Source organism: Apus apus, chromosome 2, assembly GCF_020740795.1.
Source record: "Apus apus isolate bApuApu2 chromosome 2, bApuApu2.pri.cur, whole genome shotgun sequence".
Classification (NCBI taxonomy): Eukaryota; Metazoa; Chordata; class Aves; order Apodiformes; family Apodidae; genus Apus; species Apus apus.
Genome location: NC_067283.1, coordinates 16,061,258 through 16,165,832, shown reverse-complemented (window position 1 = coordinate 16,165,832; position 104,575 = coordinate 16,061,258). Strand labels below are relative to the sequence as shown.

Here is a 104,575-nt window from a genome sequence, read left to right as displayed (position 1 = left end):
CAGAGCTCAGTGGCTGCTGTCAGACGTGCTGGTACCCAAGCTTCCACAGAGCAGACGTGCTCTGAAATGACAGAATTTTTCTCCAAAGTGCTCGTCTGCCTTTTATGTTTGCCTCCTCAAGCAGAAGAGCACTCTGTGTATTGGAACACCACTGCAGCTTTTTCAGAAATATTGGCCTGGCTTTTGCCTGACTGCAGAGCCCCCAGCCAGCTGGTGGAAGGGATGAAGCCCCTTCCCCAATTTTCTCTGCATGCGCCCACATCACCCCAGCAACCCACCTCATCCCCAGCCAGCTCCCCGTCTTCCTGTCTGGTCTGGGTGCCAACAGCCGCCTCTCTGTCCCATTCTGGCACTTTAAAAATTCTCAGCTCTTTCTTTGAGACCAGATCCTTCCAAGGTTTCAGCCATGGTGTGACAGTTCAATTTTGGACACTGCTAGCTGGAAAGATTTTCTACCCAAGAAAACATTGCCCACTGCTCCAGAACAAACAGAAAAAAAGAGACAAAAAATAGCAACTTATACCTGCAGCCTTGGAGACCCTTCAACAAGAAGCATGGAGAGCCAAGCCTCATCTCCAGCTTCTTTCTGCACACTCTGATCATGTTTGGCAGCCCAGAAGATGTTGCATTTGGCATGAAACAGATGTCTAAAGCAAGTTCACAGTTAACATGATGGGTACACTGAATCCTCTAAACAGACAGTGCAGGTCTCCAGTTTCAAGCCCATGCCCCTGACAGTTTTTGATTCTCCTTTAAAGATTTCGATTGAAATCCATGTTCTGGCGTGTATAGTTCTAACTTGGAGAGAAAGAAGGTCCTACCTATAGGCTTGGCTAGAAAATGAGATGCATCCCCTAAGTTTGTTGTGGGTCTTTTTTTCCCCTGCATTTAACAGGAAATTAATTACATGATGCCACTGTCTATCAATCTGCATATGATCAAAGAGTGCTTCCTACAGAACCCAGTGGGCTACTGCCAAGGCCTGCCCTGCTAGGTGGAGTGCCCAGTGTGGCACCAGGAATTGGTGTGGCAGAAACCAAATGGACTATGCAAGTGTCTCTGCTCCTGGAAGAGCTGCTGACAGGAAAGTCCCGCTGCAGTGAGCAGGGCTGCTCTGCACTGCTGCTTCCAGAAGGGGACTGCCCGGATCCGCATGCAATCTCTGCTTTGCCTCTGATGTGATCAAGAGGTGCTGAAGTAATTTCTCCTGCTCTGAGGATGATCTCGTCTGACTTTCTATAAGTACACTCAATGGATAGAGATGATTAGAATAAATTCCAGTACTCTTCGGCTCTCCCAGTGCTGAGACCCTGATGAGCAGTGACAGTTGCGCTACTGCTGGTAGATATGAGAGATGTAAGGGCAAAGAAGTGGTGGTACATGCTGCTACATGCTGCTACGTACTGCTACATACTGCTTCTTGCAGCCCAGTTCTGGAAGGACGTATAAGATAAATAAGAATAGCATTGGGAGGTGCCTGGAAAAGTGGAATATTTGTGTGGATCCGTAGACACAGTATTTTTTTTAATCCGTATTTCTCCAAGGAGAAGTGGCAGATTGGTTGCTCTGCTTTGGGGAAGTGGAGAGAGTTCAGATTGGACACCTTACCTGGCCACACGAGGACCCAGGTAAGGCTGAGTTTACTCTGTGATGCGCTCTCTCTTCAGACCCATGTCACCCTCCAAATGCCACCAGAGCCAAATTTCCCCATGGTAACTCACATTCCCCTAGCTCTGCCCTAGCAGATCTTCTGCTTGTGCAGTCCCTTCACTTATCAAATGGTACAGCAGAAATCATGGTCATACCCATCATCATTCAGTGTTCATCTGGAGCCCAGTGGGAAATAAAAACAAACTATTCAGAAATGCAATAAAAACATAGAAGCCTGCAAATGGTTGTGAAATCAAAGAGTCTACATGGGTTGGAACTGTTTGTGAAGGATGCTGTGGGGATGCTGGCATGCCTGGTCTCCAGCCAGGTGCTTCTGCAAAGGTGAACAAAGGTGTCCAAGCAGTGTCATCAGCACAGTGACATTCAGGCTGAGGTAACCCACTTCAGGTGATGTCAATGCTGGCAGCAGAGAGGCAGCTTCCCAATGTCTTTGGGTTTTGTTTGCGGAGCCTTAGTCTCAGCAGCAGCCACACTGACTTGGCCAGAAGGAAGCTGTTCCAGGCTTCAAAAAAACAGATGCCATTTTCCTGTCTTCAAAGACACCAAACTGCAGAGGCTCTGTGTTTGCAGGAAGATGCTCTCTCTCTTTAGGGTGAGAGAGTCTTTAGTGAAATAGCTTCTCATCTCACATCAGTGCCGTATGAGACACTGACCAGCAAAAGGACACTGGGAAACCAAACTGAAGGACAGCATATTTTGCTTCAAAACTTCAGTAGCTGGTTACAGAGACAAAACAGTTTTAATATAAGGTCCAGTGCATCCAGATTTGGCAGTGGGAACTGCTTAGTGGAATTTTAGATGTTTTACATATTTAAGAACAAATGTGAAGCTGACGTTCTGTTATTGCTGGGTATTTCTCAGCTACTCTTTGCCATGAGGTATTCCATATATTTGCACTCCAATGCACTTCCCCTGAAGTCCTGAAACATTTAAATAATAACTTAATTTTGTAGAAGTGGAAAAAGAAAATGTGCTATTTGTCTCCCATCACCCTCTACTCTGTCTCCTACCTGCCTCTCACACACAAAGTTATCCTAAAGGCTGTTCTTGGCTCTCTGTTGGTCTTTGTCACACACAAGGTGGAAGCTTGGTGCTGATTTTTTCTGCCAGCAGAGACTGTGGTCATTCCTACTGTCCACTTCAGTTGTGCCAACACAGCTGCTTTTTTTGGCTGTAGCATAAACAATGTCAGTGAAATTATTTGGGTTAAGAAATAGCAAGCCAAAAGGGGGAAAGCTGCAGCTGTTTAATATATGTTCAGGCAGAGCAAATAGTTTACTTTTCTTACCCATTTTACAGAAGTGAAGTAACTGTCTGCTGGCAAGTGAGGCGAGGCGCCGGGTTAGCTGTGGCCGGCAGCTGTGCAGCCCCCAGGCATGGGGACTCTGTGCTGGAGGCAGCTGGGATCCCCAGGCACGTCTTGGGATGGGAGCTGGTTGTGCTGATGTGGTAGGTCATCCTTTTCCTCTAAATCCACAACGAGCTGATGTCCTGGATGATACCAGTACTCACATGCAAGCTAACAAAGGATGGGTTTTGGTGTCACCAGCACCAGGAGACCCACCAGCAACACAGTGTTGTGAAATGTGTCACCAGTGGTGTGGCAAAATACAGAATAAAGCCATGAAAATAAATACCCTAAAGGAGCAGGGGAATCATGAGGTCTCACTGTTCCTCCTTGCTCTTTCCTGGGACCCTGTGCAGTCTCCTCCCAGCTTCCTTCTGATACATCACCATGGGGTGCTGTGTCCAGCCATGCCATCAGCCACTGCCACAGCAGTGTCTTTATGTTGCCTTTTTCTTGCCCCTGCTCTAAGTTTCTCTTCAAACACTACAGCTAAATTATCCTACTGTCATGAAAAAACAACAACACACAAAAAAACCCCAACAAAACAACAAAACAAAAAATCCAGCCGCCAGGAAACTGGCATATTTCTAGTTATAACAAAAGAGTGGCCATGGCCTGATTTGTACAGATGATTTCCTTTAGTTAGGCCAAAAAATGTGACTATTTCAAAGCTGATTTATATTTCTAACTGAAGTCCAGACTCCTAATCTCTCCTACTGTTTCCCCCATTTGAACTATGTATGCTTGGCTGTGTGTAGAGCGAGGAATTAGGGTCAGAGGTGGAAGTCAGACGGAAGAAGGATCAATTGTTCTCATTGCAAAAGTAAACAGCAGTAAGTGCTTAATTGTTTCTGTATTTTTTAATCAAGTGGATTTTTCAGGCTACTCCAAAGAACCCTCAGTGTGTGTAAGCAGCACAGGCTGAAACCAAATTAATCCATGTCCTCCTCCTCTCTTCAGGTGCTTATTTTTCTTGTTATCAGTCCAGGGTTAGGACAAGATTCTCCAGGGCTCTGGGCCTCTGTGCAGGAAAGGGAAGCAAGCAGCCTGTTTCTCAGTGGATCAGAATGGTGGTATCCAGCCCTTAACTGGGACAGGTTTGGAGAAATGTCATAAAATCCTGCTGGGTCACCCCCTGCGTGTCCAGGGCAAGGCAACTGCATGATCAGCCCAAAAACCAAGTCCTGCCTTTGTGGCGGACAGCAACATCAAAGGATCACATCAGTGGGCTCTGACCCCTGCACAGCCTTTGGAAGCTGTAGGGGGAAATAAGCTCATGGAAAAACAAGCCCTTTGGTGAACACTGGGACCTACCTACTCCTGCCTTGTCTCCAATGGGTTTGTGTTTCATGCTTGCCCTGGGTAGCATGGTCTCCTACACTATACTTTCCAAAATAGGTGGGCTTCACCCAAAGCAAAGAAAAAGAGGATTTCATAAGAGACTTTTGCCATTTTCAGCATCAGCCCTGGTCCTGATGCCAGTCAGGCTCCATGGGGCTGTTCTGATGGAGGCAGGGCACGCAGCTTTGCACCACACACCAGCACCCAGTGCTCTCACAGTCTGCAGCAGCTGGGCACCATGGAGAACATCACCTATTTTGAATGAGCCCTCATCAGAAATAAAGCCACTGGCTGGGCTTCTGGCTGCCCACACATGTCTTTCTGGCACCCCAGGCTGCTGAGGAGTTCCTGCTCCAGTGGGATTTTTAACGGCTCCCTCCTTGGCCTTCTGGAATCACACTGTTTATTTTAGCTCTAGCATGTGTCCTTCAGGAACATATCCTTAAGTAACTGAAGGCCAAACTCTGCTTCAGTCTTGATACCCACCTACATTCAGCAGGAACAAACCCCTGCTGCTTGGACCAGCCCTTTCCTTCAGCCCCACCTAAAGATGCTGAAAGGTGCAGTTCCCCTCAAAGACAAGGACATCCGATGCTCAGGGCCTGAACTGGGCTGTCACAGTGATGAAAGATATATTCCTGTGCTTGAAACTGCCTCAGGGATGGTGAGACTGGGAAGGACTGGATGAGTTTCCAGAGGCTGTCTGTCTTGTATATCCTACAGACTATTGTTTTTCCCTTTTAGTATTTTTTTCCCAAGATTTCACTTGTTTTGACAAACAAATGTAACCAGCATGCAGAGAGATTAACCAGAATCAGAAAGACTTTTATGACTGTTGGTGATCTGGGTTGTTAGATGTCTTCTGCATTTCCCTGAGTCACTGGAAGGCTGCAGCTTTCCTGTGTGGGATGTAGTGGGTGTTGTATAAACCCAGGCTGCTACACTGCAGGTTAACTATGAGCAAAACAGAGACGAAGAAAAGAGTTCAGCTTGGGCAGGAGGCACACCCTCTATTTTGGCAAGGAGCAGTCCAAATTCTTACACTGATTTACACTAGTTTATAAAAAAGGCTGTACAGAGTTCTTGAAGCATGTGGTAGTATTTAACGATATAAAACTTGGAACCAGCTTCAAGTACTGCATGTGGAGAGATCAAAGCTAATAAACTATATATTTTATATAGGGAATATCTATAATGAAGAACCAAATTCATCTCAGCAATAGCCAACAGGGAGAATCTTGTTCAAAAACAAAGGCTGGCAAGGTGACGTTTCTCTGTTTGCTGTTTTTGCAGGGAGATTGTTTATTAGACCCACCATCATTTTAATATAAACTCTGCAAAGGCTTGTGTACTTTGTGTGAAGGGGCTGGTGCTCTTGGGGCTGAGGATGAGGAGAGTGGCAGCAGATGGAGCTGGGCTCTCCAGACATGGTGCTGGGTGGCAACTCTGCCTCCCCTGCTAGGGAAGGAATGGGGGCTGTGCTTTTCTTCTCAGACACCAACATGGAATGTACTTTCCTTCTGGTGTAGTCAGGCTGATATAACTGCCTCTGGCCATGCTTTTCCAAAGAGGAAGAAGGAGAAGAAAACCTTTGCTTGGATGTTTTTTGGCACAGCTAATGACTTTGCCTAGATCCAGCACACTAGGAACAAAAGGTGACATGTGATGCCTGTCATAGGGAGCCCAGGGAAGGCCATGGTCCCTTTGCACCTCCAGCACTGCTGCACACCTTCCAGCCATCACCAGGGAGGGTTCTTCACTGTGGAGGACGGCAGCCATTCCCTCCGCCATCCTCTTCTGGGACCTCCCCTCTCTCCCTCCCTGCTCGCTGTTCCTCACCTTGTGCAGTTCAGCTTTTATAATCTGGTTATTTATGTGAAGCTGGCTCTCCAGAGCTGCCCCGCGTGGCTATTTTAGTCACTTCCTCCAGCAAGTTCCTGTGATTGTTGGGCTGACATTGTGTGAGTCACTCTCCACACTTCCTCCCACGCTCTCTCCCAGCTGGGAAAAGCCTCCTCCTGCTCATTTTCCTTTGTTAACTGAAGCATCCTGAAATAATCCCACCTTTAACACCACAAAGGCCATGCTTGGTGATGGCAGCCCCATGCTTTGCAGGTGTCTGCACCATTGACCAGGGCAGAGGACACCAAGCCACCTGGCAAAACTACTTCAGATGGGAGAAACCAGCTGGGCTGACCTGCCCCCCCACCTTCTGCCTGCAGCTCCCTGTGGTTGCCCTGTACCTGGGGCTTTCAGCTGGCAGTAAAGCCAAATTGCAACCAGAAAGGGACCTAGAGCCATAGCCTTGCTGCTGCTCTTTGTGAGCAGCCCAAAGCCTGTTGGGAAATGTTCTTTCCTCTGCAGTGACCTTCCTTGTGGCCTCTCCTGCCTGGAGGATATCTAAGTGTTGCAGCCAGCCTCTGCTAGCCCCAGCATGGCAGAGATGTGTTTCTAAATCTAGCCAAGACCATCTGCTTTAGTAGAATCATGGAATAGTTTTGGTTGGAAAAGACCTTTAAGATCATCAAGTCCAACCATTAACCTAGGAGACAACCAAGTCTACCACTAAACCACATCCCTAAATGCCACAATTTACACATCTTTTCAATACTCCCCAGGATGGTGACTCAACCTCTACCCTGGGCAGCCTGTTTAAGTGCCTGACAACCCCTTCAGTGAAGAAATTTTACCTAATACCCAATCTAAGCATCCCCATGCACAACTTGAGGCCATTTCCTCTTGTTCTGTCATTTGTTACATGGGAGAAAAGACCAACACCCACCTCCCTACAACCTCTTTTCAGGTAGTTGTAGAGTGAGATAAGGTCTCCCCTCAGCCTCTTTTTCTCCATGCTAAACCCCAGTTCCCTCAGCTGCTCCTCATATAACTTATTCTCTGGACCCTTCAACAGCTTGGTGTCCCTCCTCCGGACACGCTCCAGCACCTCAATGTCCTTCTTGTAGTCAGTGGCCCAGAACTGAACACAGTACTCAAGGCGCGTCCTCACTGGTGCAAATTACAGGGGCACAATCACTTCCCTAGTCCTGCTGCCCACATTATCTCTGATAGGATCCAGGATGCTGTTGGTCTTCTAGGCCATCTGGGCACACTGCTGGCTCATATTCAGCCACTGTCAACCAACACTACCAGGTCCTTTTCCTCTGGGCAGATTTCCAGCCACTCTTCCCCAAGCCTGCAGCGTTGCATGGGGTTGTTATGGCCCATGTGCAAGACCTGGAAGTTGGTCTTGTTGAACCTTCTACAATTGGCCTCAGCTCAGTGATCCAGTAGGCACAAGGCACAGGCAGCTACGCAGCCCAAAGCCACAGGTCTCTGTGAGCAGAGCCTTTTTGGTGGCAGTGATGCTCCGTGCTGGCTGTCACCACCCTGTGATGGAGAACAGGGCTGTTAAAAGCCACCTCAGCATGTGCACAGGGTGGGGAGAGGCTGCAAGGTGCATCTGGGCACCACATGGCCCTGGGAAACCATGGCTCACACCTGGCTGGGAAGGCTGGCTTGGCTCCCCTGTAAATGAACTGCTAGTGTGTGAGCATGGGAGTCATCCAAAATACATGCGGGGCAGGTATCTAAATATACATGTTGCACAAGTGTTAAAAATCTGAAAGAAACAGCCCAGCATGTTTCTTTACATGTGTATCATGTTTCTTTTCTTCTGTTTGCTTTGCTTTGGGTTTTCTGATGTTGTCACTCAAAATTAAAATGCTTTTTTTGTTGTCCCTAAGCACCAGACTGGTGTGCATCTAACATTTCTGCCTCATCAGCAAGCCTGAGCTTAGCAATTCCTTCCTTTTATTTGATGGAGACATAATGGATTTCACTGTTGTGCTGTGCCGGACAGACAAAGTTCTGAGGGATGCTCCTTGCACACCAGCCTTGACCCCATTCAAAAAAGTCCAACAACATGCTTGCAGAAATGTTGCCTCTGGCCACTGGTCCCCACTGGAGATGCCCAGGGGCACCCTCCACCCCAGTGTTGCTGCCTTGCTCCGAGTGTGGGTGAGCTGCAGCAACACACAGTCCCTCAGATCATGACCATACGTGCCCGATGGGTGGGTGCTGAGCAGGCAGCCCCACAGCAGCCAGGCAGGGAAGGATTGCACTGTGAGCACACTTTTCTTACAGCCACCCAGGTGGGTGCTTTTCTGAAGCTGCCCTTGAAAGACTAGGACCATACCTGGGCTTTATTCAGCTCCTCCTTTATGCAGGAGGAACTTTGGCATTTCTCCCCCATTACCAGCTGAGGGGGTTGGCTTGTCTAATGTTGTTTATGTTACTTGTTAGGTTTGTTCTTTAGTAACCAATGACATGTTGCCCACCAGGAAGGTACTAAAATCATCACCCATCTGCAGAGGATAATTATCATTTCTGCTGGAGCGACCCTGATGTTTCTTATTAGCACCAGTGGTATGTATGGAAACCTGCAGTCAGGGGGAGCAGATGGTTAAAGGGTCCCCTGAGAGCACTGGTAGAGGAGGAACGCTGGACTGCCACCAGTGGAAGAAGCATCCGCCAGCCTCTGTGCCTGAGTAATATCCTTGCAGACACCACCAGTCTGAGGCTTTTCTAGCATGTAGAGACATGACAGAAGGTGGGAAGAAAAGGAGAAGAGTTTAGAAGGAAAGCTCAAAAAAGGGGTCTGTGAAAAAAATCCTGCAACTTCTTTCCATGGCTTTAATCCAGATGTGCTGATCCAGTAGAACAAGGAAGAACCAAGCCAGTGGCATCTGGAAGGATGACATGAGCAACAGGCTGGGCTTGGCACGTCCTTCAAGATCGCACAGGATGGGGCAGTAAAGAACTACTGGTTTAGGTCTGAGTGAGGCTGCACGACCTAATCTTACTGGGTTCTCTCCACTGCACATGCAAGGGGTCAGATTTCCTCTCGTAAGCAGTGTGGCCTTAGTCAATAAGGAATTAAGGGGCACTCTGTACATATGAAAAGGCAGGTGGGACATCCAAACTACTTCATTTCTGGAGAAATAAATCTTCCCTCTACCAGACAGCTTCAAGGAAGCTGCTGGCTCTGAGCCTGTTGCAACGCTGCAGTGACACAAGGGTATTACACCCAGGCTTTCCTTCCCTTTTCATTTCTCAGGGCACTTGGGATCTTATTTCCTAAAAACCAAACCAATATATGAAAATTACCTGAAGCTCCTCAAAATCAGGTGTGGAGGGCTGAAAGTGCCTCCTCACATATTTTTGGGGCTCTGTTACACCTGGGGGGCTATCCTGTTTTTAAATTTGTTTCTCCAAAGCCTGTTGGGATGGTCAAAGCCTGTTGGGATGGTCATTGTTGGAATAGGCTGCTGTGTAGCCCCAGAAATACCTTCCTGATTTTTGGTGCTACACAGATCCAGCTGATTCTTGTTGAACTTCTCTCTGCTGCCTTTCAGCTGGGCTACTGGGCTGTCACAACAGCAGGAGTCTGCTGCCTCTGGATTTAATAGGCTTGGCATCTCTGAAAACCCAGGGGTTTTAAATGGAGTAGCTGGCAAGCTGAAAAATGTTTGTTTTTTTTTTACTCCCTGTTCTGCTTCCTCTGATACTTGAAACAGCAGGAGCGGCACTGAAGGACTCATTCCCTTTGTATCCCCTATGTTCACGACCTCATATCCATGTCTTCCTCAGGGCTATGGAGAACAGGATCCCTGAAGGATTTTTCTAAAGATGACTTTTGCTGGTGCAGTCAACAGTTACCATGAGTTAAAGACCAAAAGAGACAAGAATTTGAGAAGTCGTATCCCAGGCCTGCATCACAAAAAGTTCTAGTTTTGTGCCAAACTGCATCTACTACCTAGGTCACTGGGTATCTTAACTACTCAGGTAGATTTTAACTGTAAGACTGGAGCATCTTGCAATGCTGAAAGTGGCTCTCAGATAAGCTCCCTTCTACAGACAAGAGTGAAAAAATCATAACAGCAAATGACTTGCCATGGTCAAACAAGTGTTTGCAGCTAAATGGGATCTCTTGGGTCCCTGACTGCCACCAGGGACACTGCAAGACCTCAGCTGAGAGGTGACTTGGACCCCTTACAGGCTCTGCATTTTGAAACACGTATGCCTGGTCTGCCTTAAAACCAGCCCTTTAAGCTTTAAGAGTTTCTCACACTGACACAGGGATGCTCCAACTGACCTAATTTTACTGATCTTTCTCATCTATAACTTCTGTGGTTCATTGACTACAGGGACTGCTGAGTTTCTCATTAGGGGTTAGAAAGTACTTTTATGTTCCTGTTCACTCAGCACATACAGCAAACTCTTCCAGAAAGTTACCCTTCTGCACAGGTCAGGGCTGCAGTCCACAGAGAAGCAGCTCCTGCCACAAATTCACCTCTTTTCCCTAAGAACCGCGCCAGCCAAGCAAACAGGAATCAGCCCTATGGTATTCACATAGGAAGTTCTCCCTATGCTGACATCTTTTTGTTGCTCTAGCTCAGGATTTCTGTAGTCAGGCCATTTCTTTCAGCACATAGCCCTGAACGACTCTTTTTTTCTCTCATTGCACTTTTGGGCAGCAGAGCTGCCTCTGACAGGTTGGCGGCGGAGCTCTTACTGATGAGTGTGATAGCACAGGGACTCTGGGGTGTTTCTGAGCCACCCCACCCTCGGTGTGGGTGCCGGCGATGCTCCCCGGGCTCCCCGGCAGCCGCTGGGTGAGGCTGTGCAGCCGCGGAGGAGGCGGGCAGGGCTGCCCCAGCAGCCGCGCAGAGCCCTGCTCCCCAGCCGTCCCAACGAGACATCGCGGTGCTCCCAGGCTTCCATGGGGAGACGCAGGAGCAGCGCAGGGATCCTGCTAGCTCTCTGCAAGGGAGTGAACGCCCTAGCATCAGCGAGATAGGAACCGGGGCTGAGGTAACCACGGAACTCCCCCTCCCAACTGCTAGCAGGCAGTGGATTTGTATCCCATCTCTGGGGCAGCACTATTCCCGTCATTTCTAAATCTGGGCTCTACTTTCCAGACTGGGGCTGAACCTGTTAGTCTATTTTTCAATTTCCTTGCCATCACCTTTGATGTCCCATGGGCACCCACAGGCAGAAGACCTGCTGGGGACCTCACCCACAAGGCACCACATCGCAGGTGGTGGTGAATGGCAACACCTCATGTACTCTGAAGATACCTTGCAGGATGTTTTCCTTTTTTCATCCACCACAGTGCTTTCCTTCATTCCTTTCCTCTTTCTTGGAGGCTTTTGGTGAAGATCAAGCATAGTATAACATTAAATATTTAGTGTGTCCTCTCAAAAGGGATTTGATCTTTACATATGAAAAGGAGATAAGACAAAGATTAAACAGATCTTTTTAATATCCAGCTTCAGTGACTCAAAATAACAATGCAAGTAGCAGTGACTGAAGAATTTGCATGTGGGGGATCAGGCACGGTGATTAGGCATCAGGGACAGAGCACAGCTCTGGGGAAGCTGGGCCATATGGAGGATATCCCTGGGAAAGACATGGAGATACCTGAGAGGAGGTATCTGCAGTTTGTTAAAATTAAGGTTTAAAACAGGGGTGCCCCTGTTGCCACAAACCCTTCTCTTTTTTTGCTTTTAAGCAAGAAAATTGTGAGATGAAGACAGGTCATGTGATAGCCAGCAGTTTATTTCTTTAACCTCTCTAGGAGGGCTTAACTAACGACATGTGGCAGCAGCACGAGGTACAACACAGAGCCCTGCCTTGGTTGAGACCAGCTAAACATGGCCAGAGCCATGGGGAGGCTGCACTTTGCTGCTCCCTGGCTCAAACACCTTTCTTACTTCAGTCTTTTCTAAACAATGCATCTGTAGTGTTTGGCCTGGAAAAGAAATGCTCCTCTGACCTTCTGTGAAGCCAGTTTCAGCCTTTTTCCCAGTCCAGCTCTGTGCATTCTCATGTCCCAATGAGCAATAACCACCTACATGGGAAAAAGAAGGTGGTGGCTCAGTCAAGAAAATAAGCATTCCCCAGCCTTTCCACAACATCCCAGTTTCAATTGTGTCCCATTTTGTTTTATGGAGAAAAACCCTGAATTATTTCAGTCATTTCCCTTTCAAAAGAATTGCTTTCCTGACACAGTCTTGGGCAATTCAAGCAAAGAAATATTTTTCTTTCTAGCAGTCCTTGTGAAGGAGGGGCAGACGACACTGCAAATAGAGCAGTGGTGAGCTCAGCATTACTAATGCCTATCAGATCTAGTTCTCATCACTGTAGTGAGGCAACTTGCAAACCTTAAAAAAAAATGTTCTAAAGCTGGTGAAACCTGTCCTCAGTTTGCCATTCAGATTTGCAAATACAGAATCAGAGGAGACTGTTACAAGCATTTACTTTGACTTCCCAGGCAGCTCAGACCAGAGCTTCCCTGAATTAGTTTGTCTTTGAACTAGAGTATTTCTGTTTAGAAATGCATTATAGGAAAATTTCTGGGTCTTGAAAAACCACCTCAGCTTGTGCTAAACCATTCCCATGTTTGGTTACTGTCATTCCTAAAACACCTTCCTCTTGATCTAAACCCCTGTGCTCTGATGTCCAGCTCCAGATTTAGCTGCACTTTGTGTTCCAGATTGATTAGCTCCCTGATCACATTTTTATTCTCTTTAGCATCAATTACAGCAGGGTTTGCCTTGCCCTCCTTTGGATAGCTGTTGTGGGAACATCTCCAGCAGAGCAAGTCACCGCAGGCTCTCTATACTCAGCTGAGGGAAATAGGTACTTTGAGGATATAATCTCTGTCACCTACTTCAGACCTCTCCTTCAGCAGGAGAATTGCATCCCTGAACTGCATATTTCTCTGCACTGACTTCAAAGAATAAGCTTAAATATATCTCTGCTTAGTCAGACAAGACCCACCCAAGCAAGTGGTGATCTCAGCCCTCTGAACTCATCTCTGACAAACTCCAAAACCACACTGAGAGCCTCAAATGTTTTATGAAGCGGTGTTATCACTCCTTCCAGTTACACCCATTGTCCTTCCTCAAGCCTCTAGAGTTTCTCCAACCCTTCCTGCAGCAGTTGCATGGTTCACAAGATCCCACCACATCCCACTAGCACAGCAGCCCAAGCTAGGGACTAAGCTCCCTACCCATGTCAAGGGTGCAGCATCATCATCATTCTTTCAGGGTTTATTTTTACTGCCTGGCCTGTGTCTGGAGAGAGCTCCAGGGTCCATTTAGCAGTTTCCTGTTTGCAGTGAGGCTGCCACCTAAGAAAGCATGCCCTGCTCCCAGGGCATGGCATGTCTCCTCTTCCCTTGCAAGACAGCTCTGCCATGCTACCCCAACCACCTTGTCCAAAACATCGTGACATGCTGAAGACATGAAACAGAAAGGGAGACGTTGTAGACTCAAGGCCAGAACAGAGTTTCCCCTGCTCTCAGAGAGAATGGTCATGAAAGGAAAAGCTTTTTGGTTTGGTGGGGTGAATCCTGAGCAGAAATTAGCCAGTGTGAATGATGGTTTCTGCAGGAAAACGCCATCTTCCTGCTGGCTAGTGGGTGCACACGTGGCTTCCTCCGTGCTCCCAGCAGAGGCAGGAGGCTCCACAGCTGCAGCAGCACCAGCTCTGGCTCTGGCTGGGAACAGGCACTTTGTTGAACTGTGGTGGTGCATCCCTTCCTCCCTGCTTCCCCCCTCTGCCATTTCCCCTCTTCACTCTATTCCAGGTTCTCCTTCTGGAGAGGCTTTTTCCTGGACACCCTTCACCTGCAACCTTTATGTGTAGGCAAAGTGATGAAGAGAAGTTTTCCTCTTCTTTCCTATGTGGACGTACCTGCCTACACCTTAGCCCAGCCTGCATGCAAACATACAGTCCCTAAATGAGGGACTGGAATTGCCAGCACTGCAAAGCAGCTGAGCAACATGCAGAGCGGGAGGGAGCACAAAGAAAGACAATAAATGCTCCGTAAGTGGATGGTTTACATGTTTGGAAAGATCACCTGGAGAGATTGCTGACACCCCAGGGCTCAGGGCAGCTTCAGCAAGCCGTACAGATCCAGCTGAGAGGCAGCTGCTTCCCAAGAATGGAAAGCCAGCCCTGTCCCTGCTGGTTCTGTCCCCTCCAGCCCTGTTTCCCCAACCTCATTCCCCGATATCCTGTCTCCTCCATACCTGTCTCTTCAGCTGAGCCTGACCCACACTCAGATCACACTCTGCAGCCCAGCAGAAGGGAGGCTGAGGCCACTGACTGTACCAGGCATCTCATCTGGGCTGGCCCATCCAGTCTCCAGACCCATAGCACTGCTGTGGGGCCATGGCATGCACAGCCCTGCTGTCCTTCTGCCCATGTGAGCAGGGAGAATCTTTGATCTGTTTGCAAATTTTATTTCTTCAAGAGTAGTAGTGGATTATATGAATATTAATATAAGAGAACATTACTGTCACAGAACTGCTGATTATTTTTTTTCTTCCTGGCCTGTTTTTGACAGAAATCCCTCTACTTCTGCTGAATTTTTTCCCCATTACCTTTAGTACCATTTCATCTCACACTGACTATCCCTCACCTGTGTCTTACACAGCTTTTCCTTCTACAGAGTTCATCAATAGCAGAGAATTCCCTTAAGAAGAAAACAAAACCTTCATTGTCTGCCATTATTTGTAGCTATTTTTTCCTGTATATTCTTCATCACCACTCCATGGGAAGGTGGGTTGTTTTGTTTTAAAAACATGTCTATTGAGGCAAAGCTGAAAGGAAACGAAGCAACTTACTGAACAAAACTCTTGAAGGCAATGAAGGGTTCCCAGCCTGTGATGCTCCTTCCCTTGCTAAGGAAAGCTCACCAGTGCCAACAGCTATTGAGCATGAGTCTGGGGACATGCCTTCCCCCAGTCATCTTCTTGTACTACAGATCTGGTAAGTTCAAGCTTTTAGTCTTCCAATTATTTCCTTGTGTGTGTAATTAGCTTTGGTTTTGAAAATAAAGAAGTCCTAAGAAGGATAATATCTGTTGAGTAAATGGCATTGTTATGTACAAATCTATTATGTACATCTTTCTCAAAGATAAACCTTAAAGCTTGATCTATGCTAGTAAAAGACATCATACCTCCACAAATAACTGGGGAGGGTATTAATAGTGAAGCTGTTAATACAAGACAACCCATTAAAATTTTTGTCTTTCCTCTAATACGTGGAACAGAGCACAGAGATGCTCATTGCAGGCACTGAGACATGGCAGATGGTTTTGGTGAGGGCTGTGAAGAGTGGCATGGACAAAAATGGGTGGGTTTGGTGAACTGAGAGAAAACCTCAAGTATCAGTATGGGTAATGTTCCTTTGCAGGAAGTGTCTCTGCCTGTATCTAAGGCAGAGTCCTTAGAGAGCTGAAGGAAATGCTCTTTTATTTTTCCACTGAACTGCATATATTGAAGGACCTGTCAAATTCATCCCAACTACAGCACCACAGAATCACAGAATCTAAGATCACCAAGTACAACTGTTAACCCAGAAAAAAACCCCAAACCCAAAATAATACCATGCCCCCTAGAGTATGTCCTGAAGTGCCACGTCTACACAGTTTTTGAATAACTCAAGGGATGATGACTCAACCCCCTCCCTGGGCAAAATGTTCAAGTGCCTGACCACTCTTTCAGCATAGAAATTCTTCCTAATACCCAATCTAAACCTCTCCTGCTGCAACTTCAGGCCATTTCCTCTGGTCCAATCGTTATTCACTTTAGAGAAGAGGGCAACGCCCACCTCACTACACCCTCCTTTCAGGTAGCTGTGGAGAGTATTAAGATGCCCTCAGCCTCCTCTTCACCAAACTAAACAATTCCAGTTCCCTCAGCCTCTCCCCTAGGGCTTGTTCTCTAGATCCTTTACCAGCTTGGTTAGTGTTTCTACTCATTCTAAGCCATAAGCAGAAGGCAGCTTTATGAGAACTGCTTTGCTCCATCATAAAAAGAGACACTGGTGGGATGTCTGTCTATGCCTTGTACACTATTTCTGTGACACTCAATATCACCCTCCCTGGCAAGGGTATTGAGTTTTGTTGAATTTGTGTAATGACGGCAAGACCTCTAGGAAGCCTGCTACCCCCAAGGGATTCAAGGAAGATTAACTGTAAAGGTATATTTGGGTTTTTTCCCCAACTGATATTTCCTGTATTTCTCAGATCTTATTAGTTGAATTCTTATTTTACAGAACTGGGCGGAGAATGCATTTACAGGTTGGGTGGATAATAGATTGAGAACAGCCCTGAGGAAAAGGACTTGGGTGTGTTGGTTGATGAGAAGCTCAACATGAGCTGGCAATGTGCTCTTGCAGCCCAGAAAGCAACTGTGTCCTGCGCTGCAACAGAAGTGTGACCAGCAGGCTGAGGGAGGTGATGCTGCCCCTTTAACTTCTCTTCTGTGAGACCCCACCTGGAGTACTGTGTCCAGTTCTGGAGCCCCCAGCAAAAGAAGGACATGTTGAAGAAAGTCCAGAAGAGGGCCATGAAGATGATCAGAGGGCTGGAGCACCTGTTTTGTGAAATACACTCTGTGAGAGTTGGGGCAGTTTAGCATGGAGAAGAGAAGGCTCCAGGATGACCTTACAGCAGCCTTCCAGTACTTCAGAGGGCTACAGGAAAGCTGGGGAGGGACTTTTTACAAGGGTTTGTAGTGGTAGGACAAAGGGCAATGGATTTAAACTGGAAGAGGGTAGATTTCAATTAGATATTAGGAAGAAACTCTTTACTGTGAGGGTGGTGAGACACTGGAACAGGTTGACCAGAGGAGTTGTGGCTGCCCCATCTTTGAAAGTGTTCAAAGGCAGGTTGGATGGGGCTCTGAGCATCCTGGACTAGCAGGATGTGTCCCTGCCCATGGCAAGTGGGTTTGAACTAGATGATCATTAAGGTGCCTTCCAACCCAAATCATTATATGATTCTATGATCGAGAAAAAAAGGACTTAAAATTCACTCTCCAATGAAATAATACTTGCATCCTCTCTTTCAATGAGTGAGCTCCTGCATATCTGTTAAACAGAACTGAAATTTTTGCAAAATCTCCCTCAGGCAAGGCTGTAGTGCCCTGAAATATAACAAGTTGAGCAATCATTTTGTAGCTGGATATTCCTCAATTATCCTTACATACCTAGCTGGAAAGGAGAGATGAAGAATAGCTTTAAAAAGCTGGGAGAAAGTGGAGTGTTTCTGTATTAGCTATTAGCAGGTCAAAGGCTTTTCCTAAGGAAACCTGCCCATTGAAACAGAAAACTGAAAATGACAGGTTTTTTCTCCATCTTCCCTGCAGAGAGTGAATTGAAATCTAGGCATTAGCGCTAAATTGTTTTCAATTTTTTTAATGGCTTTATACAAGTAGTTTTTTCTTCTCCATGTCAGTACACTTGACAGCCATTAAATACCACCCTTGTCAAAACAGGACCTTGTCCCTTCATCCTTTATCCCCATAAATCCCCCAGTTCCCAGTTGAAATCATGAATCCCAAGCTGTGAGTGAGCTGCTGCACTGGTCTCTGCAATCCCAGCACAGGGGCAGGCAGCAAAGACCTGTGGGGCTGCCAGGGACAGCCCACCATGGCCAACCTGCCCAGCCCAGCCAGGGCCACTCGAAGCTCCTTCCCACACACTTGTCCTGTCTTGCTCTCGTGCTCCAGAGAGCTTACTCAAAAAAACCCCAAGCTATTTCAGACTCTTCGAGTGCCTGAAGACAATTACCAAAATAACTCTCGTCTCTGTGATAGCATCCAGTGCCTCTAACAGTGTTATGCTGCAAGCTGCAAGGGAACCAAACCTTTGGCAAGAGCAGCTCCGAATGAGAGGTTCAGAAAGACATACTGAAGGTGTGATAAAGAAAGTCATTATTACTATCTGACATCTTCTGAACACTTCACAAATGAACTTTCAATCACCATCTGAAGTACTTCAGGAATGCTTGCATGTTGGGTTCCTCCCGGGGTCTGAAGGGTTCCCAGCACATGCTAGGAGACACATGCTATCCCCAGGTCAACATGGACAGACTCCCTATCCAGCCCTGAAACCTTAGGTTTAGACTCTAGGTTCATCTGCAGCAAGGACACAAGCATTGTCCTCATTTGAATTTAGCATTTGTGAGGACAAGAGTGGAGGCAGGTGGGTGCTCCCCTGCTGTGGGGTTGGCAGCACATTCTGGCTGGCTGAAGGTCTGGCTGCTGGGCTGCCCTCCACCAAAACCACCTTTGACTCCACCAGGTGTCAGCATGGTCTGTGTCCACCCGAACAAGGACATGCACCAGGAGATGGCTCTTGGTCCCACAGGACTGGATTTCTGACCCCAAAATCAAGTGCTTCCCACCTCTTATTGGCAGGGTTAACCATGGTGACAACCAGCCATACCAACCTCATCGCCATGGTGGGAGGCACAACCGAGCTACAAGCAACCAGGTTACCACCATCAGCTGCCACTGCTGCTCCCTCCTGTTGCTGCCAGAAGCAGAGCTGTGGCATCTCTGGACAGAAGAGCACTAAGGCTGCCTGCAGTCCTGTCCTGTCCAACAAGTTAAGCACATTATTTCCAGAAGGGTGTCTGCCAACATGCAGATGTAGAGTCTCCTTGTGGTGGGAAGGGGTCCTGTAAAGTACATGAGACATCCCTTCTCTGGTATTTCCTGCATTTCTGGGGTTGCCCTAGTCCCTTCCACATGCCATGGAGGAGTAGGTGACCCTGCTTCCATGGGTATGTCCCACCTTCACGGCACCAGGCCTCTTCGCAGAGCAGCCTCTCCAGGGATGAGATTACCAGCCTGGCTGGACAGAACTTTCCTACCTCCAGAAGCCCTACCAACAGCATACATGTGTAATTTGGCCATTTCACCAACAGCCAAAAGGGAACATTGCTTGCTTTCTGCACCATTTCCCCCAGTGTCCTTTCTCTGTTACTTTGTTCTTTTTTTCTCATTGCAGTCATTTAAGCAATTTCCAGCCTCACATTGAAGTGAAGTAATTTTAAGACGGCTTCCTCCTGTTTAAATTAGGAGGACAAAGAAAGGGAAAAGAAAATCTTTCTTGCTTTGCTGCCCGCCCTCTAACATGAGCAAGTAAAAACTATGTTCAGTGGTGGTAAGTCATGAGTACCTTGCCTGTAAAGATACTGTCACACTGTGAATCTGAGATCCAGACTTGCAAGGCATGAATCTAACTGCCAGCTCAAAAATATTTACCTGCTCTTCCTTCAGCAAAGCTTTGCTTTCAAACACAATATTTTCATTATATTGGTATTTTGCAATCATATGTTGAAATACATTGGTAGCTTCAAAAGCCAATATTACTAAGAAGAGTGATATTTTTCAAAGCTATTACTCTCTGTTAGAGATCAAAGGTCATCAGTGAGGAACAATACCCACCCACACAGAAACAGCCACCCCACAGTACAGCTGCAGCAGGAGAAACCAGCCAGGACCTCCTCCCCAAAGGGCTGGGAACCCACAGGAGGGCATGGCCTGGGGGTGCCCAACAGGCTTTTGTTCATCAGCTAAAATGTGACCAGCGGGACTAGGGGTTTTTTTGGTCCCCCTTCTCCAGCTGATCAGCCTTGACATGTCTGCTTCTAAACTGTCAAAAAGTCTTGGGTCAAGTTTCTGTGAATTTTCATTTTTTAAACATCACTGTGAACTGACCACTCCAGAAGATGGGGGAGCTGTGGGATTTAAACCAACAATGCTCCAGGTACACAGGAGACAGCAAGGACAGCTTTATGGCTAATGCAGCAGCTGAAGGTCTGGGGAGCCCAGCTCAAGTGGGGGTGCAGGAACAGTCCCCTGGCATGACCTTTTTTCACCAGAGAGGGTAGTGATAGGACAAGGGGTTATGGTTTTAAACAGAAAGAGAGTAGATTTGGGTTAGACATCACGAAGAAATTCTTCACCATGAGGGTAGTAAGGTACTGCAATAGGTTGCCCAGGGAGGTTGTGGAAGCCCCCTCCCTGGAAGTGCTTGAAGCCAGGCTGGATGAGGCTTTGTGCAACCTAGTCTAGTGTGAGGTGTTCCTGCTCACAACAGGGAGGTTGGAACCTGATCATCTTTAAGGTCCCTTCCAACCTTAACCATTCTATGATTCTATGATTCTATGACCTTGAACCAGTCATTTATTCTCATCAGCTCCTCACCTGCCAGATGGTGAGGACATGTTCATCAGTGCTTGGGAAGCGCTCAGAGGTTGGGACAATGAACACCACTAATGAGCAGAGGCAGAAAGGGGACATGGCACTTCCCCATTCTGGCTTTCATGGCACTCACTCCAGCCTTCTCTCCTTCAGAGGACTCTGGGGAGCTCAGTGAGCAGCAGGAGATGCTCAGGGACCGTGATGCTGTGGTTGGATTTAAGCTGCCTGGCCAGGGTGAGGCACAGGGACGGCTCAGCACCCCCGTGAATGGGAGCAGCCATCTCCATGCATAGCTTCAAGCACTCCCACAGCAACTAATTACTGTTGTTTATTAGTGCTGTGTTCCCCTAGCTGGGCACACTGCAGATTGCCTCCATTATGTCCCTCCCTACTGCCCCAGGAAAAGCCCTGGAATCAAATCTGTCTTGCAGTGTGCCCCGCAGACCACCTAATCCTGCCTCTGTGGGACAAGAGCAAAAGGCTGAGCTTCAGACAAGGAGATCTCATGAAAAAAAGCATCTATGCAAGGAAATGCTTCAGAGTTTTCACCTTCTTTGCAGTGAGGTGCTTCTTGCTGTCAGATACCAGGCTCACTGGGGACACTGAAGCTGCAGAATCTGAGTGACACAGCAAAGTCCCCATGCTGGCACAGCCTGAGCAGGAGCTAGTGGTGTGAAATCTCCATGCACTCCAGCTGAGCTCCTCCCTGCCCTTCCCACACCCTCCCCAGCACGGCCACTGGCTCACAAAGTAGATTTGTCTTCATGCCGTGCAGCTGGGAGCCCAGCAGGCACTGTTCAATACAGATACCCAGCAGGAGCCCAATGAGAACCATAACAGGCCACCAGTGCACTGTGAGCACCAGGCTGCTCCGAAGGGAAACACCACATAAACAGCAACGTCTGCTTACACTGTGGCTGCTGCTGGGCCCTCTCTACAGCGACCACTGGCTGAGCATGCAGAGGCAAATGCCCCTCAGGAAAATTAAAGAATTTTGTTTTGTCTGGCTGAAAGGGGAAAAAGAGGATCCAGCATACATGCTCCTGTACCAGAGACTCCTCTGACAGGTGAGAGGACAGGACCTGGGCTGTGCCTAAGGCAGGACTGGCTTTCAGGAGACATCTCCATGGGTAGTTTGGCAAGTGCAACATCCCTGTCTCTCATGGGCAGCTTCTGCTTCAGCATGTTCCTGTGCCGTGCCCACCACCTCCAACAAGTGGGTCTTGTCAAGTTCAAAGCTGTGTTCCTGCTGCATGTCTCGTACCTCATCCTTCACATGGTGCAAACATCATCCCTTGGCTCAGCCTGTGCATGTCTCTTCCAGCACAGTAGGTCCAGCAGTGGGGTGCCAGTCTAGCCTGATGTTTACTTATGATTAATAATATTGTGTTAATTTGACTTTACAGAACAAGTGTATGTGACCTGTGGCTCATAGATCTTCCCAACAGGCAGAAGGTCTCACAAGTGAGAGAGCACCTCACAAGCAAGGGCAAGCTGAGGGGTGAGCTGAAAGAAATCCCCCAACAGCTTTTTAATTTGCCACCTGGATTTTGATACCTTCAGTTCAGTTTTGTAAGCTCTTCTCCCCAAACAAAAGAGCTACTAACATTTTCCTTAAATAAACTTAGGCATTTTCATCTAATCAGATTATTCCAGGAACTGGAGCCTTGAAGAAAAGCCAGAGCTTGTTACACGAGGTGCGAACACAGGATCCCCCAAGCATCACAGTGCTGTCACTTGGATAGATGGGAGGCACATTTTTGCAGGAGGAGGTTATCCTTCATTTTTAGTATTTGCATTTTGATCCAGTTAGCTTCCTGAAAATGTAGCAGTCCCTCCCAGATTTTCTCAGAGCCGCAAGGGACTGGTGGGAGTGCAATGCAGGAGGAGTACAACACTCCAAGACAGCATAAGACTGAAGCAGATAGAGAAGGGAAACTGTGAAAAGAGCAGGGTCACCAGAAGGACAGTGCTCAGATCCTGGCTGTGGCTGGGACTCCATTTAGTCTGATGCTAAATTCTGTGAACTTATTATTTGCCAGTGGTTTTGAGCAGGTATTGTTAAGATCACTAACACCAGACAAATCACCTAGATAATTCTGCTGTGAAAAAGAATAAACTCAGGCCTTAGTGAAGTCAGATGAAACAAGCACAGGTCAAGAGCTGCCTTCTGCGTCACCAATCTGACAATGACCCACAGCATCTCTTAAAGCCAGCAATTTAATCTCCCGTGTTTCTGTTTCTTTACCTGTAGAATGGAAAAAATTAAGTATTCCACTCAAAAAGCCTGAAATTCATGCTTGTGTGAGATATTGAAAAGTGGTGTTGTGATTACTCTCCTATCTGCAGGTGCACAGGAAGTAAAGATAAACAAAACTCTCTGGTCTTTGATTTTCTAAATTCTAATTTCTGGCTGGGGTTCATTGTTAAAGGCTCCTCTTGGATTCATTTGCTTGTGAAAGCTACACCAGCCTATGGTGCATAATTAGCACGTCAGGGCTACACATTGTGAGGACTGGGTCTGGTTAGATATTTTCCAGCTGAATGTTTTTTTCCATTTGAAAATGCCAGTTGGTCACAATGGGAATGTTCTGCTGAAATGTATCGGTATTGACAGATTGCAGCAGTCAGAGGAGCTAAAACCTCTTATTTTTGCCACAGGGACTCTTGCTACAAAAGCCTTCTGCACTCCAGGGCTCCAGGTCTCCACAGCAGCTACAGGGCTGTGAACAGGAGCTGATTTTGCCCCAGTGCCCCCTCCCCATCACCTTAGGGCACCCAGAAGGCTACATTTTCCTCCAATCAGGAGTTGGGTTCATGCAGAAAAAACAGGTAGGCATCTCTGCTTCCTCACAGCAGAGCTACACCAAACTTTTTCAAATCTCATGAGTTTTCCCAGAATGGGAAGAGGAGCCACCAAGCAGTGGTGAAGCACAGCAGCCTGGCTTTGCACCCAGAAAGCCAGTCATGCTCTGAAAAGAAAATGCCTGTGATGATAACCCACACATCTCCTCACACAGCTGTGAGGACAAGGCGTAGTGTTTCTTTTTGCCCTATCAGCAAACTTGGATCAGGATGCTGGCTGGGGCTGCTGCCGACCCCATTGTGACAGTCACATCTTCTGGAGCCTGGCCTAATTCATTTACTTTGAGCTACCAAATAGTTCTCAGAGGGTAAGAGCTTTCAACTGCTCTTGTCTTAAATAGATTTGAAGAGATTAGCTAGAAGTTAAAGACTTCCTATCCAGGCTGTGCCCTGCATACAGCCCAGCACAGTCTCAGGGTGTTTTTTTTGTAGAGATCTGAAGTGCATTGCTTGCATGGCTTCACCCCAGAAGGCCTCTAAGCCTCACACAGCCCCCTGCTCACTCCCCCCTGGTTGCATGGGGGAGAGAATCAGAAGAGTAAAAGTGAGAAAAACGTGGGCTGAGGTAAAGACAGTTTAATAGGGAAAGCAAAAGCCATGCATGGAAGCAAAGCAAAGCAAGGAATTCATTCACTGCTTCCCATCAGCAGGCAGGTGTTCAGCCATCCCCAGGAAAGCAGGGCTCTGTCACACCTAACAGTTACCTGGGAAGACAAACACCATCACTCTGAATGCTCCTGCCTTCCTTCTTCTCCCCAGCTTCATATGCTGACCTTGATGTCCTATGGTATGGAATATCCCTCTGGTCAGTTGGGGTCAGCTGTCCCAGCTCTGTCTCCTCCCAGCTTCCTGTGCAGCCCCAGCCTACCTGCTGCTGAGGGTGCGAAGCAGCCAAGGCCTTGATTCTGTGTAAGCACTGCTCAGTAATAATGAAAACATCTCTGCATGATCAACACTGTCCTCAGCACAAATCCAAAACATATTCCCATACAAGCTGCTATGAAGAAAAGTAACTGTCTCCACCAGAAACAGCACAATTGCAAAGGAGTTGGTAAGGAAGGAGACCCACCCCTTTTGTTACTTAAAAGGTAACAAGACAGCTTCAAGCTCAGGAGCTCAATCCGTGTGAGGGGGTAACACACGCAACCAAGGTATTTGCACCTTGTTTTTGCTCAGATAAATGTTCCCACTCCAGTCTCCGTAAACCCCTTTGTTAGGTGGGAATTTTCACTGCATCACTGTCCCTGACGACGAGCCCTCCCTGACCACACCTTGAATGGCAACGAAGCAATGAAAACTCACACTGCAACTGCAGCCAGGGGAGCGCAGCTCTGTGCCATATGAAGGTATAGAATGCTGATGCAGTTGCTAATCTTGTTGGCATGCTTTCTCCATACTGAACTGACCAATGTGAGTTTCCTGGGTTGCTCTGGGCAGGGGGAGACAACAAGCCATGAGACAGGGCTGACCTGGCTCCAGCAGCAGCTTCCCAGAAGTTACTGCAGGTACACCCGCAGCATGGTCTGCAGGGCAGGCAGAGCTGTCCTCAGGGCAGGATTTAGTCCATAAAAAGCTAAATGTCCTGGCTTTAGAAGGCCTTATAGCGTTCTACAAGGCATTCAAGATTTCAAAAATATCGGTCTGTCAGCCCTGGAACTTGTGTCTCTGAAGGATGGAGCTAGAAGCTCACCTGCCAGCCCCTGCATTGTTCTCCTTAACTTTACTATACCTTCTTATAATTTTTGGTGGGTAAGGTTGCATGAGCTCTTTGGTTTTAGACCAAATCCACGACCATTTATCAGAACTTTGCCAAAAATACCCTTGTTTTTCTCCATCACCTCTAAATATTAATGCACTGCCCATCAGAAAGTGACCTGTATTGACAGTGTGAGAGGCTTCGTTTTCTGGAATGCAAACAGATAGGCATGACTTTTGATCTGCTAGGGGCAGAGTGTGGTTTGAGTGCAACTACCTCTGTAGCTTTGTTTATGAGTAAATTTCCATAGCTTAAAGGAGCAGTTCCAGCATCTGAGAAGTCCTGTGCTAGACACCAGTTTCAGAAAAAAATCAGAATGACTGTGGCAATAATATTTAGGAAAGTTCAGTTTCCTTAAGCTGTTTCTTTACACTCTCTGCTCACTTGAAACAGAGCATGCTCATCCTTATTAATCTTTGTCATTAAAAACCCAAAGAAGATTTATACTGCCTTTCCCAAAAAAATGTGCCTTCTAATCCTCTAAGTGTAAAAAGCAGAAACAGATCCCAAACACCCACAATCTCCCAAGAGAAAACAGACTAAAGTGCACTGAAGAGGAATATAACGTTTTATTTTCCTTCCTAGTGTCCTTCCTCTGCGAAGTTTGCTTCTTTAAGTTTGATTTGTTACCAGATGTGTATATTTGTGTAAAAGGAACAGGCAGATGTGTGTCAGAGATTCATGACTTGCTGTGCCAGAGAGGTTGGGACACCTCACGTGAGAGAGGTCTCACCACTGGAAACTCATGGTTGAAATAGAAAAGCCAGGGCTCCAAGACAAAGGGTTCCAAGCAAAGATGGTTTCTTTCAACATGCAGATGGGGTGTGGGGATAGAGTTTCTCAAGAACTCAGGGCTGCCAAGCATGGGCAGGTTTTCAGAAGAGCTGAGCTCTCATTTAGTAAGTAAAATAATGGGCAAATTCTTCCAAAGAACTCTGGACAAGGGGAAATGAGCTCTTCTGGGGATCTTGCCTTATAAAGTTATTGTAACAACTTGGCTTTGGTGCCAAGTGTATGAAAATCCATCACAAAGTGACTTGCCAAAGTGATACAGGGAGTCTGCGATACATCTGGGGATCAAATCCTGATCTCCAAGACAAAGTACATTGTTCAGGCCTCTTACTTGTCTGGAAAGCACAAGATTTGGCCTTGGCTTAGCTGTTTTGCCTTAGTCCATAAAAACAGAGCACAAAGCAGATCTTGCAGTTCCTCAGGAACTTTTTGTGTGTTTTCCTGGGGAACTCTAGAGGAGGACCTGACCTCTCTGTGAGGAAATGTCCTCAGGGCTGGTATGACTCCGATGACTTAGGGACAGCCCCACCATGTCCTGCCCACCCTGAGAAGTGCAAAGCACTTTGGAGCTCAGTAGGATTTTAGATCTTCCATGCACAATTCATAATTTTTGAACAAATTCCTTCAGGGCTGTTGGGCATGATGCTGTCTTGGAGAATGCCTGTGAGCAGATTGGTGAAGCATCTTTCCCAAGTCTTACCATATGCAGGGTAACTTCTTTTGCAAAAAAACCAAAGGCAAAACTTAATGCCGCTCTGCAAGCAGTGTGAGGGGTAGGGATTGGTGTGGTGCTTTCTGCATTTTATTCCTGGTGTAACTTTTCATTCAGTAGGAGCAGTAGCTCAGCATTTCCTTCAGACAGGCTTTCACACTGCAGCTGGGGCAGCCACTGGGCTAATTGTAACAGAAATAATTACAGATAAGTAGCTAAAGGCAAGGCGTGTGAACAGAGGTTTTTTTAGACATGCAGGCTGCAGTTCTGGATGCATTAAAGAGTTGTTCCCTTCTGGATGCTTCCTCACTTGTTGGAATAATCAAGAAGTGTCACATGAAAATAGCCAAGTAGCCACAAAGGCCACAAGACAGGACTCCAATTCATGTCTGACCCACTCTTACTTTCATTAGCAGCAATTACTCCTTTTCCTAGAGGAGCAGCCATCAGGTTGGACCTGCTCCCTTCCCACAGGCTGGCTTTGCATTTTGCTTTCACAAGCTGTAACCTCCAGCAGGCATTGGCAGCAGGATGACATCTCCCACTAATGTGCCTCGTTTCACAGCCCACGATCCAGGGACCTGCCAGACGTCCCTCGGCTCGTGCAATCAGAAATGTGAGAGAAAAGAGGAACCACTGTTATTAGCTAACAAGAACCATCACATGCTTTGCCTGAATATCAGCATTTTCTTAAGTTCAGCAAAGAGCTCTGCCAACTCTGTTTTCCTCATTAGCCTCTATTTTCAGGACCTCTGAGGTTCCTGCTCCAAACTCCAGGCTTCCTTTCCTCTCAGCCTGCTGTTTCTCCATTTTCTCCACAATGTGGTCTCACACCTGCAGCTGAACAAGCACCTCTATTGTTTGCTCCCATCTCATTGAATGTACCCTCTAAATCTGGGACTTTATCCTGCTACCTTGCAGCTGGACAGATTTGTAGGAAAGAAGTCTGTAGGCTGCAGGGAGCATCGTTGTGACCATGCTTTTCTTTTGAGTCACCGGAAGTGCTGCACACCAGTCTCCTGAGGCACATCATGCTCTTGGCCAACTTCTGTTCACACTTTTGTTATTCAAAGGACAGGTTGGCAACATGTTGCTCCAAGTCTGGAGTAACAAACAGAATCCTAAACACATTGACCATCACTGTGGGCATGATGACATAGTCCATGCAAATGTAAGGCATCTCTGCTGTAGGAGCACATACAGCCCTCAAAGAGGATTGCAGAAAGGAGCACAAGAGGCCTTCAACTGCCCTGGTTTGGCTTGGTCCTTCCCTGTCCTGGATGAGCACTGCCATAGTGGTTTCTACTGCATGTAGCAGCTCATGCTATGGTGGGTACAGGTAAGACAGGGTAGCTCAAGGAGGCACTGCTCACAAAGTAAAGCAGGACCTGACTGTCCTCTTAAATTTACCTGCTGTACCCAAAAGCTGCTTTGGTTTGGGTATCATTATCTAGCACAGTGTTAAAGATACACACCCTTGAGTGCAAGAATATGGATCCTTTGTTAACACAAAGAAAACCCTTAATCTCGTACATCAGAACTCAGTTGCCTTCATTTTCTATCCTTAATGTCACAAGGAGTTATCTTCCTTTTCACAATAAAGATGAGTATATAAAAATTGCAGGAGACTCAAAGAGCTCCTCCCGCAACAGCAGAGCTTTGTAATCACACAAGTTCTCCAAGGCAGAAATTCCAGTTTATAGCAGTCACATATCTAGTGCAAATGTTCCCTGCTGATGGATGAGCCTGACTGTGGGGATTTAATATGCTTGAGGACCTCAGAAGGCACCTCATAACAAAAGCTTATTTGATAGCAGAGATTGCATCTGCCCACCTGGCAGGACTGAAGGAGAAGATGTCGTCTTCTAGAGTGGAAGGTCTCACAGGGCACTGCTACGGACACCTCTCTATTGCTAAGCAAGACTGGCTCTTCTCTAAGAGTATTTTCAGAGCTGTCCCTAATGAAATTTTTCTGCCTGTACAGCCTGTTTGGTTTTTTTCAGCTATCTCATCCAAAAGCTCTTTTTAGGAAACTCATGTTCTTCCTTCTGAGATCCATGTGAATTTTCTTGTTCTGTGCTCTAGTCACAGAAAGCCAGAAAAGGCTGGGACATGGAGTAGATAGATAGATAGATAGATAGATAGATAGATAGATAGATAGATAGATAGATAGATAGACAGACAGACAGATAGATAAAGCTTAAACAAGAAGTAATAAGAATATAATACCTCTTTCTAACTTTATAAGAAAATACATCTAACTAGACAGAAGTTTTCCAATCAGATCAATTAACTGAACTCCTCCTACCAAAAGGAAGCCCTTTCTGAAGCAAATTATCATGAGGGCAATGTAATGACATTTTATATCCAGAAAATTCAGACAAAAATCCGTTCAATGCAATTGACTGTTTAGTTATATCTTCATCACAGAGTTAATGTCAATGATTAGCATCAAGCACAGTACTCCTGGGCCTGCCTGGCTTCAATGTCAGCAGTCACCCCAGACACTGGTCTGACCTTGCTGTGCCACTGTAGCACTGCCCTAGCCTGTGTGGGTACCCCAAAATGCATCACACTGCCAGAAGACAAGACATTCTGTGGTAACTGCCTAGTAAGTAATTTAAAAACATCTTCCTGGGATGCTGGGAAGAGCATGCCTCCCATTGCCTGCTAGACATGCAGGGAAATATGGGAAGACTGTCATCAGCTGAAGGATGTAGGCTTCATCATCTTTGCAAGCAGGGTGCTCCTTTGCAAAAGGAACCCCTGAACTCAGGTCCGTACCTGGACAAGGCCAGTTAGCCCAGATTTGAAGCATCATCTAACACAGGCATTCTGATATGAATGGGAGGAAAGTAAGGCATACACCCAGCTGGGAGGCCAACTTAGCTACAGTCATGACAAAATTCTTAAGCAGCCATGGAGGAGAGTTAATTATCATTATTTTCTCTAAATTTGTTAATTTAATCAAAAGAACTTGCTTAACAACAGAAGTTCCCACCCTGCTCTGAGCAATCACAGACACAGGCCAGGCTTACTCTCTGTTATTGGCAATTCCAGTAATTAAAAATGAGCTTTGTGGTGAGGCAGCCCTGGGCACTGCTGCCCATAGCATTCTCCTAGAGAAGCTGGCTGCTTGTGGCTTGGATGCACATCCTCTTTGATGGATAAAAAATTGGTTGGATGGCCAGGTCCAAAGAGTTGTGTTGAATGGAGTTAAACCCAGTTGGCAGCCAGTCACGAGTGGTATTCCCCAGGGCTCAGTTTGACATCTTTATTGATGATCTGGATGAGGGGATACAGTGCACCCTCAGTAAGTTTGCAGATGACATTAAGATGGGTGGGAGTGTTGATCTGCTTGAGAGCAGGGAGGCTCTGCAGAGGGATCTGGACAGGCTGGATCCATGGCCGAGGCCAATGGCATGAGGTTCCATAAGGCCAAATGTTGGGTCCTGCACTTCTGCTACAACAACTCTGGGCAATGCTACAGGTTTGGGGAGGAGTTGCTGGAGAGCTGCCCAGCAGAGAGGGACCTGGGGGTGTTGATTGACAACCAGCAGTGTGCCCAGATGGCCAAGAAAGCCGACGGCATCCTGGCCTTTATCAGGAATAGTGTGACCAGCAGGTCCAGGGAGGCAATCCTGCCCCTCTGCTCAGCCTTGGTGAGGCTGCACCTCAAGTCCTGTGTGCAGTTTTGGGCACCACATTATAGAAAGGACTTTGAGGTACTGGAGAGGGTACAGAGAAGGCCAACTAGGCTGCTTAGGGGTCTAGAGAACAGGTCTTATGAGGACAGGCTGAGGGAGGTGGGGCTGTTCAGTCCTGAGAAGAGGAGGCTGCAGGGAGACCTCATTGCCCTCTACTACTACCTGAAAGGAGGTTGTAATGGTAAGCTGTAATGGTAACCCTTCCTCCATGAGTACTTTTTCCAGAAGCAGATGGACTTGAATTTGTTCATCAGACCAGAACTGTGTCAAAGCCTGCAGGGCCTGGCTTCAGTGCTCAGTCCATCTCAGCATGTCATTGCTTCTGCTCAGCAGACCTGGGTCTCCTGGAACCAGGCTGTGGGGTAGGTACCTCCACACCTTGCCCTCTGGACCTGTACCTCCCCACAGATGCCTGGGGCTGCCTACCTTGAACACTGTCCCACCTAACCCTGAACAGGGTTGGGTGTCCTAAATCCACTAACTTCTTGCTGGGTTGAGCACAGGCTGAGGTGAGTCCTGCTGGGTTTGGGGAGGGGAGGCAAAGCCCATGTAGAATCAGTGGCTGCCAGAGCTCCATCTGTGCCAGCTGACATGGCTGGTTTGGATCCCCCAAACCAGACACCCACCTTTTTTATCTTGGGCTTGTAACTGAGATCTGCACAGGCTTTATTTAAGGGTAAACTCTTTGGTGGAATCCCCTGGGTAAGTCTGCATTTAGCTGTGAGCCTGTTCCATTTTATCTCATCACATCATTTGGTGCTTTATGTTCACCAGTGTTTGTGACTGACCTAATTTTAGAAATAAATAGAGCAAAATAAGCACTGCAGTCCAGGAAGAAAATAATTCAAGATGCATCAGCTTAAATTACCTTTTTTTTCTTGCATTTTGTTTTCATTTTTGACAACTATCAAGATTTTGTGTCTCGTGGTGCTTCATACTGGGATGGGCAGGTTCAGGGCCTCAACTTCTCAACTTGGATTAAAGAAAGCATTTGCTTTCTTCCACAACAGAAGTAATTATCACGTGTCAAGACTGCAGAGCAGAAGTATGAAAAAGTGGTCTGCTACCATTCCCCATAGGCTTTTCCCCCAAAAGCTTGTGTTTTCTAGATCGATCATATGGTTTTGAGAGGGTCCTAATGGAAGATCTTTAGATGTTGTGGATTGGCAGTATCACTTCTAGAAGTGGTTTCCAACTAAAAAGAAATAGAAACTTTTTATCTCTAATTCTCAGTTCACTTTATAAAAAAGCCAGGAAACATGCAAACCAGATGGGGAACCATTCAGGTTCCTTTAGCATGTAATTTTCCATCAACAATGTCTATTACAAATTCTTTAGCCCATTATCTCAGAAGGGGAGGGCAGTGTGGGAGTTCTTGCTGCTTCAAAATCGCAGGTCATTGTACAGTTCATTGTGCTTCACATTTTCTTTCATTTGTTGCTCCACTCATCTAAACACCTACTCAATTGCAAAACTGAATCCCTAAATAGTTCTAGTATGGGCCATGTTCTGTTCTGCAGGCTTTAATGGAAGGCAGGTGAGCACCACAGCTTGCAGCCCTCAGCCCACTGTGAGTATGGTACAGAAATACCCGCATCACACAGAATATGCTGAAAGGGAATGTTCCTCGATTTGCTGCCATTAACATTTGGGAAACAGCCATTCCAGCTGAGATCCATAATGTTAGGGTTGGATGAAGAGAGATAGAGCTCTAGGAAACTATGCAGAGCTGTCTTTGTTTTGGAGGCCATGGGCATGTTTGTGGTCTGCACTGCAGCAGGAGGACACACCAGGCAGGGAGCAGCTCTGAGCTGCCTCAAGGCACAAGAGGAAAATACAAAACTTTGTCAATAAGCAGGAGTTAGACTTCCAAACGCTGGGTGCTGTGTCAGCACCTAGATCTGGCACAGGTTTCAGACAGAATTTTGTTGTTCTTGTTGCTGTTGTTTTATTTGGTTTGGTTTGGTTGTTGTTTTGTTGTTTGGTTTATTTTGATCATTTGGTTGGTTTGTTTGGTTTGGTTTTTTCTTATTAAAATTATGATCTTCAAACAACCAGTTTGTGAATTTGGGTTCAATTATTTTACTTCTCTAGGAGGAAAAAGAACACAAGCAGTAAACACATCCCTCTGCTACTACTTTTCACCACATCCTGAAGAAATAGCAGCAATATGGAATGCTGAAATGTCTTGCATTGACATTTGAGAAATTAAACTATTAATTTGCTTTATGTTTGTTTTTAAAGTGTTGTTTCTTTGTAAATCGAGTACAGCCTGACCTAAGAAATAAACTAGAAAACCAAACGATGCATTAGGATCAAATGTTCTCACTTAATTCAGAATTATCTTTGCTTTCTCCCCTCCCACTTTTTAATTTATTTTTAGTTTTGCTGGAAAAATGGACTCTTTTTAGGTCAACCTGCAGAGCAATGTCTGCTGGCCTCTCTTCCTCCTGCTGTTTCCTATCAAACCAGCTAAGCAAAAATGAAAAATATATCCCTCTGCAGCACAGAGACTTCCTTTGTGCATGCAAAGGTTGTCCAACCAGGTGCAGCAGGGAGCACAAGAGACAGTTTTTTTTCTTCCTAAAGTCCTCTCCAGCAGCTCACAACGTTGGTGTCTGCCATACCAGTATCTTTGCAAACTGGGAGATCTGGGCTACTTCTGCTGGAGCTCCCCCAGAAGGGCTGTAGCAACACTTGCCCCTGCCCCAGGTGTATTTCTTGTGCTTTCTTTCCTTGTGGGGTCACATGCAAGGAAGAGATAGAACCTGTAGCTGGGAAACATCAGAAGAGTTGACCTAATAGCAATTACAGCAATGCCCAAGAAAGACAGCTGGGGTGGAGCACGCTGCTCCGTTCATGGAAGGAGAAGTTGGTTGTTGGGCCAGAGGCACGTTGATGGGAGGTTTGGAGACATTTTTGTTTTAGCTCAGGTGCACATCCCTGCCTGTGGCACAGATGCTTGGGATCCCAGTGGTACAGGAGCTTGGGATCACAGATGCCTACCCTGCGAAAAATCAAGCTCAGGTGAGCCAGGCTGAGCCAGGCATTGAGGGGAGCTCAGAGAGCTGGGCTCTGGGAAGCAGGCTGACATCTCCAGAGATGCACCAGTCTGTTCTGGGAGCCTGCAGGCTGAGCTGGGCCACAGACACTTAACCATTGCTGGTCACTGCAGTCACCAGACCTGTGCATCAAGAGCGAGCTCTGCTGCAGCCAGTGGTACCTGGGTGACCAAACGAGCTGGCTCCCTGTGCTCCTGGCCAGCATTCCAGGAGCAGGGTGCTGGCTGTGATGCCCGGGTCAGCTGCTGGCTCCTGCCTCCCTCCTGCCCGGCCCCAGGCAGCCCTGTCCCCCGCGCCAGGGCGGGATGTCTGCCGGCGGTTTTCAGACGGGATGATTACATCCGCAAAGCGCTCGGGAACGCTTTGGGATGAAGAGCATTATGTAAGTGTAACGTTATTTATAGAGCCAGGTTTTATACAAAATGGAATTAAACTTGTGTTCCTGAAGCCTCTATTCTCAAAGACAAATTGGAATTTGTCCTGTTTCCTCTAGTATTTTGCCTCAAAATCGTTTCCCTCAGGTCAGCCCAAAGATAATGAACGTGCTTTATTTACAAATCATACATCCCAGAAAGTTAATAGGTCTCTTTTCCATCAGCTGTGAGGTGGCCCTGGGAGCCTGGAGTGTAGCCATGCTTTGCAACTGCACCAGCTGCAGCACCAAGGTGTCATAAACCAGGAAATGAAGGCAGAGTTTGAGCTGGGTTAAACATAAAAAACCCCCAACCAGTTTCCTGGGTGCAATATTTTCCTTGCTTTTAACAATCTTCATAGAACTCTGTGAGCTGCAGGGCGGGTATCAAGCTTACATCCCTGTTGGGGATGACACTTCTTCAGTGTGCTAATATCTGGACCTACAGAACTACAGACCTCAGAGCCTTTTAAAATGTTGCCTTTTTTCATTAAAGATCTTTATTTGCTCTTTTGAAATATTAAGAATTAAATCTGTACTTTTTATAAGCCACGAAAATCCAAATTGCTTAAATGTCTGCTGGAATCCATGCTAACAGGTGTTAGGAATATTTTTTTATGAGGTACAGCACCTTACATAGGTTAGTTTGCACAGTTCATCTGCTACCCCTCGCTTGTAGTATCTCGCATGAAATTCCACACATGCCTTTTATTTAGGAAAGAACACAAAAGTATGTTATCTTACTCCTCTGGAATTTTCCACAGTTATTTAGCATGTTAGTTTAAGCATAATTGGTTAGTGGGCTCTTGAAATTTATATCTTAGCAGTACTTATTTACATCAGGCTTAAAGTAGTTCATTTCAGCCGAGGTAAACGTGAAGCATTAGATTGCAAACGTACCTAATCCATCTCTCCTCCCCCATGACTAGAAATCCTGTGGTTAAAATAACACAGCCTCTATTCAGAGCACAAACTTAGAGCTGCTAGCGGGAGCAGGCTTGGGATTTAGACAACTCTCAGCAGATGAATCTGTTCAAGGGTCTTTCTCAGGTTTGTTGTTCATTCTGCTTCTGATCCATGAGAAGAAACCAGGCTCTCTCCTCTGGGCATGCAAGGTAAAGATTTTGTGCATTTTGTGTGTGGTTGCATGTGCATGTAAAGGAGCATATAAATGTGATTGCAAAAATGTTGTTGCTTATAGAGAAAGATGTGTTTGGCAAATAGCTTCACAATCTTTAACCGTTAATTAGTCTTGTGGCTGTTCCCGTACAGCAGTGAAATGATGAAATGAAACTCTTGCACAGAGAAGGATGCAGCAGTGATTCTCAATCACACCTTAGAGAGGCTGAGCATGTCAGCAACGTAGGAAATAACAAACCTGGCTTCACTTGTGATCAAGCCAGATGAAAGAAAAACTGACATTTTGTTTGCTATCAGGTATAGTCCCTTCTGGGTTTGTCCAGCTGCTGTAATCCCCGTGCGGGAGGCTGGGACTGTGCTGGAGGATGGCACCGAGTCTGTTTACAGAGTATATGCTAATGCTGCTCCAGCGGCTCTTCCAGCAACAGCCGAGGGTGCTCTCAGAAACGCCTGGATACGCCGTGCCAGATCCTTAACTGCTTTTATTTGCTCTTACTGCTTTCCAAGTCACAGGGGATGTAGGAAAGCATCAGCTTTTCCTTGAAACCTTCTTTTATTTGAAATCCAGGGGAAAAGCGTGATGTCTGTGCTAACGCCTATGGAACTGTACTCGCAGTGCTGGGGAACTCTTAACTCTCCCTGCCCCGACACTCCCGTTTCTCCCTGTCCCGTGATTCAGAGGGGAACCCCAGGACCTAGTTAGCCCTCTTGCCTCACGGTGTTCAAACACCGTGGCTCAGGCTGCTGGGTAATACAACAACACCGTTACTTGGATTTTTATTTAATTAAAAAAAAATGCTGCCACTCCTTGCCCCTCCCTGCCCCAGAGTGTGTGCACTGAGGGGCACCTGTGCTCTCCCTCTGTCCAGGTAGCACAGAACCAAAGTTGTTCCAGGTGCTACCTTGCCAGAGCTGGAGAAAACCTTGTCTCCACCTGGAGATGCTCCCTTTTTCTCTTCAAGTTCTTTCCACTCCCTCTTCCTTTCCCTGAGCAAGACAGAGGGGTTCCCAGTGTCCTGCCTGCAGTGACTGACCCCCTGCTCCCCGCTGCCCACACCATGTCACCCTGGCTGCACACACTCCACTCCTCTACTTCTCCAGAGAGGAGGACCCCGCTTGGCACACCAGGTGCTTGGCAGCACAGGGCTGCCACGCTATGGGGAAGCCTCTTGACTGGCATAGGTGCTCTCGTTCCTTGATCCCACAATGCTGCTTTGTCCTGGAGGAAGAAATGCAGCTTTATCACTTGAGTGCCCAGGGCAGGGATGAGCAGGCTGGGCTATAAAGAATACAAGCTCCCAGCTTTTCATGATGCTCATGCACAGCGGAGAGGGAGCTCAGAGAAGAGAGAACACGCACAGAACAAAGCAATGTGGCCAGGCAGCAACTATAAAATTCCAATATAGAAAGTGGAGCTGATGTCATTTTAATGTCCCCACCAGTGCCAAGAATTCTAAGCTCTGTATCAAGATTCAGTGCAAATCCCCCACATACTCACAATTTGTTCATGTGGAAAAATGAACTTTTATGGAAAATATGCATGGGAACCTGCCAGAGGAGTGTGTTGCTTTATTTCTTTTATTAATTTTGAATATGTTAGTTCAGAGAGTAATCCCATTTTCATATCAGCTGCCTCTATCCAAGAAGCAGAAGCTCAAATGCAAATATTGGAGGCAAGAGAACTGTGGGGTTTTTTGTACAACCAGTTTTTAGATGGGAAGAGCTGTCTGAGTAGGAAGGGGTGTGGGAAGGCTCAGTGGGATGACTGAGTTAAAGCTTTCTTCCTCGTGACATATCTGAATGGTGATAAGATGCACCTGAATGGAACGTCATCATCAGCTTCAGATGCGTCAAGGGTGGGATTGTGTGCAGCTCCTATGATTAAGGTTACTCATACATGCCCTGCTGTAAGACCACATTTGCAGTTGCTCAAAACTTTGCCAGACTTGAACCGTTTAGACTGACTTCTTCCAACTTGATTGTCTGCCTCAGGCTAAGTTCTTTTCTGGAACACTTCAGCCAAAACTGTCCAACCTTTTCCAAGAATGAGCACAGGGAAAAGGCATTGTTGTCCAACTGGAAAAAAAAGAAAGGAAGAAGCAGGAGGAGGGAACCTGGTGATCCTTTCCTTGGATAGTTTTTATCCCTTTGTGCTTTGGAGTAGACATCTGAAATTTGGCAGCTTTGTGTCAGGACTGTGTTGTGTTTTTTTTTTTACTTTGTAAGTCTTCTCCAATTTGACTTTGTAATAGCTTTTGAAAGGAAAAAATAGCAACTTATTAGGGATGTGCTAGGGCTGAGTAGTCAAAATTTGTTGAGATTTCTTCACCCCTAAGTGAGTTCAACCCAGCATCCCAGCAGCTCCCAGTGCCAACCCCAGTGCTCCTATGGACCCAGCCACTGCCACCAAGTTCTTGCAACTCCTGCTGCCTCCCTGCCACTCTGCAGGGACTGAGCTACTTAAATCCCCTCACTGTAGCCCAAGAGACATCCCCAGCCCTAGGAGCAGGAGAAAGCTGGGTCCTCCCTGTAATGCTGCTCGGGGCAGAGGGCTTGAGCAGTGGAGAAGTGGGTGGGGAACACCACTCTTCCTTTGACACCATTCCTGCACAACCAGGAGGCAGCCAGGGACCCTAGGGTTACTGGGCTAATGGAAGGTCTGGTACTGCAGGGATGTTAAACTGGGATGGTATGGGACTGGGAAGGGAGTACATGGTGCAAGTGAGGAGCTAGGGCTTGGATGGCTTGAGAGTGTGGCAGGGAGATGCATGTCAATGTGTGAACCACAGGGAGAGTCTGGATATGCCAGAACCAGTGTGAAACCTGAGCTGCCCCATCTACAGTCCCTTCTTGGGAAGAAGAGCACTGCCTTGCATAACTGGCTTCAGTCCTGCTCTCCCTGCAGAGTCTTTTGTGCCTGGTTGCACTGAGGCTTTCCCGAGTCTGCGGTCAGTAGCTGTGGGGTGTGCCCACCTGTCTGCACATGCCATGAGACCCTGGCACTAAATACCTGCTCCTGGGATGAGAGCAGATGAGTGCTGTCTCAAGCGTGCCCAATGCCACCTGATGCAGAACACTTGCACAGCCCCAGCCCTGTCTGTTGGCCACCCCTTGGTCTCAGCTCATGACACTGGAGCACGGGCTGTGGGACCTGTGAAGCCTGCAAGGGTGGACACAGGCATGGGTGCAGGGAAGGCCACAGTGGTGGGGACAACCAGGGTGGGTGACCAAGCCAGGCCCCTGACCAGCTGGTGCCAAACACGATTGAGCTGCTTGCTTGCAAACCTGTCTCTTCCCTCCATTTCCATTTTGTTCAAGTGGCTAAAGCAGCAACACAAGCCTGACAGAGGTACCAGAGCTGGGAGACACTTGTGAAGCAGCCAGATATTACAGGAATGTGTGCTACTGGAATTTTCTCAGTGTTAGGAAAGCAAGTCATTTTCATTCAGGGGAGCGCTTGGGTAGCAAATGGAGCCTAGGATTGCACTGAACACTAGGGAAAAAATCAACCCGCTATATAGCATCTTCTCCAGTAAAGACAGGCCATCCTGTACCATGGGATAAAGCTGAGACCTCTAGCAAAATACTGTGTGATCATCTAATTAACAAGTGTATCATAGCACAAGGGAGTCCTAATTCTGGCATCTCTTGCCTCATGCATTCTTCAGTCTTAGCAGGATTCTTGCAGCCTATTTTTGTATGCAATGCATATGCAGCATTTGCAGACAGATGGTGAAATGTCAGGGTTTCCATTTTGCCTCTTGAAGTGACTTCTGCATTGAAAGGTAGGGAGCTGCAATCTGCTTGTTTCCACACCTGCTGGAGTGTCAGGAAGAGGTGATTTCCTCAACTTCTTTTAAGGCTACAGGATATGGAGCATCCTGTATGGATTTCCATCCACAAAGCCAGGTAGAAAAATGTTACCAGCTTCATCAGCTTCTGGGAGCCCCATGCACACACCAGAATTATCTGTGTGAGACAGTGTAGAAATAAAGACCAAAAGAACAGCCATTCTTCCACAGGAGCTGACAATGTGAGGAGGAGACCAGACTGGCCTACAGATGGGTACAGAGGGTGAAGGAGTGCTAGGAAGGTGTGAAATGGTGTTGGTCAGCATGGCAGGCAATGCTTGCTGCAAACCAACAGCCGCACCTTTGTCAAGGATGTCACAAGAAGGAGTTTGAAGAAGAGGTTTGCAGGAGAACTGAAGCAGAAAAGGAAAAGGAGTGATGGAGGCTTATGAGCAGCTGCCCCAAGCACCATGGAAAAAAACAAGAAAGTGCTTATCTGAACACTGTGTCAAACTGTGCCCTAAACTTTGATGCTGCATGAGAGCAGATGGATGGAGTGGAGACTGACAGCCAAAGGACAAGAGATGCTTACCGGGGATGTCCTTGTGGAAGTTGTCACAAAAGAAATAAATCCAGAAAGCCACTGCTATTACAACTTCGATGTGATTATTACAACTGGGGAGAAACATCAGGAATGAAACAGTCAGGGCTGTACCTAAGGTTTCTTGCACAGCTTTGGAAGAGGGGCTGCCTCTTTATCTGCAACCCTGGCTGGTCCAGCCAGCTCCTTTTCCTGCACAAAGCCCAGGGGACGAGTGAGGTCACCTCACGATGCTAACTCAAAACCTTCATGGCTTGATGAACTGGCTGACCTACTTGAGACTCACACTCTGCCCCATCCCACCTCTGTTACCAGTTAGATACTGCCTATATCCAGTCATGCTGTTCTTACAGTTTTGATCTGAATAAAACTAGTAAGTTTGACATTACTAGTTCAACAATTACAACACTGTGCCTTTGCTGGAAACTGAAGTACATTCAATTAATTCTATGGTCCCTCAATGAACAAAATGAGGCCTTTGTGTAGTTCCTATTTCTCATTTGTTTCCAAATAGTCCTGAATCATGAACTATTTTGTCTCAGAAATTAATGCTTTTTTTCCAAATTATCTGCTTTGACCTACTCTGCAGACCCTCATGTCTCCACAGATTGTGTGGGCCAGGTCTTCTGTCCTGAGCCATGCCAGGGTCTTGGGCTTCTGGAGAGAACCAGATTGATCCCAGCTCTGCAAAAAGCTTGCTACCTTCCTGCAGTTTCACCCCAGATGCAAATTTGTCTTCATGTTCTTCTGCTGTCCACTGACATGGGATAGGGTGAAACATCAACAAGTTTGTTCATGAATGGGTGCACAAATTTTGTCTCCTACCAAGATACAGCCCTTGGTGAGTACTCCTGTTGCAACCAACTTGATAATCCAAACAGTTTTCTTCTGTATCAGTAATGTCCTACTTCATACAGAGAATCTGCCATGTCTTCAGATGTATCCATGAAATATGTGTCACCTGGGCTGCATGACCTCTACAGTATCCTCCAATTGCAGGGACACTTTGGAAAAGTGATTTATTTGGTGCTTTATTGGCTTGCGACTTAAAATTCAGAAGGGGAATGAATACACAGTTATATTAGAAAGGAAATACTCACTTCTGATAAGGCAAAGGCCTTATCTTCATCAGCAGGAGACTAGCACAGGGTGAGGGAGGTGAGCATTTCAGCCTTTTCCGCTGGTGAAGAAGACCAGTGGGAGAACCCTATCCAGGCACAAATTCAGTTTTACCACCCTGAGGTAAGTGTCGTGCATTCCCTAAATCCTTTTTTATTAAATAATTTATAACACCCTTGTGAATCCCATAGTCCAAACCTGCGTATGAGACTTATGCCATACAAGGGTTCCTAACAACCTCAGGCTCACTGAGGGTTTGTTTAACTGCCTTTTAGCATTTCCCCCCTTTTATTGAGATGTCCTGTCCCTCAGCAGTGAATTTATCTTTTGTTCTCTTCTTTTCTGTCACTGCTGGTTGACTGGTTACGCCCTTGGCATTTCCTCCCTGCAGGGCAGAAAGCACCTCCTTGTATCAAACCTCTGACAGAGCTTGGCATTGAGCCCTGGCTGTGCCCAGCTCACTACACAAGGTGACTCCAGCAATGCAGCCAAAGAGCACAACAAACTCTCCTCTGAGTTGCCATCCCTGAGACCCAACCAAACCAAGCAGTGTTTTGATGTGAACCCGTGTCGCAATGTGCAGCCCTTTTGGGGATCAAGGCTGTGACTCTGTGTCTGTCAAAGACCAGCCAACTCATGTGATAGGCCATGAGTGATCAGCCAAACTCACCTTTGTCCCCCTCTCCTGGGGCACAGAGTCCTGCTGCTGCTTGTCAGGTCTCTAGCCACCAGGCAGGGCATCCCCCGCGGAGCTAAACCCGGCTCTTACTTCTATTCCGAGCCACCTCTTTGGACAAAACACCAACAGGGCTTGAAGAACAGCTTTCTTGCACAGCACAGCCACTGCTGGGTTTGCCGGGGTTTGTACCCCTGCTGCACTTATGCACAAGGCAGAAACAAGGTTGTCAATAACTGATCTTGGAGAAGCAGAATCAAATGAAATTGCTTTTCCTTCCTCCGCTGCCCTTGTTCATAACGATTCTTTGCATATATGTAATCAAATGCTGCTGCTTTCCACATGCTACAGCTCTCTGTGTTTAAATTTAGATTAATCTCCCTTAAATATTTATTTAAACAATAACTTCCCTTGAGCTCTTTATAAATTGCTGTACAAGATTGCCTTTCATAAAAGACCCCAACCTTTTTTCTTCCATTTATTTGAACTGCTTTCCCACCTGGCTGCAGTGCTGGGGGCCAGCAACTCCTTCTGCTGGGCTAGCAGATCCCACAGCTCAGAAAGCCACAGCCTGCTCCACAGGACTTAGAGACCCAGTCCTCAAATCATGCCAGCAACTCCTAGAGTTGCAAGGCAGAGTTTTTGCAGTCATATTGTTCCTATCCCAGAAAATCAACAACCGTGTAAGCTTACAGGAATAGGCTCCTTTCAGATGCAGGAAAGCTGCTCTGGGAGCTGTCTGTTCCACAGAAAATGGCTGAGGCTGGAAACACAGGGATGCCAACCCTCTGCAGCTCTTACCAGCCAGATGAGTGAAGCTGAAATTGTGTTTAAATTATTGTGTTTCAATAGTGTTTAAATGATAACTTCAGAACCTCTAGTTAAATTATCAGTGTTGAAGAATGAGTGGCGAAGTGTTACAGCCATTCTTCTGTATTTCTAATTCCACATTTTCCCAACATCTTGATGAATCAGATATTGGCAAAATCTCCATAGTTAATATGGGTTTGGGTAGAAGCTGGATTACTCACCAGCTAAAGTAAGTGTGAGATAATTAATTATGCTGTTCCTTAACTGTAAGTGATGCTCATCTCCCTGTTCTAGGTTCTGTGTGGGTTTAATCACGTTAGTTAAACAGGGGAGAAGTATCAGAGCTTCTATGAATCATTTTTATTCTTGTCCCAGTTCTTTATCATTAATTACATCAAGGCATATTTCCATGGAGACCAAGAGTGATGCCATCAACCTGTTGTCCCTCAGGTCCCCCCTGAAACCTTCACCTGCTCTGCTAAGTGCAGTGCCTCTCAGGAGGGTCCCTTGGGAAGAAGAGGCAGGCTGTATTTTGCTCAAGATTCTTCTTGTTCTGAGTGCAAATTTCAACAGACCAAACAAAAAGATATATCTTTTTGAGACCAAATGCTATTGGTGAACCTGGGGGATCAATTAGCCTTTTCTGGTGGCTGAGGATGATTGCAGAAACAGGTTTGAACATCAGGAGGGCACCGAGTATTACTTTCCTCCCATGGTGAACGCAGTATGTGGAAAATCTGTCTCAGCATCCTTTTCCTTTTTCCAGTCCGAACTGCAAAGACCTCCTTGCTCTTTTCTCTCCATCAGACAAGGCCATCATCAGTAACATGGATGCAGTATCACAGTTCAGTAATTCCCAAACAATACTTCATTACTTTGCTCTGTTCAGAGGGAGCACATTTTTTTCTGCATGGGTATGTGGAGCCTTTCTCCAGCTTGCATCCACCCAGCCATCTTGTGTCAGTGTTGGGGTCAATTCCCTCCTTTTAATTTCCTCCCGTTGTTTATTCACAGCATCTGGCTTAGACCTTTGACGGTGAATGTGTCTGGAAGAGTATTTCCAGAATGAAGTTCTTACATATGTTTTTTTCTTTTTGATTTCTTGCCTGTACCAGTCAATCTGAACAGCAGCTTGTTAAGAAGAAAGGGCTCTTCCCCTCCTTCCATGCTTCTGTCTTCCAGCAGTAGCTCTTGCATAGCTCCTGCATTGCACGTGGCTGCACTGGGCCCAGCGTTTCCATTTCACGGGACCTTCTGAGAGTCATACCCTTGTCTTTGTACACAATTAGGTGAGCAAATAAAATTGCAGAAAATGCCCAGGTCCCTTATTCCAGAAAAAAAACAACCACAAAACCAACAACCTAAAACAAACTAACAAATAAACGAACAAAAAACCCAACAACCAACATTTTGATGGTTCAGAACAGAAATAACTTGCTTCCAGTTTAACTCTCTGACTTCCTCTTGGTTTGACATTAGTTCATGCCCTCCCTTATACTGCCATGGTGTCTCATGGTGGCTCGTGGTTATCTGCAATAACTATAGCCCACCAGCTGGGTTGCCTGGACCCATGAGCCACATCAATCACAATTCTGTTTCGCTTCACTTGAGGTGGGGACATACCCTCCACCATGGAACAGACTTTTCTCATGATCCTGCACATCTGTAATGGAAGGTCTTCACATGGAAAAAAATACACTGGTGGTGTGACCCGAAGAACTGCAGCAGAAATCTCATCTCCTCCTGGGAGCTCCTGGAGACCTGAGGAAAAGCACTGAAAAATGCAAAACTGAAGAAACCCATCCATGTAACATGACCTGAAGCTGGGCCAGGAGAAGCAACTTTCATTTCACTGTACTCTTGCAGGGGCTGGAGCTGTCTACTGGGCATGGTGAAATTTGCTTACCAACCTCCATCCTCCTAGAACTGGAGAAGGGGCTTAAAGTGCAATGCCCCACATCCACTCTGACTGTCCTATCCACAAAACCAGCCATTTGCTTCTGCCTGGTAGGTGCTGGAGGGCTGTGGACAGCATAGGCATAGGGCAAGAACACAGCTGGGCACTCTGGCCACTGTACCAGGCACTCCTGCAGAGGTCCTTGGTGTTTGAGTGGCCAAGGTCTGCTCAAAGAAGCATTGGCTTAATTTGGCCATGTTTGTGTGGCTTTATAAGCACTGAAACAGCTTGAGTCCAAACGAGTAACTGTTATTATTTATTAGGTACAATACTGTCCAGTCCTGGAGCTGAACTCTCCAGACCGAAGCCCAGTATATACAATCAGTCTTGCCTCTCTCCAAACAGGGCCCAGAATCAATCATGGCACTGTAAATTGTTTACACAAAACTTCAGACATCATAACTTATTAAATAACTCTCTTGTCAGTCAGATAAGTAAATATTTCGAAAGGCTCTGTACACCATGGCAAGCTCCAACTGCCCAGACCAGCTCCAAATGGATCCAAGTTAACAGGGGACCAGATCTGGCTTGCTTTTGATGTCCCTGCTCCAAATTGGGTTGAGAAGGGATCTGGAAACAAGCCTCCCTCAGGGAGGCTAATGCTGTTTAAAGATGCTCAACTTTCTGTAGGGATAACAGGAGGAAGAAAACCATGGAAAGTGTTTGCAAATAAACTATCTTCCTGAAGCTGTAAATGTGAACTTCTGGGAGTCACAGACTCCCCCTCATTCTCCACATCCTCCTCACTGAACCCAGACAAATGAGGTGGATGCCAGGAAACCTTTGCTTCAGAAATGATGGAGCATTCACCCCTTGGGCCATAGCTAGAGACCTCAGTGGTGGGTCTGTCTCACTGTCGGTGGAATGGGTGGTGGTAGCACCTTTACACACCCACCTTATAGAGCAGGTCCCACAGGCTTTGTGTGTGAGGGAGGGAAAGGAGTTGGCCTTGGCTCCCACCAGGGTTGCTGCCTGCCCATGGTAAGTCACTGTGTTTTTGACAACACAGCATTTCACAGCTAACTGCTCCTAAAACATCCAGCCCTCTGTTTGGTTTCGGATGTTGTTTCTGAGGTACCTCTTTGCAATTGTTTCCAACAACTATTTGGGATCTTTTTTCTTTTGAGTTCACCGAGTTGCACCAGTTCACCTCCTTTTCAAAAGGGATCCTGTTACAGGCAGGAATGTGGAGTTAAAAGGGCCTGAGCCTTTGCAAAAGGAATTTGTTTTGGAAGCAAGCGAGTTGGAAGGAGAGGAAATGGGCAGCCCACCAAGGGCTTCAGCAGGATTATCCCACCCTTTCAGCAAGCCATGGCCAGGGCAACCTGCAGGCTGGGGCTGAGCCTGGTTTCAGGGGAGGCAGGGACAGACAGACCACTTGTATGACTAGTTTTATACAGCACAGGGTCTGGTCCTGTTGTTTGAAACCTCTTCTGAAAAATCCCTTTGAGCTCCAACCTCACTAATGTGGTGGCCACCACGAGTGTTGGAAACCTTCAAGCAGTTGTAGCTTGCTGCAGGATGCTGCTGTTGGGTCACCAGGGTGCTGAGGAGGGCACTCCTCCACCCAGAGCCCCCTCAAAGGTCATGAACAAAGGTCATTATCACCTAAAATCTCATTGAACTGAGGCTACCTGATGCGGAGTCACTGGCTCAACTATGTGTTTGGCATTTACTCCTTTGGTACCTGGCTGGGACCTCCTTTCATGCAATTCTTTTAATAAGGCTTTAATTCTTTGTCTTTTGAGTTACTTCAATACCTCCTGTTGCTGGTGTATTTGGGCAGTTTTCTTAAAATATGTTTCTGTGCACTGTGTGTATTATTTAATGTCAGAGTCATGTGTGAGGCTGTCCATGTCTGCAAGAAGAGAGGATTTTCATCCCAGGACTAAATCAAATCCTGCCAAGACAGCACAGAACAGGCATAAATAAAACATAGGTTGTAGAGACAAACTGTCAGTGGTTCTCATCTCCTTAGATATCTGTTTATGTTTGTGCACAGCTGTAACTACTGGCACTCCTGCCTCAATGTATTCAGTATAAACTGATGATTGATTGAGAAAAGAAGTTTGAAAAACGAGTAATTTCTTATTGTGGCAGCACAAGTGAGTAGATGCAGAGGGTAAATGGGAAAAGGGTGCTGAAGTAACACTGCCCTAGTGCTGTACATGCCAATGTGAAATGCTGGCAGTACAGTCAATGTGTTTGCATTCCACAGGTGCAGAGGTTTCACACATCAGAGTAAATGTTTTCTAATTCCTAGGCACACATGATAGAAGAGGACAGCACACAGAGGGAAACACACTCAGGGAACATGCCAGAAAGAATGGTGCTAATTGTTAAAAGGGAGCAGCTCTGGATCTAGATCCAGCTCTAACCTTCAGCCATGGACACTGATTTGGACACCACCTAAGGGCCACCATTCCTATGGACCCATACTGCATTGCCTGATGTGCTCTATGTACCTGCGGACATCACAGGAGGAATATCCTCCCACCACCTGGAGCCCCAAAGCCCTGGGACTCCCACACTGTACAGGACCCCTCACCTCACATCATCCATCACAGTCCCTCTGCTGTGCTGAGGGAAGGGCCAATCCATCTTTTTCCATTAACCACTGCTTGCCCAGGTATGCATACCCTGCTAGCTTCTTTCTGAGCAGGTGATGTGTTGGTAACTATGCTATCTGAGGCTTTTCTGTAGGCTAAAGGTACCATGCAGCTGTCTCTGTGTTAGTGTTCCTATTGACCAGCACCTAAAACAGGAAGTCTGCATTTGGGGTAGATTCGTCCTTATCTAAGTGCATTTCTTTCCTTATCTTTATTGCAACATGTCACAGGTTTTTCACCCATTAGTGAATTTTTCCCCTTCTTAACGTTGTCTCTGATTTCTGTGTCATGTGGGGGAGTATTGTCAGATTGCATTCTCATGATGGGAGAGGCAGAAAATCCGTTCTGTGTATCATGTGCCCTTGGCTCCCAACACCACAGAGGATTTCTTCAAGCCCTGCTCATTATCTCGTTTTATACTTTAAAAGGAAAACTAAAATGCTGGTGACAAATGGCCTCGTTTATCACATTTAATTGACTGAGTGTTCTTTTAAGCCCCTGAAATACACACTTTGGGATGAAGTACTGAGAAAAGAACATGCCAGTTACCCTTGTGTGCTGCCAGGTCACATTAAAAAATGTTCAGGAGGTGTTTGCTAGACCAGGACATAGAGTGGGCTTTCTCCAGCAGCGTGTCTCCAGCTGTATGATGTGTTGCTCCTTGAAAAGGAGACTGAGCAATTGCATCAGAGCTACTTTTTATCTTTTTCTAATTGCACTAATGACTTTACTTGAAACTTATGCATGTGCAGCACAAGGCCTGAGCCCTCTGCAGGGGGTAGTACTTGGCAAAATGTGCAAGGATCCATGAAGCAGAAACTGCCGTTCTGGGGGTGGGCAGCCATATGCACAGCTCTTACTACTGTGAGGTTGCTAATTATTTGTTACAGCAGCAGGACTGAGTTGCATGCACAGAAGAGGAGGCACCATGCTCCTAACCTGGGCTTCCCACACATTTTGCTGTCCCACAGCAGAGCTCCTCTCCAGTTTGAAGCCCTGTCTGTGCCAACCCGTGCCTGGCCCTGTGGGACCCAAGATTGGGATCTATGAAGCTTTCTCACAGCAGGGCCCATGCTTCATGTGGCTTTTTCCCCCTTTCTCTGCTTGGGGTGATGAAGCTCAGCCTGCAGCTCCCAAGGCCCCCACCCTGGGGGTGCTAGCTGCTGTGCCACCCCAGGCTTTGCCTGCAGTGTAAGCGGGTGCGCTCTCACCCCAGTACCCCTTCCTCCTGTTTCCTACCAACCCTGACAGTGCCATCCTTCCATGAGCAAGTGGCAGAAATGGGTTTGGGGCTCAACTGTTGAGGGAAGCGTGAAGTCGTTGTGAAGTTGTATGTGGAAAGTGCCAGTACTTCCCTGTTGATTAGGAGAGTGCCTTGAATGGACCCTGGGGGTTTCTTGTCATCCCAGAAACCACCAACAATTTCATAGATGCTCGGGCAGTGGAAAAACAGAGCAATGTGCTTCTTGCAGCTATAGGTTGTAGGTGTTGCACTGGCTGCAGGTTGCAGGAATGACATACTGGAGATAGGAATTAAAATGCCCTAAGATGCAGTTTAGGAGGGAGGAATCCACTCCTCACCCCAATGTTCCTGAGCCAGGCTGGGGCTGCCTGCCTCCACTGCTGCTCTGCTCCAAGGACCCGAGGGTTGTGTTGGGTCACAGGCTGACTGAGTGCCTAAAATGTCATACTATTACAATAAAAACCCAACCCCCAAGTCCGCTGTGGAGTACGTACATAGAAATACAGCATGCAAGACAACTCCATTCCCTCTCTTCAGCTCCTCCTATTAGTGTGAAACTTCACCTAGATATTTTTAAGGATGGGGATGCTAATCCTCAAGAAAGGAGTATGCAGATATGTGCAGAAAGGATAGAGAAAATGGATTTGATTAAATAACAGATGTCTGAAGGGAGAAATAATGGCTTTCAGGCACATGAGGAGCTGACTAAAAGAAAGTAAAATAACTATTCTCTGTCCCTGCTGCAGATAACAGCCACATGCTAAAATTTCAGTGAGGGTTTGTACTGGGTCTGACTGGACAGGAGTTAAGAAAGATTAAAGAGATTTAAGAAATGTTCCTATAGTAAGAGTAATAAAATGCTGAAATACTTTGTCTCAGGAGACTGTGGAGGTTCTGTTATTAGAGGTTTTTAAGAACAGGTTATCCAGGCATCTGTAAGGACTGACCTAGGCATGGGAGGGATGGACTGGAGCCAGCCTGAGTCCCCAGGGACCCCTCTGCATGATGTCTTCATCATACTAATCTGAACACATGAGACTCCTCCTATAAACTACTAAAAACATCACTCTGGTTTCTAAACAGCCCCCCAAAAAGGTTTTAGTCTTGACTCAGATTGTCTTCAGTATGAAGATGGAAACCTTTTGACTGCTTTCCCCATCCCACCCTCGGACAAATGTACTGCAAAGGGGCTAGTGAGCTGCACAATCATAGAAAGCTTCTCCTGCTCCTGTCCTCTGCTGGCCTGGGAAGGGCAGCAACAAGACCCTTGCCCCAACAGGCACTGAGGTCCTATGCCCTAGGACAGCCAGTCCCATGTTGCTGCTCCTCCCCACGGCAGCACACACAGGGCACCCCAGAGCACATGCAGGGCACCCCAAAGCCCAGTGCCACCCCTCATGGCTGCTTGCCCCAGGTAGACCCAGTCTCTTTCCAGCCCCAGCCACCCCAGTCTCACCACTGGGACACTTGGCATTGCATCCTAAGTAAAAGATTGACACAAATCCTGTTGTCCTGATTAGCAACCCATCTAATTCCCATGATGTCAGCAGGGTTTTGCATCGCAGGATTTGGCCCACTGCCCTCATACAGGCACTGCTGAAGAGCTTTATGTTTTATTCCCCTGCCTCCTGGCCAGTGGAGGCAAGAGGAGGCTGCAGGTGTGAGTCTGCAGCAGGAGCCTGTGCTGGGGTTTCAGCCACACAGCAAAATCCACTGCCAAGTATTGTCTATCTTGGTGAGAAAATGGAACACAAAGGTGTATGCTGAAGTATGCAGAAAAATCTTACCATGCACTTCCTCTTTAACTGCATGGCACATATATAGATATATGTGTATATATATGACTTTGATTATATCTATGTGTACACATATATATCTCACTGATACTCTTTTCACGCTTCCTACAAGCACAGTTTCTGGGGCAAAGACAAGATACACATGTGATGGGAGGAGGAAAGGGAGAGATGGAAGGAGAGGAAACTGCTGTTGGACGTGGCAGCTCCCTTCTAACCCCCATTATTTACACTGATGGAATGCACCCGGTGACTGTTTCTACTATGTAAGGAAAAAGGTTCCTATACGAAATCTTGTGGTTTTGAAGTGATCCTTTTATAGGCATAAAAAGATTTACACATCCCTCTATTTGATTTTTTTTTTTTTACTCAGACCTGGCTACTCAAATAGATATTTGCACAATATCATGCACTGGAATCATATACTTTGTTCCTATTCTTGGATCAAATATACCACCAGTTTACCACATAAAGCCACAGGGATGCAAACTGAAGTGAGTTTAGCTGTGGGTCAGTGCAAGAGAGAGTGGAATTTGGTCCCACACCCATCCTGAGAGATTTTGTGCTGGCAATGCCCCATCACAGTATTGAACGTGCTGTATGTTCTGCAGCGGGTTCACCACAGTCACAGCACTCTAAAAAGTGTTATTTATTCTTGTGCTTCTCAGCAGTGGGGAATGTTAATGGCATTTGTAATCTCCTGATTTGGAGTAAGATATGTTAATCTTGAGCTAAACCCACTGGTTTTTAGGGTGCATATCTCCAATTGCATTTGGATGCAATGCACAACCTGCACCTGGAGCAGGGATCTGAAGTCCCAGAAGTGGGACATGTGGCATTTATGTATTTTTGGGCCCAAAAACCAGTGAGCAAATGCCACATCATGGACAGTGAGTTGCCAGCAGTGATGCAGGATGGGGAGATGATGTGGGGCTGCCCAGGCTGTGATTGTGAGTGCTCAAGCTGAAGACTTGGCCAGTCAGTGTGTGTCATATGTAAGGTCTCAGGTGGAAGACATCCAGCTCAAGGGCACATGTTGAACTGCTTGGCCCAATGAAAATTCTGGAATGGGAGGAGGCAAAACAACCCTTAGGGATTTATAAGCAAGCTTGCAGACACCTGAGAGCTCCCCAGGTCCCTCTTCAGGCATCAACATCCTTGGGAGCATCTGGGCACAAGTGCTAAACTGGGAAACTGAAAGCAGTGGTACACAGCTCAGTGCTTTGTAAGGACCACATGATCTTTAATTTATTACTCCAGCTTATGCAATCATATACTGTGCTGGAGGTAGCTTTTCTGCACAAAACTACAAGACAAGGGATTTACAGAGCCCCAGTAGCTGCTCAGTGCCAGATGTCTATTATCTCATCACATACATATGCTGCCCAGCGATGCTGGCGCTAATGCTTTGCTTCACTGCTGCAGAGACATGCCTGGTACCACCAGTTTGCACCAACATAAATAATAACCTGTCCAAGCATCTCCCCTACAAGTGCTGGGGGAAGGAGGAAGGACATATGTTCCAGATGGAAATACAACCAGGGGTTGTGCCCTCGGTGACTTCCAGTTATAATTTTGTCTCAATGCGACCTGAATGGGAGTGATTCCTCCACGAACTGCATTGTATTTGGCTTCTTGCACACTTGCTTTTTTATGAAAGTAGGTAATAGGGATGATGACAAAACTGCTGCTGAGACTCACAGTATATGGTAAAAAAAATTAACCTGCTACATGGTTCCCTCTTGACAGGTGAGATATGTTCACTTATTACTGCTTTAAAGTGATGTAAATCTCTGACTTAAGAATAATAAACCTGGTTTACTCCCACTGAATGAGTGGAAAATGCTGAAGTTGGATTTTGGGTCAGTGGTAGAGATCTCAAGAGTCCAGGCTTTGAGAACTCTCAACTTGAAATCATCTTTTAACTGCATACAAGGCCATCTTGAAAAATTGTGTGATCCAGCTATGCTTCCAGCTCATCTAGAAGGAATGATTAAGGCCAGGCTGAAGATATATTGACAGAATGGGGATGGAAAATGAAATTATGCTTGCCTATAGAGGGACAAACTCATAGCACTATCCCAAATTGTGGGTGGTCTATTGTGCATTGCCCTAGTCAATGAGAACATTACACTCATACATGCAAGCCTCGTTTGAAAAACCATTCTTTAAACTGAACAATGAATGTATTGTAACCTCACCATGTGTACTGAGTCTGCAGTTACATAGTAGCCTCTTCAAAATCCTGCAATTTGCTATTAAAAAAGAATGCTGTGGGCGTAAAGTTAGCATAGAAGTACACAGACCACTGATGACTCTGTTTTTGTCTGCACAGAGCATAAGGCAACCAGATGATTTATTTTTATTGGCACTGCAGCCAGATGAGCTTCCACTATTATGAAGGAGAAAAGTGTGAGTTGGCCTAGACTGTCAGTCGGAGCGTGCCCAGCAGAAAGACTGCAAAACCCAATTCAGTAATTACATCCTCCTCAAGGGTGTGTTGCGGAGGAAGGCCAGGATCTCTGCTTCTCCCATTGCACTTGGAAATAACCAAGAGCCCTCCTAGCCAACCAAGTCACTGTTTGCTCTTGGACTGTTGTTGATTTTTGCAAATGTTGTGGCATGCCATGGGACATCATGGCTATGCTGCAATGGAATAAAAAATGTCTATCTTAAAAAAAAGAACTAGACACTGAGGCACCTCTAAAGGTGCTGAGACTTTGTGCTGCAAACCTCTTCCCAGACTTTGGCAGGGTGAGGGCAAGGGCAAGTTGGAGCATCTTTGCTTGGAAAGCGGCATCCGGGGGAGGCTCACCAGCTTCTCCCCCTCTCCCAGGCAGACTCAGCTCCACGAAGCCCACTCAGTGCTTGTCACTTGCAGTGGGGGCTGAGCTACTTGGACTTTTGTGGCTTTGAAAGGGGTTTAGTCACTGTTTTTCTAAGTCACTTGTTGCAGGAAAATGTTGCTTTTGAACAAGTTGGGGTTTTTTTCCAGTAGTTTTATAAAACAACACCTGTAACTTAAGTTCCAAATTTTTGAAGAAGAAAATACCTTGAGAAATTTGAATTTTATTTGCCCATCTCCAGTACCAGGTACCTAACAACTAAAAAAGTATCAAAGAGAGTTATTTTATCTGTTTTTCTCCCCTTGTTGCACCTCTCTTTTACCCCTGAACCCTCCATAGCTGTCCAGGTTCCTCTTACCTCTCCAATGTGCTTTGCCAAACTGGTTCACCTGAGTGGCAGCAGGACCTCACCACTGATGTCCCCCTGGCACAGCCTGCATTTTGGAGAGGGATAAGCATCCCCTGGTGCCAGCTGTGCAGGAGAGGAGCTGTGTCCCAGGTCACCCACAGGCACCACTGGGACATCCCAGGTCAGCCCCCAGTCGGGTGCTGTGTCTAGGGGCTTCTCCAGCCCTCCTTCTCCTACCTATTTTGTGGCCAGGGCTTAGCAAAGGTCTGAGTTTCCCTTAGCTGGCAGCTGGACACATTTGGTGCTTTCTGCTGCTGGCATTGAAGAGCAGGCCTCAGAGGGCAATGTGCTTTCCATGATGAAATATTGTTGGAAACGGAAAAGATCTGAGGGCTCCCTCAGCTGGAAAATCAGATCTGGCTTACCTGAATGTCTGGTCATCTGTTAATGAACAGCCTGGGACAGCAGAGGACAAGCAGTGATGGAGGTGCTCGTAGAGCCTGTGAGCTTGTTTTTTTTGCAGAGTGCAGCCCTTGACACTGCCTCAGCCACTGGCTTACGGCTCCCACTGCCCTACCTGGTGGCCTGGGTGAAGGGCAGCTGGTGCTGAGGACAGACCCAGCTCCTTGCAAGTCCCAAGCCTGTGGGAATTTCATGGCTTTAAAATGTCTCCCCACATCAGGGCTGGGTCACAGTGGCTGGCAGAACCACATGCTGCAACTGAGAGATGGACAGAAAGCACAACCTCATAAACCTGCTTTTGTGGGAAATGCAGCTGAAACATCTAGCTGGTTATTTGTACCTGTCACCCAGAAGGCCAGATCCCACTGCTGCTGGGCTGCCAGGTACTGGGGACACCAAAACATACTCTTTTGTATTCCCAGGGTCATCCTACTTGCATCCCTAACCATATAGCCAAAGTCCTTGTTTCCGACCACCTCCCTGAAATGCTACAGAGGTGGAAAAAGGTGGATTCTGCAAGAAAACCATGGTATACAGGAGCTCTGAATAAGCTAAACAGCTTGTAGAAAGAAGTTCCTGCTCTGCTGTATGCCCACCTCCCTGGAGCATCACACACATCCTCCTTCATGGGCACGTGCTGCCCAGTTTGGGATCTGAGCACCTCCATGGTGAGCCAGGAGTTTCTTTCTAGCATAGAGGAAGAAGGCAGATTCTCACATGCGCCGTGGGTTGTTTCAGGGACTGCCTGTGCACGCAGGACTGTACCCGTGCTGCCAGGAACCACGTGGTGAGATTCCTCACTTTGGAAGAGCTGACAGGGCAAAGGCCAAAAATGCAGAAAACATGCTGAAAATGTGACTCCCAGTTGGCATGGCTGTAATCCTTGTAACTCTGCACCTGGACTGCTGGAAGAAGAGAAGGTGGTTAAAGGCAGGTGGGGGCTCTGCCATGGGGATGCTGTGGCCTTCAGAGGACACATGGAGTGACAGTAAGTGGTGTCAGGGGCTCCTCCCAGCAGGCACTAGCTACGGCAGTGCTCCTTCCTATGGATGTTTTGGGGTCCCAGCATGCCTGGATTTGGACCCCTTCTGCTGCCAAGGGATGAGTGCCCCAAAGCAGGGACCCCACTGTGGCACTTTTCACTCCTCTCCTTTTTGGCATCACACCATTAAATTGGTGTTGTGGGAAGGAACCCCCTGAGGTCATCTTGGGACTCAGGTCACTAGCCTTTACCCTGTTTGCCCACCTCCACCTCAAAGATGAGATTATTCCCTTCAGCTGCCAGAGGCTGAAAGAAGAAATATTACTCAGATCTGATTTTGTACCACTGCAGTTAGATTTTCTGTCCTGTGCAGGGGAAACAATGAAAGGTGAAATCCCTGTAGGGAAGGATTTGCAAAATTCTGCGGGAAATTGGTATTACAGATAATTGCTTCCTGCTGAGTGGGATCTAACAGAACTTTGCAGAAAATATGCTCTTTTCAGCAATATCCACTGCAGCATACCTAGGCACAAAAGTCTGTCTCTAGCATAAATATGCTTCCCTGCACATTTTCCTGTTGCACCTGAAATCTAATATTGCTTAATTCCACCAGGATTTTCTTTAAAAGAGACACCATAGTGTAAATGATAAACCTGTTAAATTGCAAATGAGGTGAAATGGTGGGTGCTTTGCTCTCTGGAGAGCAGTGACTTTGATTCTTAATGGTAGTTATTGAGACTTCCTTTTGAAAACGTGTAGGGAAAATTTATTGACTATCAGAACAAAATCTCCCCTGCCAAGCAGGCTCATACTGCCAGAAGGCATCAGCTTCATTTCATTACATTTGGTTGAGGATAAAAAAGACACGTATGAGCTACTTCTTTTTTTGTATCTGCTGTCCGGTATTTTGAGGATATGTCTATTATTTCTCCCTGTTTAAGGTATCTCATTAAAATAAGCCAGTATGAATAAAATAACACATAAGGCAAGTGATGTAATATCGGCTTTTACTATTTGATGGTAAAAAGCCATCGACATGGATATGCTTGTACATATCCAGAAAAATCCATTTTTGTCTCTAAGCCAAGACACCTTTGGTAAGCCACTCTGAGCTACAAGTGTTCACTGTGGATGGGAGAGTGGGTCCTCAGACAAGCTCTCCTCTTCCCTCTTCCACTGAACTTACCAAAGTAGACTAATGGCACTTGCTGTATTCGTTACTGTTGACCATAGAATGAAGCCCCCTTGCTCAGCTGCTTTTGACAGTTCTGAACTTGAAGAGAAGTGACTTTGACTTAGAGAGAAGAAAAATTCTGCTTATAATTATCACAATCAGGAAAAAAAAAAAAAAAAGCAAGAAAGATAAAAAAAGAAGAGCACTGTGGTTGTTTTATTAATAGTGTACTTTGCTGCTCCCAACCTTTGCAAATTCTGTGTGTCTCGCTCTCCAAGAATATATACTTTTTGGACCTATTTCCTATGGATTGTGAGGACAAAGACATTCCTGAAAGCTCACTTGCCAGCTCTGCTGTGCTGCCAGCACCAGTAATTTGAGAAGGAATGATGGTGTCTTTGAAATACGGATCGCAGCATGGCTGGAGGATAGGGCCCAGCCAGACACACACACATGGACGGATCTACAGACAATTACTTTTCCGTTCCACAGTCACCCTCATCTTCTCTCTTCTGCTGCTCTGCAGTTTGCCTCCTGAGGACACAGAGGCAGAGAAGACACCAAATGTGATCTCTGAAATAATTTCAGGAATGTGCCTCTGCATCAGCCTCTCCTCCGGATTGTAGGAAGAGGAGCCAGTGTCGGAAGGCTGGAGCAGGAAGAACTCAGATCTCACATTTTCTTTACATGTCTCAGTAACAGCTTTATGAAGCACTAGAGCATTTTTGCAGGACTGAATGCTGCTGATGGCATCTGGTTTAACATGGTAAACCTTGCTTGTCATCCCAAGTGTACTGCCTATCAGATCAGCTCATCTGTTGGATTGGGATAGTGGCTCCCTGACACCATCAGGAGTGAATGTGTTACATCGATTAAGCCTTTTACAGTCCAGCATGGACTTAGATAAACTGCATTAACTGAAGGGCTTAATGAGAAAAACAGCCTGTGCAAGTAGAGCCCTACCTGAAACATATATTTGAAAAGTGTGTCTGGTACATGGCCCCCTAACTGCTTTATCAGATGAGAGGAGAAACCTGGCAAGGCTTAACAAACTCATGGTAAGACACATGAACGTGGTTGGAATATGTCTGTCAGATTGCCCAAACATGCACTGAGGCTGCAGGAAGGGGTGCTGCTATCCCAACAAATGAATTCCCAGCACACGTGCCTCAGCTCGTCACCTACCCAGAGAGCTTCCTGGGAGGTAATCAGCTTCTTTAGAAGCAGGGTGAGTAAGCTGCATTAGAAGAACAACTATGCTCTCCCTTGCTCCCTGTGAACACTGGAGGTTGATAACCGTATTTCTGTAACTATTTTGAGCTCTGTCTTGAGGAAAGAGGCACATGGACAGACATACTCTGCCAGGTAGAAGAGTTGGATAATGGAGGAATGTTATGCCCTGTTAGGAATGACTTTAAGCTCTTTTGTACAACCTTAATGATGGGTCATGGTACAAGTGGCATTGAGCCTGGCATCCCATGACCCATCCAGCTTCCACATGTGCAGCATTTTCCAGAGTCCGCCTGGTTCCACTCTCCCCTTCCAGGCCTTAAGTAGCAAGGGCAGGGGAAGAGGGAACACCTGTTTTCTTCTATAGGTATGATAATCACCTCTATCCTGACCCCTCTTAGGAAGTGGGTGAAAGGGAATGCTATGTGAGGGAAAACATATCCAAGCCATGTCAGGGGCAGCCCGTTCCCTCGTCAGCATGAAGTCGCCCTTGTGCCATGCTCATCATGATTCTGGTTGCAAAGAGCCAGCCAGCACTACCCTCACATGGTGGCTATACCAATAGGGAAGGGCAGCACTGGTTACAGTCTGAGCAAGAGCAGCTGCAGTTGCTGAATTCAGAGCCCAGGGCACAGCCCCAGGACATCTGAGCAACCCCAAATACAGCCACCTCATCTGCAGGGCTGGGTGGCAGAGAGGCAGAAGGCAGGCTCTGGTGGCCAAGCCCAGCTAAGATGGCCACACCTAGAGTCACCCCCATTACAGAAGTCCAGGTTTTTAAAGAGGTTCTGGGAAGGGGCATACAAAAGGGGGAACCTACGTCCTTAGGCAGCTGTGAATTGCTGTCTTGAATTTAGGCACCAAAATGCTTTTTTGGACCTCATCCCAAACACTTCATTGAGAGAGTGTTGCATTAACAATGGCCCAGCCAGAGGATAAGCAGCAACAGAAATGCTCCAAGCTGCTCTTTTAACGCATACTAGGATGTGAACAAATGATCACTGCAGAAACAGCTGTACTGGGTTATGGTGTCATTGGCCCATGCTGTTTCCTTCATCACTTCTACAAGGAAACATCCCTCAGCAGAGCGTTCCTCACTGGCTTCACCGCAAAACCATCAGCCTAGTGCACTCCAGAAAACTAGTCAGGCTAGTGCCACTGATTTTGTATTGAAATGGATTTGCAGCTCCCACCATCCATGCCTCTGACCCTGCTGGGGAGGAAGGTGGCTCCTGGCTGGTACAGAAGGACAGCATCTTACAATAGTGGCTTTGTTTCTGTAATGATTGTTTACTTTCTTCCTTAAATATGGACTGGCCACTTGTAAAGACCTGAACTATGGACTGAGCTTGGCAACTCACTCTTCAGCTTCCCTTCTGAGATGTGTCAAGTACCTACATGGTTTGTGGTGCTGCTCATGACCATTAAGGACATGTTGAATAGAAGGGGAACAGAGGCTCTTCTAGAAATTATAGGAAGCAAAAGGTAAGGCTGTGTGTGCCATTTTCACTTCAGGAAAGCATAGTCTTACTTTGGCAGACACACAGTTGCAGGTGCACACTGCCTGCAGGGCATAACAAAAGTCAGAGCTGAAGTAAGAAGATTCATTTCTATTTTAACTTTCTCCTTGGAGTGGATGCAGCTTGGCTTCTCTGATGTTGTCTGGCTGACTGTAAGTTGCAGATGCAGGGGAGGGTTTAATCTGCTTTCAAACAGCAGCTTGGAGGCTGTCTGGCTGCTTTTCTCCCAGGCCCTTCCTGAGGACAAAAAAAGCTCTCCAAAACAGTTTGAACTAAGGATTCAGTTCAGGTCTTTGTAACACTTGTGAGAGTAAAGAAGGTCTTGTGAGGTCACTCCCCTCAACTGGACAGGGGTATGTGGGACCCCCAGAGCAGGGACTTTCCTGTGGGAATTACTGGATTTGGGCAAGGTGGTGATGTGATTAAAGAGTGTGTGGTATTAATGTCCCACAGCACCCCCATCTTAAAAAGCCTGCCTCCCGATGAGAGGCAGTGGGATGCTTTGGCACCACAGCACTGCAATATGCCCAAATATCAGGGGTGAAGCTTGAGGCAGTGACAGAAAGGATGTGATAAATAAAGGCTTCCCTGGTGGCTGTTTCGTATTCAAAGCACAGAAAATACAGTTTAACTTGAGGAGTAATTTCCACCGCTGAGTTTGAAAGCCCTCTAGTGAATCTGAAGGCTGTTTGAATTGTACAGGAGGTAGCCTCAGACCGAAATAACCCCCTAAAATGCACACAGACATCTTCTGACTAATCTGAATGAGGCTTTGCCTAATAAAAATCTTCTGTTATTTTGGTGCTTCATTCCATTTTCCCTCTGGTCCTGGATAGAAGGATAAAAATGGAAGAATTCAGCTTGACAAGAAAAGCATTTTGGTATGAAAGCTTGGATCTCCCTTCCTTCCAAGCAAGATTTCTTTTCAATATCATTATCAACTTCTACAAGATGATTACTATGACTTTCAAACCCAAATACAGTCCTTACAGACCTGCAAACCTTTCTGGTGCAGGCTAACATTCTGTTGGTGCTGCAATCCTTTGCACAGTTGCTGTAACTTAAAAGGTTATCTAGCAAAACATTTCAATATGCTGCTCAGAAAAAATATTGGAAAAAGGACTTTGCCAAAAAAGTATCTCTTCTGTAGTCCTTCCAAAAGCAATTCCAATGGAGAGCAGGTAAGAAATGGGGATGACAGCAGTATCTGCAGAAGTTTATCCCCTGCTGTAAAATAATATGAGGCCAAATAAAGAGTTAACTTCAAGAGTAAAATATACTTGCTCAAGGCAAGTTTATTTCTGTTGGTCTAAAGATACATCCCCACTTTTTCATCTAACCCTGTCCATGAGCGGGTGTGAGGGGGAGGGAAAGCAGCTTGGTGAGGATGACTCTGCAACAAGGATGCTCTGCACAGCTATACTTTTTTCAGATTCCCACTTGAAGCAGAGATGGGTCTGTACTACCCCCACAGATAACAGCACACTCTCTTCATGATTTCATAGCTTTAAGTCAGGCATTTGGAAAAGATTTTTCTATGAAGAATGGACTTGAGCCATAACCCTTTGACCCCCTGGCCCATTCGAGACGGCCGTGACATGTCATTGCTCTCTGATAACAACTCTCCATGCTGCCTCCGCCTGCTCCTGTGGTGCTGAGCTGCTCCGGGGAGGCTGCACATCCCTGGCCTCACTCCAGAGCTCTGGGATCTGTGTAATCTCCAGTGTCAAGATGTGTTTGGATATGGAAAGCCATGACACTCTGGTATATATCAGCTAGATAACAGGAGTGTCCCCCCCGCCCATGGAAACAGATGCCTGGTGCTGGGTGTTGAGCTGCTGAAGGCTCATCCCTTTATGGGCTTTCTACCTGCTCTTTAACCCAGGATGACAGTCACATCTTCAGGGGGCTGTTCTTTAGGAGATAAACATAGCTTTTCTGGCTGAAAAATTACAAGCCATTCTCACATTTTTTTCTATTCAACAGAGAAGGACTGCAATTTTATGTTTTTGGGTGAGGCTTTTTGTGGGAATGCACTGGCATGAAGGGGTCTTGCAAACTTTTGTTGAACTTTTTGAGTAATCCCATTACAGACAAGCCTTTCTTCACCCTCTACCCTTGCTACTGTGCTCAACTTTTCTTACAAAAAAACACAAACCAGCTAACTATAGATAGTTTTCTCCCCTTGATCTCATAAACACGGTTCATGTGGATCCACAGGAGGGATCCACAGCAGTATTTCAGAAAGGACAGTGCTGCCTTTTGAAACATAAGATTTAAAAATCAGTTACCACAGCTAAAAGCCAAAATTGGCAAGTTAAACTTAAATAGCTCTTACTGAAGTCCTTATGGAACTAATAGGAACTAGGCCACAGGGCATGTATAAAAAGAGTTTTTTTATTGTGTGCTGTGGTATTGTATTCAACAGCACCCCTTCAGCGATGGTCCCCCTTCCCAGCATGAACCTGTGCTCCCCAGGGAAGGGCTCCCTGCAGAGGCTCCCAGAGCCAGGCTCCTTGGGGCGCAGCAGCTGCTGCTGGAAGGATGCTTCAGTTTTGAAGCTGTGTTTATCTCTTGCCTTCCAAAGGTAAGCTAGAGGACTACCATGCCAATAGCTGGCCCACAGCCCAGAGCTGCCAGTCCAACTCTCTGTCCCACCACATGCCCCTGCATGGCCATGCCCAGGTCCCTGGGCACCTCAGTGCCTCTCAGTGGCAGTGACTAGGGCTGGGGTGAGGCGGCAACCTGCTCCGGAGTATTTTCCCAATAATTACAGTCTCGCCAAAGCTTTGAAGCGTGAAACCCCTCCAGACTCTGTTTCTTAATATTTATCACTGTAACTTTAGGTTCTTTTGCCATTGGTACGTATTTTTGTTTGTTCTTTATAAATCTCAGGGCTTCAGTTGTATCTTACAGAAGTGATTGTCACAGCCTAACTTTATCGGTGGAAATAAATAAGAATCTTTTTGTTAGCACTGTATTTGCCATTTTCCAGCTAATATTTTGTACATATATGTTCAGGAAAGGCAGGGGACAGTTACAAACTACCTCTCCTGTTTCTGTTTCACTTCATATACCTTTATCACCCAGCCCCTCATGTATCTCCTCCCCCAGGTGCCCTACTATTTCAGATTCTATTATTTCAGATAAAGAGCAGTTCAGCACACACTATGTGCTTGCCAGTTAAATTATCTATATTGCTAAAATATGTATGCAGATGTTTTGAAGATGAAGTTATTTGGTTGTTTTTTTGCTTTTTGTTTTGTTGTGGTTTTTTGTGGGTTTTGTTTTTTTTTTTCAAAATAGTTTTACAGTTAGTTTCATGAAAAAGGCAATGAGTTTTTAGCTAATGTCTGTGGCCAACCTGAGTTTGCTCTCATCCTGCACTGTAACTTCAACAGGTCAGCAACTGCTCTCACCACAATAAATCTGGAGTCATAGTTGGATGGTGCTAAGGTGGCTAGAAATTCAGTGAAACAACAGAGAGGATCCTATTGCTTGGCTAGACCTACACATGATACCAGGCACACCCCGATGGGCTGCTGAGTGTTGGCTGGGAGCTGCTGAGCACCCACAAGTAGTGGTAAAGTCTTTCCCTAGAGATCACCAATATCTTGTGGTAATACATGAGATCTGACCAGGGTCTGCTTTGCTTGTACCTTATTTGAAGTGTGTTTTCCACCAACACTTGTCCACATAGTGATGTTAATGGGATCCATAGCTCTTTCTATGCCTTCTCTAGAGTAGTAAACATCCAAATTTCCAACTTGGAAAAATAGGACAGATCCAGCACCAATATGCTTTGCTGTTGTGTAACTATTCCCTTTTCATCTTCCTCCAGCTTTGGGGATGACTCTCTCCATCCCCAGTCTCCACACCTTGCTGGGAGGCCAGCTGGAGCTCCTAACCCTTCTCAAGAGTTTTTGAGCTGAACAACTGTACAAATATTTTGGTCAGGAAACTCTCCTGAAAAATGAGGCCTAACTGTTCTGTTCCTTAGCTGGGCAAAGGGGGTAATTACTGTGATAACTTCCCATCTCTCTTGGGTGTTATGATGAGAAACTCATTAATATTTGCTGAGTACTCTGAGCCAAGTCCTTGAATGAAAAGCTGTAAGGATTACTTTAACAATACTTTACACTTCAAAAAGTGCAAAGCAAACTTCAAAAGTTTGGGGAGCACTACCTAATTTTCCCAAATGTAAAACAGCTAAATACTGAAGGATAATTTGTGTGCCACACCTCAGCCTCTTCAGCAGTCTTCACAATGTTCAGGTGTCTTCACATACACAGTATGTGTGTACACTTACTCTGTGTTCACTATTCTTTTATTTTTTAGCTTTTTTTCCCCATTTTTTCCTCCCTCCAGCACACATTAATGTGTCATACATTAGGACTCTGAGGTACAACTAACAGAGATGACAGCTGAGTCCTTACATTAAAGAAAAATATGCTCCATTAGTACACTGAACTCCACCCCAGCAGCCTGCAGCCCAACACCTTGCACAGACACCAACTGCTGTGCATTAAATTGTCCTTGCAGAATGGTCACCACATAGCATGGTGAGCTACTTCCTTCTATTCAAAACAGACCCACACCCATCCCATCTGCTTCTCTGGGATGTCATAAAGTAGTTCAAGAACTGCATCCCCCAATACCAGCTCAAAACACAGCTAAAGAAGCACCAAAGAACTGACAAATGAAAACATCCCCTCTCCATGGCAATGCTTAGTGTTTCCCTTGAAGTAGCTATAAAATACCTGAAGCTCCTCTGTTTCAAACTAAAAAGAGGTGCCAATCCTATAAACAGGTGATTACTGGCGGGATGGGTAATGTGGCATGTTTTCTTGCAAAAGGGTAATAGCTGTTCTGTTTATGACTAGCATCTGTTCTAGGAAAGTTTAATATATCATGGCCGTAATATGCCATATAGGACAGACAAGTGGAGAAAATAAGCACGGGATTAATAGCACATCTGTGGCTAGTTAGTTATGGTAAACTTCAGGTATGTGGTGATTTCAGCATATGTTCCTAAATACATCCTTTGGCAACAAAAACTGTTACAGTCTTTCAGGGAACAATTAATGCACCTAGTCACTTCAAATCACACCAGATTATGAAGAAGTCTGCTTGATTTCAGTGTAAAAAAACCTAATGCAGGATCACCTCCAGAAATTAGTCTCCAAGCCTGCAGCAAGTTTGGTAGGAACAGCAGGAAACTCTGGCCCCAAGCAGCAATGCTGATGATGGGACATAAAACTTATACAGAGGACTCCCGATCAGGGTGGTTTTGAGGCTAGAGAGAATTATAAAGGCATAAAGCAGCAATAACTTGCACCAAGCAGAGCAGGACTTCCCATTCACTCATCACACAGCAATGGCACACAGCAGTGCTGCTGCTGAGGTGCTGGCTGGTGTGCAGCATGCCTGTGTGCTGTTCCTTTCCCCTTCCCTACGCATTAATTCATCTGTATTTCCCCCATCTGGCCTGTCTCTCTCCTGTTTGTCTGTTTCTGTTTTCCACAATTTCTGCCCATAATGGCCACTCACTCAGACTTGCAGGCACTGCTCTTCATCTCCTGAGGAGCTGAGCGCCAGCATTTCCTGCTTGACCAGGCACATGGACCTGCTCTGCTGTGTTCCTTGGGACATTGATCTGAACCTGACTGCTGTGACACAGGGGACAGCTTTACCGCTTGCTGGGTTCATGCAGCCCCTACATGCTCCTGTCCAGATACTCACCTTTTTTGCACACAGCCACCACTGGCTTCTATTTTGTGGTTTCTTTACCTTTATCCTTGCCCCCTGCAAGGCATGCAAAGCAGAGGGGTAATAACAGCTCACTCCTCTGTTGCCCCATCATGTCGCCCTACCCCATCATGCTGATTTTCACCCATCTCAGGAGTTCTCAGTGGCAGGACAGAGGCTTTGAACTCTTTTCTCCTGCAAACCCCATTTGTACAGTTCTCTTGCAGCCACATTTAGTTTTTCCAGTCTTTTTGAGGCCGAAACACTAGACTGAAGAATGTCCAACTATGGTCCCCTTCTCCAGAAAAGCCAGGAGAGGGATGTCTCCACAGGTTGCCATAGAACCATGGGCTTTGCAAGGGAGTAGTGTTCCATCAGGTGTGCCCATTTATTCTGACCATCAAATAGCAAAGCTGCTTTCCTGCCTCCTCTGCTTTTCCTCATCTTTGCCCTTCTCCTGGCAGTCATGGTCTGCATTGCAGTAGCCACCTGAGACCATAATCCCATTGATCTGGGCACTGAACTATGGCAAAACCAGAAGCAGCATCTGCCCAAAGAGTTTCCTCTCTACCAGGCAGAGAGCAAGATGTAGCAGGAGCACAGAGAGTCCCTGAAAGCTGCACTGCGGCTGAGGAGCACAGCACTCAGACTTCCCAAACCACGGACTAATGGCTTCATGTGTTACACCAGGCTTCTGGGCAATCCCACTTGGACATGGTTTGGGGGTTGCCAGCAGTCATTGGTCATTAATTGTAAATCCAGCCTGAGAGATCCCTAAGATTGTCTCAAAAATAATGCATTTTGCTTTCTGGTTCAGCTACGTTCAGCTCACGTTTTCAGGCTTTTCTCTCTAACAGGGAAGACAGAAAGATGTCCCTCCCCTTCACCTTGACATTGTTTAGTAAATGATCTAGGCTTCCTTTGCTGGAGTAGCAACTCCAGCCTGTGTCCTGCTCTTCCCATCCCCTACAGCCAGTGGCACAGCAGCTTTCTCAAAGGAGGGCCAAGAGCTCCAACAGCAAGGACCTGCTCTGTTCAGTGCATTGTAACTACCCAACAAGGAGCAAAATCATTCTGGCTTAGGAAGGAGGGACAAAAACAGGACTGTTTCTTACAACCAAGGAGAGCAAAGAGCTTAGAGCTGCAGCTATGCAGATGAGAAATCATCATGGAATTTTTTTTTAAATACAAGACAGTAGAGACAGGTATTTTAAAAAACCCACAATTCCCAGTTTGCCTGTCAGAGTCAAGATATTTAAATAATAAACCATAACTTGTGCTGGCACAGCTTCCTTGATGGAAAGCCATGCTATTGTTACATGCAAAAGAAGCTGCATGTGACAAAACCTAAATTTTCTACTTATTGACTGTGTCAGCTACAAGACTTTACCATAGGAAAATATGGGGGGTTCCCACCCAGCAAGGCCATGGAGAACTCTGCAGGTACCCTGCAGGGACAGGGTTTAAGGTGCCTGTGCAGGGTCTTGCTGGAGGTCCCCCTGCCACCGGTGGCATTGCCTTTGGTGGATGCTTCACGTGTCAGTGGCTGAAGGCTCAGAGCCTCACTGCTGGAAGACAAAAGATGTTGGTAAAAAAGCAGGTCAATGACAATTATTTCCAGTACCCCACGAAACCAGGGCACCAGAAAACCTGTACTCAGTTCTGGGCTCTCCTGCAGACTTCTACTGTGACCTTGGACTCATCGTGTAACTTCACTGCCCTTGTTTTCCTGCTATTAACTAGAGCACATATTAAACAGGACTCTATTTATGAACATGTGTAAACTGCTTTGACAGCCTAGGGTAAAAGTCAGTTAAGACATGGTGAGCAGTTGATGGGCCCAAGCAATTGCTGAAGTAAATGATTGACAAACATAATTTTTTGAGAATGTCATTAAACCAAAACAGATTTGCAAATTATTCACCTGTTTCTAGACACTGAATAAACGATGGAGAGGGGAGAGGTGGGTGAGCAGGCAATCAGAAATGCTTTAAAAACACTTGTGAATGTCAGAGTGAAAACCACGGTGACGACAAGACTTTTGGGGGCACGGGGAGGTGCTGGCAGGGTCTCCTCTAGTCCCTCTTCTTCCTTGATGGACTGTAGTCTTCCCTTCTGCGGATTTTCCTTGTGCTGAGAAAGATGATGTCCGTCTACTTAGCTGAGCTGTTGGCTGAGCTCAGCTGCAGAAAGAGGAGGCAGGAAGTACCAAGTGCTCAACTTTTCAGAGAAAAGTTGTCTTCCCAGCAGGGCTGCTGCTGCCAGGTGGGCTCCTGGGTTAGGCCCTTCTGGGTCACCTCTCTGGAAGTATGCACTGCAGTTGGACACGTCCCTGACCTGGCTTTTCAGTTAAGTGCCCAGGGAACAGGCCTGTGATGAGCGGGCTTTGGTGCTTTAAGCTAACCTGACCTTCCAGGGCGCATCGTTTTTAGCTTGCAAATGCCGCACGCACATTTCCCTGCCAGTGAAGGACATCAGCTCCCCAGTAATAAAATCACAGAATTATTTGGGTGGGAAGGGACTGTACCGATAATCCAGTTCCAAACCCCCTGCCATGGGCAGGGACACCTCCCACAAGACCAGGTTGCTCAAAGCCCCATCCAACCTGTCTTTTAACACTTCATGGAAAGGAGCATCCACAGCTCCTCTGGTCAGCCTGTTCCAGTGTCTCACCACCCTCACAGTGAAGAACTTCTTCCTAATATCTAATCTGAATCTACTCTCTTCCTGTTTGAAACTGCTCCTCCTCATCCTACCACTCCATACTCTGGTACAAAGCCCCTCTCCAGCTTTCCTGTAGCCTCTTAAGGTTCTGGAAAGCCCCTTCAGGTTCTGGAAAGCCACTCCACGGTCTCGCCGGAGCTTTCTCTTCTCCCGGCTGAGCAACCCTAAAACGCACGGCAACACGTTCACAGGGATGGACTAAAGGACGATCGGTGGATCCCGGGCTGGGGGAAGAGGGGAGGGGAAGGAAAAAAGAACCCGGCGCTTTCTCGGCGGCGACGCTCCGGAGGAGGGCAAGAAGTCGCCCACAGTCGGGGCCGGGGGGGAGGGCGGGACGGGGCGAGGGGGGCGGGAGGGCTGGTCCCGCCCCGCCCCGCCCCGCCCGCGGGCTCGGCGCCTCCCGGCTGCCGCGGCCGCTGAGCGCGGCGGCCCCACCGCCAGCGGAGGGGTCCTGCGGAGGCCACCCGGAGAGGTGAGTCCCGGCTGGTCGTGGAGGGGGTTTTGGGCAGCTGGAGGAGCCGGGATGGGGACGACGGGAGGGGCTCGGAGGTGTCCCAGGGCGGGCGGCGGAGAAGCGGGGGGCACATCCCTCGGGTCCCCATCCCTGCTCCGGTCGCTTTGCACCTGCTGGTGCCTCTCTTTTCCCCCGTCTGTCGAGGGGCTCTCTGCCCACATCCCCAGCCCTGCACAAGCCCCACCGGGCAGCTCGCCTTGAGCAGGAGTCCCGGGGAAGGCGCTCGGTGCCGTTCGCTGGAGCCGCTCACCTTTCTTTAGCGCCTGTCACTGCGGTCCCCCGCGCCCGGGATGTGGGCACCGGCTCCCGCTCGGTGCCGGGTCCCGTTGACACCGGCCAGGATGTGGCATCAGGGTCTGAAACATCAGCTGCCGCCCCCCTCACATGCTTACTCTGTTTCTGGTATTTACACAGCAGTCACATAGGTCTTCGGGGTTGTTTTCCTTTTCGGTGGCTGTTTTAAACCGTGTGCTGTTGCAGGGGAGAGGAAAAAAGCTGTTATGTCAGAAGGAGATCTGCGCTGTTATGTTATTTCATAATTGCCTCAGAATTACAAATCATGGCCTTAGTCTGCCGCTGGATCTGTGCCAAAGAACTCTTGCATGTATTAAGGTTTGGCTTTAGACAAAAAAATCAAAAAATTCCTTTCTTTTTTGTCAGGAGCTGAGAATAGTGGTGCTTTTTTGTGGCATGGACCCTACATGTTAAGCTACTCCAGACCATGTCTTTAAGTGAAAATACAATTTAACTGTTCTGAGTAGTCACTCTGATCCCAATAGTCAAGACATTAAATCTTGGCAAGTGACAATGAGAATTGTCCTGCCAGAAAATATTCAGCTACACTTCTTTGCATGATCTAAAGCATTTTCTCTTTGTTACTTTAAAAGTTCTGATTCTGCCCAGAAACGCTGTTTGTGGGCAACAGACACATGGAAAATAGCAACCTTCCAGCTTCAAACTAAAGAATATCAGATTAATGACAGGGAAGGGCTCTGCAGTTCTGAGATGCAGCCACTGCAAGAGCCTCAATTTGTGCCAGACCTTAGTTTGTAATCACGGAGTCTGGATCTGCCCTACCCTACTAAGTTCTTGCAGTTCTACCTCTCACCATGGAACCACTTGGAGGAAAAAAAACGTGGCCCTGCCAGCTATTCTCTTTGCCAAGGATGCTGAGGGCATCAGGAGCTGTGAGGAGGATTGCTGCCATGGGGTAGGGAAGCTGGGCAGGGCTATTTCCCTCAAGGCAGGATGCTCTCTTAAGGTGTGCCACTAGGGCATGTTGCAATACCAACTAAAATACCAACGTTGTCATTTTGATGGCTGGGCACACTTCTACATCCTCTCTTCCTGTGATGATGTTCAGGATTGCTCCATACTGCAACATGTATTTGCCAGCTCTTGGAAAAGACAGATCTTTTGGTTGGGCTGTGTGTGTCAAGTGGCATATTACAGTAGTATATTGTTCTTTAGATGCATAACTTCACTGGCTTCTTATGACCTAAAAATCACACAGAAAATAAACAAGGGCATATTGTTCAGTGGGAAGGATGCAGAAAATTCTCCTGCCTTAGCTGTTAGTTAGGGAAAAATTACTTTTAAGTGTTTCTCCTGATTGTCACATGTGAGCTTGGCTTTTGCCAAGCAGGCTTTATTTGGAAGGTGAGGCACTTCTGAACTTCTTGGTCACCTTGGAACTAGTTATGAGTGCATAGCAAAGTCCTGCCCAGATCTTCTCTTCTAATTAATTTGGCTAAAGTCCATCCTAATTAACCTTGAGGGAGTTCAGGGGTGGGAGAGCTTGGTATGAAACAATTGTTCTCTTGTAATTTGCTGTTCACAATGTGTTGACCAAGCCACAAGCTGCATCTCTAAAATCCTCTGGGTCTCTTGCTGAAGCCATTACACCGGTTTATTTGTTTTTTAACAGATGTTGTTTTCCACTTTTTGAGTGGAAAGGGTTATCTCACTTTCTGCAACCTTGTTATTGTTCTTTGTTTCAAGAGCTCGTGCACTCTAGGCTTGCTGGGGAAGCTTACTCACCAGTTCCAGCTATGAAGGAAGGGGTTGGTCAGCCTTTCAGCAGCTTTGATGCGATCGTTAAAGTCTCTATGTGAACCGATGGCATCTTTTCACATCTACCTAGAGATAACACTCAATTCTTCTGGTATTGGCAGTGCCTGCAGAGAATAAAAAGCAGCAGCCGCCTTTTCATCGCCCGAGTGTATTACAGATAGGATATTAATGAATTTGTCAGGCATCTTGGGCCATCTCAAGGGAAGGGGTTTTGAAATCTCAGCTAATCGGGAAAAAAACCCCAAAACAAAAAGTGAAAGGCTGAGTTCAACTTTTTGAAAGTGCCAGGGGCACCCTGCAAGTCACCAAGTATATGATGAAGGGAGAAAAACTAACAACTGTTCCTGAAATATTAGGATAGTCCCTCTTCCCCCATCCTTATGATGGCTGCTGGTGCATTGTTGGTGCAGGGGCTCAGCTGTGCTCAGGAGCTGGGCCACCTTTCACCAGCCCAGGTTTGCCTTTGCAGCAGCAGCCCAGCCCAGCTCAGCACATGCAGGGCCTCAGCAGCGCCTGCGTGTAGGTTTCTCCAGTGTCTCTCTTATTTTTTTCTACACTAATACATACGAATGCTACTTTGGCATTTATTTTCTGGTAGAGCAAGGGGTTGGGGGGAAATCCTGCTGAGACTACGAGGCAGGACACACAGATGCAAGAAAGAAAGATCAAAGGCATCTATAATACAGGAAGAAGCAGAGGGTCAATCCAGAAGAGAGGGCATTTGATTATACATGCAAGGGTAATATAAAAGGGATAACAACACAGGAGAGGATGTTAATGTCTGAAAATGAGTAAACAAACAGATGTGTAAGACTATGCTGAGAATTTATTTACTCCTGCAGATACAATCCTTATCTCTGTGAAAGAGGAGAAGACCACACCAACCTTGAAATCCCTCTGCTCCTGGCCACGTCTGTGAGCAGGAGAAAGTGTTTGTTTATGGATCTCTCCTCCGTGAGTCCTGGCCTGATGGGCCAGCCTGTCCTGCTGTGATTAGTAGGATGCTAATGTGTGTAATCCTTTTGATCACAGAGCCCAGGCTCTATAAGTCATGTCACTGTCACCTCAAAGCAGTTCAACTATATGATAGATCCCATATTAAAAATTTGCACTTTGAAAGATTTAATAGTTATAATTGAGATACTTTTTTTGTTTGTTTGTTTGTTTGTTTGTACAGATGGAGAGCTCTTCCATTAAAGAAACATAAACCATATTAATGATCCATGTAGTCCTAGTGTGGGAGTAGCTCACTCTTTGCCCATAGGTATTTTGGGTGGGATGATTAGACCTTAACATCTTGATTTTAAGATGTGAGCAACAAATGTGATTCCACATGTTTTGTTCCACCAGCATGGATTGCTCCATAGAAAAATGTTGTGAACAGCATGGGAACATTCACCCAAGTCATAAAAAATATCCTCTTCTGCAGTTCCTTTTTGGGAAGGAAAAAGTTGGCTAATTATGCTTTGTTTAATAAATGTACTAGTTTATTCTCCTGTTGTGACAAACAAAAGCTGTCATTTGAGGAAATACACCATATGCTGCCAATTGGTGTAAGGACTGGTTATAACTGGAGCACAGAGTAGCAGTGAGTGCTCTTTAACAATTGCCCCTTCTCTGAAAAAAATCTGGACGGATTTCAGTGGAGTAATGTGCTGCTCTGTCATCAGTGGAAGCAAACTGTTGACATTTTGAAAACCAGCTAATATGAACAGTGGTATCTGTGGATGCTTGGACATTTCCTCTCTTCCTTTTATGCCTTTACTTCTGTTTGGTTGTTTAAGAGCCTCAGCGAATCAGTGCTCAGTTGAAGCTGGATTGGTCCATGGCAATTTAAAAATCAACGTGATTTCAGATAGATACTCCCATCCATGCACTGGCAGACACGTATTTCAGCATTGTGTGAACCCAGCACTCACATTACTTTAAAAAGTCTAGCTCTCTACCATTTTTTCTTGGCAAATCTAAGAAGGCAAACTTTGAAATATGATCTGAAACCTCCTAACAAAAGGGGCTGTCAACCCGTGGAGAGCAGCCATCACTCGTTAAGGTCTCCCCCAGGAGATGCTCTGCACTCTCTCTCATGCCACAGTGGGTTTACTGATGCATCTGCACCACTGAGATGCATGACAGGAATAACTACTTTCTGAGAGTTAAATAAACTCTTTAAGACTCGCTTCTCTTCTCCTCCCCACTTCCTAATTTTATTGGAGACACGTCATATCATTAATTTATTTTCTGGCATGGTTTCTCAGTGATTTCAGTGAGGACTCTGCTCAAAGAATGCAAAGAGGATGTGAGCTGTAATTTTCACTGTCAGTGAATCTCTGTGTTAGAGAAAAATTGTGAACTTCCCTGCCTATAGGTAATGAGAGTTAAACACAAAAATTCACGTATTTCTTTTTTTAAATTTTTGTGAGATGAATGGGAGAGACTGGTCTGGAAAGACATGCAGAGCCAATATAAAGTTGGCTTATCTTCCAGCAAGTACTTTGGCATGTTTCCTTCCCATGTAGTCAGCAGAGATGATTATGCATTTAGCACTAGCGGCTTTGAAGCCCTCAGTATGGTGTTGGCTGTGATGGGAAGTTCTTGAAGCTTTGCCTGGCGTGTGTCTGTTGTCTGATATGAGTCCTTTGGTCAGGACCCTGTTCCTGTGCTTCCACTCAGCTCATCTACTGCCTCTTGTCTGCTCAGGTTCCTTCAATGTGTAGAGTGTCACTTGTGTATCAGTCTCCCTATCTCTCCCATCCCTGGAAGAGAGGCAAAGTTTATATTCCTACCGAGTGGTGCCTGCTGCTTTGCCAGGCCTGCCTGCCTTTGGCATTCCCTCACTCTTCCCTGCAATGCAGAGGATGTAAGGAAAGGGGAGTGCAAGGTAGGTAATTGGTTCTATTTTGTGATAAAGTGGTCATTCTGCTTTGGACAGCTGAAGTGGGGGGAAAGCCATATTGTAATTCAGATGAGATGGCTATTTATGAGACTGGCAATCTTGTACAGAAGAGTTTTGATTTTCTTGGAAATGGGGGTAACATGCCAACAAAACAATACCTTTTTAAAGGGGAGGGTGGGGAGAGGAGGAATGTCAAAATGTTGCTTCCATCCAAAACCCCTTGGTCCTAAGGCAGGGCACCATTTTTGATAGATCTTAATTTAGCCTGTTCTTGAAAACCTGTATTGATGGAGATTCACAGCCTCTCAGCGTAACCAGTGGTTAACTATCATCCTGGCTAGACAGTTCCTCCTAATATCTAACCTAAATCTCCTTTGCTGCATGCTAAGCCAGTCCCTAAAGTTTTCCACATCCACAGGGAGCAGGACAAGATGATCGCTGCCTTTTAGTAGCCTGACACATTTAAAGCTTTTTATCATCTCTCATTCTCTCACCCTCATTCCTCCTCCTTTTTCTTTCAACTAAACAAGCCCACTTCTTGTACCCTCTTCTGCAGGGGTCACACTTCCTAAACCTTTCATCATCCTTGTGTGCAAGTGGCAGGGAGCAACAACTTGACTGAAGTAGGGCCTAGAACTGGGTACAGGGCTGAGAGGAGTAAAGATCCTGACATGCAGTGCTCCTTTTAGTGTGTCTCCAAGTGTATTCACCTGTGTGTACCAAGCCCTGTACCTCTCTTGATGTCTTCTCTTTGTGGCACTAGCCCCAGAGACTCTTTTGCCATGCTGCTCCATTTTACACTTTTGAATTGTATCCTTCTTCTTCAGCGTGCTTCTTTACACCTGTCTGTATTGAATCTCAGTCGTTCATTTCAGACCAGGACTCTAATTTATTAAGATTTTATTCTAATTGTAATCCCTGAAAATGCTCACAGCACTCCCTACAGATTTGTAATTGTAATCTCTATTCTAATTTACAAGTCATGAATGGAAATATCAGATAGAGCAAGTCCCCAGGCATAGCCCGTATGTGTCTTTTCAGGTTGACATTGAGGTTACTAACTATTCCTTAAGTACAGATTCGAAACATTTGTATACTCAAATTGTATTCACTTGGTTTGCATGTAAGACTATCACATGCATCCATCAAAAGCTTTCCTCGTTCCAATATGTGACTTCTACTGTTTTCGCCTCCCTAGTCACTATGTTCCCAACTCCGTCAAAGACAAAAATTAAATTGATTAGACTTAATTTGTTCTTGACAAGTCTGTGTTTTCTGTTTTCTCATGACTTTATCATGTGGGAGGGGATGCAGCTGCAGTGCAGAGCAGGAACCAAGGAGCTGGAAATGCTGCCGCTCCTCCTGGATCACACACTTGCTCCCCCCACTCCATGATAAATCAACACCTGTTATAAGTGGGTTGAATAATAATTTGTCTGAGTCGATATCAAAGCCCTGCTGTTTGGTCTACGATACCTCAGATCTGTCTCCTTCCTTCTTTTGTTTGAAATTAGATAATATGTTTGCCCTTCACCCATCCTTTGAGAATTTCTAGGAGGTATTTACTCATGGTATGGAGGCTGCCCTGGCTAGTTCCCTACTCCTTCCTTACTCCTGGCCTACGCTTAATTAAGCCCTGCCAAGTCAAATACATCCAACTTACATATTAGTGTTCTCTAATCTCTTTTTCCGTGTTCTAGATTATCTTTGCATTAAATATCTAATATTTGATCATAGTGAACATTATTGTTGAAGGCTCTTCAAGCAGATGAATTTTATCTTTCCCGATGGAGCGTGTCTGCAAGGCACTGAATGTGGTGGGGGTTGTTTCCGCAGCAGAGGGCAGGAGCACGGCTTGCCGGGGTGGCTGCACGCACAGCAGCACAGCAGCCTGCTGTTTACAGTCCCACCTGATTTTATTGTCCCCCCAAAAGATGAAAAGATCAAGGTAAAAGCCTCATTTAATGTGTTTATTTTTGATAAGCTGTCTCATATGCACACATGCAAAACCAGAGTGAGAAAACAGGAGCAATTACAATTGACTTAGATGTCAAGACTTAGATATTCTCCTAGGATGTAGCTCAAGGTTATAGTTAGGCTGAGCAAGTATTATCATCTAGTATTAAAACTTCTACAAGAACCTGTTTTCCATTGCTGTAGTCTGTCAGGCTTTTATCACTTGATCTGAGACTTTCAGGTTGTGTCTCTCTCTCAGGCTAAATTTATTTTAATATCATCATCTAAACCAATTCAACCATTTCCAAGAAAAACTAGGGAGGAGGATGTAGGACAGAAGGAATGTTGTTTTGCCCACATTAAAAAAGGGGAAAGAAAAGAAATCCTCCAGCTGTTTGACTGAGAGCTGCAGTGCCATCATGTTCAGGAACAGGATCTATGGTGACAAGGCTCAGAGATGTCTGCACGTGTTCTCAGCAGACTTGTCTCCGTTTCTAGTTGCTCCGTTTTCTGAAGATTTTCTCCTCACATCCATCAGCACCCCCTGCAATGGACATGAATTGAGGACTGGTCAGGAGAAGCTGTAAGGAGGGCAGAGTGGGCTGGCCACATAGTGGTGGGCTGTGTGGGAAGACCAGCTGGATTGGTGGGACCAGGAGACATGAAGGCAGGGAAGGGATGGTGGGGGTGGCGAGAAGGACAGGTAGGGCTTGAGAAGTGGGAAATGAAGACACTGGTGGTGCATGGTGCTGAGGAGTTAACAGAGGCAAGAGGGATACGGGGCTGCCTGGACAAAAGTGTTGGTGCTGGATTAAATGGGCAGAAGGATGGAGGAGGGTGCAGTTGACAAAGTACTGCAACCAATTTTTTGGCTCATCTCATGTCTTCATTGTGTGGACAGCTGTCTTGCCACACTTGAGTTGATGTGCAGAGGCACTAGGGTCTTGCAGAAGTTGCTTTGAATGTACCTAGTTCACTTTTAAGGCTAAGTACTTTTAAAATCAGGTTGTAGACACTTTGAACTGGGCACCTAGAATAGAAAGGGTTGCTTTCACTTTGTATGCATAGATACTTCTGTCTGGCACATGTCTGATATGAAATGGGAATCATGTCACCCAGATCTGAGTGAAGATAAGCTAGTTTAATGTGTGACCCGTCTAGATAATACACTTAGTAATTCAGATGCCTGCTAGTTACTGAGTCTTCGGAAGTGTTTGGATAGCTGCTGTAGATAAAGCCCAGACAGACTGGCATCACCTAGTCTGCACATCAACTGAGGCAGGAGTCCTGCAGAATTCAGTAGCCTGAAGTAATGTCATTACAGACTGCAGCAACTCTTGTGTCCATGCAGACTGCCTTGATGTTGACAGTTCATGATGCTTGTATGCTTCATTTTGCAATATGAATCACGTTTCTTCAATGTTTTCTTTCCTGTAAAGTTGTACAGAATCCCTTACAAAAATGTTTTAAATAGTTCTATAGAGGTGGGTGGGGCAAATTGTGAGCAAGAGGACTTCAGGAGATGCATTCAAGCAGTTAAATGGTTGCCACTTTGCACTTTATTTCAAGTAGCAGAGGGCAGGAGACATGCAAGAGAAGGCAGCCAGGGTCAAATTCACTGTCACCTCTGGTCTCTTACCCAACACATGGGTGCTGTGCCAGGATGCTCTCTGGAACATGAGCTAAGGAAGGAGCATGCTGGGGGGCTGCTTGGAGCACCACGCAGGGAGGATTCAATGACGTGCAAGCTATTTAAAAGCATGGAGGAAGGAGCTGTTTCTGCCAGTGCATCAAGTGTTAGCCTTCATCATCACTGGTGCTGGCCATCATACAGGTGGTGGTATCCCTCCAAAATAGCAAGGCTTGGAAACGCCTGTCACTGAAAAAACTGCAGATAAAGGCAGACCATCAACCAAAACCAGTGCATTTCCCCCACCAAAAACGGGGTCCAGAAGCAGCTCAGAGGAAATTCTAGCATCAGATTTCTTCGAGGTGTCTTTCAGGAGTGCATTGGGCTTTTCTCCAGGCCAGTGATGAGATCCCTGCTCTTGGACAGAGCACCCCCAGCCAGGTGCTCTGATGACATTTCTGTCTGGTGGCCCCATTGTGTCCGTCTTGCTGAGGCTTCAGGTCCCCATTGTGTCCACGTACACAGGGGCTGATGCTGATTTCCGCTGTTCAGCCTCTGCTTGTTTCTTTGCATCTGAGAGTGCTGCTGAGAAGGTTCCAGAGAAAAGCTTGGCCCTTGTTTCCAGCGTAATGCAGAGTTGTACCGGCTGACGGGGACAAGCCGGAAACGCTGGCAAGATAGCAGGCATCCTCAGGAAGCAAATCCTATCAGAAAGCACTGATGTCATTGGCAAACAAAACAAATGAGCACTGGAAAAACAAACTGTTTTCCAGCATCGTTGATCTTCCCTCAAATTAGAAGCTCTGCACAGCCTTTACTCTTTAGCCCAGACTGACAGATGATTATTTACAAGACAGCACTGCAGCAACGGTTTTGTTACTCCTGCCAATTCAATTCCTTTGATTTAATTTTTTAGATTTGTTTGTCTAAGGGAGGGTGGGAAGATCATCCCAGTGTGGCAGATAGGTTTGGAAAGCTGGCCAGCATCCTTGTGGACTTTGAGTGCTGGCATGTTTGATGTCCTGCAGGCATTTCTTGGGCAGGACCTCCAGCTCCCCTGCCCCTGGCCAGGTCCAATGTGGGGGGAACAGTAGTTTCCCATGACTTCTGTGTAGCCTTTCAAGGCATATGTCTTGATGGTTTCCTAGCTAGAAGCCACCCACTACCACTGCTCCCAGCTCCTGGGAGCCTGTACCACAGGTACAGGGCATTTTGTGATGTGATGGATTTGGCATGAGCTTACTAGGGGGTTTGGTGCTGAGGACTCCGTGGCTGGCAGAGGTGCAGGCTTCTCCACCTTGCTTTTGCCCACTGCAGAGCTGTGATGGGCACAGTGACAGCATCCCGCTCCCAGCCAGGCCTTCCCACCACCCGCAGCAACCCAGGGTTTTCCCTTGCACACGTGATAAGTTTGCAGAGCCAGAGGAGATGGTTGCACCAGTTCCTTATGGTGCATTTCCACCTCGTTGCTCCTCACCACTGGCGCCAAAAGAAAGATCAGAGTAAACCCCACAGGCTGAGATTTCTTGCCCACTCTCCTTTGCCTCTCTGATGGCACCATGGCTACAGCAGGCAGCAGAGACAGGGTTAAGCTACAATCCAAGCCTGACAAGTCTGACAATAATAGCAGGAAAAGCACATTTCTTCCTCACACCTGCGAGCACTCCAATGGTCTCTCTGTTGTTTGAGGTAGTCACATTGGATCTTTCTCTTGTTAGAGGCTGAACAGCTCTAGCAGCCAGCTGTTCCCCTTGCTCTGCTCATACCTGGCTCCTTGCACTGTCCAGGGTGGTGGGTGGATGGAAAATCAGCCTTTTAGGTCAGCATTCAAAAATAACCCACAAAGCCTTCCCTTCCTTCCAAGAGGGAAGGGTCCTGCTCCTCCCTGCTTTCTGCCTCTGTACTTACTGCTGGCTCGCTTACTCAGAGCACTTGCTGGGAATTTGGAGTCCTGTTCTAGCAAGGGATACTCCTAAAATATCTTCGGCACAGAGCTTTTTTTTTTCTCTGTTTTGAAAGGGTGTGTAGTGTTACAAGTGTGAAAAGGGAAGAGATTCATTAAACTCTAGAGACAAACCAGTTTAAATGCTCAGCAGGCTTTCAGGCTGAAAAGCCACTTCTGCAGCATTCCAGGTTACCAGTTAAATTGTGGCTCTGCAATAAAAACTGTGCATGTTTTTCCACACTGCGGGGTGTCCTTGGGAAAGTGCCGTGGCTGCCGTGGGCAGTGTAGGGCAGAGGGGCTGGAGGGTCCCTGTGTGCCTGGAGTTGCACAGAGCTGCCAGGCTGGCCCAGAGCAGCTGGCTGGACCAGCTCCGCAGACTGCAGAGCATCCAGGAGACAGGGTGGAGCAGAAAATGGATGGGGCACTGAATAAGCTGCACCACAGAAACTGGTTTATATTCTAAACAAACCCACCAATTTCTGTGTGTACATAGCCTGAGAGATTTAGGACTAATAAATGTGCAGCAGCCATCTTGGTAGTTGCTCATTCTCACGTAAATTATTGTAAAGACCAATGAACAGAGTTCTCCCTTTCTTCTTGCCCAAGAAGAGTATTAGAGACCAGTGTATAAAATGCACTTGATTGTCATGATCTTTGCAGAGCCAGTCGCCTTTTGAGAAACTGCCAGTGCTGACCTCCAATCCCGCAGGTAGACCTGCTGCTACTAAGGACACCTAGTACTCACCAGGCATGTTAAATGCAGAGAAAATAATCTTGAGTGTTTTACATAACAGATCTGTTTCTATGTCCTTCACTTCTTCTATATCCACCTTTAAATTTCTTTTTTTTCTTCACACAGTTCAAGCAAGGAAGAACATGTCAGAATGAGTCCACTGTTGTGCACAACTTACAGAATAGATCATTACCTTCCACTTGTTTTAAAACTCTGGAAGAATGGCTATTCTGTAATTATCATAAGCTGTGAGAGTGGTACAGACAATAGAGATCATTCTCAGCCAACTAATTCAGTTTGCCGGATCTTTTGCTTGAGTCAGTGCAAAATTGAGGGCTGTCACTGGGGAGAAAAATCTTGACTGTCCCATATCTTAGAAATCATTAAGATGCAATAGACACGGGCATCTCATGTTGTTGCCAGTCATTGTATGCAGTGGAAGTGTGCTGTAAAAATACAGCGCACTTGAAATCCTAGGCTTTCTCTTATTGAAGTTGAGGTGTACTGATTTCCAGCAGCCCAGTGCAAGTGAAAAAGAAAGTAATCTGCAGAAAGGACTGTTCTGCTGTGGTATTGCATGGTATTACCTGGGTTTCTCATGTGGTTGCATAATTCATTTTTGTTCTCATGCATATTTTGTACTTGTTCATGTGAACATTTTTTTCTTAATTAGAATATGCAGAGCTGTAGGGAGAGGCACATTGCCTGGTAATCTGCCCCCTCCTCCTGCAGTAACTTAAAACACCTCTCCATCACTGGAGAAAAATTGTTTTTTAAGGAAATGACTGACTCAAACTGTGGGCTTGCCTCCAGTGCAAAGATTTTTTTGAGATCACTTAGTGAAATCTGAAAGCTGCAATCACCAGTGAATTCTTCAGTGAAACGGACTGAGTCAGCAGCAGTGCAGCATCTGCTGCTTGGCTGAGTGCATGGAGGTGTATTGTCTGGGGAAGGTCAGCACATGATTCATCAGCATCTGCATGCACTTTGCTTTCATCTATTTTATTATAAGGGTGGAAGACTGAGGCCAGGGGATGAGATTTTTAGCTTCAGCAGCCTACCAGCAGATCAAAGATATCTTTGCTTGTTTAAAGTGGCCTTCTGTTTGTTTTTGGTTTTGTTTTCCAGTGATGGGTCCTGATGGAAAGAGCTTTCTGATGGCACAACTGTGAGTGCAACCAGCACAATATGTTCAGTGTCGAGGACCTCCTGATTTCTCATGGATATAAATTAGCAAAAAATCCCCCTGTTTCATATGAGAACAGATATGATGGATACCGGCATGAAATCGCAGGGAACAGATCTGCTCAGAGAACACTGAATGGGTTTGAGGCAGAAGCAAGAGCTGGGGCATACAGCAAGAAGAAACCTCTGGTGAAAACCAACTCAAGCAGCACTGAAAGCAGCCATGGGAGCCAAGGGAGGCAAGCAGGTCCTGGTTACCACCATGACCTTCAGGGTTTGTCCACTTTTCATACTTCAGAAGGGGGGTAAGTTTCAGCATCATGCCATGGCTTTGCTTTTTCTTCCTTTTGGTCCTGACAGATAACTGAGCATGACTCTAACCCTTGACACCATCTTCCTGTGATCCTTTCCTGCTCTCATACTAGAGACCATTTCTATGCACTGTAAGTCCACACAAAGCAGTGGCACATCCGTTCACCTTCTGCTAGAGTGAGGCCTTTGAGAATGTTGGGGTGATGGGAAGTGACTGAGTGTGGGAAAAATTAATTTATTAATATGGTCTGTATCAGACAGGCTTTTCTGATGGGCTTAGAAAAGTTCAGTGCAAGTGCAGTAAAAAAACACAAAAAAGGGGGGAGGGGCAAAAGCTCTTCCTTCAGTTTTAAAAAACAAAGCAGCTTCTTCTGCCACATACATGCCCGGGGTTTTGCTGTAGATTCAGCAATGTGGAGCTCCCAGTGGGTTTTCCTACATGGATGGAGGACTTTCTTGAGATTTTTAAGGCTGCTCTTGTGGAGTAAACATGAGAAGGTGCCTGTGTGTTTCTTTTTAAAATAGCTCAAAGCCAGTGGAAGCTCTTGTTGTCACTCCATAAAACGTGCTGGTACGACCATGGCTTGCTCAACACGGAGTACGTGCACGCTGGGGCTGAGCAGGAAGAGCTGTGTGTACACACCACCGCTCGGCCATTGTTCTGAGGCTATTTGAGTGCTGTAGATGAACAAAGGAAAGGCGCTAGAGCAGGACTGGAAGCCAGCCCAAGTGTGACGATGGTGTACAAGGAAAAGCCCCTTCCTCCTGCCTAATGGGCTTGAAACTGAAAGCAGGGCAAAACGCTCTTGCATTGGGAGCTTGTCCTCTTATGAAGACCTTCAGTACCAAGTGGCAAAGGCACGTGTCTCCTGACTGCTGGGATCATCTGCTCTTTCCCTTCATACCTCTTCCTGTTGCCTGTTTATCTTGAGCAGGAACGGCTCCTGGCTGCCAGTGAGGATCACAGGTAGGAAGAGATGTGGGCCCTGTAATGCAGTCCCAGGGCAGCAAGCCCCATATGCAGTGAAAGGCCCTAGGTGGACCCATCTCTTCTGGAGAACACATTTAAAGAGAATAAGGAAGATTCTTCATCATTTGTTTTGGGTGAAGTAAACTGGATAGCAATAAAGATCCACAAAGTCCACAAAGCAGGAGAAGAGAAGGTGCAGGGATGTCAAGAAAGGTGGTGCTTGGCTTTGGAGCTGGGTTTACAACATGGAGAAAGACTGGTATGAAGAAGATATGGCTGTGCAAGGCTGGTAGTGAGCGGAGCCCTGCTGCTCCTACGGCCTGTGAGGCTGAGCCAGCGTGGGTGCGTGGCAGCGTGGGACGGGGCTGCCTCCCTGCTTCCCGCCCCTCCCAGGCCATCTGCCAGGGCTCATGCCTCTGCCCCACGGCTTGGACGTGGCAGAGGTATTTGCAGGTGCTGGTGTCAGCTAATTACAAAATAATGCTCTTTGACATTTTATTTGTCTCTTTCTAACATCTCAAAATGCAAGGGGGAAAACCTGTCTGTCTGCAGTGTAGTTAAATACCATCATCTTGTTTTAAAAAGTGGATTCCATAAATTAGGAAACATGGCCCTGGAAAGTGCTTTGTCACGCTTTTACAAAAATAGAAACATTTTCTTACAGCAAACTCTTGATTCCCAGTGAGCCTACTGGGAACTCTTAGAAGGCACTAGCAGCTATGAGCAAGGGAAAACCTTTGTGTCCCTTTCTTGCCATCCCGGGGTGTGCCCGTTACCTCTGGTGCAGGATGCAACATGGCTGCTGTCCCGCTGGGACAGGAAGGGAGGAGCTAGCTGTCTGGGCCAGAGCCAGGAAGCTCTCTGCACCTTCAGTGCTGCAGCACCTGCATTTTGGCTGCTGGGTGACAGCAGGGTGACACTCGCCGTCCAGAACCGCTCCCCTCCCAGGGAAGCCCCTGAGGCCTGAGGCTGCCATGCCAACCTCGGCTGCTTGGAGACAGAAGACAGGAGTTTTGCCAGGGCCCACTTTGGGGTGTTTTGGCCTGTTGAGGGCAGGCCGTTCTGAACTTCGATCTTGCTGTCTGATTTCCTGACCGTCGCAGGACATAGGTTCCCAATTCTTGGGCTGGGACAGAACTTCACACCATGGACTTTGGGGCCATTTGGGCCCAAGAGAGGACGACCTGGTGCTGCCTTCCCAGTGCAGCACAGTGTCAGGAGAGGGCCAGACGAGGCAGCGTGTGCCTCAGCTACCTTCACAGACATTGACCAGCTCCACAGCAAGTCAGACCACGACTCTGGCTCCTCAGCCAGGGGATTATCCACACCAAACCCTTGCTCAGACCACTGACGTAGAAGAGCTGAGCACCCTCCAAACACCACAGAAGCGAGTGATGTTGCCCACCTTGCTGCTGCCTTCACAGACAGGTTTGCAGGACTCGGGGTGTTTCATGGTGGCAGAGGATGATGCTGTTATCTCCACTCATGGGAGCTGTTCTGCTGATCAGGCCTTGCTGAGGAGGCGAGAGTCTTCATAGCAACTGCATGTGGGCACATCTCACCACCCACTGCTGCTGCTTGCAAGGAGGGACTGAGGGCCCAGTAGAGCAGGGAAGTGACGTTTTTACTCAATCCCGTTGTTCTTCAGGCAAAGCGCGGGGGAGCGGATGGTGGGAGGGCTGTCCTGGCTGTCCTTGCTTACTGAGTGTTAATGGGCCACACAGCAGAGGTCTGGAAATAGAGATGAGGCAAACAAAGTGGGAAAGCTGACCCTAAGGGTGAGATGGGGGGGTTCACAGAACCTTTCTGCTTCTCCTCTGAGTGGAGACAAGAGGCACTATGCCTGCCTGTTTGTGAGGAAGGAACTATGTTGGTAGCTAGCAAATGTAGAGATGAATTGATAACATAGTTAATTAGATCACCTGCTGGAAAAAACAGACAGGGATACTGGGCCCAGTGCTGGGCTTGAGAAGAGTGTATGTGAGGATAGGCTCTCAAAATAGAACAGAAGCTGCCAGTGTCCAGAACAGGCCTCTGAAAATTTTCTCCCTTTGCTGCCAAATCTGGAAAATTTCTTAACAGTATCTCCTGTAGGCTTTGACTTTGAAGTCTGTGCCACAGTCCTTCACTTCTGGCCTCTCTATGGGCACCTCAGTGAAATGCAGCTCTGCAGCCACTGCAGGGTGGACTGACAGCCTCATTTCTTGCAGTGGCCTGAAATTCATAGAAAGCTAGCATTAGTTTGGGGTTTTTCTTAACAGTTTTACTTAGACTAATTTTATATAAAAGCAGTTCAAAGCTCTTTATGACAGCGAATGTGATATTCATTAGAATCAGGCCTGTTAGAAAAGAGTTCATTATGTTTAAATTTACCTCCATGGTCCCATGGGACATCTCTGTCCCTGGCGCTTAAATCTTCCCAGCTGGTCCCATGGGACAGTTCCATCTTTGGTGTCTCTCCCAGCTGGGAAGCACTTGCAAGCTGCTGTGTCTGACTGTGCATTTCTTTGTGTGTCAGTACGGGCGCATCATGGAGTGAGACAGAAATTGCTTAGTGGTCAGAGACTAAGTTCTGCTAAAAGGGCCTGTGTGATCTCTTCAAGAATAATACATCATGGATACAAAGACTGCAGCCTGGCTGGTATTCACCATCCAGAGATGTGGCATTGCTGAGGCTGTAGTGAAGCATTTTGAACTTGGGGGGTGGCTCTTGGATACTCCTTCCCACTGCTTCATTGACTGCCAAGACCCAGAAATGTCATATATCCTGGGAGGAGGCAGTCTGGGGCCTTTGTGACCACAGGCAGCATGGTTGTGCTGGGCTGCCCCACTGTCTGCTGCCTGCCTGCCATGTCTGCTGTGTGCAGGTGTGCAGGAGCTGCTCTCCGTCCTTGGCAGCAGAAGAGTCTTGAGGCTGAAGCTAAGCTGGAGGGTTCTTGGGGAGATGGTGGAGCATCCTCTTCCCACTGTAAAGCACAGTGCCATCCTCTCCAGAGGCTTGCAGGGCCCACAATACAGACTGAGCAACCAGCTCTAGCACCTGAGCCAGAGGCTGGAGAGACTGATATTGTTCAACTTGTGAAGAGATCATAGAAAATATCAGGTTTAAAATTCTCGAAATACCTTCTTTTAACTGCTTTTCTACACTTGGTTTGCAATGATGACATAGTGCAGGCCACAGTGGTTTGTATCATGTTCAGAAATTTATTACTGCAGCCTAGTTATTAATATTTTAATCTTTAAAAATAAATTAAATCTTTTAAACAGCTTTTAATAAGTGCAGGAGCATCCTTTCTGTAACTGAAGCTGTCCTAACTTAGGGCTAATTTACTTTAATTAATGTCTGAGCTTGGGTTTTGTTTGTTTTTAAAAGAGCAAACTAACCAAAATTCCTGTTTTAGTGGTTTCCTAGGAAAGAGTTAAGTAATGCTTCCTTCCCTATTCCTGATTTCCTATTAAACCCTTTAAACAGCCAGCCTATTCCATTCCCGTGCTGTTACTGCAATTGTTGCAAATCTTGGTATTATTGTCTACCGTACCTCCTTCCCTCAATGTTTTTATAGTTGAGTTGATAAGAATTTGTGTTTACTTAGGTTTGTTGGGGTTTTTTTGGTTTTGGGGTTTTTGGTTGGTTGGTTGGTTTTGTTTTTAATGGTGAATTAAGCTTTTCAAGAGCATCTTTGGAAATTTAAAGATCAAGATTTTCAGATGCTTTTCTAAAAGACTTGTTACCACTAGAGCAGAAATCATTTCAGGGAAGGCTGAAGGCCTGCACTGAGCAAGATGTCAAACTAAATAATCATAACAATCTCTGCTGATCTTGGAATCTATGACTCTACTTCCTGCAATTTCTGTAGACCCCTTTATGATGATGGCTATAATCAAGCAATGAAAGAGCAATCTGTCCATTCCCTCCTCACTGTTGCTAGACCCCGTTTCTCACCTTATTTTGTAAATGCAGATAGAAATGGTGCCACAGTAGCATGGGGATGAGATGAAAAGGTAGACTTGATCATCTCAGAAAAAGGCAGCATTTGTTCATCTGCATTTTTCCACATGCAGAGAGGCATGGAAATGTTCATCACTGCTGCAATCAACTTTCCAATATCAGAGGTGTCCTGTTACGTCTCATTGATTAGTGAAGACGTCTCTTACTTCCTGGGGTTCAGCAATTGAACTGCACTTTGTGCTTCAGAGGCAGAACGGTTTGTTCAGATCTTAAGCCTTAATCCAGTTGAATTAATGTGAACAAGATGCTCCTTATCCCAGTTTATTTTTCAAACTTTTGTAGTTATAGGATGAAGTTAACATACATACAAGAAAATTGCTGTGGATCTGGATTGCTTAGTTTTCGTTCCAAATTTTGAATTCTATTATTGTTTTCACAAGCTACTATTCAAATAGGTTATTGTTTTTGGTGAAAAAGAGCCAGATGAGACTGTTTATATACCTTGGGGTGGAAGGAAGAGAAATAAATTCTTGGGTTCTATCTACATACTTGTCCTATTTATGTCAATTTTGATTTTTCTTTCCAGTCTTAGGCTGGTGGCAGCTACCTCGTGTAAAGGCAGTCACATTGTTGGACACCTTAGGTACAAGAATAGCAGAACACAGTTCAAGTAGAAGATTAATTATTGTTATAGAATGGTACCAATTTTGTTCAGCAGTAATATATTAAATAGTTTACAGTCTGTCCAGAACACACAAAGAACCTATTCTGTTGTCTGTGTTCTGAATTTCTAAGCGACAGTAAAATGCCTAGTGTATTTCATATTTCAGTAATAGATTGCTGAAGTGAATCCTTCTTTGATTTAACGGTGTTATATTTCTTTTGAGGTATTTTAGATTTCAAATATTGGTTCCATCTTATTCAGAACTGTGCTGATACATTACCATTGTTGTAGCATGCATCATTTAATCCAAAGAAATTTGTTCCCTTCGAAAGATGAACAAGAATCAACACTGGAAACAACATGTTTAATTTCTTATTCTGGGATGCAAATCATGCTTCTCACAGAATATACCTTGTGAAATAGCCCCTGTTGGTTCTTCCTACCTCTGCTTTTTAGCTTTGGATTCCTATTAAAGTTGTGTATCCCAGTAGTCGCCTTGACATCTGTAGACTTGGATATAACAGAGTGTAGAAATAAGTTCAACACAGTAATTTCTGACTTTCTGCTGTCCATCAAGGAAGGCTGTGTGTGTTTGCCCATCACACACCTGTGTGCATTTGTTTCTCTTTCTAACAGCTTTGCACAGCTAACAACATGACAGCAGAGGCATTGGTCCTTTCCTTTACTCACGTTAATTGACTGACTTTTAAATGCTCTCATTAAAATCATAAAGTAATCTGGTTCTGTATAGATTACACAAATCCCATTGACATAACTCAAACATTTCACCTCCTAATGGCCTTATACATAAGGGGAAGAAAGGGAAATCTGTGCAAACTACCTGTGACACTGCATTTCTTTTTCAGGGTTTATGACAGACCTCAATTAGCATGGTCTCCCCAGCCCAGAACTGATAAAGATCTTGCCTACTGGCGAAGACGAGGGCAGGACTTCAGTGTGCTGCTGGGCTACTCCCAGAAAGGCTGCGTGGAAATGAAAGGCTTGGCTGCAGCCCAAGGGGCACCCCGGCACCCCAAAGAGAGTCAGCTACAGGTGGGGACAGGCACAGGGTATGTCAGAATAAGTGGCTTGCAGGAGAGCTGCGAAGTGCCCAGCGACTGCAAATGGCAAAGTCTGGGAATAGAAAGCTGGAATCAGCCAAAACAGGTAGGAAGGCAAATGTCTGAGGGTGACAGGGAGAAAATGCTTCATGAGCTGTATTCACTGACCCTGGGAGACAACGTACTGAGCACCCACAACAAGGGGAAATCACAGTCCCTGCCAAGGGTCCTTTCACCAGAGAGTATGAGGTGTGTGGAAATACCTGCCCTGACCAACAGCAACAACTCGATCAGCATAACTAAAACTCCCTCCTATCCCCCAAACAGACTGAGTGTGGAACCAGCCAAGCACCATGAAATGGGAGGCCATTTCCTTCCCCTTGTGAAACCCAAGTATGGGAGACCCCTCAAGCCTCTGTCCTACGAACTGCAGCGGCAGACAAGGGCACCTGCAGAAACTGCGGGTTTCCAGGACCACTACCAGAAAGATGAACCCATCCCATACTTAGCCAAAGTTAATGAGCCAAGGCAAGATGTTTGCATTCAAGACTCTGGTTTGGAGCCCCCTGTCTATGTACCTCCTCCATCTTACAAATCCCCGCCTCACCAAAATGTGCCCCCACACCCCCTCAACCAAGTGCCTAAGAACAACGCCTATGCCAGCAGTGACCACCAGGGTCCTGTGGAGCGAGTAGTCCCCTGCAAACAACCAGCTGCAAATACTTCTGAAGCAGGGGATGGCCCTTGCAAAGACAACCATCTTCCTCACGGGAAGCAAAGCCACACAAGGCGCCCCCCTGACTATCTGCGTTCTGTTCAGTATATTCCCTTTGATGATCCTCGGATACGACATATTAAGATTGCACCCCTGGAAGGTCTGCAGGACAGCAGTAAATACACTGAAAATGCATCTAGTCCCAGTTCTGGTGCTTTGAAAGAGAGAGATCTTGAAGTACAGTACAACAGTGCCTTCTTGGATGCATCAAAGTTGTCCAGTTCTGCAAAGGGAGAAAGAACTTCTGACAACTCCACCCACAGCAAGAGATGGTTGGCACCATCCACCCGAGATCAAGAAAATTGTGCCTTGTCAGACCAAAGAGATAGTTGTAGCACAGCTAATCACAGCCCCCATAATAAAGCCAGCAAAGAGTACACAAAAGGCAAACTTTTTGTAAGAAATTCACATATGGACAGCACCTGTGAGACTGTTACAAAAGTGAAAAAGTTTGAACCTGGAACTGGGATGCAGAGCAAAAAGAGTTCAAAGAAAAAAATGAATGAAACTATATTTTGTTTGGTCTCTATCCCAGTTAAATCAGAATCCAATCTGCCAGATACAGATAGGAACAACAACATAACCCAGAGCTCTGATAAGAATGAGTCTGATAACAATGGGGCTTTGCAAGAACAAAGTCTCCTAAGTATGTCTTCAACAGACTTGGAGTTACAAGCGCTTACAGGAAGCATGACCAATAAAAATGAGTTACAAAAACAAGAGTTGTGGCAACCAGAAGAGTTCAAACAAATGAATGACCTCAGATTTATTCAGCCTACAAAACACAGAGAGCTCAAATACTCTGGCTCCTGGCCAGGTGATCAGTACAAAGACCAGCAGACACAAACCAGTTTTGCTGAAGAACCTAAAAGCCCACAATTTTTCCATGGTACAAAGCCTGGGCAACCCAGTAGTAACAAACTGCTGTCTCCGAAGCTTCCAGCATGTACAGCATCCACAATAGGGTCAAAACAGGCAGGGCTGCCTTCTGATGAGAGAAGTTGCAAGCAGAATGCTTATGGCATGAAGGGTCAGATGTACCTCAGCCAGTCTAGCAACAGTGCGTTTTCCAGGACTGCCACCTCAGTCCTTCAGGCCCCCTCCCCAAAAGTCCGTCGAAGTCAGACTGTGCCTGCCCAGGAGAGGGAAAATGGCCTGCTTTCCAAAGGAGATGTAATTAAGGGAGAAGCAGGTGCTCCCTGCAACAGTAAAGAGCTGTTTGGGCAGTTCCTGTTGAAGCCTGTAAGTCGCCGTCCCTGGGATGCAATAAGTGAGCTAGAAAGTTTTAACAAGGAGCTGCAAGGGCAGGAGGAGAGCACAAGCAGTGAAGATGATTTGGAAGGTGCTGAGGCTCCTCTGCAGACAGGTGCCCTTGCACAGAGGAGAGCATCCAGAAATGAGAGGTCGAACCAGGAGCCAAAGCACAGCGGGAAATCAGAAACGGTTGTGCCAGAGGCGCCTGTATTTAAGTCAGGAAGAGTTAAAAGTAAGTCTGAAAGTTGGAGCGAGGAGATGGAGCATGGCAGTGAGATGGGTTATATTGGTTTGCAAGGCTCCTCAAAGCCAGGAGGGAGCAGTGGAGGAGTTGGGCCAGCAGATGGAAGTCCAATAACAGAAATAAGCATGGGGGAAGCCAAGAGCAGAACCAGCAAGCAGCCAGTGCGTGTGGGCCCTATCAGGAGAGTTTTCTCCAGTAGTCCAAGCAGCTCATGTCACAGTAATCCTTTCAATAACCCTGTCTTGCAGGAGATGAGCAAAGACCAAAATTACCTAGACTTTGTTAAACGGAGCAAAGGTGCAACTCCCACAAATGATACCATGGTAGAGAGAGGCTCAATAATACGCTTGTCACTAACAAAGAGGAACCAAGGGCGCTCTGAGCCGGATTTGAGGTCAGTGGGACTTGATGTAGCCCCAGGACCTGGTGCTAACAATTCTGATCACTCTTCAAATGCAAATGCAGTGGAAATCCCTGTGAATGAGTCGTTGCAGGCAAGAGCTGCAAGAATTTTAGGTATAGATATAGCAGTGGAGTCTCTCCTTCATGATGACCACGTTGGGCCCCACACAGGCACTTGCCCTGCAAACGGTGTGCAGGACTCTGAGTCATCAGTGGGGAGCACAGTAAGTGACAAAGAAGGAAAAAAGGATGGTTCCTATGAAGGCAGACGGAAGTGTGGCTGGACAGAGAGTGCTCTCTTTGTCAGAGTGGGAGGCCGATCTTTACACCCTGATGAACGCCAGACCACTCACCAGGAAGGCAGCGCTAAAACACCGGTAACTGAGCAAGTTCTGGAACAACCTGCGAGTCCCAGCCAAGGTGAGGACCAAAATTTGGCTTGCAAGTCAGCTGTGTACCAGCATTCAGAAAAGAGAGTGAGAAGCACGTCAAAAGTGATAGAGACACTCCAAGGCAAGCTGACTTCTCCACCAAGCCGGACTGCCATGGATCGCTTACTGCGGATGAAGGAAGTTGACTCCGTGTCCCGGATGAGACGTCTGAGCATTAAGAGCGCAGACTCGGGAGAGGAGGTGGATGAGGAGAAACTGTTGAGGGTACAAGAGGACAGAGGAAGCAAACTGGCAAGCTCAGGGGCTGTTTCCAAGCGTGTTATCTCTCTCAGTGAAAATGGATATTTAGGTGGAATAGACAAGAAGAAGACTGACAGAGACTTTTCTTTAGGTAAGATATTATCTATTATGGGAGATCTAAGTGGGTACTGTTTTCTTATGTAAGGGCATGATTGGTTTGCTCATGCCCACATAATACTGCTCAAATAGTAACAGGCTGTAGGTGGTGCTACCCCCATCTGGTTGCCACCCCCTGTGTTCTCCCTTGTGGAATAGATAACATGAGCGTTCTCTGCTCCCATTTTAAGAAAAGTTACTGTAAAACTCACTTGTGATACTGAAACTTTCACAGAGACTGGAATGCTCCCTGAGGTCTTATCTCTGTCTAATTGTTTCAGGGAATGGCCAGCTTCAAACAGCAGAGTTCAAAGATAGTCACTCTAGTGCCAATTTTTGGCAACATGTGGTGATTTAATCATAGCCTCTCCTTGAATACCCATTTTTTCCCTCTCTAATACGTAAGTAGACACATACTATATCAGAGTTCAGAAGAAACTAAAAAAAAATATCTGATGTTCTTCTGTGAAGTCTCTGGGAAATGGCTGCATTAAGGGGTCTGGAAAATTCTCTCTCCTGAATATTTTCCAGATCATATGTTATCCCCAGGTCAAATGGAAAGTGGACTTTTTCAGTGAACACCTTTTTTTTTTCCCCTCTTTTTTTTTTCTTTTTTTTCCTTTTTTTTTTTTTATTCTTCATCTCTCAAAAGCATTTAAATTTGTGTTGTCCATATGCATCCCCAAGGTAACGAGCTCTTCTCTTTCCAAAACAGTTTTCCTATAGCATTTTGTTGAATAACTGAAAATAATTTGTTGCTGTAGATTTATGTAGAGGGATAAACCTCCCAGGCCGCCTGTCTAGTCCATTAAATTAATTGGACTGAGCAAATGCACAGTGTGAAAGTTTTTAAAATAATATCAGTCTCCTTCCTTTTTCCATTCTCCCTGTAACAGCTGACATTCTACCTTGAAACCTGCCCAGGTTATTCATTAAACCTCATTGATATAAATCTGTTCAGCTTTCCAGCACAGAGGGACTGAAATGAAGTATACTTTAAAGTGGACTTATATATTTCCATCTGAAGATTAATATTTATATGAGTTCTCAGTATTGACTTCTGCAGTCTTGCAGCCTTTCCCTTCATGTCTTTTTATGTATCTCACAGCTTTGTTTCTTTCTTCTCTGAAATGAATTGCTCTAGACTGCATTTTCCAAACAAGCTAATTCAGATGCCTTGTACCCATCAGCTCTAGTATGCCCCACATGCATTTCATATGCTTTCCTCCCTTGGAGTTTCTGCTGGAGTGAAGACAGTAACTGTTGTGGTGACATGACTTCAGGGATGTATCAAAACAGATTGTGTGTGTTTTATTGGAGAGTTATTCTGCAGTAAATTAGGTCTAAATTTATTCCTCTCACTGACAATGCCAGGCTTGTGTTCCTCAGTGTCTTCCCATTCCAGCAGTTCCCTCCCAGATGTAACAGCCCTCCCCACATCTGGATACCATGGATGTCCCTTCCAGCTGCACACATCCAGTTCTGCAGGGTTATATGCACTCACACAGGGCAGAAAGGAGTCTCCTCCACTGGCCTCTTCCCATCCAAAGGGATCCTGATTTGTTGATGGCCATAAGATCTTCACCTTTCTTTAACAGGGTAGGACTGAAGATTCATGTTTGTAGAAAGGCCTGATGTTGTGTTTTCCTCTGTTAAGCCTCACTCCATCTTCCAGACTAGCTCACTGGTACCACTGAAAGCCAAAACTAGAATTAATCCTGGAAAATCATCACTTTGTTGCTTTTAAATAGCAAATATTGCTAAAAGCCATTCTATTTGTAGTGAGGTAGGGTGATGTTAGTCTTACAGTTGCAGACTGGGCCTGTTGCAGAAGCTAGAGCCCTTGGCAGAAACAGACTTTCATACGTATAATGCAGCTTGGCAGATGAACAGTCACCTCAGAATAAAAGCTCTGCTGTAACTCAGTGCAAGAAGCTCATCTTACTGTGCAAATACTGCCATTAGAAGAACATCTCTAAAAGTTCACAAATGCATTGGATGTCTCTTCTCCTTTGCTGTTTGAAGATTGCTTCCATGAGGCTGCTGATCTGGCTTTGTTTCTGCATTTCAAATTAGCTTAACCAAATGTTGAATAAATATTTCCGGATCAGTGCTAGAACTCCAGTGTTTGTCCCCCCAGAAATGTGACACAGCCTGGCACTCCAGCCCTTTTGTTCCCTTGGTTTAGGTGCTGAGGATGTGGGTAATCTTTCAAGGAATAAACTGAGTCACACAGAGGTTCCATGTATAGTGGCCTCATTTTCTCCCCCTCACCACTCACCAAAACAGTGAACACTTGCAGTTTTGTGGGGAGTGATATCGGTGTGAGTGTGTCTGGCCTTAGGAAAATCAGGCTTCTGAAATGTGAATCCATTTTTATTCTTATGTCAACCTCACACAGAACAGTTCAGAATTTTTGAGCGTTCTAGCAGTTTAGATGTCAAAATATTTACAATGGAAAAAATGTTACTGCTTCAGAGACATCTTCCCACAGCACCCATGCATTAAGCTTAGAAAGATGCAGTGTTATCCTGGAGTGCACTAGCTCTTAGAAGCTTTTTTCTTCTTGTTTTTTTTTGCATTCATGTGTTGTCTGTTCTTGAAGTTTGGCACTACCAGAAGACACTGTACAGTGATAAGCAGCTCTGAAAACATACGTGTTGCTGGCTCAGACTCTTTTCTTGGCTGGCCTAGCAATTTAAGGAGAGTAGGCAAGAGAACTGATCAAGGATCCTGCACCAGGAATCCACCCACTTGGGCCAAATCCAGAAGTCCTCTCTTAGCCAGTCTCCCCTTGCTATGCATCTGGATGCTGCAGATGGACACTTTTACACAGGAATAAAAATTTTGCTCTAAGAATTATTGTGCTTGTTTGAATGAAGACGTTCACTCATATCAGCATGACAGTCCTGAGGGTGAACATTTTACTCCAAAGTGTGGTATTTATGTGTGCAACTATTTTCATGCTCAACTGCTTAAACACAAGTGCTGTGGGAGCGCAGCCTGCGGGAGGGACGTTTCAGGCTAGTACAGGTACCCGGGTTGCACAAGAGCAGCAAGCAGCACAGGATAGAACAGGATGCAGTGCCAGTTTGTCCAGGCCACTGTGTGTCTACAGACTCCTCCATAGGTAGCCCTGGTTCCTCCACGCTGTGACCATCCAAAGCACCCTAGGGTAAGTCAGATGTGTGTGTGATGGCGCAAGGCAGGCAGATCTCACAAGGCAAAAAGCCCTTTTGTTGCAATCCTATCCCAGAGTCACAATGGTGAAGGAAAAGGCTCGTACCTGCTGACTTCATGGCCAACATTGGGATAAATCCAGTAAAAAAAAACTGATACGAGTGTCCTTGGGGCTCCAGAAAAATCCCCAAACAAACAAAAACACAAAGTGTGGTCTGTCCTGTGAAGTGACAAGAGGTGGACTTAAAATAAAGACCAATGTTAGTAAGCCAGTCCAGTGCTTTGGTGAATAATGTTGAAAATGTGAGCTGCAGTTTTGCAGACTGAAGCAAGACAGTCTAACCATAGTGATGCAACACAACTGTGCTTTCCTGTAGTCTGTTGAATTCATCTGAAACCAAGGATTTGGAGTCAAATGAAAAGACCCTGATGAATGGACAGCAGCATGACTTCTTCAGCCAGCCTTAAACACTGCTATGATGCTTAAAGCATTCACTTGTCCTTAGTGTTCAGTACAAGGAGGGCAAACCAGATGTTTTTCTTTTCCTGTCAAAGCATCTAAAAACTAGAAGTAATCACTTAGCAGCCAGTGTGCTTTTTCCTACCTACTCAAGGCTTCCCAAATTTGATCGCCATGCATTTGATCCAAGTTGCTCCCCAGTTACACAGGTGTAAGTACAGAATTTGGGTCAGGACTGTGGTATATATCTTTAAAAGTGTAGGTCCACTATTAGCTTCCTTTTTTAATAAAAACTAGGGAAAATACATCTCCTTTGTGCAGTTATTAATGTTGAATAGCTTTCACAATACATTATTAATAGTGTTTTCTTGGTTTTTTGTGTTGGTTTTTTTTTCAGATACGTATGACCCCACCAAAGTTGAAAAGGTGTGAGATGAACAAAGAGGACAATAGAGAGATTTCAGCTCTACTAAGAATGTTTCACAGATCATTTTTTTGTTGGTTTTTGTTTGTTACTTTGTTCTTTGATGCTTGGAAATTGCCTCCGTTTGTGGTGTTCATGGTGTACTGATAATGCCTTTACCACTGCCACTAGGAATTAGCTATTCGTATCTGAAACTGTTGCAGAAACCACAGAAAAATCTGACTTCTACATTGGAGCCATCTGGCTTTGTAGCATTAAGACTTAATACCTACTGTTGGCAAAGGGTTTTTATCTGAACCCTATTTCAGTCTTCAGTGGGGATGATGAAATGCACGAAGCCAAGCTTTTGAGCTTTCTCTTTGGTGTAAATGTACATGTGGGAGATTAGTGACATGATTTTTTGAAAAAGAATGTGAATTTATAAGCTAAACTTCTCAGTATCTACAGTCTAAATTTTGTTTAACTTAAGGGATTTTTTGGCCGTAAATAGAAAGTGCTGCTGCACTACGTGGGGGAAGGAATGCGAGAGAACGGTAGCAAAGACTGATTGTGAAATTATTTCTGACTTCCAGAGTTTGAATTTACTCGGATTAATTACTTACTTGCCACCTAGAGAGAAGAAAAGCAAAAACCCCAAAGCTTCTAAAAGATGAAAGACTTTTGTAATACAGTGTACAGAACGTGTAATTATAGTAGCTGGCAACTAGTGTTTCAAACCAATGCAAAGTATACCACTGGCTGTTTTGCACTCAGTATTACCTATTTTTGTTTTGCTGTTTAGAAATTCTTTATATGAAAGAGTAGTAGCTGGTTTAAAATAGCCCATTTTAACAAAGTAACTATATTTCTTGTTACAGAATACTATCTATTTTTCTACGATGTAAACAATTGCTAACAAGTGGCAAGTATAAAGAAGTATTATTGTTATTATTATTATTATTATTATTATATTTTAAGAAGACTTATCCCTCTGACTGAAGGTGCCCCAAGCAGATTTTATTTGTATATCTTAATGCACACTCCATATTGCCACAAACTCAGTAGTGCTCTCTTATTTTGTTCTGAAAAGAGCCATCTATGTGTGTGTGTATGTATGTATGTACTACAGGGTTAACTTCTATTTTTCCCCACTAAACGCTTGGATCATTCCTCTTGGAGACACTTTCTGAAACACAGCTGAGAACCCCCTGGGCTAGTTCTGCTGCCATTACATTCCAGTGACAGTGATTACCAAAAATGTGGGCTTGGATCCCACTGTCCCATTGTCTCTGAGGTGCTCAGATAAAATACCTGGTTTCTTCCTTTTGCTTTGTTCCCTTTTAGAGTTTATGAGTTTGGATTAGGCAAGTCTGTAAAAATAAACAAAACTGGGTTTAATTCTTCCCTGAAGTCAACTAATGTTTCTGGGGAGGAGTTGAGGTGTCTTTGTGACAGCATTTAAATACATGGCTTTAAGTATATTTTATCTGCACACACAAATGCATGAATCACGGAGTTTATAACAAAGCCTATGCATTCTGCTTTTTGATACTGAATTAGTCTGCACAGTATCTGTGTCTTTAAAGCCTTTATGTCCACTCTGGTGTGTTTTTTTGTGAGTACCTGTGTACTAACATTTTTCTGATTACTTGTTCATGTACTTCACCAGTCTGTTCTGGTTCTTAGCATAATTTTGTTTTTTAAATTCTTCTAATTTCTTGAAATATTTTTTTTTTCCTAAGTCTGTAATTTGGAAAGATTGACAGGGAAAAACACTCGTCCTGTGTTTTAGCAGCAAGAATTTCTTGTCTGTAACACATGATTCTGTTACATATGGACAATTTAAAGCTTGTTTGAAAAGAAAATGTGGTGTATAATTTATTTCATTAACTCTTGTGCATGCTGTGTAGCAATACTTGTTGACAAACTGTTCCCACCACTCTTACTATATCCACCTTTCTTCATCACCATCTAGGACATCTGGAAGCTAGTAAAATAGCTACAAAACATGATCCCTTCCACCCCCCAACCCCAGCCCCAATTCTGCCCATAAAAATCCTGTTCTTAAAAAAATTGCTTCAACTCTCATCACCCCACTTACTAGTAAAGCTGAGTATGCCTGGCAATAACTTGGAAGTTTTCATTTATCCTCGATTTCTGGACAACTGTAAATTGTCCCATATAACCAGTCCTGCTACTTTCAGTTCATGTCTCTGTGAAACAAGAGTTTTCCATTTTATTTTCTTCTGATGGGGAGCAGGTTAATTGATTCTGCAACATGTCTGTTTTATCAGTCATGTCAAATAATTACTTTTCCAATGAAAAAAAAAAAATGAAAATAACAGAAAATAACAGGAAAAGAAAAGAAAAGGAAAACGAAAAGGAAAGGAAAGGAAAGGAAAGAAAAGAAAAGAAAAGAAAAGAAAAGAAAAGAAAAGAAAAGAAAAGAAAAGAAAAGAAAAGAAAAGAAAAGAAAAGAAAAGAAAAGAAAAGAAAAGAAAAGAAAAGAAAAGAAAAGAAAAGAAAAGAAAAGAAAAAGAAAAAGAAAAAGAAAAAGAAAAAAGAAAAGAAAAGAAGTAAAGAGAAAATAAAAGAAAAGGAAGCATCAATATTTCAGGGAATATTTTATTGGCTAAGAATGAGACATTAAAACTTAGAAAGCCAGTAAGCTTTGCTTTGCAATAGTGTGTGACTGACCAGTGGATGAAAGACCAGAGCTGCTACTGCTTTGAAAATTGGGTATTCCTTTAACAACACTGTGTGTTTTATTTCATACTGTGATACAGACAACTAAGAAATACATGCAGTACAGTTTTATAAATGATTGAGGTTCAGTGTTTCTACAGTACCTGTGCCATAATTGAATGTCACTATTGAAATGGGCTGAATGGGCTGAATGGTTCCATAGCTGCACACCTTTCCAGAAACCTTTGGCCAGCTGCAAACATGGTCAGCAGAAGGCTCCTTTTACCCCCGATGTAGTTAAAAACCAGTAAGTCGTGACTTGAAGTGCCTGTCTCAATGGGTGCATAAAGCTGTCATGGCAACAGCTGTCAGTGGAAATGGCAATGGCAGGAGCTGAGGGCTGAGAGGTTGCAGAGGAGGAGGAGGAGATGGCAGGCTGCTTCCAGTGCCTCCTGCAATGCAGTCGTGTGACAGCAGAGCAGCAGTGCGGAACTGCATGTATCTTTAGTCTCAGAAGGAAAAGAAGAGCTAGAACGTCAGAAACCACGTTGTTACAAGCTGCTGTGCATCCAGCCTGTGCTGCCGCTGTACTGCTGCAGCTGGGGCAGCTGGGGTTGGATAACAGGTTATCAAAGTGTTTGGTTGGGAAGATACTGGTTTCACAAGCATTCCCAGGAATTAATGCAAAAAAAAAACCCGTGCCTGTTTTATATATTTCAAAAATGTTTAAGGGGAGACTCCTCAGGAGATGGATAGTTAAACAGGACCTGCCATCTCCTTCCATTTGTTTACCCTGTTGAAATCCAGAGTGGCTAGTCATCCTGAGGGGTTGATGACAGTAACAGCAGCTGGTGGCAGTGCTAAGGCGCCAGGAAGACACGCAACCAACCCAAAGTTTCAGGCTCTTATCTTCTGTCTGGGAACGCAGAGTCATACACGGAATCGTCCCAGTCCAGGTTTACTCGCCCGTGCGGACCCAGAATGGGGAGTCCCGCCGCGGCGGCGGAGCGTGCGGGGTGCAGGGTGCGAGTGCGGGTGCGGGTAAGACTGGGTGCTTCGGAGGGGAAAGCGCTCCCTCCTGCGGCCTCCGCAGCTCCAGCGGGAAGTTGGTGTCCACGAAGAACCGCTGCCTTCGGAGCCCGCTCCAACCTCCTTGCTAGAGGCATTTCGAGCTGGAGAGAAGCGTGGTCTGAGAAGAGCTCTGAAGTCTGTTTCAAATCCCTCTGCCAGCGCAGCTGGGGGCAGGCGAAGGGGGAAAATCCCTTTAGATGTCTCAGTATCACTGGTAATGGGAATGCCCGGGGATATGCCTGACTAAGCATCCCTTGGCAGCTACAAACTTAAGAAAGCTTCCCCAGGCATCAGAAGGACTGCTGTATTCCACACCACAGGTTTACAGCAGGTTGGTCTTTGCTGCAAACAATTGTATCACATATCGACACCATCGAGCTTCCTTGACCTGGCTCCTGATGGTGGGAGCAAACAGTCCATGTGCTGAAACATCCAAGCGCTCCTGCAAGAAGGACAGGATGTGAATAAAGTGGTAATGTAACAGCATCAAGCTGTCACCCCCAGAAAATAACCAGCTCCATCAAGCTTATCCACATTTGCATACTGGAATTTAGTAAAATATTTTCATGTTTAATATAATAAGTCAATATTAATATCTCGGGTCAACATTGTTGCCTTTGCAGATAGACAGGCAGCTGAATGTTAGTTTTATAGTCCTCAGCCTTCTATTTGGGTTAAAATGTTGATATTCTCTTTACTGCCCCTTTTCAAAGGAAAAATTAGTGCAATGATTGGGAGAAGAGTAGAAATGAAATGTTCTTGCATTTTAAAGGGCAGAAGTTCTTGCAATTACAAAGTGGGCCCCTTTGTTCAGGTTCAAGATCTGATAGAGGCAAGTATATGTGAGAAGTGAATCTTCACTTAGCAGAAGCAATCAGCTCAAAAACAAAAGAAACAAAACAGTGTTAAAAGGATTGACAGCTTGTCAGCCTTTTGAATGTTTTCTTTAAAGCTCTCCTTTTGGAGGACATTGGTATTTTCTTGGTTGAGGATCAAACAGTCCCCTAATTTCTCTCCACTGGCAATAAGCCAGCCCTAATTTACTGAAGTGAGATTTAATTTCAAGCAGATTCTACAAAGTTTACATTTCTATTCTTCTGCCTAATCCAAATAAAGGATCAAGCTGAAGATTTCATGACATGATGACTATATCATTAAATTTATTAGAAGAGCTGGGAAATTGTGATTTAATTCTTATTCAAACTTGCATGAAAATGTTCACTGCACCTCCCTCTGGGGACTAAATGAAAGCTGTTTACCATCAACTCTATTTTTAAAGAAAAAAATGCTTCAGACAAGGAAAAAGGGAAATCCTGGTATCAATAGCAAAGCCCAAAACCACAACACTACCTCCCACCCATGCTGAGAAATATGTTTGCAATATGGCTTGCAGAGCTGCACAGCAGGGAGAGGGTGAAGGGAACTTAAGTCAGAATTGACTGACACATGGCTGAAATTAGAAATAAAAATGAAATTTCCCAGCCAAGAGAAACCGCAATAACATACAGATTATAAAATGAAGGAGGAACTTTCCACCCTCAACAGCAGCAATCTCAGCCTTCTTTCAAGCTCTGGACCAGCAGAAAAAAATAAACAGAACCATTCCAAAAACCATTCCTAACCTGGAAGGAAAACAAGGAGATACATGTGCTATATCAGTTTATCAGAATCCTTGTGTCTTTGTCCTTAGACAATGTAGATAGTTCTCCACACTGACATGCAAGATACTGTGGCCTGTCTCCAAAACTAATACTATGTCATTGCTATGGTTCTCTGCTCTAACTAGCCCAAGGGCAGATTTTGAGGGATAAAAAGAGAGGAAATAGGGGTAAGCAATTACAACACTTCTTATATTATATCAAAATATGAATGTGTTTTAACAATTTTCTTCGTATTTCCTTCTGCACAATGCAAATACTGTTTCTGGGCTTATGTGTAAATTGGAGGGATGCTGTTATTCAGATGGAGACATTCTCCAAATAAAGATTTTGCATGGATACTCTCCTCTGTGAATTTGTTGATGTTGTTATCATGGGGCAAAATGGAGCATGTGCTCTGATGTTTGCATTGCCTTTGAGAAAGATAAATGTATTGGTCAAGTGTCAACAGGCTGCAGTATTCTCCAGGGGACTCCTACTTCAAAATCTGATGTTGTGACTGGCCTCTTACACCACCAGGTACAGAAATTGTGTTTACTTGAAAGAATGACTTTCCACATCCTCAGTTTCTCAGATCAGCATAGGCTGTAGGCCACTCATTTTCAAGTTGTGTTCTGTTTGTTTGCTGCCTTTTGGATATGTTCTGCCTCTGTGCAAGAGTCAGTTCTTCCTTTACTGGCTGGCAACCAGCAGTCTGTACAGGGTAAATCTACAATGTCAGAGCAGGTTCAAGTCCATGTATTTTCCACTCCCTTTGCACAAGCTGATATGGCACTGGGATAGTTTACTTTGGCTATATTGCAGTAAAGAATGGTATGCTCTGTATCTGTGCTGATAGGACTTGAAGAGAGCTAAGTTTTCAAGTTAATATATATATATAAAAAAAAAAGATAAATCAGGCAAAAGTGTAGGCTGCTCATGCCTGGAGTGTCTTTTGTCACTGGCTCACAAGCAGGTTAGACCTTACTATCATGCTTACACATATTGCTGAGTAGAAGCAATGGATTCATCCTGGTAGTCCTCACTTGTCACCACGGAATTTGTGGAACAAAAGACCCCACAGACATGGGGAGGCTGAAGATGGAAATAACTGGCAGTTTTGTTCTCCTTTTCTTTCCATCATCCAGACAATCTGATCTGACCACACTGTCTCCTTCCCCACCTGCTTGAAGTAGAAAAATCTCTGGTCCAGCATAATCCCATCTTCCACCTAGTTTAGCTCTTAGAAGCCAATTTTTCTACTTTTTCTCTGCCTGTAGCAGAAGGCAGGCATTTCGCTCTTTCCAATTGCTATGGGTGTTTTCTTTTGTTTCTACTCTTCACTTTAGTTTTGGTCTCTGCATGGATTTACACATATTCATTATGTTTTCTGGAGGTAGCCATAGACATAACAGAACTGGCCCATTTGCTATTGGCTAGAACAGCAGGAAGTCCCCAGAATGCCTACAGACCAAATTGTCCTGTTACCCCAAGACCTGATTCTTCAAAGTAAGGGGCTGGCCATGTGTTGGCAAACCTACATGCACAGGCAAGTAGGAATAGTGAAGGCATGAGGGCAGAGACATTTCTGCTCTTGCTCCCACCCACCCACACCCACCCTCTCTGCAAAGAGGGCAGCCGTATCAAGGCTGATACTGGCCTATCTCTCACATTGGCTCTTGGATGTTACTGGCCAGCACTCCCATGACATGCTTCAGGTGGATAGATGTTCTTCTGTCTGCCACCAGACAGGGATAGGAGCTGGTCAACATAGTCTATGTTCCCTCCAGACAAATCTGTAGGTGCTTATGCCCACTCTGGCCTACAAAGCAAGTGGGAAAATGTAGGGGTGGCTAAGGGTGCTGCTCAGCCCTCACTCAGAGGGTTTTTAGCTAAGTCAACTAGAAACCCTCACAGATGCAGGGCTTCCCATCACCCCCTCTCCAGCACTAGTGGGAGAGCCACCAGCTCACTCACTCTTTCCCACATTAGCCCACACATGCCTGACCCTTCACTATTCACATAGAAGCCTCAGCTCTTATCTTACTCTACACACACCTCATCTTCTTATCTCTTCCAGTGACCTCTTACAGCCCTACAGCATGTTTGACCTTTCCTGGGTAACAATGGTATGCATTAAATTAAAGTGGTATGCATCAATTAAAGTTATATTATCTCTCTCTCTCTTCTCCTTTGAATCTTCCCTTCCTTGGGGGGGAAGAAAAACAGCCCCCTGGGAATCCCTTTGCACCATTTATGCAGTGAGGTGCTAATGCCTGCCTGGAGAAGTGTTGTATCACAGGGGGGTGATGCGGAAAGGAAGGAAGTCAATTCCCTCCTTTTATTCCTTAAATAAGCACATTTCTTGTAACGATAATCAAGATCATGGCAAATGTTTGCAAAAAAACAATAGTGGAAAAAAACCCTTAAATCTCTTTGAGGGGCTATACTTCAAAGGCTAGGTGTAGCTTGCCTTGCCAGTCCTTGGCAAGGGCTGAGCGGACAGATGCTGCTCTAACAGGGGAGCTTCAGCTTCTCCTCTTACCCTTTCCCCACTGCATTTAGCCTGCAGAATATTTGGACTCTCATTCTATGTTCTGCCCCAGGTACAGCCTTTAGGCTCAGTTTCACTACAGTAGCAACAACAGCCAATAACCTGAAACCTGCTGAGCAAACCGCACGGTGACATAGCCAGCTAGGGTCATTTGAAGTGGCAGGGTTATGACGTTTTGTGGGCAGGAAGGCTTGTCATTTGTCCCAGTTCCTCATTATTATTGTAGCATAACGTTTAGAGTATAAAGGAAGTCCTCTGCTCTCCCAGTGGTGGGTCACACTATAAATACCCCAGATGGCACAGGACAAGGAGGGCTGTAGAATTCAGGATGTGGGTCACAGGATGGCTGTCTGCTTTCTGTCTGGGAGAACATGATAATAAACCCTCACAAAGGACTCTGATAACACCACATGAAAGGAGTACAAACACTGTGGAGATCTTCAGCTGCTGTAAAATGTCACTGCTCTCTTCACTTCATGATATGCTGCTTTTCTTATTTCCTGTCTCAGCCTCGTCTTGAGTGCCAGAGGCTGAAAAGGGTCCACAAAACTTTTTTCCCCCTTCTGTTTTACTTTTCAGCTCATTCCCCTTCTTGGTGCAGACACACCTCTGTGTTCCTGCCCCACCTTCCCTACCGTAAGCAGCTCTCATACAGTTTGGTCACTCTTGCCAAAGGTCCCCTGAAGGATATCAGCACCATGCCAAAAGCACAGTGTCCTTTCTCCTGCCCTCAAGAATCCTAGTCACTGCCAGGAGGTGACTCAGGACAGTCAAACAGAGGCCACTGAGCTCCTGAGCCAGAAAATTGTAAACAAAAACATTCCTTATGTAAAAATAATCTTTTATTCCCTTGGAGAAGCAAAAAACAAAATTCATTGATGTTGTCAGCTCTTGTAATAAGGAGATGTTAATGAAGAACATCGTGAATTTTTGCATTTTTCTTATCAAATTATTATTGGCTATGATGTTGGTGTTTTAATAAGCCCTGAAAAATGTTTTGGATAATAGATTCAGAAAGAGGATCTGAGGGAAGTGGGAACAGTGAAACAATTGCACATACATTTCAAACATTCTGAAATATCTTTGAAAACCCTCCTATTTTTCCCAGAAAGTAATTTTTCTAAATCTGTTTACACCCCCGGTTCCCCCTGCCCCCAACCTTTCATGCCACAACCACCAAAGCCTGATGTGCACACAGCTCCATGGAGCAGAATATCTGTTCCAGCTGGAGTTATAATTCAGTGGTTGTTAAACATTGGTGTTTACATTTATATCCATACAGTTTTGTCGACTGCTGAGAAATTATACTGCTTTAATTGTATGGGTGAAGCCGCAAGAGTTTTGTACTATAGGTCCACATTTCACCAGACAAGTTTGAAACTTTAACTCATGCCTCCAAACACAAAGGAGATTTCTTTATCTCTTTTATTCTCCTTCCCCCTGAGATAGGAACTGGCTTCTACTGCTGAATCAGCAGGGCATGCCCCCTGACACAGAGTTTAGCTGGCTGAAGAGCTGTTAATGGGTCTGAAAACCATATCCTACCCCAGTCTCCCTCTACACAGCATGTAGGGAGAGGCAGGGAGCCGAGCAAGCAGCAGGGGAGAGGGAAGTGGAGACCCCTGATACACACAGCTGTTATCTCTGATAAGCTGCATCCTGTGCCATGCTCCACCTCGCTGCAGCAGGGAAGGCGTTTGAACTCCAGGATCCTTTCTCAGTTCAACCCCTATCTGACAAACACACAGCAGGCAGCTGGAACTAAAAAGCAAAGTTCAACCCATCCCCAATGACTCAGTTTCTAAGGCTTCTGACCAATTTCCTAAAACTCTGCCTTAAGGATTTTTTTTAGGCAGTGTCGGTATATTTGAACCCTATAAATAGCTGAAGGAGTTCATAATAGCTGTGGAGCAGTGAAGTGAAGAGATCAAGTGAGAAGCGAAACAAAATACTCAAATGCATGCAGGGCAGTAAAAAAGGCAAGGTCCTTTCAGAAGAGTCACTTGTTTAAAATGGCTGCAGCTGACCTCTGATTTCCTGTCAGCCCATGAACCTCACTGGAGTGTGGTTGTTGACTTGTGTTGCCCCTTTACAGGTGGTTCATAACAACTTCTCTTGCTCTGACAGTTGCGTTTGACTGTACTCTTCAGTGGAAACCCCTGGGAAGGCGGTGGCGAACCTCCTTCCCCAACATCCTCGCCAAGGACTCTTCACCCATGAGGGTGGAGACCTTCATCCTCCAGGGTGAAGACATTAGAAGAGTCAAAAATCACAGCTATGAAGCATCCTCAGATATTTCTGAAGTATCTTCAAATTATGTTTGTCATGCACTTGCTCCTCCTTTCCATGTCCACCCTGTTTTTACACAGTAGGGCACCAAAAAACGTTGATGGGCCATCAGGTTGTTGGCCCTTTCCCCTCTTTTCCTCCCCTTCAGCAGGTCTCTGATCTCACTTCTCCATTTCTCCCTCACACAAAGGAGCCAAGTGAGGACAAGGAACTGCTGTGACCCCTTCCTTGCAAATCCCCCAGGAGGCATGGCCACTGGGTCACAGTCCCCAGGTCACCACAACCTTGCAGAGCTGGCAATCGTCACCACCTCACAAAGGGCTGCCACACAGCCCAAATTGCTCCTGAAATGTGCCTCAACCTTATGGCAAAACCCGTGAGGAAACCCCAGGGTTTCCTGCACCCAGAGCTGCTGCACTGCTGCTGGGGCTGCTG

The 104,575-nt window shown here is 45.8% G+C and overlaps 1 protein-coding gene across 5 annotated transcripts; it reads left to right on the top strand.

Annotated features, from left to right (window-relative positions):
- The first annotated feature begins 34,834 nt into the window (after positions 1 to 34,834).
- On the top strand, positions 34,835 to 99,663 carry JCAD (junctional cadherin 5 associated). 5 transcript variants are annotated; one of them, XM_051612607.1, is made up of 3 exons: positions 34,835 to 34,854; positions 79,386 to 79,747; positions 86,204 to 93,882. In XM_051612607.1, the coding sequence occupies exons 2-3, from the start codon at positions 79,446 to 79,448 to the stop codon at positions 89,907 to 89,909; spliced, it is 4,008 nt and encodes a 1,335-aa protein (XP_051468567.1). In that variant the 5' UTR covers positions 34,835 to 34,854; positions 79,386 to 79,445; the 3' UTR covers positions 89,910 to 93,882. The 5 variants fall into 5 exon arrangements, with proteins under 5 accessions (XP_051468567.1, XP_051468566.1, XP_051468565.1 ...); XM_051612606.1 differs by lacking the exon at positions 34,835 to 34,854 and adding an exon at positions 66,899 to 66,985; XM_051612605.1 differs by lacking the exon at positions 34,835 to 34,854 and adding an exon at positions 69,943 to 70,054.
- The last annotated feature ends 4,912 nt before the right edge of the window (positions 99,664 to 104,575 follow it).

Excerpts from the sequence above, each read along its gene's own strand:
- JCAD (XM_051612607.1), top strand. The coding sequence starts at position 79,446 with ATGTTCAGTGTCGAGGACCTCCTGATTTCTCATGGATATAAATTAGCA. Across the intron at positions 79,748-86,203 it reads TTTCATACTTCAGAAGGGGG|GGTTTATGACAGACCTCAAT; the intron begins GTAAGTTTCAGC and ends TTTCTTTTTCAG.